This window comes from Centruroides vittatus, unplaced genomic scaffold (genome assembly GCF_030686945.1).
Source record: "Centruroides vittatus isolate TY-2023 unplaced genomic scaffold, ASM3068694v2 contig_1074, whole genome shotgun sequence".
Lineage (NCBI taxonomy): Eukaryota > Metazoa > Arthropoda > Arachnida > Scorpiones > Buthidae > Centruroides > Centruroides vittatus.
In genome coordinates, this window is record NW_027120692.1 from 350,351 (window position 1) to 453,653 (window position 103,303).

General features: G+C 30.7%; 2 protein-coding genes across 3 annotated transcripts; one reads left to right on the forward strand and one right to left on the reverse strand.

Moving 5' to 3' along the window:
• Positions 1-5,528: 5,528 nt before the first annotated feature.
• Positions 5,529-57,124, reverse strand: LOC136973303 (ubiquitin-conjugating enzyme E2 G1). The gene is made up of 6 exons (XM_067268034.1): positions 56,981-57,124; positions 27,294-27,396; positions 21,995-22,092; positions 17,248-17,426; positions 14,134-14,234; positions 5,529-7,219 (listed from the first exon to the last, which is right to left on the reverse strand). Exons 1-5 carry the CDS (start codon positions 57,024-57,026, stop codon positions 14,160-14,162), a joined length of 501 nt encoding a protein of 166 aa, XP_067124135.1. The 5' UTR covers positions 57,027-57,124; the 3' UTR covers positions 5,529-7,219; positions 14,134-14,159.
• Positions 57,125-68,863: 11,739 nt separating this feature from the next.
• Positions 68,864-69,587, forward strand: LOC136972900 (ubiquitin-conjugating enzyme E2 K-like). Of its 2 annotated transcripts, XM_067267573.1 has the most exons (2): positions 68,864-69,390; positions 69,456-69,586. In XM_067267573.1, exons 1-2 carry the CDS (start codon positions 68,931-68,933, stop codon positions 69,461-69,463), a joined length of 468 nt encoding a protein of 155 aa, XP_067123674.1. In that variant the 5' UTR covers positions 68,864-68,930; the 3' UTR covers positions 69,464-69,586. The 2 variants fall into 2 exon arrangements, with proteins under 2 accessions (XP_067123674.1, XP_067123666.1); XM_067267565.1 differs by having other exon boundaries at positions 68,864-69,587.
• The last annotated feature ends 33,716 nt before the right edge of the window (positions 69,588-103,303 follow it).

A 103,303-nucleotide genomic window follows, 5' to 3' on the forward strand; every position in this document is an offset into this window, starting at 1 on the left:
CCCGATTGTGACTCTTTTTACCCGGATTTGGACTTTTACCTGGCTGCGACCTAATGTACCGGACTCGACTTCATTCATGGATGTGACTTTTTGTGGCGGTTTGGCGTCTTCTCTTTGTACTTGGAATGATACGTGTCCTTTGTTATTGCTAACGAGGGACGTGTTCTAAAGTGACTGTAGCAACTTAGCACCGTCTTCGGTCGTTCGAAATCTCTCAACTGAGGATGTTCGATTGGTAAAGTTCTGACCGGAAAATATTGGATTTTTGCCAACGATGTACGTGTCAACACTGGAGACGTATCATCTCACCGTTGGAACAAAATTAACTAAGAAACAAAAGAAAAACATTGCAGTTAGCATATGTCTAAGCCACGATTATAATTATATTGAAAAATTAAATGTGTATATAAACTTTTACTTAATAAAACTTTTTAACTTTATATTAATTGTTACGTGCATGAGTTTAAATATTATATCTGCACATTTTTATTTTTGGGCTAATTTATAATTAAAGTTCTAACAATTAAAGAGGAAGCCAAAGCAGAAGAAAACGTACACGATTCATAACAAAAGAAAAATATAAAAATAAAAGAAGTAAAAGTAATTTTAAAAACTTTCGAATTTGTATCGACACAAAGGCACGAAATGTAAAGCGATAAAACAGAAATTATTAAACTGAAGTGAAGTCAGTTGTCTCCGCGAGTACTTTGTTAAATTTAACTTATACCAGTATATCATTGTAAAAAGTACGTTAAACTTAGATTATCAGGTTTATATTATGGTCAGATTCCTACTTCAATCACCTTATATACACAAGTACAATACAATACATTAGCATTTAAAAATTTGCATTGAAATTTTCAAATAATGAATTACACAGGTCTGCAAGTAAAAAACTGCATAGGATTTTTATACATTTTCTTATAGATTTCAACTCGGTAATAACGAAAAAAATTACCCAAAAAATTCCATCTCGTCAAATTTTTTTGTTACACTCAAGTGTTTGTTTGTATTGATATTTAGCGTAAAATTCCTAACTTTAGAATTTTCGCAGGAGAATAAAAATTTTTGTAAAAATAAAAATTCTATTCCAGCGAAAATTCTAAAATTAAAAAGTTTTGAAATAATTTGCCACCAGAGGGATGAGGATAATCTACATTAAACAGCGCAACTTTTCACGTAGATGTAAGGATCCAGAACTCCCGAGTGGAAGTCGAGGATGAACTCAAAGGCGTCGTAAGGTCGTCAATCCAATTTTTTACGAAAATTTTATATTTTTAATTAGATTATTTCTGTTTTAAAGGAATTGTTTCCTGGGCGATCATGTAGCCTAAAAAGGAAAGTCGGATCGTCCGAATTTTTATTCTAGAACATTTTAAAGAAATAAATGGTGATTGACCAAATTTTGGAAGCGACTACGTCTTTTTATTTTTGTAAAATTTCTAGTTAACTTAAAATTTAGTATTTTTTTTTTTTTTTAATTTAAAAAGTGGCCTTAAAACGATGAATTCTCATATTAATTCTATCAATTATAGCTGGACTTGGCAATAAATAAAAATAAATGTTAATGGTTGAAGAGAGTAGTGATAGGCCTTAGAAGGAAGGTCGCATGGTGGTGTAGGAACAGGTTAATTAAAAGTTGATAGTGAGTAATATTACTAGTGAGGTTGAGCATGTTTCGACATGTTATCTGAGATACTAGGAATAAATATAAATAACCTGCTGTTGGATTAGATCGTGTTTCAACAAGCGGTTAATGTTACTTATGGTTGCAAAATGGCGGCTCGTTTCTGATTCCAGCAAACAGAAGAAAGGAAACAGTGGGGACGCACGTTCTAACCTAACCTAATTTTTTAGAATAGGTTAGGTTAGAACGTTCGTCCCCACTTTCCTTTCTTCTGTTTGCTGGAATCAGAGACGAGCCGCCATTTTGCAACCATAGGTAACATTAATCGAAATTTGTAATAAGATACATAATGAAGTTATAATAAAATATTAATCTTAAGTAATTCAAAGTACGATAAAATAAAAAAATAATCGCGCAATATGTATTTATACTTTAGAAAACACAAGGGAAGCGGCGCTTCCGCAGCTTGTATGGACGGCACGCCACTGCAGCAAAGACAACATTCTATATATATAAAGGGAGAGGCAAAAGTCCTTTACACACTTTCATTCCGAAAGTACTAAAACTATATTAATTTTGGGTAGAAGTTTACCTAGGTATTCCCAATAGCGGCATTTCCGGTCGCCATCTTGTACTACGTCCACAAACAAGATGGCGACCGGCGCAGCTATTTACTACACCGGCATTTAAAGAAATAATCTTTCACTCACCATTGACGTATTTTTAATTCCTTTTCTCCGATTTATTCGGTAAAAAACATGATTCGGATGGCTCTATCGGAACTTTGTCCTTTTCCATCGTAGAAACTTAACACATCGTACATTCTTAACACCCATGTCGACATTCTTACGATTTTCGGATTTATTTGGCACTTAATTTCAGGACTGAAGCTACAATATCTGGCTCTTTACAAACTAAAACACGTCTCGCTCCTGGATAAAACTTACTCGTATGCCGAACAAACAGGTCGAGCCATTCTCCTAGTTTTTTCATTTTGCTCAACAATCTCGTCGATTTCGACAACTTTTCCAGGTCCATCCAATTTTCGTTCCGGTAAAATTAGACCATGAAACCATCATAATGTCGTATGAAATCCGCCCATTCAACTACTCACGCCCACAGCCAAACAGCTGATTCTCTCTATGCAAATTAGATGCCAAATAAACGAAAAAGTTTCCCCAAGAAATTTTCCAAAATTTACGTTTAAAAATTACTTCAAATGAAGAACTGTTCATCTCGCATTTGTGACATCTAAAAGAAACAGAATCACGATCCTTTTGATAATTTAATTTATGATGACCATCACACATCTGCAGGTTGCGTACCAAACTTTATGGCAAGCATACCATCTTGTCACAATTAAATTCCGAATATTCCGATATTATAAAATAAAAAAAAATTCCTTGAAACACACTTGAAAAAAATTGATGATGTTTTCCAAGCTCCGCCATTACAACAATAGCGAGGTTGAGGCCGAAGTTTTAAACGCGAAAACGTGTACGGGAAAACGTCGGACGTTCAGCGCCGTTTTCCTGTAAGCCTAGAAGTTTGACAATGGCATTTGGAATGTCGAGCACGATTCCACTGACTTTCCAAACACCATTGTCAAACTTCTAGGCTTACAGAAAAGCGGCGCTGAACGTCCGACGTACACGTTTTCGCGTTTAAAACTTCGGCCTCAACCTCGCTAATGAACGACGAATGAGAAATTATATAGGAAATTATTCCAGTACTGAAATGACGTTAGAAAACTTGTAAACTAAAGACAGCGACACGTAGACTAAATTTCAAACCACGAGTGTTTTGGAGATTCCGGAAGTGCCGCCATTGGGACTACCTACGTAAACTTCTAATTTTGCTAACTGCCATACTTTCATGCATATAATCCACAGCAATATATATTTCGCCAAAAAATTGCTAGAATAAAAATAAACATTCATATAAATTCTGCGCTGCACCTGACAATCTAGGGTCCCCGGATATACAAAATATCAATAGTTAGATTGGCAACAGTGAGGGTAGAGGGAGTATTTTAGTTGTCAAATCGCCATTTTACCCGAGACTTCACTATTTTTATTGTGCATTCTTGTATATTCGGAACTTTTAAAATTTTACCAAATAACCGGGACACAATGACAAACTGGCCGGGACGCAGGGACACCATCAAACCGAGACTGTCCCGGTCAAAGCGAGACGTCTGGTAATCCAAATTATAACGTATATGAAATGGAAAAAATAATTGAATACAGAAAAACCTAAAAGTCGTGCGTGAAAGATACAAATGTCTTTAAAATGATAATGTTATATTAAAAAATAATACAGTATATATTTGTATGTATATGTATAATTATGTTTTTTGAAAAATTAGCACTGAGGAGGGGTTGGATGAATATACCAACCCGAAATGCATGTCATTTTTTAAGGAATAAAAGAGAGTTCCTAACTTAAAGTTTGCTGTGAGACAGTCTACCAAAAACCTTTTGGATTACAGAGACGATTTATATACATAGTAATATACAGCAGTCCAGATACAGAGTATATATTTGTTTTATTCAGAAGCGCTTTAAAGCTACATGAGGCCCAGGCGAATTTGAGTAAGGGGATCCCACGTACAGGGTAGACTACAGACTTTTTTCTTCAGGAGAATTGTTTTGAAGAAATATTTTCTTATAAAAGACTAGTTTAGAGCCCCGTTTTACTCACAGGATAACGCGCCACTGGTTTTATTAATCAAATAATAGTAAATACTAAAATAAACTCTGAAAAACAGAAAACTTTAAATGAACAATAGAGATTTGTCTAGATTTTTTCAAATGGCAGCACAACAAGTTAAACTGCACTTGAAATAAGAAAAGAGAAAAATTTGCTAGAAAGAACATCACTGCTGACACAATAAAGATGAATCTTTCCTGCTTTTCACAAGCAATTCTGAGATTTTTATTTAACAATACTCAAAATTTACCTGTTTTGTGATGAATAGGTGGCTTTTTCCAGTTACACAACCACTAACGAAAATATAAACACATTTAAAAAGTCTTACTTTTGGAAAATTCTTATAGCATAAAATAAACACATTCAAGATAATTTTGAAACTTTCTTTTGTAATTTTGTGATTCTGTATGTGGTGTTTTTTTTGTTTATTTGTATTAACTGGATTTATTTCAATTATTGTTACCCATTTGTTTTCAAAACAGATAAAACAATTTTCAATTACAGTAAAATTTGAACCATTCTAGTTCAATGTATATTAATATAGAAATCTATGGCAGTAATATAAGCTTAAATTTAACTTTGAAAGCCATTATTGAGATGTTTTTGCAATTTCAAGTAGAGCAAATTTATCATAGAAAAATTTGATTTTCAGTTTTAATCTCCTACATACCATAATAATCACCACGAGTGTTTCTACTTCGTTTATTGTTCAAATTCATTTAAAACTTCAAGTAAGTTATCAAAATGTTGATATTTACAATGAATTGATTTACCATATATTCATGGAAAGAACTGCCTGAAAGAACTACTAATTTTAAATTGTTTAAATTCAAAATCTCATACTATTTTATGGCTAATTTTTAAAAATGATAGTTAAATGAAGATATCTAAATTTTACTAATGGCAATATTTCAGTCAAATATGAAAAAAGTTTAAAAAAAAAAACAAAGTTCATTTTTTACTTTATATTTTTGAACTGATGCATGCACAATATACTTGTACTATTAACAATGAACCAACTGATTTTGTTATACTATATACAAAAATTTCCAAACACACTTCAAAACATAACACGCAATTAAAATATATCTATAAGCAATTTGAAAACTCAAAATAAGGAAAAGTTTTGAATGATTAATGTATTTAACATTGAATTTGATTTTTTTTTCTTCCTCTATGAAAACACATATCATTGGTACAAAATAGTTTATATACTTGAAATAGACAACTTACACAAATTGTTAATGGCAAGATGCCAACCTCACAGTGCATCCTTATAGCCATAATTTATTTCAGATGGAACAAAAAGTTTGTATGAATAGTGCTAGCACATAATACATACACTTAATTTTTTACTGTACAAGATGGCTAATTTATGTACTGGCAGATTCTGATTAAAGAAATTTTTAAAAATATTTTACTAAAATAAATTCAGAATTAATGATAGTTTGTTCAAATCTTCAAATAGAAAACTTTCTTTAGATTTCTACGAAAATGCTATAATTTTAAATGAATAAAAAGTAATTTATGATATTTTGCAATAAATTTTTAAACATTTAAAATTTGTATATATGTAAAAATAAAAGAAAAATTGCCATTTTTATTGGTATTTCAATACTAAAATGTTTTCTTGAGCAATAATTAAATATAGCAGATCTATTAGTGTCTTAACAAAAATAGAATTTTCAAAAGAGGGAGATTATTCCTTTCATATTAAAAAATTTTCATTATAAATTTTTGAATATAATTTGGTAAAAAAAGTTAATTGTTAAATTTTCCAAAATAAATCTTAAATTTAATATTTATAGAAGAAAAAATTATTATTTTTTTTGTATATTGTGGACTTTTTGTAATTTCTTTAATCAGTATGCAATTAAGTTTTAACGTGTGACTTCTCAAAAATTATCCTGTCAAACATTCGATCTGATAATAGCATTTTTAATAATTTACATCAGTTTTTTTTCCCATAGATCAAATATATGCAGCTTTCTTGATGGAAAAAATAAACATTCAGAAAACATTTTTAATATTACTTCACAGACTTTTATAATTAAAAAACAGATAAATTATAATATAGTTTTTACACAATGATTCTAGATTTATTCTGTGAAGTTCTACAATTTAATAATTGAGAATCTAAAATGAATGTTATTTTCCAAACTCACTAAATATAATGCACATTAAGATTTTAGTTCATATCTTCCAACAAAAAAAAAAAAAAAACAAACAAAAACAACTGATTGATAATTGTGGAAATTATGCAGTTACCAGACATTTTTCCTTTTCTAATAAGACTCTAAACCTGAAGAAGCTGCCAAGACAGCCATTAAACAATCTAGGCAGACTAAAATCAGATTATTATACAGTATGTAAAGATGAGAATTTGCTGCACTGTACAGTAGTGAATATGTCCACTTGTGAGTAGGATTGTACTTTAGAAAGCTGCATCCTACAGAAGTCATTTTTTTGTTGTTTTCAGTAAGGACACTGATCACTTGGCTGTTAAGTCTCGTCAATCACACGACACTGCTTCTGTGGCCACCTTAGGAGTACAATCACCTCTTTTCAAACTCCCAGCATTTAAGAAAGCACTGCAAACATTGACTGTACAAGATTTGAGAGATGTAAGCAGTTTAAATAGTTGTAGTTCAATGCTAGTGTAAAATGCAATCTCACAACCATTAGAGAAATGGAGAACACTGAAGAAAAACACAAGTTTGAAGAAGATAGAAACAACCCCATTTGCAAAACTAAATAAGGACCATGGGAAGAAGGAAGCTAAATTTGCTGGTCAATCTTAGGTGAGGTGACAGGCAGAATTCATGTGAGCTGCTGGCTCAAATCCATCTTTGACAGTGATAAGAAATCAGTGTCTCCAATCTGTAAGGAAAAAAAAATACACTTAGACATTTTGTAATTTAACTTAATTTTACTAAAAAGGTTTGAAACAGACATATTTTAATGATAATCAATTAATTAAAACTTCTAAACTTAACTATTTATACAAATTCTACACTTAAAGTATTTATTTTCTTAACTACTGTCAACTATCTTAAATTTACAATCTGCTTTAAAATAAAATAAAAAAAAAACATTATTATTTTGAGTGTTATATTTCTTCCTGTTACTTTTTAAAAGAAAATTATATAATAATAATAATCATTAAACCTTGTATAGACAAAGTATCTTTTTATAATGAAATCAAAAAATACATATACATTAACACAATATCTGTTATTAAGTTTTTTTAGGATAAGATATTGTAAGAAATTCCTATAGCAAAACAATATATATAAAAAAATTTGCCAAAACATAGCACTATGTTTACAAATTGAAATGCAAATCATTAGTAGAAAAAAATTTGAAAACTTTTGAATGAATTATTGACTTGTTAAACAGCACATGGCAATATCATGTGTATTCAGTCACTCACTAATATATACATTGTGTTCAAAAAGTTCTGGGATTAATTCTACTAAGAACACAATTTTTCAGATAAAAATGAAATTTTATTGTCTATCATTCAACATACATCCCTTCTCTCCCAATTCACATTTCAGAACGTTTGTACAATCACTAGAAGGCATGTACTGTACATTGTCCTCTATTGGAATCAAGTTCAAGACAGCCATTACATTCTTTTGATTGCTTTATACATCTTCAAAATAATCTCTCAGTATTGGTTTCTTTGAGAAGCAGAAAAAAGTCAGCTAAGGCAAAATCTAGCGAGTAAGAATTGATCACTGTGAAATAGCAAAACAATAAGTGAGGAACGTGCTGAAGTATTTTAAATTTATCTTTGTATACTAGTACATTTATCAATTAACAGTTAATTGATAAATGTACTAGTATACAAAAATAAATTTAAGTTATGATAAAGGACACAAAGGCATAATAATTGTGCTGAAGTATTGTTGATCATTCTCTAGATTTGTACATTTCTGGTCTAACCCTGCAAATTCTCTCCAAAGGATAATCAAATACTTCTGTGTAGAAAGGTCCATTCACAGTCTGGCTAGGAGACATGAATTTGCAACAGATAACTCCCCTTGAATCTAAAAATGCAATGAGCATTGTTTTCATTTTCAATTTTGTGGTCTTTGCTTTCATTGGTCTGCCACTTCTGGGTTGTGCCATTTAGCAGTTTGATAGTTGCAGATGGGTTTATCAAATATTACCACATTTAAAACAAAATTTGTGGCTTTTTGTTACATCCTGAAAATCATAACAATAAAAAAAAAACACAAATTTCAAACCATCACTTACACAGGATGAGTCCCATTCAACGAAATTTGAATAGAAGGTTAGGGATTAAGGTTAAAGATTGATACTAATTAGTTCTACCAGTGACAAGAAGATAGTGCCACATATTCATCTGAAACTTTTTGAATGCACTATGTACCAATATAAGAACAAAAAGCATAATATTAAATTCAAAAAGATTAAAAAATATATGCACAAGTTAATATTTTGTGTGAATGCTTTTTAATTATATCATACTATAAACATGCATAGATAATCTGACTTACTTAAATATAAGCAAATGATTATTGTACTACTTAAAAACATAATACTTGATTTTAAAAAATTTATATGTCATTTCTATTATATTATATATATTAACATAAATGTTAAAACATCAAACTTCTCAAAAAGGTTCTCAGCATCGTCTTTAGATCCATTTATGTTGATAATTACAAATTACATGATATTAATTTTCAGATACTATTTACAAAATATAATTTTTTTTAAATCAATCTAATGTAATATATATAGGGTGAAAAAAAATCCGACAAATTTCTGGGGATGGTTTGAAATAACCTTTTTTTATATCAATTGAACATAGAACAAAAACCTAATTAACAAAGTTAAGTATTTTAAATTATCAAAAATTTATAGTTATGTTCAAAATTATGGCCAACAACAACAATACAAGATCTACAATAACAAAACATAGATTCCCTTGTTTATTCAAAAATATTAGAAATATCCCTGACTTTAGTTGCAGCCTTGACAATATGAGTGATAAGTTCCTCTTCATTCTGAACTGGTGTGAAGTAGACTGTCTTTCATGTAACCCCATAAAAAAAAAAGTCCAACAACATCAATCAGGTGATCAAGGATCAGCCACCAGATCCACCTCTACCAATCCACTGATCAACAAAAGTGGCAGTAATATGTTCACATATTTCTCTTGAAAAATGAGCAGAAACTCCATGTCAAAACCACATCAGTCTTTTGTCATTTAAAGGAATTTCCTTCAGCAAATCTGTCAACACTACTGCTAAGAATATGTGATAAATGTGGGAATTTAGATGAGAGAGTACCAAGTATAGTCCAATGAGGTTATTGTCTATAATGCTGTCCAAATGTTGACAGCAAAGCATTCTTGATAACAGTCTATAATCTTGGTATGCAAGTTTTCTGCCTAAATTTGACTGTTTATCAAGTTATAACGCCTCTTTCTGGTTAGCAGCACTCATTTGTAAATAAAATATGGCCGAGAATCTGAAAAATCAGCAGTACTTTGATCCAAAACATTGAGAAAATTAAACCAAAAGAGGGTAATCATTTGGTCCGAAAAGCTTGCACCTTCTGAGGATGAAACAGTTTGAGCAGTTGCTCATGCAAAACATTCTATGATAGTTGTAAATCAATCTCAAGCCAATGGGCAATGTTTTGGATACTTGTACAGGAAGTTGTGTGACTTCCTTATTGAACTGTGCCATGTGAACTGAATGAACTGCCCTGATTTCCAATGCCAATTGTTAAAATTTTCTGTTCCATGCAACTGTTGGTCAATTGAATTAAACATAGCATAATAAGGATACACTTTGTTGGGAGAATTTATTGTGAACATTTTGTTCACAATAAATTCTCCAAGCTTCCCTGCCATTTCTATTAGAGGCATCAAAAGCTAGGTGTATCACGATGTTTGGCATTTATGTAATTTTGTTGCATTGTCTACAAGTTTACATACCATTACAACACACCTACTTAATAAACTGAATGTTCATGGAAAACATCTGAAGTTCATTCTCTTAAATCAGCAGTTTCCAACTTTTTTTCATTGGCGCACCCCTGTGGCATTCACAACGAGCAAGGCATGCACAAATCTCCCACACTGCCTGTTTGTAGAGTGTGTTGCCATTTTGAATTTTATTTTGACTCGGTTCTCAATCCCCTGAGTACCTGCAAGTCTGGTTTTTCTTATGCATGCATGATTTGGGCACTTAATACTCTGTGCCAAATTGAAACTTCTGACATGTACTCCTTCATACTTCTAAGCTGGTAACACAGTAGGCAGTACGATTTTATAAACAAGATATAGTCTTGTCAATAAAAAATTAATAAAAATACAGTGGAACCTCGGTATACGTTTGCTTTTCGAAATACTTCCTGTTTGGATGAAACAAATTTTGCTCGGTATACGACTTAATTCAATTATATGCGCCATCTATGAACAAGTAGCACTATTGGTGTACTAGACCAGACTAGACGTTTGCAGTCCCACGGTTTATAACTTTGTTAAATTTCTTCTGATTTAATTTGTAAGTAAAACTTTATTATTTTTATTAATCATAAATTACAAAAAGGCAAACGAAAAGCAACAGAAAACTAAAAAATTGACTAGAATCACAATGGAACTGAAAAAAGAGATTGTTGAGAAATATGAAGGTGGCATGTGTGTTCGAGATTTAACTGTTGCATACCGTATTCCGAGAACGACGATATCGACAATCGTGAAAAATAGAGACATTATTAAATCTGCTAACGCTGCGAAAGGGATTTAATCAATTTCTAAACAGATTATTAGTATTGAGGAGAGTTTGATTTGATTTGATTTTGATTTAATGATTTAAATAATATAATACAATATACTGTAATAACTTTAAAAATGTATAATAAAATTTATTTTTTTATTAATGTGCTCAAACAGTGTATAAATTATTTTACAACCCCATTATGAAAATGGATTAATCATTTTTACATTACTTCTTACGGGAAAGGTTGGTTTGGTATATGTCCTATTCGGTATAAGTCCAAACATAAGGAACGGATTAAGGTCGTATACTGAGGTTCCACTGTACTGAATAAATAATGAAAAAAATTACTGCTTGTAGAGAAAATCTGGAGAAACCAGCTGTGTCTTTTTCAATAAACAAACAACTTACTAGAAAATAAAGCAACTAATATAAACAATACCTTAATATTTCCAGCAATAAATTATTTAATAAGATAATAACATTCTCAACTATTTTTAATAGCCTTCCTTAGTTAATCGAACTCAAACAAAAAGAATGCGAAAACAGAATGCAAACAATACAAAAACTTTTAAAAATTCAAATTAATTATAACGTAAAATGCAGCTGCATAGTAGAAATGAAAAATTGCGCATGTGATTCATATAGGAATAATAATAAACATAACTAAATTAGTGTCGCAATAATAAAATGATTTCCATGCAGTAGATTAAACCATCTGCATCCCTATGGTTAATACACCCCATTTTAATGTGGGCCTTGTAGATTTCCAGTTTTTCAAGATGTTTCAACACTTGTTTGTTGTTCGTGGCCCTAATGATGGATGCTTTGTTTCAATGAACGCCGATATCCTGATGCTTAGCGAAAGCCACGAGCACAGTACTATCCATGTTCTTAGTGATGGAGTATTTATGTTCTTTAAGCCTCTGCTTTAATTGTCGCATAGTTGCACCAACATATACAAGATTCAAGTTAAAGCAACGATCCTTTAAAGGTATAGAATACACTGGTCCTAGAATTCTGGTTTTCTTTTTTCTTATCATTTCTTAATATTCTATATATTGTAGGATTACGCTGATACAACATTCTTATGTTATTATTGTTGGCCACTTTCTTAATCATCATGTGCAGGAAAGGAAAATAACTAAGAACTACTTTTGTTCTTTGATTCTGAAACTTAGTAATAAGTGCATCTACTTCTCTTAAGAAAAAAGAAAACCCGAATTCTAGGACAAAGGTGTATTCTATACCTTTAAAGGATCGTCGCTTTAACTCAAATCTTGTATAAGTTGGTACAACTATGTGACAATTAAAGCAGAGGCTTAAAGAACAAATACTCCATCACTAAGAACATGGATAGTACTGTGCTCGCAGCTTTCGCTAAGCATCAGGATGTCAGCATTCACTGGGACAAAGCATCCATCATTAGGACCACGAACAACAAACAAGTGCTGAAACATCTTGAAAAACTGGAAATCTACAAGGCCCACATTAACATGGGGTGCATTAACCATAGGGATGCAGATGGTTTATCCACTGCATGGAAATCATTTTACAATAGCACATAATTAATATTTTGTAATAGGCATATATTTTATTATTGTGATACTAATTTAGTTATGTTTATTATTATATCTATATGAATTGCACACGCAATTTTTCATTTCTACTATGCAGCTGCATTTTACATTGGAATTAATTTGAATTTTTAAAAGTTTTTGTATTGCTTGCATTCTGTTTTAGCATTCTTTTTGTTTGAGTTCGATTAACTGAGGAAGGCTATTAAAAATAGTTGAGAATGTTATTATCTTATTAAATAATTTATTGCTGGAAATATTAAGGTGTTTTTATATTATGTCTTTTTCCTTGCTAACAATAAAAAATACTTTTTATAAACAAAAAAAAAAAAAAAAAAAAAAAAAACTTTTTTCAAACACATGGAGATATTGTTGAGAGATGATTATAATAACGGTAACACACCCCACCATCAAAAGTCCGTAACATAATCACTAATCAAGTATAATGGTATCCCTGCTATCATTGACCAACTGAACAACATTTATTGATCTGTTGCATTGTACAATCAGCAGCATAAGTTTTTATTTCTATTTTTGCATTTTGAAATGTATAATAAAGTTTGTGATTGTTGCAAGGAACATTTTTTACCTAATAATTTTTTAACACTTAATTTGTGATACATAATACATAATATGTTATTTTTTCTGCCAAAATAACTAACTTTTTTCTGTACCCCTAAACAACCTATGGCATACCCCCAGGTTGTGAATTGCTGTCTTAGATGTTATCAGTTATCACTTAGATCACAAAGGATAATCAGCAGTGGTACATGGAAAAACTTATAATCTATTTGATTAATAAAAAAAAACAGTTGTTTAAAACCATCCCACAGAAATTTATCAAATATTTTCATACCCTATGTATGGAATGTTCACTTTAACATTTATCCATATGTAAACCACTCAATAGTTCCAAGGGAATACAAAAGTTTTTCTATCACTCCTAAGCGCAAGGATATCATTTTATGACTGTTTAAAAGACATTACTTTAGGAAGTTCTTGTAAGTTATTAATTAATAGTAGTTTGAGTGATTCTTGCAGCTTGTCAGATATGGCAAAATTTATAATAAATCTTGAAATTGTCGATTTTGAGTTACTGAATTAATTATTTTATGGCATATTGTGAATTTATATACCTTATTTATCTAAGAAACTATTATTATTGATATAAAAACACGTGCACACACATTAATATATTAGAAAGTAATATAAACATATTTGAAAAAGACAATAATCAAAAAGTTATTATTATTATATTTTTTATCATCATCATTTATTGATTCTATTTTTCAATCATACAATGGGGGAAGAAGAAAAATAACCAGTAATAATCAAAAATTAATATACTGTAAAATGGAATTAATTCTTGTTTTTTTTTTGCTTATTCTATACAAAGTGCAAGAGTATTATTAATTATTAGTTCATATTTAAATAATAAATAAAAATTGCTCACCCAATTTATGCCTATTAAAAAAATTCCTAAACTTCTTGACTTCTTCTAACACAACGAGCAACTTTCCTTTTGAATTCTGTATAATTTTCACGCCATTCTTTCTATAAAAATAAAAATTAAAAATAATTTATTACTGTAATTTCTCAAAACTAATTTTTTGTAAAGAAATTAAATAAAGAAAAAAATTTAAAAAGATCAATTACAGTAGACTTCACTTGTTTTAATCAGACATCATTATAAACTATTTAAATACAGTAGAGACTCATAGATCGGCACCCCGATAATCAGAATCGCCGGTAATCGGCACGATTTTCAGTCGGACTGTGTCATGCTGAATCGAACGTTTTTGATACTAAATTTACTTCTAAAGTATAATTTTCATGTTTTTATATTCTTCAATATATTTATTTTGTTTGTGCAAAATGCAGAAATAATTTTTAACGATACGATAGCCTCGATTATTATTATAAAAATTTTCATTAGGCTTAAAATCGACGAAAATTCAACACAAAGCGACACGCAACGGAGAAAAATTTGAACATCAGACAGGTTAATATATTTTTTCGTACATAAACCGTAATCGGAACAAATCCCTAATCTGAACAACCCCAGTCCCCAATTGATTCCGATTTTCGGTTCACTACTGTATTATTAAAATTTGCAGGTGTTTCAAAACAAGTTAAAATATACATAAAATTTTTATTATATTAAGAGTTCAACCATATAAATTTCCTCAGGTACAGAACTACTTTTTAAGTTTCTTTATTTTTATAGATGAATGAAATAACTTTTAATTTAAGACTGCTTTCATATGAAAACTTTAAAACAAAAACAAATTCAAACAATACACAAAATAATAATCCAATAGTATATAGATTTTTAGAATATATTCAAATTGACATTATTCTTTCGAATTATTTTAAAATATCAGAATTCTTCAAATATAACTTAAGAATTTCAAATAGTGTGTTAAATATAAGTTAAATTTTAACTTTAAAGAGTTCATCTCAAAATCTCAGTTTAGAATAATATACAATTGATTCTGTTTAATTGGGCCAAAATCTCAAAGAACAGAAACCAAATTAATAAATTAGTACATAATTTAAATGCTTAATTGGGACATAGAAGAAAAGGAATTTAGCAATTTTTGATATATTTTAGGAATCTTCTGAAAATATGTCAATACTATGTACACTAATGTCGTTTAGGACAACAGTTGGAGGAAACAAACCAATTTTGTCTTTCGCTTGGGTGGTTCAGTTTTTCCAGAGGGGGTCATAGCAGTGGGACATATCACACTGGGATCTTGTCTGAGGCAAACCTGAATGCAAGCTACAGACCTTGCTCCGGATTGGACTACACAATCCTCCTTAAAAGAGATGGGACAAAGATCCTCCTGACAATTTTTTGAGTTCTCTCAACCAAGTTGGAAGATAGCTAGAGTTTTCTTGAAAGGTGTTGTGTACAGGAGGGTCTAATGATGTGTTCACTTGTTTATAATCGATCAGCGCAAATCGCAACCGTCAATCTCGTAACAGTCAAATCGTAACGGTCAACTCTTTGATAACAGGTGCGTGTCTGGGAATTGTAACGGATAAGTTACGGCGGCGCTGATCGATTATAAACAAGTGAACACATCATTAGACCCTCCTGTACATCATTATGTCCAGACTCACTCAGACAGCAGCCATCCGATCATTGGGACAAGCATCTGGAGCTGCCGAATTCTACGAATGCTCCGGCCGAAGTGGCCCATCTCCGAGTAAAGGAAACTGCTCAAAGAAAGACTGTAAGGTGACTTTTTGACAAACCCAGACATATTCTAACTAAAAAGGGAAAAAGGAAAGATCGTTAGATTAGGAATGGATTAAACAATCAATCCTTGTGTAGCTCACTACTAATATTTGGCAACACTAGCGTGATGCAAATCAGTTAGCGAATGTTTTAAGTCTGGCAAATTTATAGTACAAATATTTTCTGATTTTGATTTAATAAAGCATTAAAATAGGTACCTAATTATAATTTTTTACCTATGTATTTCATATTTTATTTTAGAATTTATTATTGGTTCATTTAATTGGGGGCAACCACTTAATTGGGCCAAAATGGATTAGTCCCAACGTGTCCCAATTAAGTGTAATCGATTGTACTAATATCTGAAATAATAAAAAATATTATATATTTCAAACAATACTTTATAATAAATGTAATAACAATAAAGCACTATAGATTTAACAAGATGCTTATTGTCTAAAGCAGTGGTTTCCAAACTTTTTAATCGTTCATCCCTTTATCAATAAAGAAAAATATCTGAAACTAGACAGTAGATATCATTCAGAAGTTTTAGAGCTTTATATTTAAAGTTAACATATATTTATTTAAATGTTAGAGAAGTTTATTCAATCATCCTACTTATTATTAAGATTATGGACTCACTTTATTCTTAAAAACAATATCAACCAATGGTAAATTTTCTTTAGCACCTACATACATTTTTTCACATCCCACTTTTACTATTTTACTTATGTAATACATGCACATGTCTAAATTTAACTGAAATAATTTAAATTGTTTCAAAAATATTTTGTATAACTCATATTTCAGAATCAGATTTTGTTGTATTTTCAATGCTATTGAGCAGACACTGAAGCAATATGATAAAACAAAATATAAAATAGAAAAGAAACAAATTCCTCTACAATTTACAAATAACCTATTTTTGTGGCATTTAATATTTTGTATTATCTAATATCATTAATAATATAAGATAATATAAAACATTTGACAGCCATTACAAACAATTGGTTCCATGGTGATATGCTAAAAATTAATTTTTATAATAAAATATAGAAAAAAATTGTTAAAAAAACACTCGGTATAAACAAAATATTAAGCATTGCCATTATTAATGTAAGATTTCAAATTTTATGATGATAATTTTGCCATTCCTAAGATAATAAAAGCAATAAATTGAATAAACTAATAAAATAATATTTTGGAATAAATGCTGTATTTTATTTAAAATTTAGCATTGTAAACTGTTAAACATAAAAATATATTTTTCAGAGAGAATAAGTTTATTTTATAATCAACAATTTTTATATATATACTTACTGCTGCATCAACATTGGCTGGGGATTCATCATTGGGATCTGCAAGCATGGATATGACTGAAATCAAAATAGTTTCAACTGTATGGACAGGTAACCAACGTTCAGATGCTTTCTCATAGCCAAACTTATCATCTCCAGGTTCATGTAATATAGATATGCACACATCACCTGTTTTATCAACTGTGAATTGAAAAAAAAAAAAATGAATAAGTACATCATTAAGCTATTTTATTTTGAAAATTTTGCACTAAATTTGTGTAAAACTAAAAGCAATCATGTTAAACAAAGTTATCTTACTACATAAAATTAATAAATTAAACACATTTTTAATTGTAATTACAGCATTATATCAATCTATATTTATACTAATAAAATTAAAAGTATAGTGGAATCCTGTTTATCTGGCTCAAATGGGACTGAGCCCAATTCAGATAACCCAGAAAATTTGTTAATGTCAAAAATAACACAGTTTAGATATACATTATATTTTATTTATTGCACATTATATATCAGACATGGGCAAATGTGGCTCAGAGAGCCGCATGCGGCTCTTTTTGAGTTATATGCAGCTCTTGCTGAGAGTGTTAATTGCTGCTTTTTATTATTATTTTTACAATTTTATTTCCACAATTTTGTGAAAATATGTAATTATATATATGTAATATTTAGTAATTTATTTCCAAGTTGGTGCAATAAATTAAATTGACATTTCAAATCTATTTTTTTTAAACAAGTTCTCGACTCGGATGGGGACACCCTATCCTTCCCTGCCTTACCATACTATCCGCCACGACAGTACAGAACTGTGGCTCCCATGTATTTTGCAAAACCTACATTTCGGCTCCCACTGAACTCTTGCTTGCCCACCTCTGTTATATATAGTTTTATAACAATATTAACAATATAAAGCAAAAGACATATCTACATACAGTATCAGTTTGTTGTTTTCTATCAGCTGGTACAATACATGTATAGTTGCATAAGTTTCCTGACCATTTGTGGGGTAGAACCTCTCTTTATGACCTTTTTCACGGTTAACCAGTAATTAGGCTTAGAACTCCGTAGGGAAACCAAAGGATCAATCTGAACCAAAGTAACTGATATACTGTACTATATTTATTTTTGCCTCTAGATCCTTGGTTATAAAGTTGCAGGTGTTCAAAATTAGCATCGAGTCAAGAGAAAACAAATTCTTAAAACTGCAACATAATACTCAGGCAAGAATGTACTACTTACAAGTTAGTTCTTTGATTTTTTTTTTGCATATATAAGTTTTCCATATGCCTGTTTTTCTTATTGTGGATAAAACATAGATCCAGATTAACAGAGTTCCACTGTAATAAAAACTGACTATTTTATACAAAAACAAAATGCAGATTGTAATTGTCAATTGGATAATATTGAATACATTCATGTAAAAATTAAGAGCTAGAATCAAATTCAAACATTAGTTCAATTCAAATTTCATATATATCAAAGTGAAAATTTGTTTGATTTTTCTACATTTTTGCAAGGTTTCAGAGTTCCAAAATTGATCAATAATCTTTTTTAATATCAGTAAAAACCATACAGAATAAAATAAAACTTAAAAATTATGAGTATAATTACATAAATATGTGATAGATGCTAGTAAACTAATGTTCCATTACTTCAGAGTAAACTCTCAACTATGATGATAGAAAATTATATTAAAAAATTTTTGCATTAAAGAAATTTTATTTTGATACATCTAAAAAGATCCTAAATATAAAATAATCAGATGAAAGCATTTAAATAAATAAAATAATAAAATTAACTCACTTTATTCTTTATAGATTAATTTACTTAGAGCCTTTTACATAAGATACAGTTTATAGATTAAATATCAATTATTATAATTTAGATCAGGCAATCATTTAGACAAGTGCAATTTGTCTAAAGGAAGCTGCTTGGTTCTCCAAGTATAAAATAAAGTTGCAATAAAGTCAGATTTAAATCATGCTCATCACATTTTTCAATTTCTGTGAGACTGTATTATATATAAAGTTGCAATTTCCAACAGGCTAATGAATTCCCAACTGACTTAGTGAGTGTTACAATGTAATCTCTACCTAGTCCAATTTTCGAATAAAAATGTTATTGTTTAGTTAAACATTATTTATTATTGCTATTACTAATTTTAATTATTTAAAATGAAATTACTATGTATTTGTTAGGTAACATGAGGCAATTATCAAGTCAATTGTTCATCATACACATCAAATTCTTCAAAGTTAAGCAGTAACCTTTTTTCAACACTTATACATGTATCTATTTATATCATACCTTGCCACAGTTATCTTATTACCCTTTCAGTAGACACACTTTTCAGACTTTCATGAGAGGGCACATTATGGCTATTACCCTGCTTATGCAATATTACTTAATATATTCCAATATTTAATTTTCATTTTTTTAAATGTGAATAAAATAAAAGAGGGAATTAATCTTAGAACTTTTTATTAAACATTCAGTTATAAATAAATTAAAAATTAAAAATAGGTCAACTCCACTTCTACCTGTTGCCCACTTTCGCATATGGCATATTTAATAATTATATGACTGTTTCTTGCATACATTCTTGACAGATTGATTTTGTTCTATTATTCTTGTGCCTGCCTCAAATACAACAAATGCTAGGTTTTACTATTTCTTCAGATGGCACATTGTTGCCCTTATATCTCTCCAAACATATGGGAATTTTCTTAGGAGTGTTTGAAACACATCATAGATCTCTTTTTAAAAATGTTCTTTTATGAAACTTAGGGTAAGTTCTTTTTTTTTTTTTTATAAAATCTTCATCTTCTACCTTTGTTTTCAGGATTATTGAATTTAAATATAATATTAAAATTTATTCCAGCAGTATGATGTTGAAAACAAAAAGGTAGTGTCCATTGCTTTGTGATTTATAGGATAAACACATTTGATCTTGTGTCAATACCTCTTTTAGTAACATTATAGTCCAAATTTATCAGTCTTGTTAGTTTCTTGATCAACTTCAGAAGTGTCATGCATAGTGGAAAGAAGGATTACAGCTTTGTTCTTTTTAGGTACTATTGAAACAATACCAAAATCATACTGAAAACTAAATAGACATGAATTGATTTATCTAGTTTCATTTGCAAGGAATTCTGGATGTATTTCTTTTTGTTCTTCTCTATTATTTGCAGAAAGATAAGCCCTTTTTCAATTATTCTGCTACCAAAGGGTAGCTACAACAGTAATTGTCTGTAGTAACATTTCTCTTTGTTTTTTCTATCAGCATGGCTAACCTCGTCACAATATCATTGGCCTTGTTTGATCTCTGGTAGGATCCTTGCACCTATTTCCCCAAATAAATTTCAAAATTAAGAGTATAAAAATTCTTGGTGTCACAGAGTATTTTTATGCTTTGTTTTGCAGGCTTATTAGAAATGTACTGTACAAAACTGCAGCATCTTCTTAAAGAATAAAGTATTTTGTCACTTGTATAACCAGTTTCAGTGTGAGTGAGTTTGTCACAACTGTTGATAAACTCTTGATGAAATTCTTGAATTGTCACAAACTTATCAGTTGTTCTTCATTCGTTCCTAGTATCCAAGTTGTCAAATCTAAGGATATGCAGCAAAAACTGAAAATGTTGGAAAATACTGGAAAGTCCCCATAAAATAATCATTCCTGTATCACCTGAAGACCAGACTTCCTTTTTTTATACCAATCAAATACAATGTTCTGAAAAGGATTTTTATTTCTGTTTTGATTGTATCTTTGCAATCTCCATCTCTTGCATACTTGACTTCAGCATATTGTTTTTTGAATACAGTAGAGAGTCGTTAATCTGAATCAATTGGGGACTGGGGTTGTTCGGATTAGTGATTTGTTCGGATAACTGATTATGTACAAAAAATATATTAACCTGTCCAATGTTCAAATTTTTCTCCGTTGCGTGTCGCTTCGTGTTGAATTTTTGTTGATTTTAAGCCTAACGAAAATTTTTATAATAATAATCGAGGCTATTGTATCGTTAAAAATTATTTCTGTATTTTGTACAAACAAAATAAATATATTGAAGAATATAAAAACATGAAAATTATACTTTAGAAGTAAATCTAGTATCAAAAATGTTCGATTCAGTACGACACAGTCCGACTGAAAATCGTTCAGATAACCGGCAATTTGGATTAACGACTCTCTACTGTATATCTGTTAGAATTAGTCACGATTTCACCAATCATATGATCAGTAATAAACAAGTGTAATGCATCTATTTATTTGAATTCTTGACAGTAACTTTTGGACCCAGAAATATTTTAATAAACTTTTTTTTCCCTTGATTTACCAGAATAAGTATCATAAAAATACTCCAATCATTTCTAATTTGTTAGATTTTAGTAAAACATGTTAATATCATAATGCTTCAGTTTCAACACTCAGGCTTATCATTATCATTTTTTTTATTATTATTATTATTTAAAACTTAAAAACTTTATTAAAAGAATTCACTTTCACTTTCAAATGATAGATCTGAATATCCAGGTAAACTTTCAGAAGTGGAAAAAGCATTAATAAGAATGTGTACAACTTTCTAAGGAAACTACTTTATTATTATTATTATTATAACTTTATTAAGAATAATTCTAAGATTAGTCTAGCTATTACCTAATCAACTAAATATCTTTCAATATACTTAACTACTAAATAATAAAACACAATCATTTAGAAATAATTTCATTATATAAAAACTGTCTTACTGTTTGGATGCCATATTTCAGTAATAAATTTCATTTTTGGAGGCCTTAATGGATATTCTTTTGGAAAATATAGATGAGCCTTGAAAAATCCTCCTTCACTATTTAATAGAAGAAAACATTTAAATTGTATATTATTATTATTATACAAAATTATAACTAAATTTCTGTTTAGAAAATTACTGGAAAGATAATAAAATATGAATTAATTCAATAAAAATATGTAACTAGCAGATTCAATCTGATTTTGTAATATTGTATACCTTTATATCATATTTAGCTTTATTGGTTTATCCATTTGTACCTGTTATTGCTAACAATGTGTTAATTGTCTGGAATTCTACATTAGTCTAAAAGAGCTTTAAAAATTAATCTTTCTGTACAAACCGAAGAGAATTATAAAACAGAAAACATGAAGATAGTTACCAATAAAAGAAAAGAATTTCCATTTGTAATTTGATTGTTAATAGAAAATTACTTTAAAAAAAAAATTAATAAAATTTCTTTAGAACACACCTGATTATTTATAAAACTTTTTTATATTCTTTAAATAATGAAAACTTAGAACAAAATATAAAAATTAATAATGGTTGATGACCTTTGAATATATCTTTAAATTTGTATCTAAATTCTTTCTGGTAAATTGTTTATTTAAATTTACAACAAAATATTTAGTATTTTATCTGTTCTTTCTTTATGTTACTGTATTTCCTTGATTCTAGCAACTAAATATTTTGGGATGTCTTACCCTTACCTTCTGTAAAATATAGTTAACTAGCAGGTAGGCCCAGCGTTGCTCGGGCAAAAGTAACGATAGCGATAATTAAGATTATTAAGTTAGAGTCACAAAAGAAAAAGAGTAATTTCATCAACAAACTAAGTATTTCTAAAGAAAGGTCGAATTTGAAAATCGAATGTTCTAATATTGTTCGATTTTCACGACGTGTTCTGATTATATTGTTCGATTTTCATCGAATGTTCTAAAGAAGAAAAGTCGAGAAAAACCGAACTAATCTGTTTAAATTTGAAAATCGAATATGTTCTAACATATTACTCTTTTTCTTTTTTCCAGAGCCCGTGAATCTTGCATGTCGCTTTCTCTTGTTCTCAATTGTTACTTGACACTTCCATTGTTACTTAACACTTTGGTACTTAAATTTGGTACCCTAACTGTGTACCAAATTTCAACTTTCAACTCCTAACCATTTTAGTGAAAATGAAGATTATTATGTTACAGTCAACCTTACCCGTTTTCGCAGAATGCAAGAATTGGGTCCTCCCTGTTTCCAGACTAATTACAGAATTTTTAGATGGGTCTAAAAATATGTTCAATTTTCTGCAAAAACGAAAAAAATTGCATCTGCGTCTTGCATGTTGCTTTCTCTTAACAATTCCATTGTTATGTAACACTTCCATTCTTACTTGACACTTCCATTGTTGATGGAAGTGTTAAGCCTTAATCCTATCCCTCTCCCCCATGAGGTGGTATTTCAAAAAATCCCTTCTTAGTGTGCGTTCTCGTGACGTACCTTAACTGTGTACCAAATTTCAACTTTCAACTCCTAACCGTTTCGGCTCTGCACTGATTATTATTATTATTATCAACTCGTCTCAATTATATATATAGATTCAACACAAATTAAACAAGGAAAACAATTATACCAAAATTATTCCCCTCCCCCCCAAAAAAATAGGCAGAGGTGACTAAATTTAGGATAAAAGATATAAAAATCATCCATTTCCTGTAACATTTTATTGATGAAAATGGAAATGAAATTCATTGAAAAAGATTTCAACATTACCAAAGAAATGTACTTAGCAAAATGGAAGCAAACAATATAAACAAAGAATAGAGCCAAATTTTCACAACTAGAAACATTCTATGTCTAATAAACAAGATAATGTCTTCATCTTGGATTTGATTAAATCATCATCAATATAACCACATCTTTTCCAAGGTATTTGTCTCAATGACTAATTTTCATGAGCATAGTTGATTATAAATTAATGAAAACATTCTAACTGAAAATTTTCATGTCTAGAAAATAGTTGAGTGTAAATAAGAACTTTTTTTAAATAGCAAATTTGAGATGTTTCTTTAAGTCATTATCTATTGGCTGTGTTAGTGGTGTTGTATTTTTTGAAATAAATTTGACAGTGGTAATCTCCAAATTCATTTAAATATTCTTCAATATTCATAGACCCATATTTAATATGCTTCACAGCAAGTTTGCCAACATGCTTTGCAGCAAGCAACGCCCATAATCATGGGGCGTTGCTTGCTACAAAGCATGTTGGCAAACTTTTTTGTAAGCTTATTTTGACTTTTAAAATTATGGAAAATATTGAGTTTTGAATAATGGTGTTTGAATTGTTAATATTAAGTGAGATTAAATTAAATCCTGGTCCTGTTGATCGTACTCCGCCGCATTCACAGATTCAATCACTGGTATCTACTGTATAGCAACATTGTTCTCCGAGCGAACCTTCCTTGAAGTTGATGAGACTGGAGGATTTTTTCTCTTCAAAAATAGACTCAAGTAAGTCCATTTCTAGAGAGATTATTTCATATTTGGATGGTCGATTTGATAAGCCTTTTTCGGCTTATCAAATCGGCCACTCTAAATGAGATTGTTACGAGGATTGACTGGTTGGTTAATTTATATAATGAACACGACCAATGATTAACCCAGTTGGAGGTTAAATTAGAAGAAATTTCCAAACTTAATGATGACATGCAGCGGAAAAATACTTTGATCTTGCATTCTATAGACAAGATGTCGAATGAAATGAGAAAGAAAAATATTTTGATTAAAGGTTTAACTGATGACCGTTCCGATTTGAGTAGGAAAGTGCAAAACCTGTTTTCTAAACTGATAGGTGAATCAAAATCAATTCAAATGGTTAAGATAGTGAAATTTAACTAATCAGATACTGTATTGGTGGAATTACAGACATTTGCAGACAAGAAATTTATTTTTGGTAACATTAGAAAGATAAAGGCAAATGATGCATTGAAGAATATACAAATATTTAACAAATATAAAATATAATTATGACTGTACAAAGTTGAAGACTTTGTCTTGTCTTTAATCCGTCGTTCGCACCATCAGCAATCCTTTTAAATTTCACAAACTCCTGGAGGCGACCTTTCCTTAGAGGCTTCAATCTCCGTAAAAGAATGTAAAACAGGTAAAAAGCATCCTCTAGTGCTATCGCCACAGTTAAATTATTACATTTTAAAGTAAAAAATTAAATACATAACATGGCCGGCGTTTATTTACATTTAACAAATATAAAATATAATTACGACTGTACAAAGTTGAAGACTTTGTCTTGTCTTTAATCCGCCGTTTGTACAGTCGTAATTATATTTTATATTTGTTAAATGTAAATAAACGCCGGCCATGTTATGTATTTAATTTTTTACTTTAAAATGTAATAATTTAATTGTGGCGATAGCACTAGAGGACGCTTTTTACCTGTTTTACATTCTTTTACGGAGATTGAAGCCTCTAAGGAAAGGCCGCCTCCAGGAGTTTGTGAAATTTAAAAGGATTGTTGATGGTGCAAATGGCGGATTAAAGACAAGACAAAGTCTTCAACTTTGTACAGTCGTAATTATATTTTATATTTGTTAAATGTAAATAAACGCCAGCCATGTTATGTATTTAATTTTTTACTTTAAAATACAAATATTTGATGATTTATGTTGGCATTCAAGACAAATGGAAAAAACTTCTGCTTTTTTTATATGATTATAAGCTGGAAGGCAGGAGAGTTCAACTGATGGCTGATGTTTTGCAGGTTGGCGACGAGAGAGATACTTACGACCTAGATAGAGGAGAATTATTAAAATTTGATTTTTTAGTGGAAAATCAAATAGCAAATTCTCAAATCTTCATTCTCCAATCTAAGGAAGTGTACAGTTGGATTGAAAGTTTCAACATGGAATTCTCAGAGTACCCTCCTAACTAATCTGAATGATAGTGGAACTGTGAGACTAATTTTTCCACGAAAAGCCTCATTATGCAACTTAGACTTAATAAATTTCGGATTAAGTTAAAGGGCTACCAGATAAATATATCAAGAAAAAAGTTTTGTAGTTATTGTGGTAGTAAAGAGGAAGAAAATCTCTTAATACACTTGTTTCGATCTTGTCAAGTGATATATCAACTAAAATGTTTCGTACTACAAGAAGATTTCAAGTATAATCATTTGAAAAATGAGGACATGCCAAAAATTACTTTATTTAAGATTTTCTCCTCCTTCTCTAAATCTTTAGAATTTTTGTGATAATTTATTACTATGTATATTAAATAACCTTATGTAACTAAATTGTTTCTCCATTGTAAGAAATAATTTAAATCAATAAACATTAAATAATTTTCTTAAAAATAATTTTGATATCATTGTTTTCCTTGTTTAATTTTGTGTTGAATAAATTATATTTTATAGGAGGATAAGGGTAAAGCATCCCAAAATACTTAGTTATAAGATGCCTTTTTTTAAATCTATTTTTACTGATCTGAAACAGATGTGTGTCTTAGAACTGATGGAATCTTACATTTGAAGTCCAACACAACAGTCAGAAACCATCACAAGTAGACTGTGACATGTTGTGCATCATTTAGACATTTTTGGCATTGATGAAAACAAGAATTTAAATTAAACTGTTTTTTTAGTAATTAAAATGCTTTCAAGATAACATTAGAAGTTTGCATTAATGCTGCATCATAATGTCACACATTATTTCTTGGTATCTGTATTGTCTTTTTAATTCTAAAGAGTGACAAGTTAGAAAGACAATGCATCATCAGTGCAGTATCAATTTTAATAAACTTTGTTAATATATTTTCTTTTGTGAAGAGTAAAATCTCAAAATTCAATTTCTACTCATGGTGCATTGTAGAATCAAGGAAATATGATACATATAGATATTCCTATACGAATGAAATTTTTTAAATATAAAATTTTGATTGTTTAGAAATTAGTTTTTATAACTAGCTGGTTATATTTCACATTAAAAATAATAAATATATATTAAATTTACCTAATAAGTTAATTTTTATAATCAAGCAAAAGTTTATCATTAATGTTTGGTATCAAAGATATCAAAACCTTTCAAAAATATTTTGAAGTGTTCTATTAATAAAATATTGCATTGAAATGCATTTTATTTTATTATTATATTATATATAATAGTTTTAATATTAAACTCTACTTACATTAAATTATAAACTTAAAATATTCAAATTATGTGGAATCAAAATCTAACTAAAAATTAATTCTTTTTACTTACTATAATGTGTCTGGAGGACCAATAATAAGAACTTCCCATTTATAAATATCATCATCATCAATCAGCCCTGCAGAAAAACCCTCTACTGGGTTTTTCTTCAGCTCTACAAAAAAAAAATAAATAAATATACAAATAAATAAAATATTCATCAAAAATGTTTATTTTATTGATTTATTTTCAGAATGACAAATCCAGTAAAAAAAAACAGAGATAATAAAAATCTAATTAAATATTCCTTTTACTATGATTCTAATGATAATTTGCAAAAATTTCTAAGTTGGAAAAGTAAACCTTCTTCAAAGGAATAAAATATTAAATCTGTAGTAATGACAAAACTATAGAAGATGAATACAGTAGAACGTCGTTTATCCAAATCAATTGGAAACTGGGGTCGTTCGTATAACTTATTTTTCGGATAACCAATCATATACAAAAAAATATATTAATCTAGCCCCTGTTGAAATTTTTCTCCGTCGCGTGTTGCTTCACGTTGAATTTTCGTCGATTTTAAGCCTAATGAAAATTTTTATAATAATAATCGTGGCTATTGTATTGTTAAAAATTATTTCTTTATTTTGTACAAACAAAATAAATATATTGAAAAATATAAAAACGAAAAAAATTATACTTTAGAAGTTAATCTAGTACCAAAAACGTTCGATTCAGCACGACACAATCTGACTGGAAAGCTTTCTGTTGATCAGCTTTCGGATAAATGACGCTCTACTGTACTTCATTAAACTTATTATAGTTAAGGTTTACAGGAAACTTAATAAATAATAAGGGGGAAAAATACATTGTCTAGATAATGGCTTTTTTCTTATTTTGTTTGGATAATTTATTATTTGATTTTTCTCTATCATCATCATATCTAAAATTAAATATGTCTGGAAGTGAAAGATTGGACAGAGGTCCGGATAGCATAACTGGCAATGCATCTGCACAATAAGCAGGAGTTGCAGGTTTGAGTCCTACTCTGAGCCAATTCTTTTTTCCATAATATTCTAAATTGTTTAATATATATTAATTTATTTATAGTTATTAAATTTAATAAGAGATAATACCTAATGCCTACCTCTAGTATGAAATTACTCAGAATTTAATTATTAATAGTTGTGGTAAAGTAGCCTGATTAAAATACAGTAATCATTTGGCTTATCAATAATTTAAATTTTAAAATAATAAAAATGTTATCTATTACGGCATCAGTTTGTTAACCCTTGTGAAGTCAATACATTGATCAAAATGACTGTATATTTTTACTGCTGTGTATCTCTTCTTACATTCCACAATGGCCAGAATCTGTCTAGCTGCTCCTTTTTAAGACACACTTGGACAAATCAGAACTTATAGCTCTTCATTTCAATTCAAGGATTTCATAATTCAGTGTTAGGTTGTGTTAGGGAATACAAAAAATAAACTAACTCTTAATCTAGAAATACCAGCTTGAAATCTAAAATTACAACTCTCAATTTAAAACATTGTTGGTGAATATAGCTGTTAGTGCCCACAGGACAAAGATTAAAAGACTAACTGCTCATTCAAAATGATTTTCAAAAATTCTTTCATTAGACAGTTTTTAAATATATTATTATTAAATAATATTAAATGATAAAAAAAAACTCTAACTTGAATAATATCTATAGTATATTTTATTTTTGAAGAGTTATCTGGGGTCAAGACAAATTTGGAATAGCAATTTAACCAGTAGGAATAATTGCCAAAACAGACGTAGAGTATAGTAAGTGATAAATAAAGTAACTGCTGTTAGTCACAGTTGTTGATTTTACTAAGAAAGTTTTCCCTCCATAGATACTACAAGTTTAAGAATCAATTACTTAGCTCTTATTCACTGTAGACAATTAATATTCACTAAAATCAACAATCAAGAAGAAATTACCTGTAATTTAAGAGATATTTCAAGATACAATTTCCAATAATATCACTTAAAACTAAATAAATGAACATTTTAAATTCAGCAGCAGCTTTTAATAAATGTTTTCAGCTGTATTAGTGGCCATAATCAGGTTCAAACACAGATGTTCAAGAACATTAACATTGCCATATTACAGAATAAATTTTTAAATGAAAATAACAAAAATATATTAGGAATACAATAAAATTAATGAATATAAAAATTAACAATAACTCCAAACATGACATCTGATTTGATAAGTATAATAAATATAATGACGAGTGACAATTATGTGTCTAAATACCTTGTTACTTATATAAAAAATGTGCCACGCAACTCAAGACCAGAACCACACAAATACCATCAGATCATTTTAAAATTAATACACTTAATCTCCTATTCTTCTATCCAGTTTTAGAACAATACTGTGTGCAAAATATAGTAGTACCAAAGGGAGTCCCATTGTTACTATTGTGTTTTGTACAGCAGTATTACAAATACTGGATACAGATATACATAAAACATTGTATTATAGATATTTTTAATGTTATAATTTGTCATTATTTTATAATTAGTGTTTTTATTTTATAATGTTATAAAACAACTTTATCTTTTTAATCTCTGTATTTTAAAATTCACACTTACTACATTTACCTATATAATAAAGTTAATAATTTTAATCTTCATCTTAATTTTAAGGATTTTATCTAGAGTTGAAATCAATAATTGTGAAATTAGTCATGCAAATTAAAATTTGGAATAATTGTATATAAAGTTAATGTATTATTAAATATTTTAACCCATATGTTCTAATATATGAACAGGTCGGACTGATGAGGGGCTACATCCAAAATGCACATCTAACAAAGATTAGTAATAAAAATAGATTTTTAAAAATTTCATTGATATATTTAGGAAAAATATAAATAATATGGCAAGATGCATTGAAGAAGAAACAAATAAATATCAATTGTCAGTAGAATGAAGGAAATCGTAGATAAAAGGTGAATTCAAAAAAGCCATACGATAGAAATTTTTATTAAAATAAAAAATATTTTTACATGTAGTAAACTTTTACACTCAATTAAAGTACTCTAAATTTGCACAGAGGCGCATACATGGAGGTACCTGTTTGAGAAATTCAAATGGAGCCAGGCGGAGGAGTGAAACGTGACATGTACTATGTTTATTTATTGGATGCATCGTTCTGGCGGTCTGGAGGGGGATGACATTTAGTTCTCAACCTGAAGGAGGCCTTGGTGGAGGCCGAAAACGTTAATTGGTTCTCTGTCGTATACAACACTGTAAAAGGTTTTTTGTCGGTGACTTTGTGTTAACAGTGGAAGACGTTTACTGTACTCTAAATTTATTTGTAAATTGTTTTGTTTATTAAAGTTAGTCGCAAGTGTGCAGTATAGAGATTTATCTTCTGTAATTTATACTTTTTAAAACTACTAAGTTTATAGAATAATAAATTTGATTAACTTGCAAAATATTTTAAATCTTAAATTAGTGGAACTGGTTTCAGTCGAAACAATAACAGAGACAATTATAATATTTTTGGTTTAACTAACTCATCTTCAGAGCTCAATCCTTTAAAATAAGTATGTTTAGAAAAATTCAAATTCTAAGACCAGACAGTTTCTATAGTTTTGCGTATATTCGTGAGAAATTCAAACATAAAAATGGGTGTTTTTCTTTGAATTTCTTATATCTTTCATTGATTCATCAATCAAGCATTATTGACATAATAGACAGAAAGGTGACCATAGCATAATAGCAGATGTGATAATCAAATTTTAAATATTCTGCATACTGAAACTTCTTGCACTACTCATTTTATGCTTAGGGTTACTTTAGTAATAAAAAAGAAATAAAAATTTTGTTAAAATACCATTGCATATTTAGGAATACTTATATATAAATAAAATAACACTATAGAGCATAAAAACCACTAAAAATATGTGAAAAATTCAAAGAAAAACACCTGTATGGATGAGAATGAGTCTAAACCTTACATTATTTGTGATAGTAGGATTTCCTGCCCATTGATTTTAACAAATTCAGAGAAATTTATTTTTAACACCTCATTTTCAAATTGTCTCCATTGTATGCTCCATGTTGGGAACCGCAAGAATAAATGAAAAACAAACTAACTGAAGACTATTACGAAACAGGAATTTTCAATAGCAGTGCAATAATTGGAAAAAGAGACTTACTACTGGGTTGCTGTCTGGACTTCACCACAACTACTTTCGATATCTCCTATCACCTACCTACAATAGCAAAATTTTTGCTATTTTCGACTAAGAAATCAGACAACTTATCAATTAAAAGTCAAAGAATAAAATACAAAACTTCAAGATATTCAACAGAAATTGAAAATCGATTTACCGACATTCCAATAATAACAGAAAACAATAGTGAAAAAATTTATAAATTAATGACAAATATAATGAATGAGTATATATATATATATACAATAATAATGAAAAAAAGAAACCTCCATAATAGATTCAGACAAATCTGGTATGATTTTGACTGTCATAAAATGAAAAAGCAATCTAAACTAAAAATTTTCAGACAACTCTAATGATACTAATTTTATTAATTACAAGAAAGCCAAACAATCCTACAACTTACTCAAGACAAAAAAGAAAAACTACTTCAGGAAACTCAAATCAAACTTAATCAAAAATAGTAAAGACAGTAAATTATTCTGGTCTACAATAAGAAGATTCCATTTTAAATCAAACCTAACTGAAAATTCATCAATCATTGACTTCAATACTTGAATTTTTATCAGAGACTCCCAAAAATTTATTCAAACTTACTACCAATAATAAAATATGGTTATACTCTTCTATTAAACTCTGTCCTATCTCAATCTATAAATAAAGACCAACTCTATTTAAATCGTAGTAATTATCATCCCTGGTACATCAACTTATTTGAAATCCCGTCTTCCCAGTCATATATGTGGCAACCAATTGATTTGAACATGAAACAACTAATAATCCAGCTACATCTTAACAAATATTCTCTCTCTGTCAATAATACCTACATAAACTTTTCAAATACCCATTGTTGTTTATGTCAACCCAAAGACTTCTCAGCATTCCACCTTCTACAAAACTGTCAAGAACTTACAAGTATGCATGAACAATATATCATACCTAACTGTAAATCTCCTCTTGAACTCAAAATAAATTTAAACTTTCTCAATAAAAAGGATTTATATAAAATTTATAATTACTTTGTTAAAATCACGAAAAAATTTTTAAAAAATTAAATAAATGTTATTAATAGTAAATAGAAATCATTATAAAACTTAAATATCCTAATGTGGTATTTTTTTACTTATTCTGTTCATGTCTATAAGACATAAGACAAAATGACTGTACGGTTCCATTAAATTATGATTGTTTTATTATCAATACAATACTTTTGTACACTAAAATTGTTAACAAATATCATCTGTGTGTATCACCCCCTGTAACAGGGAAATCTCTCCCTTTTGCTAATAAATTTGAATTGAATCGAATAATTGGAAAAAGAGAGTTCAACAGTATATGTCAACTGTAATGGAGCTTATTTTAAATAAAAACAGCTAAAATATTATTGTCATGAGTTTTTTATTTTATACAAACCTTGTCCCAAAACTTATGGACTGCTTCATGTATAAACTTTTCTGGTGGGTTCTCTGAAGGTAGAGATTTTGTATTTAAAAGGATCTAGAGACAAATGGAATGTATAATGGATAGAAGTTGGTTTGTTAAAGATATTGGTGGTTATCTTAGCTCATAACGAAATGTCTGGGAAATGTGCATTCACATAATTTTCTTAAACAATTTGTAATGAGACCCCCATGGGATTGGAATAGTTTAAAAAAAACCCCTTAAACTTAGAAAATTCACAAATAATTCTCAAAAGAGACAACATATTAAAAAGATCTTCACATCTTATCCTTTCCACCTCACACCTTTGGAAATAAGATATGAAGACATTTTTAATATATCGTCTCTGAGAATTTTTTGTGAATTTTCTAAATTTGTACTTATTGTACTGGTTAGTCATTTTATCAAAAATCACTTATCTTTGATTTCCAGACAATCAAAGACATCTATTTATCTGATGTAGTAATGAGCTTTGTCGTCACAATGTAGTAGTAGACAGTTGGAATTTATTAATCTACAATTTTTTCAAATTGCCACCCAATAATTTTTTTATAAATGCAATACAGGTACTCCTCACTTTACGACCGAGTTCACCGACGACTACGTCGTTAAGTGAATTGGTCGATAAGCGAGAAGCTTGCGCCGGGAATATAGGATCATTGTAAAATTATACAAATTATGCAACAAACTTCAAATTTATTCATGAAAAGACTATTATAGTACTATAATAGGCTAATAGCGTACTATTAGCCTATTTATAGTACTATAAGACAATTATACTAGCCTATTATTAGCCTATTAGCCTATTATAGTACTATAAGACAATTATAGTATACGCAAGCCTATTATAGTACGCTTAGTGCGCATGTCACCATTCGCCACTGATCGACACTCAAGCTGAGAAAGGGGATTCCCCAAATTGCAGGTCAAAACTCGATTGGTCGTAAGTGCGAGTGGTCGTTAAGCAGATAGGTCATAAAGTGAGGAGTACCTGTATTTACAAAAACATACTTCTCTTTTAGTTTTCACAATCTGTTACTAAAATTTAAGCACTTTATTATCACATAAAAAGGAATTTTTCTAGCATTTTTACAATATATATATATTTTTTTATTTAAGCAAGTATTATATGAAGTCTTTCAGACATTAAAGTTAGCAACTTTCATCACATGTAGGCCATCACAACCTATCCAACATGGATCACTTTTCAAATATTAATAGTAAACCAGTATTAATTAGTAGTCACTGACTATCCTCTCTTCCGGGATGAGGTCAATGACTACTTTTGGTCGAATTAATTTTGTTTCCCTTCTGCAACAGTATCTTTCTATTGGACCAGCAAAATATGGTGGCATTTGAATAAGAAAATTACATAATAAAAGGTTACCGACAAGCAAAAAATATGCTTTAAATGGTCTTGAGGGCGCTGAGTTTAAATATTTGGTCCATTTTTTCTGAAATTTGATTGGTTGGCAGAGTACCATTTGTTATTTGACTATGAATGACACAGTTTCTTAGAGTTAACATTAGAAAATATTATATCTGAAAAATTAGGGATATATTTTCAGTATATTCATATTTTCAATTCCTGTCTACTTGACCATTGAATTTGTGCTATTTTGTACCATCTGAGTATCATGACAAATATGACAATGGTAGGCTGAAGTAACCAAAACTCTTTATATAGTTTTCATTTTAATGTTTATTATAATATAATATTTGATTTATATAACTACAAAGGTTATCTTATGTAAGGATTTATCACACTGAGTGACCAATCTAACACATTTTAAAAATTCTTTATTCCTCTACTGTGCACGATTTAAAGAATTTTTAAAATATGTTAGATCGGGCATTTGGTGTGATAAACTCTTACATAATATAATCTTTGTAAATATAAATCAAATACCATAATATAATAGAGTGCAAGGGTTAGAAGTACAAAATCTAATAATCGTAACCTTTGCTGTTGTTATTTTTTGCTTGAGCAACACTAGGCTCATCTGCTAGTATTAATATATAACAGAGCTGGGAAAGTAAAATGAAAAGACTTGATAAATCAGAGTCTGAGTACTCAAAACTTATAGAGCCTATCCTAGCTGCAACAGACTAGTGATCAATGTAAATTTAAACAGTAGTACTATTTCAAATACATTAAAAGAGAAATAATAATAATGTGATTCAGATATATTTGCCATTTCAATTGCACTATTACAAACATATTCACTTAACTGTGAAACTATACAAAAAATAATTTATATGAAATAACCCAAAACCATTATCCATATAATTCTGCAGACCTATTAAATTAATATTTAAAAAATAATCTAGCATTCTTAAAAAAAATTTATGAACTAATTTGAAAGTTATCATGGAAAGTCAAGATATACTAATTTCTATGCCAGTAGTCAAATATTTCAGCACAAGGTGCGGCATGTGGTGACATTTGATGATAGGGAAGCTGTGCATAGAATCATTGGAATCATTATACAATATTTTGGTGTGTAGCATCTATGAGCTAAACCACGTGAGTTTGGTGCTCTGTAAAGCGCAGGTGCGAATGTGTATAATTCAATCGTTAACACGACTGAATTATACTCGTTGCGGAAGCTATCCCATATTCAACAATACAGTGCTCCATTGGGAATATGCATATACAAATTTATATTTGTACATACAATAGTAATCTTATCATTTTTTCACATGTAGTATAGAAATTTGTTATAAGATACATAATGCAGTTATAATAAAATATTAATTTTAATTAATTCAAAGTACGATAAAATAAGAAAATAATTGCACAATACGTATTTTAGAAAATACAAGGAAAGTGATGCTTCCACAGCATCCATGGACGGCATGCCACTGGCACAAGATATTAGAAACTAGGGTTTCTCAAATGGGATCTCGGGATCCCAGCTGTTTTTTTAACCTGGGAAATCCCACAAATTTCTTAAAAGTTCACTTTTTTCTTTTTTTTTGTTAAAGTTGAGGAAATTTTGAAAATAGAAAGTATAATTAACTCAAACTGTCAGAATACATTTGTATTTATTAATTTTAAGCCTGCTTATTAGTTTTTTTAATTTTTACTTGTTATGACATCTCACAGATTGTTAATAATCAATATGTATTTGTGACAGAACTCCGAAAATTCTTTATTTGTCAGAACCTGTAATACAGCGATTTCCAACCTGTGGGGCGCGCCCCCCTAGGGAGGCACGAGACTGTTGCAAGGGGGGCATGCAGCTGTTTCCAAAATACCATTTTCAAATACAAACCAAAAAAGTCGAATAGGTGTCAAAAAATGAATCAGCAAAATAGGTATATGTAATCCACAATCCTCGCCGCGAATTTTTCGGGTATAAATGCTAAAACATCCATCCATACTCTTGCTGGAACGAGAACATCTCGCTTTCGCGTTTGGAGCCGAGCACGCTTTGAGTATTTATGAAATCAGATTGTTAGAAAAATTAAGGGGAGCGCAACAATTTTTTTTTAAAGGGGGGCACAGGTACAAAAAGGTTGGAAACCACTTCTGTAATATCTTAAATAATTTTGCCAATGCTGTCTTAATTTTAACTATGCCCAGTAACTTCAATAACTGCATTATGCCAGATTGTGCAAATTGGACAATGATATCAATGAGTATGAAGTATGCAAGTATGAAGTTTTTCTTCATAAACTTGTTCATTAAAGCCAAACCAACCAAATTATTGGGCTATAAGCTTGATGCCACTATTAAAGCAGCCAAGGTAAACAAATCAAGAATACTAGAGAGCAAAAGAAGCACTACAATCTCAAAAATGGCAAAAGAAATACTGTAAAGCATCTCGAAAACAAACTAGAAATCTTCCAGGCTACAGGTGAAAAAACACATAACATCAGTCTTTTCTTAAATGCACGAAAGACGATTCCACTCACATAAATTGAATTCGAAAGGGCATTTCCAGTAGTGGGGCTTCTCATTATTAAAATAATAACCAGATTGAGTGATCAGAGTATTGACCATCATTGGTTTTCAAAATCTTATAAAAATTTACAATAATATTTTGTATTATGTTTTATTTAAAAAAACAAAAATTACCTTATAAGTTAGAAGTTTGATCTAAGTTCATTTTTCTTTAAATTTTCAAGTCAATTTAAAGGCATTTTTTTTTTGTAAGCAGTTTCCAACTTTAATAATTTTTTTTCTATTTGTTAAAATTTCTATGTAATTCAAAGGTAATTTTAATATATATTTTACACAGCATTATTAATATTATGATTTGGAGGTTGCAGAACATATTAAATTACTTTTAAAAATGAAAAATAATTATATCATTTGATTTCAAGATATTTTTTATATTTTAAAAATAATTAATTATATCCCGGGATCCTTAGAAACAGTTTACTTTTATCTCGAAATCTCGAAACAAGCAAAAGACCAGGAAATGAGAAACACTATTAGAAACACAATAAATCATATGTTTTGTTTAAAATGTCCAGGCATTAATGATAAAGCAGTAAAAATACTGATATGTGTATTGAAGATAACTTCAAATTTTTTCCTACAAATGATATGGAATGAACAGAATAAAAATAAATGTGCTTCATATATATTTAAGATAAATATATAAGATATATATATCTAAGAGAATATAATGAATTCATTAAAAAGTTTATTGTACATATTCATACAAAAATAATTCATTTTAATGATAAAACTGCTAAAATATAATTCAAATATGTTAAATGTTAGTTCAGTATTGTTTATTTTACATTATAATTTTGAATTTTTTTTAAAAACAAAATTATAAACATTTTATTATTAACTATATTAACTATTAAAAATTTATATATGTAAATGTCAGGAATTGAAATAGGAAAATTTTAACTTTATTAATAAAACTTTTAATAAAAATAAATATAATTGTCTATACTACTAGAACACAAAAACAACTGGAGTAACTGCAATTAAACTATATTTAAACACATGTATTTTTGTAACAATTGTGTCATCTTCAGATATTTTCTATTAATCCAGAAATAAAAGTATCTAAAAGACAAATACAAAACTTTCTCCAGAATGTTATATATGAAATTTGTGATTTTATGTAGAATTTAATTCCTAAATATAAAAATTAAACAATTCTTTCATATTGATGAAGTTTTAAAAACTTACTTTATATAAATACATATAAAATTTTATTAAGTAATAAAACACAAATTCAATAAAAGTATTTTCAAATTTATTTTACTAAAAATAACAAATATGCATTTCTTCAAACATTTTTTTTATTCATTATTTAATATATTACAACCAATACTGAAGGAATGTTAAATGCCACTTGAATAAATAAAAAAAGTTTATAACTGGAAACACTGTTAAGTGTATTAAATAACCATTTGCACATAAATTGAAACAATCAATGATGTAATGGTATCAAATGTAGTCTAAATGTATTTAAATTTATCAAACTTTTCAACAGGAAACAAAATGCTTAATTTCAAAATATTCATAATGCTATGTGCAGTAATTGCACGTAACATTATGCAAGGTACAAATTTAAATAAAGTAAACAGATGCATAAAAATAATAATAATATTTCAAAATAAAATCAAATATATTAAAATCAGAAACTTTCATTAATTTTAATTTCTCAGATTGTACTGTCATTCCCCACAGAATATAAACATAAAATTTTAAACTAATTTATGTAAAATTTAATCAGAAATAAACTGCACTGTGCATTCAACTCTTTATTACACACGTCCATATACGTGCATATAAATACATACTAAGTGACCTAGTTGACCTTACTAGATAAGACGTACAATAAGACATAGCCTTAGTTAAAGTTTTAACAAGATGCATCAGATACGATCAGGAAACAGTTAGAAAAGTAATCAAACAAAAATTAGCTTCTTTTTAAGCCCAAATTAGTAAATGTTGGCAATGAACAGAATGATGTTACTACTACTAATACTACTACTATTTATTTGTAAAAGTTTATTAAACCACTATTTGCTCACTGAAAGTGCACAATAAAATTTAACTTTAAATAAGATGTACTTTTTGGACCATACAATACTCATTTGAATAAAAACCTCACTAATTTGGACTTTGACTAATTCAGTCTTCTTTCCCTAAATTTGTCTGAACTATTGAGGGTCTACTCTGTTATAAAATGTATTTTATGTATTAAAAATAATTTTGATGTTAATAGGCTATAAGAAATTTTAATTCACAAACAATTTCAGTTTCATACTTAATTTATCATTATTAATATAGTCATCAAATAAAAGATTTTGATATATATTAAGTATTTTAAAACTAATTTGTTATTATTATTATTAATTTTTTTTAATAAATCACCAGCATCTACCTATAATGATCACTAATAAATCTTTTCATTAAAATTGGGACAAAATATAAAAATAGAACACATCAATCAATCTTAAACACATTGATTAAATTTATTTAATATTCACTTCTTTTCAATTTTTTCATTTATAAATAGAATGAATTCTGAATTAAATTAATATGCCTCAGTGTCCTTAATTTATAATATCATTTCCGTCTACTAGTACGTATTTTCTATTAGCAGGACTTATTAGACTGGCTTTAAGGATACTGCAACACAGTTTCACACATCAGAAATTTGTTTTATTTGATTTATCAGAATGAATTCTGATTATTCTGTTAATGTCTAAGACAAAACTAAAAAATATCAAAGTATCATTATGTTATGATTAGAGAATAAGCAACATCAAAATAAAAACCTATACAATAAAATAGATAAACTATTTTGCTACTTTCTTATAGTGTAACACTATCCATTTAAACTAGAATTTCTCAAATTGTGCCTATGGGTCCCTAGAGGACCATGTATTCTGATTGTATATATATTGTTCTCCAGAAAATTCCCGAGTTCTGTTATTTTTATAACTGAATAAAAGGAGGAATATACATATATATACAGTATATATAAAATACTTAAAAATCACTTGAATAAATTTCTGTATTAACGTAATTTGTTTCTGATGGGAGAAAATACAGAAATTTATAAAATATAACAACATTTAAAAATTTTTCTTCCACAAATTTAATACAATAGAATCCACTTACAATAACATCTGTGATTACAATAAGTTGTTTAAAGTTATTAGCTCAGTATGTCCCAAAATGTATAAATTAAAATATAATCATAAAAATTTATTTATTATAATCAGTTCAGTTAGAGTTATTGTTATATTCACATAAATAGGCATTTTTAAAAGACTTTTTGTGCTATTAGCCTCAGCATGTAACCAACATCACACAATTATCCTTATCAAGAGCTTTAAACATTAATCATTTCAATTGTTACTTTGCTTTACAGTATAGAAATTTAAATTAGTGCTATTTATAGATTAGCTTTGTTAAAAAATAGTATTGAAAAAACAACAGGCAAACAGCACTAGATTTATTAATAAATATTATACATATTTACAATTCAAATCAATCATTCTAACATACATTTTATTGTTTCAATTTCTTTTTGATGACAGTAGCAATAAAACAAGAATTTTCACCAATTACAGTTATACTTAACTACTGTATTTATCAGTTGATCATTATAATCAGTATAAACCCTAAAACTGATTAAAAATACAGTAGAACCTGCTTATCTTAAAATTTGAAAAACATTGGTTTCTTATAAGATAATTTACATGTATGGTGGATGTCACACCAAAATTTTTACTGATTGGAGAGAAAATTCACACAAAAAGGCATTAACCTTTCAGCAGTGGGAGAGTCAGGTATGGTTCTATCCCTTAGTAGTGGAGAATATACCCGAAAAATTTTTAAAGTATTTTTTCACGCAATTTTTCTCATTTCCATTTTAGAAAAAGTATTTGTAAACAGTTATGTCTAGTAAAGAAAAGTCTTTTTTTATTGTTACATAATTCATTTTTTATGTGAATTTTTTTTTTGCGGTAGTTTTTGGCTATATTTTGGTGATACCCCCAAAAGAATTTAACGTATATATACATCCCTCACCACTGCCACACGATCGCCCTCGACGTATATATACGTCCCTCACTGCTGAGTGGTTAATTATCATTTTACTGTATACTTTATTTTCTTATGAGCACTTTTGACAGTAAAAGCAGTAAAAGGCATCGTCCTCAGGTAGATACAGAATTGTACCAATTTAAAACAAAATTTTAAATTGAAATTGGTTTATCAAACTTTAAAGTTTTCTGTTGAGCTACAGGTGCCCCATACAACAGTTTAGTAGTTGGTAGATAGTGCTTCTTCATGATGTTGTACAAACTTCAGTTAGTACAACAATTGAAGATAGATAACGAAGGTTATTTAGTTTCAATTGAAAAACTTATTCTGTACCATTCAAGAGAAGGAGAAAGACAGCTATCATGATGGCTTGGTTTTCAGCAACAAGGAAACCTTCCATTTGATGAACTGATTAAGCAACAGACAATCAGTAATCAGTGAAACAAATTACTAATTATCATTTATTGTTATTAATCATTTAAAACTTTTTTAAAAACAAATGTCAGTTTGATAGTTTATTTCTGACAAAGAAATCATCAGATCTATTAATTATCTGAAATTGATGAATGAAAATGAAATGTTTTCTATGTTGATGCAGTAGTAAACATGAAATTTGTCTATCTTATATAGATGTAAACTTATTAAGAAATTTTTGTACATGTAATCTTTAATAATGAGTTATTTATTAATAAATAATGAAATATTCAGAAATTAGCTTTCAAGGACTGTGGGAATCCTACCAAAAAAGGTGTTTCAGATAAATATTCCCTTGCCAGTTCATGTCATTATGTTGTCAATTACAGTAACTTGCAAATGGGTTATTCCTGATAATCTATATAATAAACCAAAAATGGTAGAATTTAAAAATGATGATATTATACTAGAGATTGAGTCCCTAATACAATGGTTTTCAGCTGGAGTTCCATGGCACACTAGGGTACTGCAATGACTTAGTGGTAATGCAAAATATAGTGTTGAGTAGCACTGTTAACTTCTTATATGTATTACTACTTAAAGGATGAAAAATAAACTTCATTATCAATAACTATACAGATAATGAAGTAAAGGTTCAGCAAGAAAAAATTACTAAGTTGGAGTGCCACTATTAGAAGGTTAAAGAATACTGCCTTAGTAAAAAGGGCAGTGTAAAAAAAAATTCATCAATTTTGATACCTTTTAGTGCTTCTGCCATTTTTTGTTTCACCTTTTCCACATTGCAAAATCTTTTCCTTTTGAGGACTTTTTTCATCTAGTGAAACAAAAGTCACACAGGGTGAGGGTGAGATTGGGTTAATAGAGAGGGTGAAGCACAGAGGTGTTTTTGGCCAAAAACTGCTAAACACTCACAGTGGTATGGGTAGAAGTATTGTCATGGTGCCCAATTACCTATTTGACATAACAACGGAATGTTTCTTTTGCAAATCTTGATATAACCTTCTCAAAGCTTCCTGATACCCCAAAGCTCTGGTTAAACTATGAACAAATTCCAAATACACAGTTCCTCTCAAATCAAAGAAACAGATAGGAAAATGCTTTGAAAAAGTCTTCAAAAAAATTTACTGTTGCAAAACATAGCTTCTCACAACAACTCCATCTGGTAAACTGATGCAGATGGGTTCATTGAACACTCACCTAGTGCTGGAAGCTTGTACTAGAAGGAGCCCTCCATCCAAAAGAGAATTCTGGTTTTTTTGGGGCTCCCATCATTTAATATCAATTTGTATATTTAAATTTTAAAACACTTTGTAACTAAAAATGCAGTGTTAAGCAAAATTACAAACTTGAATCCCTAATAATCTAATATCTATAAAATTTGTTTTAGAAATACTGTTTCTAAATTGTTCACAATTATCCTTCATACTCTAAAGTCTAAGAGAAGTATACATATTAATGAACTAACCTAAAAATTAAAACAAGTACAAAAATTAATAAATCAATTTACGTTAAATTCTTTCAGATGGTAGACCAACTCATGGAGACAGGCAAAAGATTTACAACAGATAGTCACTCATTCCTTCCCACTTGTTATTGTCTTGTTATCGAAATTTTCCTATTAGTAATAATAGTATGCTGGAGACAGAAACTGTTGCTCATGCTTTCTCAAAGAAAAAAAAAAAAAAAGAGGAAGGATAATAACAATATGAGTGGATCCATCCATGGGATTCATTTTATTTCTGTATTTAGTAATTTTACGTCCACCAGTGACTAAGTGAATAAAACCACTGAATACTAGTTGTTGGTCTTGTGCCTCACCGATGGGCTAGTCACAAGTTCTCCAGGTTTTCTTCACGTTTGCAACATATAAATAAGGGTCAGTTTCTCATAAGTCCTCCTGGAAAGAATCTCCCTCAGCAGATTGCTCACATTGTGTTGCCATAACTAAATAAATCAAACCTTCTGTTCTGTATTTACTTTTTATTTATAAATCAAACCAGTAGATTTTAAATCCCAAATAGCATTTTTGCCTCTAAAAAGAACTTTTTGGTTTCAAAATAATTGTTAGAAGTAACCATTGAGAACTGTCTTCCATCTGATGACTCTAATACAATTGTTGTGGTAAAAGTGTCTTCCTAAATTTCATGGATCTTCAGTGTGGTAGAAAAGCATGTAGACATATAGGAAAAGCTAAAAACTGCAAAACAAGAAGAGTGAACTTCAAGCACAAACTAAATCTTATGTGGATTGTTTGACAAGGAACTTTGAGGGTTTGCATGAGCGTTTTTGAAACACCTCTAGCAAAAAGAGGAAAACCTTAATTTTTTCATCAAGATCTGAGGATAAAGGTAGGAGAGATCCAAAAACTGTAAAATCTAACTTAATGAAATTATTGTGTCTTAGGGAGTCTTGAATAAGCATTGACAATTGCATAGGGTGGATACACAATTAATCCTACCAATATGCCATTGTGGATGCACAATGGCATATTGGTAGGATTAAACTGCAGTTACCTAATATTGAAAGGTCTACTGTTCATTGAAAACAACTGAGCTGAAGTAACCTAGTACAGGCCCAAATTACTCTTCGAATACAATACGTAGATAGAAACCTTAATGCAAGTGACTTATATGATTGTCTGTGCTCCCAAAATGAATGTATAGTTACTGCAGTAACATGCGGTGAAGAGATGAGGATTCTCGTCCTGATACCTTCATGTTAAAACATAAGCAATTCATGGATTTTAAGGGTCTCTCCAAAATTGAGACATATTCTTAAGAAGAACTGAACAGTGTATGTTGTACTTCATTCCTCTCCTGTTTTAGACCATATAGGAGTATGCCAGTGCTTCAACTGCCAAAAAACACTTTGAGCCACATGGCCAAATGCCATGAGGCTCAAAGTGTGTTCCTAAGCAGCCAGCTTGCAGTCACTGTGGTGAGGAGGGTCACAATTACAAGAATTCCATGAACAGGAATAACAGTGCCTTTATGAAGTGCATTAATTGTATCCACTGATCTCAGTACTCAAAAAATCAAAACTGCCAAGTTTAGCATAAGGCTACAGAACCAAACTGTCCAATATTGTTAGCAGTAAAACAGAAGCTAATAGAAAACAATGATTATGGAGAATATGGCTAATGACTTATCCTTGAATGTCATGCAACTGAATCTGAAAATTTCAAAAATGCTATGGATAGTCTGGTGCAGTTCTTAAGTGAAATTCCCATTAATATACTTTTACTTCAAGAACCATATAATTACAATAATATTGTAACAGGTTTTCTGGCTACTTTTAAGGTTTTTTTGTAGCTGATAAGCAAACTCTCTGAGTATACATTGTAGTTTGTAATTCTAGCTTCCCAGTTTTGATGCTTGATCAATCAGATTAGTGACAATACTTGGGTTGTAATTACCCTTACATTAAATGATGAAATTTATTACATCTACTCCTGCTACTGTCCACCAAATGAGCCACTTGAAGACACACTACCTTCTACCTTTCTCTTGACCAGCTGCTTCACATTATTCCACCATTGAAATGTGGACCCTAATGCCAGGAGCTATAGTTGGTATGATGATGTTGAAAATGAGCAAGGACATCAATTTGAAGAGTTTACCAATGTGCATAATTTATATGTTATTAACGAAAGATGTGACCCAACTTATAGGAAGAAGTTGGATGGATCATACAGTAGTGGATAATTCTGCACTTTCCAGGGTGATAAATTGGGAGCAACTGAATATTGAACCTTTTCTGATCATAAAGCCTTATATTTTGTGATTACAACTCTGCCATGACTAGCAAGCCTTTGCAGATGATATTGTGATAGCCTACGAAAATGCAGATCTATGGACAGTGCAAGATAAACTAAGTGTAGTCCTGGGCACTAAAAAACAACTTTTATTTATCACGAACAAAACTGAAGCTATGCTTTTTACCACCAAATTTAAGTATTCTTTTCCACCTCTCAAACTCAATGTGGATATTAATTGGGTTAATTTAAAATTTATTTTGTATACTAGTACTTTATATATATTAACAGGACTTATTATACTGAAAAATATGGATGCAGATATTTAGTCTTACAGATCAAAAATAATGTTCTTTATTTAGTTCACTTGAACACATACACTTTAAACTTGTGTTTTGGACTTGTAGAAAGTCTATATAAAGTACTAGTATACAAAATAAATTTTAAATTAAGTTAAAAAAGGACACAAAGGCATAATTAATTAATTAATTGGGTTAGCTCCCATAAATATTTGGATGTTTTTCTTGATACAAAATTACAATGACTATCTGGAACACATTCTGGCTCAGCCAATTTGGTAAGCTTATCAGATGTGCAAGATGTACCTGGGACTTATCCTCTACAGCTGTCTCAACATTGTTAAGGTGAGCTATCCAACCGCTGGTGTTTTATGCAGCCTCTTGTTGGGTCATGTTTCATATAAGTCCTCTTAAGCTACTAAACTTCTCACTATGCAATGTGTTTCTATTGAAAAAGTTTGTTGCTATAGAACTGTATCCACTGATGCTCTGCCATTCTGGCAGGTAAACTTCTTTGACCTTTTGCCTTGCAGGCCAAGGTTCTTCAGTGTTATTTGAGGACAGGTTGCATCAGCACTTTTCATGAGCATCTCCTTTGGAAAACAGGAATACACTTTTTTCCACGTGATATTGAGCTGTTCTCAACAGATCTCTGCATCCTGCTGAAGTCATCTTGTCTGATGTTTCTCTTGACCATAAGCCTGTATCTTCAATTCTGAATGATGTTTACATCTTTACTGACGAATCCAAGTCTGAACATGGGTTGGGTCAAGTGTATGTGTAGAATGTATAATTGAAAATTCTCAACACATATTTAGGCAATGCTACAATCTGTCCACTACTATATACCAAGATGAATTGACTGCTATTCATTATGCAGTTCAATGAATTTTTACACTTACCAACTCTTTTAAAACTGTTGCAACTTTTAGTGATTCTAGAGTGGCTTAGACCACTCTTATAAATCCTAATTCTAAAGATAGCCAGATCAGGAATATTCAAGAAACCATAAACATAGGTTCTAAATGCATTAAATTCTTATGTGCCAGGTCATACTAGTATAGAGAAGAATGAGACAGCAGATGGTGCAGTGAAAGATGATTCACTGAATAAAAGCTTGCCCATATCTGTATAGCCATATTCTAGGAATGTCTGATGGGGATAGTTTAGTTTATGAACACCTTCAGTGAGAGGAATCGGTCATGGTGTTTATCAACAAAAGATGCCGTCACCAAGTTATTCTACCCTACTGTATATGACTTCCTCAATAATCCCATAAAGAATTTCATCATTGCCCTTTCTCAAATCCTAACTGGTCATAGAAACATTAACAGCATGTAATTTAGCTTGCAGTTTCTTCTGCTCAGGCACAACTAGTAAGGCCAAAACTGTAGAGCACATCGTTTATGATTGTCATATCTACAAAATGGAATGCTCCAGGCTAAAGCTAGAAGTTTTATCTTCAGGTTTGGTTGGCCCTGTCCAGCCCATACTTTTGTACATAAAAAAACTATATGAATATTTCATCACTTTTGTTAAAGATACTTTTAGGAAAAAGCATTTATTAACCATCATGAATTCCAGCTGTTAGCTAATTATCATTGTTTTAAGTATGCACAATTGTATTTTGTATTTTTTGTAATATATTTGCATATTGTATGTTGTATTTTTATTGTATTATTTATTTAAAAAAGGAAAAAATAAATAGAATATAAAAAATATGAAAGAAAAAATAAAATAATAAAAATAAGATACTTTATTTTACTTTTCTCTCTTTATATTTTTTTTATTTTGTTTTTTCTTCTTTTATTTTGTTTTGTTTTTCTTACTTCTTATCTTGTATTTGTCCTTGTTGGTGTAGTGTAATACTTATTTCTGAGTAGTGCACTTAATAAATACAAATCAATGGTATCTCAGAGACTGCAGCAGGCAAGAGACTCATATTTAGTCTCCAGCATCTTCTTGATGACAAGCCTCCTCACCTGAAACAATATTTAACCACATGTATTTCCGATTGCTGGAAAATTAGTATCTGGCAACAAAGTCTACTACATGAAAGAGCCCTTAAACTGTGCTGTTTCATCATTTTTCATTTAATAATTTTGATTGTGTAACAAAAAACTAATAAATTTAATACCTTTGCAGCAGCATACCCTTTAACAACATTTAATTGTCAGTAGAAGAAAATACAAATATTCTATTAGAGCCAAATGATTGCTAAATTATATTGGGCTATATTAATGCCGATATTAATGATTAAATATCAAGTAATTTGGTGTGGACATAAGGTGCCATCTCTTGATAAATTTAATAATTATAATTAAATTAATATTTAATAATTAATTCAGAAGATTCTAGAAGGAAAGAAGTGGCTCTGAGAGGATTCTAATCTGAAACTCCTGCTCTAGGCTGATTCTTTCTTCCACAACCTTCTAGTTATTAAATATTAATTTAATTATAATTATTAAATTTATCAAGAGATGACACCTTATGTCCACACCAAATTACTTGACATTTAATGATTAATAGCAGCATTAATATAGCCCAATATAATCTAGCAATCATTTGGCATTAATGTAAATATCAGGTTAATCAATGTTTATACTTGCAATGTTCTATTGTTTTCTTGTTAATTAATCAGATTTTCTTCAATTCTTGCATTTGAATGAGTAGCTGCCAATCCTATTGAATGCTTGTAAATAAACTGTTTTCAACTGTGGTTGACCATAATAATGACAATGAAAGTGAGACATTCATTTTTATAAATCCCAAAATGCCTGTAAAAGACAAGGAGTGAGTCCCCCTTTCATTTTGATATAAAATAAACAAAACATAACTTATAACAAAATATTTCTGAGACTAAAATTCAACTGTTTAGCAAGCTGTATTAGCTTATGGATGCAGCTTATAATTGCAAAATATCTTTTAACAAGTTATTGACTCAGAAAATCCTTTAATTAAAAAATTTAACTTGTACATCAGATTTTTAAAAAACTAAAAGAAATAGTTCATTAGAAATTTCACTCAATTAAAAGTAGTTATACATAGTGTATTAAATTGTTATATAAATATTTGCTGATCAATCTGTAAACAGGTGAATGCATCTTGCTAATGATTAAAGTTAGAGTATTTACAGTTGAGATATTTTAAAAAACCAAATGAGAAAGTCATGTGACAATTCCAATCTTTTTATTAATCAGTTAATAGAAAATTTCATTTTTGTTAAACATTTACTTACAGAGAAATTTTTCTAATAATATATATATATATATATAATTCTTATTAATTATTTATATAATTAATTGGTTAATTAATCAATAATCAGCTGAATTTTAACTACCAATTAATTGGTAATTGGATAATTAGCCAAAATATTTATCAGTGCATCACCACTTCCACTTAAGTGGTAAGGTTCATTGACATTATGTTCATGTTGGAATACAGAAAACTGCCAGAGTCATTGAATATGACAGATTCTCCCAAGATATATCTGTTTTATGCAATTTCCAAGACCTGAATGTATAAATCATTTTCCTTCATTGACAACATCATAGCTTAACTGGAATGACATATCCAGACATGCTACATTATTTGACTGATGCTTCAATTGCAAAAGAAGGAATCTGCTGATTTCATTTACTAGCAAGATAGAACATTGCCTCATTACTGTGTGCAGGTACAATATTATCTGAATGACATTTTTCCAGAAAGATGAATTAACTATGCTAGGAACAATGACTATTCTCTCCTACATTTATCTCAGAACTCATGCCATATAATAATTTCTTTTTAGTTATGTGAAAAGCTTTGTGTTTGTACCACTATTGCCTATCATTTCAACATCATGATGAATCAAATAAATGAGATAATGACTACTGTCATGTAGGATATGCTAGTGAATGTTTGTGAAGAACTGGATTATCAGTTGGATGTTTGACATGTGACCAGTAGTGTGCATATTGTATCACTAATAATTTTTGAGAAGTGTCAAATCTTTTTGAAACACTGTGGGTGGTGAGACTTCAAATGTGCAATGTTAGTCTATTGTTGCCAGTAAATATTGAAACCTTCATATTGCTGATAGTAGTTAAAACTAGACTCCTTCCTAGTCTGCAGAAAACTTTCCAGTAAAAAACAATATGAAATAATGCCATGCTTTTCAGAAAAACAAAAAATATTGATAATTATGTCAAACTATTATAGTAGTGGTCCTAACTTTTCTGGATTTGTGAAATACTTGAACATCATGTGAAAACTGTAACATACTTTATTATTTAATATTACTCCTAAATATGAAGATACTATTATGTAGGTACCCTAGTATTTGACTATCATAATACAAAACAAATATGGTATTAGTTCCTTACAGATTAGAAAAAAAAATATATCTTGTCCACCCCATTAATTAGTTTGAGAAAAACTAAATTAGATATTAAAAGAAAAGATGGCAACCATAACTCTGTAGAAAAAATAGATTAATTTAATAATAATAGATAGAGTTGTATAAAAAAAAATTATATCAAAGAAAAGGAAGACAATTATTCTATGAATTTGGCATAATAGAAAAGCATAAGATGCAATTTACAAATAATTTATTACACAAAATCTTTTGTTATACAAAAATAATTAAAGCTTTAATTTTAAGCCTTATATTATAAAAAATTGTGTGTGTTCTGCAACAATTTACAAAATATATTAAATTATAAAACAGATTTATAAGAAAAGCATTTTAAATATAATGGTATTAATAAGTTATTCTTAAGTAAAAACATCTTGTTATAGGAGTTATGCTATTTGAAACAATTTTAAAGGATTATTAGTAAAACTGTGTGCACTTGACTACCAAAATTATGTATATATAAAATAAAAAAATAAAGAAAATTGTATTAATTGATAACTCAATTTATAATTTTGCACCTCAAAAAATAAACACAGCAGAATCTTGTTTTAACAAATTGCAGACAATGGATTTCTCAAAGTAACTTTTTTCCCCTAGCTCTCACCAAATCAATTTAATTTTATCTCTAGTGGATCCATAACTTAGAACAACAGATTTTTTCTAGCCCCATCTATTGTAAACTTTGTATATTTTCAATGTTTAGTTAACATTTAGGTGTTTTGAGGAATTTATAGAGTTCAATTAAAGAATTGTGCAGAGTCAGCAGGCTGATACAAATGAGCGACATCACATACTGAACATTCTGACGGTGGTTCAAATGTAGTGCTGAAATTCACTGAGGCCATTGAGTCTTTCCAAGTCATGAAGACCTTCCTGACAAGTTTTAGCATAAACAAACACAGTATGTACTGTACATGATATTGCTAATATCAAACTGTTGTTGTACTCAATAGGCAGAAAAACAGCATCAAAACAAACCATGATGAATGAATTTTTTTTAACAAATTATGAAGTCAAGTGAAGTGCTAATGAGCATAAATAATTTGAAATAATCTGCCTCTTTTTGTGCTTACAGCATACAGATTCTATCACCTTTGTCACACATAGGTATGGTATATCATGTAACATGTATTTCTATAAAATAATGAGTAGAGATCCAAGAGACTGAATAATTTCAAGTACAGGTATTTCTTATATGTAAGGATTAAATAATAAATTTTTCTTGGAGTGTGGGAAAATCCATATGACATATTTTCAGAACGATGGATGATTTTTGGTGGCCTGAGTGATCCATTAAAATAAGATTCTACTGTATAGAGTAAATAAAAATTATGAGATATAGATTTTGAAAGATTTTCCAACAAAATATTTGTTATATCAAATACAACAAATTGATAAGCATGAAAATAATAAGATGACGACAACATTACAAAAACACCTGTAATGATATTCAAATATTTCAAAAAACAAATTATGAACTATAAGTTTATATCAAATACAACAAATTGATAATATTTGTTATATCAAAAATTAGGACAGTTTCTCTAAAAACAGCTAAATTCAATTATTTATCTTTTTTAAAGAGAAACAATCAAAAGAATTTAACATACAGATAAGAAAATAAAGCTACAAAACTAAAAAATTTCATTGATAAACTCAATATACTGACCTATCACACAGAATAGACAATTGAAAAAAAATATGAGATCTAGAATAAAAAAATAATTATTTTTCAGATGTGAAATGTGAGTTGAATAGATAAAAATGAAATGTGAGTTGATAGATGAAAATGAAGTGAGCTGGACAGTTTATTTTGGCCATAATTTAAGGAAAGAGAACAGTTGTTTTTCTTAACACAAAGTTCACAGAAGGCATAACTTTAGCTTTATTCTATTGTGTGAAAATCTAATGCATTGTAAAAATTTGAATTTATATGGCTTTCACTACTTACTTATATATTTTAAATTGTCTTTATCCATACCAGAAGAAATAAAACATGCATAAAGAAATGAAATTTTTATGCATGATAATACCATAATCTATACCTTCTATAAAACAACAGTTACTACTAAAAATGTTAGCATAATAAGGCCTCAAAAATCAGATTATGAACTGTACAGTAAGATCCATTTAAAAAACAAGAAATTAAATTAAATCTACAAGAATGACTACCAATATCTTATTGAAGAAAAAAAGAGGACTTCATATTTAATCATTTCATACATTATATTACTAAAAATGGTAATAATAAAAGTAAAATAATAAATTGTTTTCTAAAACTAAATAATCTAAATGCAATATTTTGTTTATGTAATTTGTGTGTTTTTAGATATTCTATCACATTATTTCATATTTTAAATAAAGATACCAAGAAAGATTATTATTGATTATAATTATTTTAAATAAATTATTGAAAATGTAACTGCCTTTTTTTAAAATGTGGCAGGTAATATAAAAAACAAAAGTGAAAAGTTAATTAAGTACTGATATATTTTCATTAAATATATTAATAGAATTCTTTAATCAATTTCCTTTTTACTTAGTTTATTTTGAAAAATTCTTATGTAGTTTAATGTACATTTGTTCATTTTTAAACTTGTAATATTAAAACTCATTATTACCTTGTAAATGTAAAATTATTAATGTAGTCACCAGTTCCCAACTTGTGCTCCATGGAACACTAGGGTTTAGCCAATGAAATTAGTTTTTGAGCTTTTCCACACATACTTTAAACTATTAATTAATTTAAACAAACTCAAAAATTATTATTATTCCATAAAAAGGAACATATGCAGAGTCTGCATGGCTCACATTTGTGAAAAATAAAATCTGAACTGTGTTCAGTATTGCAGAATTATTGCTAAGTCTAGTTATGTTGTGATGCTGAATTTGTTTATACTTCTTGAATCCTCCCGCTGCTAGAATTATAACTAATTCAGTCAACATACTTTTTCTATGCTTTCTCTATGATAGCAAAAAATAGATGACATCACTAGCAATAGTGATGACATCTATTTTGTGCTGTCATGACTGTTGAACTACTCATTTGAAATATGGCTGTACCTGTTGGTATAAATATACATATTTTTTATAATAAAGAAAAATTGCAGTTAAAATGAATGAATAAACATTTTTCATTCTTCCATCACTTTAAACCATTTTGTCTTGCTTATTCAGGATATTATTCAAAGATACTGAGAGTAATTCTTCAATCTGTTCTCTTAGCCAATTAAATTTCTTATCTAACAATCTGTATTAGTGAACATGACTACATTGAGTCTAATTATAGCAGAGCTGAATCATGTATTTGATTCTTTCCTGAGTATTCAATTCTTCAAAGTTGAATACTAAATTATTCCTTTCAGTCAGAAATTGGTGCTCAGGAATGACATAATTCAAATACTTGAATGTTTGTTTAGGAATTTGCAAAAAAAAATTATTGAATGAATTCAATTCTTCCAGCACATCCTTCTAAAATCATCTGCAAAACTTAATTCTTTACATTAATTATCAGTTTGAATTAATAACATTTCCTTTTCTACTATTAATCTGTTTTTATATCTTCAATAAATTATTTTTGACTTGTTTTATTTATAATCAGTAAAGTTTATCAGGTTGCAAAATTTTTTATCAAGATGAAAAGGGCAAATAAAGTATGTTGGGAACAATGATTTAACTAGTAAATTAATGAAAACTGTACAGTACTATCTACAACTGTTCAATATAATTGTCAAATATTTGAATAAAATCTTCATAGTGTAGTAAAATCCACGTATTGTGATCATTTTGGGACTTGCATATACTGGTAATGTAATAACCAAAAGGGCTTTGTGATATTTGATATACTGGAAAAAATGTAAGTACATAATGCTACAGCCAATGGAAATTCTGTTTTCATTGACTCTGGCACTGAAAGGATCTATTAATGCCATTAAAAAATATATGACTTATTAATTATAATTATTATTAATTAATAGTAATTCATCCAATGTTATTTGTCTTTAACTACAGACAGCATATACTGAAGATATGACAGTAATTTGAAATTACTATACTACAGTAAAAGAAAATTATGGTTAAAATGATAAGTATTTAACATTTAAAGCACTGGCAATTAAAATTGACAACATGCATTATCAGCCATATGTTGAAGCTAATAGCACAAAAATCACAACAGGTAAATTAGGCATTTTTAAGGTAACAACTATAACTAAAAGTGTGATTAGAATAAGCAAAGTTTTATGACTATTTTAATCTACAGTTAGCAACACTCAAAATGAAGTAGTATCCTTAGACCAGCAATGGTGAACATTTTTCTGAAGGTAGGTCAAAACCGAATTTAAAATTTATTAATTCTAAATTGCAAGTCAAATATTTAATTTGAGTAATTAAAAAAAATGCTTACAAATTTTTTTAACTTTTTAATCTGTACAGAAAAATAGCAATAAAAGAATAATAATAATAATGTGATTATAATGGAACCAAAACCAAATATTTTGTTTAATAGAAATTTGGTGAAAGCCAAATAAAGATGTCAGTTTGTCAAAATCTCAACAAAAATAATGGTTTCTAGGAGCATGTATTTTTGTTGATGAGTGTAGATTAAATTATTTAAAAATGATGCGGTCATTCCAGTGTGGTGTAAATCTAAAACTGAGTTTCTCAAAATATTCAACTTACCATCAAATATGGTAGTAAATATGATTTGAGGTTGTATAGTTGTGTTTGATGTTGATAACCTTCATTTTATTAAAAGCAACATGGACAAACGTATTTGGATATTTTAAGAGACAATCTAAAAGACAGTGAAGAAAAATTAAACTTAAGGTAATCAAGTTTCTACTGTATTTGATTTTCCTTTAAAGATATAAGTAAATAAAAAAAATTATTAAAGAAATAAACTTATAGATTAATGAATTTAGTTCATTTTATGTAGTTTATATTTAATTAATAATATAATCATTTTAATAGTTTAAATAATCTATATAGTTTTGAGTGTTGCTAACTATAGCTTATATGTTTGGAATATGCTAATTTTGAATGATTTATAATTAATATTAGTAATTACAACAAACATATACTGCATTTTATGTACTAATTAAAATGATTATTGAAAATACAAGTTAAATTCATTTATTGATAGCCAGTTATAAAGTGCTTCTAATTTGCATGCTATTAAATAAATAATGTACAGTACAGTAATGAATATGGTTAGCAGTTGCTAAAAGAGAAATGCAATCATTACTAATTTTGCTGTTAGCAAAGTAAATGATCTTCATTTATCATTTTACATAGTATTCAATAAAGCATCATTCCTTGAACAAGTTAAAATATTCTTTAAATATTACATGAAGGAACAGTATGATGTCTATTTATTACAAGTACAAATACAGCCTTTATAGGTAATACAGGCCTATGTATTGAAAGATGAATAAACTTATTTATTCATTGTTGAATGTCAGATCAAAATATCATACTATCGTCAACTAATAAGATTACCTACTACTAATATAATTTTATTAAAACTGAGCAGTTCATATACTGAAATAAAATATTTGTTTTAAAAAAGAATCATCCTATCACATTCATAGTATTACTCAAATATTTAAAACACATACATATTTTACACTATAATGTTATTTACAACTCTGTGTAAGATAAATTATTTTTGAAGATTAAATATTTACTTAGGAAAATGAACTAAGTAAGTATCTGAGATCTTTTAGAAAAAAATATTCCTGGGTATGTTTAAAATTATTATTCTGGAATTTTAAATAGTAAGATATATACTAATTTTTCCTTCCCAATATTTGAAGTTTATTTTGAAGTTAAAGCTGAAGTTTGTATTTAAAGTGTAAACATTTTATGTTTATATATACATATAAAAAAACAAATATTTATTGTCCAATTTTAATTTTTCATGCAATAAAATTGAAACTCATAAGTTTGGAAATAATAAAATACCATCAACATTTATACAGTCAATTCATATGTTAAACATACTCAAATTAACAAATCAGTACATTTGAACTTATCAATATATTAAAAATAAATTTAAGTTATTTTATCATATATTATTATTAAATCACAAAAATTTTAAAGAATCAACCTTTATAATAAACACCAGTCATATAACCAATATCCAGCAAGAAACTATACAAAAGCAACGTTTTCATCTGTGTTTACCAGGCATTGTCAGACTAAGGTTGTGACCATGCAGCCGCGAATTTAGTAGCGAGTGAGAGGTTGCGAGCAATATAGTTCTGGCACATATCCGGCAGGGTTTGATATTTATTGCATCTCGCCTCTTCTCGCTCGCATCTGCATAGTTGCACCCTAAAACAGACAAAAACGTTTGCTTTCTTACAGTTTCTTCTCGCTAGACATCGGTTATACGCACAGCATTCATCAACGTACACCCAGTTTCGAGTAATCAAACCTTTATATTCATATTAAAACCGTTTTATTAGAATAATAAACGCCAGGAAAAACCATAAAAATCTCGAGTCAACTCGAAATTTTCAATATAAATTTCCTTCATCTAAAATAATAAATAATAGCTTTTTGAATGGAAAAAGTAGGATAACGCAGCTTTGTTTTTCAGTTTTATTTCAGTATTTCTTATATTCTTATATAGCTGATTTTTATATCAAATCATCTACTTCATAAGCTTTAAATAACTGAATAAAAATAAGAGATTTATCATCATCATCATCAATGCAAAAAAAATATCAAATTTAATGTTGTCTTATATTGCAATACCTGAATTTAATAGCAGAAAATATCTTTATAAGAATTTTGAGATGAAAAAGTCTACGATAATAATAAGCAAATGTGATGAAAATCGTATCTATGAAATATTCGTTGATGAGGTTCGATCACGTGTTAGGCTTAACGAGGCCAAGGGCGATCATTAAGCCTAAGATACAATACGTTTACTGGTTTAACACGTCTTTTATTTTGCATAACACCAACAACATTAATACCTCTTACTATTTTAAGTATCGAGAAATAAAAGGAAATGGTTTAATGTACACATTCCTTCACTATATTAAAACTATATAGCTACGGTCTTAGGCCTAGCAATTTCAAACAAAAGAATCTCTACTGCATTATATTTTTAAAAGTCTAAAATTACTTTAATTACTTTCGTAAATTATTATACACTACCATTCAGTTGTTTCCTTAATAAAAGTGCCGACTGTTGTTCTGCCATTCAAGGTAGCTTCTTCTTCACCTCGAACAATAAACACACCGACCACATCAAATATGGCCGTAAACACCTCCAATACGCATGCGTTCAAACCAGATGATTGACTCACTTCCGGTTCCGTTCTGTTGGGTTTCGGTTTCTTTTACTTTTCTATAATAATTCCGCAGTTTCTCTGCATTACACAACAACTTCGACTATTAAAATATTTCTCTTTTTTTATTAAATTTTTTAAATAATTTTTTCTATTGATTTAATATATCGATTAAATGCATTAAATGATAAAAATAATGAAACAATCCTCGTTTACTATGTACAAAAACTGTTATATAAGATTGATTTTTCTGTCGAAAAATTGATCTATATAACAGTTAATCTATAAAATTGAACGTAGGAAAAGTAGTAATCAATGATGTTAAATATAAAATAAAGAATTAAATTTAAATTGATTTTTTTCCATCATTAGATTATTAAATTTGAATGAATTTGATGTTTGCATTTCTGATAATTTTTTAAATAATTTTGATACAGATAACTCGAATGAAACGTAAAATACGGGGAAAACAAACTATTTTTAAATAGAACTATGTTTTACCTTTGTAATTGTTTAATTCCAAATAAAAATAAATAAACAATATTTACCAGAAACTATTGTCTAGATAAGCCTTGTTCATCTTATAGTGGGATGTGATCGACTTTATTGACTTACAAGTATCAACGATCTTCAACAATTTTTATTCTTTTATATAAAATTTATTAACTTACACTTAATAAATTATGCTTCAAAACATGGTTATATTTATTTTATTCACGGTAATTAACAATTCATTTTGGTGAAGATACTAAGGAATAAATTAAACAGTAATCAGAAAAATGAATTTTATTTTCATTCGTCGCAGACGAATGAAAATAAAATTCATCTTAAATTTATAAAATATAATAAAATAAAATAATCTTAAATTTCACTTCTCTTTGGTGCACTCGTTTTGCAAATAACTGAATTGTTTGGGCATAACAAGGCAATCCCTAAAATAACAACAAAACCTAGATACAACCAAGGGCCTATTTTTTTATATTTTATTTTTTTCTTGTTTCCCTTTCAGTGTCTGCGCGTTGTCTTTTCACTGTGTCGCAATCAGACACAGAAACCACCACACGTTAATCTCATACGGCACAGCTCTAATAACCCATAGCATAGTTGTAAGATTTCGAGATAGAAAATATACGAATAGAATTTAAAAATGTGTTTTTCTTTTAAAATTATCTGCGACCGACCAAAAATAATACAGCAATCGACTTGTCGATCGCGATCGACCGCTTGGCCTAGATAAAACGAATAGGCTATACAAAACTGGTTTTACATATGAACTAAATATAAGCTATAGTTTAAGGCAATGATGGCGAACCTTTTTTTTGAAGGTTGGTTAAAATTGAATTGGAAATTTAGTAACTCTAAACTGAAAGTCAAGTATTTATTCAGAGCTACTAAATTTCCAATTCAATTTTGACCAACCTTCAGAGATCTTTTTTTTACTCCACATTTTTGTTTACTAATCCACCCTAATGAAATTATTCTGCACAACATACAATAGTTGTATTTATTTATTGCATAGTAATTAATGCTCCAGATTAAGGCCTATCTCTTTTGGAAAAGACACTAAGATATAAATTAAACCACACCATTTATTTTTCATCATAAAAATTCGTTTTGTTTTTCTTCGGCACACTCATTTTGCACTGAACTTAATTGTTTACGGTATAATAAAACAATTTCTAAAATAACGAAATACCTGACTAATAATGACCATCAACATAAAGGACACTTCTCACCATCTATCTCATAGATCAGCGGTTCTCAACATTTTTCATTAGCGTACCCCTGTGGCATTTCTAACTTCCCAACGAGCAACGCATGCGCAAATCTCGCTCACTGCCTGTTTGTAGAGAGTGTCGCCATTTTGAATTTTATTTTGACTCGGTTCTCGGTCCCCTGAGTACCTACAAGTCTGGGTTTTTATGCGTGCATGATTTGGGCACTTAATACTCTGTGCCAAATTGCAACTTCTGACAAGTACTCCTTCATACCTCTATGCTGGTAACACAGTAGGCAGTACGATTTTATAAACAAGACATAGTCTTGTCAATAAAAAAATTAATAAAAATACTGAATAAATAATGAAAAAATTACCGCTTGTAGAGAAAATCTGGAGAAACTAGCTATGTCTTTTTCCTTGTTAACAATAAAAAATACTTTTTATAAACAAAAAAATACTTTTTCAAACATTACGTGGGGATATTGTTGAGAGATAATAATAATAACGGTAACACAGTCCACCATCAAAAGTCCGTAGCGTAATCACTAATCACCCATAAACATAATCAATAGTTTAAAGTTATGGTTTACTGGTCGGTCTATCGTAGATCTGTATTTCTAAAGAATAAAAATGGAAGGTTTGTCTTATGAGATAAGCAATGTGTCTTATTATTTACGCCTAATCATATTGCATATTGATAAATACGCTTTGAAATTTACATCACTTTAAAGTACAAAATCTACAAAAGACGTATCATTTGAAAACCTCAAATTTTATCTGTCAACTGTGATCATTTTGAAAAGCATTAATTGGACCCACAAATACAAATTTTCTGCTATAATTTGAAGACTGGGGATGTAATTAAGGCATCTTTCTATATCTGCTATTCCAGAACAAGTACTGTTTAATAAAAAGGGTAAAAATATGTAATATTTGACAGTTATTGGTCTGTACATTTTAAACATGCTTTATAATTTCAGTCTCTTCTATCTTATCATACTGTAAATGCAAAATTTAAACATTTTGAAAACTTTATTGACAATTAACTCAACGACGATTATGGTTCAGTTTTGTATGTAATCATCATCAATATCAATCATATTTTTCCACCTATTCTGCAAATACTCAATTCCGTGTTAGCATAGAATGACTGGGGTCTTCTTTGAAGAGAGTCTCGGTTATCGTTTTCACATGGGTATTGCCATTAAAATGTATATTGGAAATATAGTTTTGCAGGGTGAAAAATAGACAGTAGTTAGTTGGCACCAAGTCTGGACTGTAAGTTGGATGAAGCAGAATCTTCCACCCCAAACTGGCCAGCTTCTTTAAGCTGACCAGTCTAGACTAGGACGAGATTATGTACTGGAGCATTGTTGTGGTGATATCGGACTTTGTGAATTTTTAGAGTATGCTGGAACACGGAAGTTATTGTGCTAATTCTCTGGTGGACAACCGTGAATTACAGTCTATCAGTTGCAGAAGTCATAATCAATTGTGAAATCGATGCTCTGAATGGGATTTATCTTGAAGCGAAAATTTTCATCTTTGAATTTTACTAACTAATGGTAACAGGTCTGCCCGTTGACTGTGTCCTAGCCAAATCCCTTGAAGATGAGATTGCGAGCCTTCGTTGTGGTCACTTTGAAATGATACAGTAACAGCATGTAAATGTGTTCTTTCGAAAGTTTGATATTGTCAGACGTCTCTTTCCAATTAAATATGTGATGAAATGTCTCCTAGTTAATCTACTTACGCTTGTATATCCACATCGAGCGTTCTAGAACATTTTTTTTTTTTTTTTTTTTTTTATAGTCGTTTCTAGAAAAAAACTCGAAATGTCTAAATTTCTCTTTTATAATCTGATGGAAAATAAAAATGGGTGTAGTCTATTACTATTAATTTTACTTAATTCTTTTAGCTAATGATAACAAAGTGGTACTTTATCTTTAGTTTTGTTATAACTTAAAGACTTTATAATGAAGAATAATTCAGTAGAATATGGATCGTTGGGATGGGATGAAATAAATGCTTACCATAAATTAATAAATGGATGGAGTTTAGCTATTGGTGGTAAGCCCTATATTCACCATTAAATCAATTGACACTGATAGTATTGTATATTCTCTCTGTAACATTAAACTAATACCTAAACGCAGTTTCTTTTTATTTCTTTGTTTTAACTGATAAATGTGTTATCTGTATATTTTAAACGAAATGAAAGTTTTTTACATGTGTGGATTCTTAATTTTTCCTTCACCATGCCTGTATATTCTTTATCTCCAGCAATTAACACTAAATATAACACTACTTAATGTGCATAAGCAATAAAAATGCCTTTAATGTGTTATGTCAATCGATATGTTTTTAAATAAATGTACTGTACCTACACAAAATTGTTAAAATCTTAGCCAAAGCTCAATTGACAAATCATATAACTTTAAAAATTAGTCAGATATTTTCGAATTTCATATTTGGCTACATTTTATAATTTTATTTTTGTTTAAATTGCAGTTATATTAACTCAGTTGCAAAAAAATCGACTCACCTTATCGCCAGCCTGCAAAAGTAATCAGATTACGCAGGTAGAACGGTAATGAAAACATAAAAATTTATTGCAATACTACGGTACAAGGACACAAAGATAACTATTTTCTGACTTGTAACAGTTGTGAAGCTATTCTTTAATGAAGTAACTGAAGAAGAGCTTTACAAATATTACAGAAAATTGCTAACTCAGTCTGTCAATTAATGCAAGCTGATCAATGTCAGAAATAGCTTTACAACGTACTATGAAACATGTATTATAAAACTGTTATTCAATAATGTATCCTTGTGACGCTGTAATGATTTTTTTTTTCAATACCATTCTATGACTTGAATTTAATTACTATATTACGCATTTTAAAGCTTTATGATAGCACGATTTACATTTCGGAATTTTCCTGTTAAACTGTTAGAATCGATTCTCTAATTGAATTGTTTATTTATTCATTTTACAATAAGGAGCATCGATACAAATATTTAAATGATATATGTGTTACAGTCAAAACCCGTTTTTAGTTAAAACGCGTTTTAACTAAAAACGGGTTTTGACTGTAACATATATATACAGTAGACTCTCGTATAACGCGGGGGATACGTTCCACGTTGTAGGAAATCGCGTTATACGGGACAGATCAATTTATGCAAATTCAGGAGTCTGTAAATTGTAACGGTTGTCAATAAATTCGTACTGTACACCAATATTAACAAAACGGCATCGTTGGAACTTATTTGTTGATATTTTCGATAGGAATAAATGTTAAACAGTGAAGTGAATAATTTTATTTGAAGTTGAATAAAATTATTTTCCTCTTATATCTTTAAATGAGTATTATTATTTTTTTATAAACCGCTACTTCTTTAAACTATCAGCTTCACTATTCATATATAAACAACAAATAAGTGTATACATTTACTTTTCTAAACAAAAAATCAGAAACTATGTGAAAATGTTAAATTTATCTTACGCGTTATACGGGACTGTTTATCGCGCTGTATGAGTACTAGTCGCGTTTTACGGGAGTCTACTGTATTTATTAAAAAGCTCTGTATATATTTTTAATTTAGGCTTTTATTATTTTTACAGTTTCTAATTATATGTTAAAAGTATATAAATAAGATTCGTAACAGCATGTCTTTCGTTTTATCTTGACATTAGTTTCTTTGGGTGCTTTCCACGGTCGCAAATTAAAATTATGAGTTCACGTCGATTCTTTCTCCAGAATACTTTCTTTTGCTAACAGATGACATTTTAATTACACACTTCTATCCATTAGCCACTGGTAGGGAGCTATTTGACTAAGTGCATTGTTTTAAGATATAAAAAGTAAAGAATATTCAATGTTATTTTTATGTACGTTTCTTTACACAGCTATATTTAATTATAATTTTCTTTTAATTATAATTATATTAACAGATTTGCAGACAAAATCTTTACAATTTCTATCGCTTTTAGATGTTAATCATTTTGAATATGAAAAACAATTTCCCGAAGCGAGTTTTCATTCTTTGAACTAACTAAAGTTTTTGGAGAATTTTTTGATTTATCTAAATTACGTAGTGAATTGCATATTTATATTCCTTTCCAGACTATATTTGCAAGCTACTCTTAGACATGGGGATTTGTAAAATTACATTTTCAGATGGTTTCATCTAGTACCGATAGGTATTATGCCAGAATATTACGTGAAATGTACACTGATGAAATCAGTAGACTTTATTTTACGTTTTTGAGGCCTGTCTTATGTGAATTTGAAAAAATTAATTTGTTCTTTCAACAGAAATGGCAATTCATTTTAGAATATTTGATGAATTATGCAGCTTTACATCATGCAAAGAAGAGTTTTGTTTCCTGAATTTGTGAAACTTGACAATAATTTAAATTATGAATTTCAATATCTGTCAAATTAAAAGATTGATTTGGGCTATGAATTTTCAAACGTTTTGGTAAATACAGTTACATCAAATGAAATTTCTTATGAACAAGCATTTATAGTTAAAGAAAGATGTTCAAACTTTTTTAAAAAAGCCTGTAAAGAAATTTTTTCTACCTAGACACCTAAAAACCTAAAAACATTGATTTACTTAAAAAGTTAGGTTTATCTCCCAGTATTTGCTTAACTACTCATTCTCTATTTTGAACTCTCCCCCTAGCTCTGATAAATCGAAAATTGGAGAAATACAGAGCAAATGGCGGCATCTATTGACAGTAGACTGGACAAGTATTTTTCTATATACAGTAGACCCCTATAACACAGGTTCATATAAGACAGATTCGTTTAACACGGCGGGAAAATTGCGATCGTGTTCGTATAACACGGTAAAAGAATGTCAGATTGTCATGGCCGACTCGTGTCTCGACAAGATTGGTCGAATCTGGACCGATAGTGGACATTGCACAAACCGCATTTTCCTTCAAAGTTTTCCCGCCTCTCTCCCATTGTCTCAGTTTTGTCCATAGTTGCGTAATCCCTGTTCTCTTTGGACGTCCAGCAAAATTCGAATTCCCGCGAGACTTTTATAACTATATGAATTATAAAATGCATAAACTGTATAAAATTTAATGAAATAAAACGACATATCAATGAAGATAATCGAAGTGAATAATATCATGTTTACACATTTATTTTATTTTATTTTTTTGTACACTTGGAAAATAATTTCTTCAGAAGAACATATGTAATATGACTTTAGCAATATTAAAAAAAAAAAAAAAAAAAAATCCAGCAAAGAATTGCTTAACTTTTCTAGTGAACATTTGGTGGCGCAATGTGTTATTATACTGTAGTAAAAATCACTTTTTATACTTGTATTTATTATAAAATGGCAAAAAACTTAATTTTTAGGTTAGGCAAGGTTTATAAAACATTATAAAGGCTAATAACGAGTAAAATCTTCATTGTGACCATACTCGATATATCACAAACCTCCCCACTTCTCTTAACCATCAAAATTTAATAGCATTAATCACATATTCACAAATCTCACTGCAAAAGTTCAAACTTTTCGACAGTAAACGGAAGGGTTATTAACCTTCAAACAGGGCAAACAAAATCGCGCGCCCTTCACACACACACAGAGAAATCTCTAAATGTTCTCGTATTTCTCAATGTTTCAAGGTCCCAAGTCCAGAAAGTAAAATTCTTCAGGTTCATTTTTTGACCGATCGCCATAGTTTCTCTCTGTTTTATATAACAACCGGGAAAGTAATTACTAGAGTAAAATAAATTTTTTAAACTAGAGAAAGGTATCAATTTGAATAATTATCACAAAAATAAAACACTATCCAAATATTCTACGGAATAGTTCACCCACTCCTTCTATGATGTAAGTGAAGTGGAGAACGTCACTTAATAACAGGTGACTTTTAGATAACCCTTATACATTGTATATAAAACTACAGTATAGGCTTAAAATAACCTAAGCTGAAGGTAACGTTTAAAAATAAAACTTATAAATTAATATATAAATTATTTTGTAAACGAATTTATTATTTTTTATATTCATAAACACCGGTTGATTACAGGCCGATATTACTAACATAAAAGCCGTCGTTGGCGTGTGTGTGAATGACATAACTCCTGCCATTTTTGTCCAATCCAGAAGAAATTTTGATGATATTTGTTTTGTGTTCCGACAAAAAGTATAGGCTACTTATTTTGCAGGAATTTTAACTATATAATAAACGTTTCCTCGATTCGGGATCGGTGATCGCACTTACGTTGCAGTGACGTCAGTGACCACGTGACGTTCATATTTTACCACGGAATTTTCCTTTATTGCACTTTTAAATATTTTTGTTAATGGGGTATTTTAAAGGTACTTTATCAAATTTAAAATTTAAACTTTAAAATAACAGCCACATCTCGTGACTTCTATTACAAATGTTTTTAAATGTGTTTCAGTCCTGATAACGTGACGTTGTTTTATCCGGTAGGAAGTAACGAACTCGTTAGCTTCAATTTCTACTTTCTCATAAAAAGCATCAGTCGTGCTTGACTGAATAATTTCTAGTATTTACAAAATTTAATTATATGTTTATGTAATAAATTCATTTTCTTGTAACGTTGTTAATTTTAAGTAAACAATATGACATTTAATAACAATCAATCAATCAATCAATCATTTTATTTTTAATGTACAGAGCAGAGTACATATCCCGGCCCCGCTTTAGGCATTACCAGGAATTACATTCTTTAAAATTATCACATTAATTAACAATAAGTAGAATTATTATGTTTACAATTATTTGTAAGTAAATGAAAGAAAAGAGAATATAATAATAGCATGCGAACAATTGTATTTTGTAAATTATAGGTAAAACAACAATATTTGTAAAATTATAATAAATAATTTACAGAGCAAACAAAAGAAAATAAAGAATGAACATCAAGTTGCAGAACAAATCCGTTCACGAATAGCGCAACTTTGTTCAAAGTTTATAATGTCCATGTCACATGAAGTTATGTATTGCATATAGTGGAGAGTCCATGAAGCATTACTTAGTGTAGAACACTGTACAATCTTCAGAGAGAAGTCACTGAAGCAATTCCAGCATCATCACTCCGCCCAGACACTGCTCCCAAACACTGTAGGCATCACGCAGAGCAGATCCCACCAGAGGAACACATGCTGATAAAGGCCAGTGGACAGCATGGGCTCCACCAGAAGAGAATACGCCATAACATGTCTGCGCCCACAAGCCATCAAGGCAAACAACCATATGACACAAAATAAAAAAAAAGGTTAAACACAAATACCTCACGAATTACATTTGGAAGTAAGCTGAGGTACTATAGTGAAGAGGCACTTTAAGTTTCGAAGAGACCTAAACAGGCCCGTTGGGGCTGATATGAAGGGAATGTTGAGGCTGATATGAAGCACGTCGAAACGCAGAGATACACCTGCAGTAGACATGAGGCACAACACTATAAGGTGCCTAACTTCGATGAGGTAAACACAGCACAGCAAATACGAGGCACTTGAGAACACTTTGATCACACTGACGCACAACAGAAATGAAGCACGATGAGACACAGCAGAGGTGGACATCACACAAATGCGGAACTTGGAAGCATTTTGAAGCACACACTGATGAAACACTTGTGAACACTTGAGGCACATTTTGAAGCATATACTGATGAAACACTAAGAGCACCATGAGGCACATTAAGCGATGAGCACAAAGCACACACTGATGCAGCACTTGTGAACACTTAAAGCACATTAAACAATGAGCACAAAAGCACACACTGATGAAACACTAAGAGCACTTTGAGGCACATTAAGCGATGAGCACAAAGCACACAGTGATGAAACACTTGTGAACACTTGAGGCACATTTTGAAGCATATACTGATGAAACACTAAGAGCACTTTGAGGCACATTAAGCGATGAGCACAAGGCACACACTGATGAAGCACTTGTGAACACTTGAAGCACATTAAACAATGAGCACAAAGCACACAGCTGATGAAACACTTGTGAACACTTGAGGCACATTTTGAAGCATATACTGATGAAACACTAAGAGCACTTTGAGGCACATTAAGCGATGAGCACAAGGCACACACTGATGAAGCACTTGTGAACACTTGAAGCACATTGAGCACAAAAGCACACACTGATGCAGCACACACTAATGAAGCACTTGTGAACACTTGAAGCACATTAAACAATTAGCACAAAAGCACACACTGATGAAGCACTTGTGGCGCACAGAAGCAATAAAGCAGAAACCATTGAAACACAACACTATGGGGAACACCACTCAGACAAGATGAGCACATCGCAAAGAAGCACATGGGAAAACTTGAAGCACATTAATGAGGCATAGCACACGTGTGAGGTGAACACTTCATAACGCACAGAAGCACGGAAAATAGGAAGCACGATGAAGCGTAGTATGTAGATGATATGTACGTCGTACAGTACAGTGAGGCAATTGAAGGCACTTTGGAGTACTGAAGCATTACAGTAGTGAAGTACAGTACATTAAAACATAGAAGGACTACAATAAGGCACACTAATATGCAGATAGTCACATCAAGGTCGGTATCAAGCACAACCAGGCACCAGTTATGTGATGAATAATGAGATTTACTTATTATTAGGAGAACATTTGTAGAACATTAAATAGCGTATTATATCGTAGAGTGTTATGATAAGAGTTATTAGCCATAAGCTAGTAATATATCAGATAAGTGTCATAGCGATGCAATACCCTGTAGAACTGGAATAAGATCAGTCTTACTATAACCGATCGAGATGCAAGTGGTGAATAAAGTGAGAAATTATCATAAAGTAAATAAAGTCGTCGTCAACTAATGCCAAAAGCAAGGAAACTCTCAAGACAAATAAATCTAAGGCTTCGTAGTAAACATGAATTGGTAAGGGCTGTTTCACACTATGACCGACTGGGCCGACCGGTCCGACTCCTAGTCGTATTGCCATGGCAACAGCAGTCGGTCGACAAACTGGTCGTTCCAGTCGGACAGATTTAAAAAGTTAAATATTTGTAGTCGCGTCGGAGCAGTCGGTGAGCTACAGCCAATGAGAGCTTCGAAGCTATAACCAATCAGAGTTTAGATTTATCCGAAGTTAGAAAATGGCGGAAGGTAAAGTTTCTCGGAAGCTTTAATAAACGAAGTTAGAAAATATCCATGGCTTTATGATATTCGGCGAGCCGATTATAAAGGCGACATTGAAAAAAATAATTGGTTAGAGTAAAGCGAAAGGTATCCAGCTAAAAAAATAGTCTTAAACTTCATATTAACGAATAGACGTAGACATATCTAAATGTAATTTGATACGCTGAATCGATTGGTATTAAAAAAATATTACTTACGATCAACCGTTTAAAAGTTCCGAACGATTTTTTATTTCCGTCTATTTGCTTCGTTTAAGAACAACTTTATTAAGAAATACGCAGGCACTCATCGATATTAACAAAACGAATTACTTTAATTCACCATAATACATTTCATTTACAAGAGAAAGCGACATTAAAAATGCTAAAATGGTGTCGTTAGCCCGCGAACACACGACAACCTTATAAAGACGGCCATGTTTTCTGTTTAAATTGAAAAACTTACCACGATTGGCTAGTGTTCTGATCTGTAAGACGCGTTCCGATTGGTCCTTACGAGTCGGCCACCGACATAATCGTACTCAGTGTGAATTCTTTTACTACTAGTCGGTCCGATTATAGGATCGGTCGGTGACAGTGTGAAACAGCCCTAAGACTGACAAAAGGATATCGGAAGATCTTGAGACTAAGCGTTAACAGGAAACATTAATGCAAACATAATGAATCAGAGAACCTTAAGGTTAACTAATCATTATTCAATGAAAATTAAAATGTTTAAAATACTTAAACACCACGAGTGCAAATACTCAATTTTTTCCGACTTCGAAGCAGTTGACACACGACAAGCGGAAATCCTCAGACAACAATACTTTTATTAAACAATTATTATCGGTGATAATTGTTAAATTCCCGAAAGAAATTTTAGTAAATAAAAGAGAAAAGCATTTTATGAAGACTATTGAGAAATGGCGAACATAGCCGTTCAAAGAATTAAACGGGAAGTTAAAGAACTTGTTAAAAGTGAAGAGGTTGCTAAGTGTGCTATCAAAGTAGAACTTGTAAATGATAATTATACTGAACTTAAAGGAGAAATAGCTGGTGCTCCAGATACTCCATACGAAGGTGGTAATTTTGTTTTAGAAATCAAAGTTCCAGAAACTTATCCTTTTAATCCTCCTGAGGTTCGATTTGTTACAAAGATATGGCATCCAAATATTAGTTCTGTAACTGGAGCAATATGTTTACTGAAAGACCAATGGACTGCTGCCATGACATTAAGAACTGTACTTCTACCATTACAAGCATTGCTAGCAGCAGCAGAACCAGATGATCCTCAAGATACTGTTGTAGCAAAACAATTTAAAGAAAATCCAGAAATGTTTAAACTTACTGCAAAACATTGGGCTCAAGTTTATGCTGGAGCACCTTCAAATACACCAGAATTTGATGTAAAGATAAAGAGGTTGGTGGATATGGGAGTGGATGAGCACAGAGCTAGAGTGGCCTTATCATCATGTTCCTGGGATCTTAAAAAAGCAACAGAAACATTATTCAGCTAGATAATATTTACAGTTTAATAAATTATCCTTATAGGACTTAAAAAGTTCACGCCAAAAAATAAATTTAACTGATAAAAAACAAGTTATTTTCTGCATTTAGAAGTATCTTCCATTTAGCATATCAGACACCTGGCAGAAACCTTGTTGGTTACTTTAATTTAAACTTAAAAATTTATTTGCATTTTTATATTTCTCAACTGTAATTTTAACAACTGCTCTAAATTAAAATGTTAAGATTCTAATAAACAATTGTGGTGATAGATTTTTTTAAATAAATTAATCTCATCTCTAGCCCATGGAGAAAAATCTTTTTATAAATATGTTACATTGCCAAAATGTTTCAGAATGTTAAATAAATGCATTATATTGTTAATGGTTTTTCAATGATTTAAGTGTATATCAGCCACTTCACCATTAGTTGTTTTAATTATAACATCTTTTTCATAAAGAATATTGCTGATACAGGACATGCATCACGAAATGTCGATACTTTCAGATATCATTTTGTGTTTGTGTCTCTGTAAACAATATAAAGAAAATGAAATATATGAAAAATGAGTAGATGTATAATGAATCACACATTCTTACACATTGTAAACAAATATATCATTTATGTTAATGTCAAGTAAAGAAAAATAAATGACAGTTTCAAATGACAATTTAGTAAACAATTATCACCGGTGATAATTGTTTACTAAAAGTATTGTTGTCTGAGGTAAATGGTGACGTAAAAATAAAGCATAAATTAAACATTTTGATATTAATAAAGTAATATTTAATGAAATTACTAGCTTAAGCTTGACTATTTTTGAAAAACAGGTGTAATATAGTGAAAACAAACAAATGTATAATTTATTTTTAATTGGGTGATAAATTACTTTATAAAAGTATAAAATTGATATATTTTTTATTTTCTCTGTAGAAAATTATTATTTTTGATCAAAATAAATGAATTATTTGTATATTTTTTTGTCATTAAATAGTTTATTTAATTATAAAAACAACCATTAATTATCACTGTTTTGGAAAGAGAAATTAAATAAATGTATAAAATTCTATGAACAAACAAAATAAATTCTAAAATGTCACAATGTGTGCAGTTTATGAAACTCGGAGTCCATTTTAACATTTTGTAAATTTTTTGCAGATTCCCTGACCTTGTCCAGGCATTCCCCATTTTAAGTTGTTACTTTGTGAAACATTGCTCTAGAGTTTTGTTGTGACATTTCATACAAAATAATAGTAACTTATAAAAAACAGATGAAATAAAAACAAATATAGTAATTACCACCAATTTTCATAATTAACGTAAATGGAAATAAAGCTGAAATGGTCGTTAATTACTGAGTGACTTCTTATAGATCTGTCATTACCAGATAATAGGAACATTGTTCGGAATGGTTAATGACAATCTCACGGCTAAGAAATACTCAAATGACATGCCACATAGGGAAAAGACAACGTCACCACTTCTTTTTTAATATAAAATCAGATAAAAAAGCAATATTTAAAATGCCATTTTATTTACCTTACGCGAAATAAAACAATTAGCGGAAATAAGGGAAATGGGGATATGATTATGATAAACTTACCTGGTAAATAGTAGAACAAAACTGTAAATTTTGCAGAAAAAATCCAAAACCTTCACAAACCAGCACAAAACACAACCTCACCCAACAAAAGCAACAGTAAAAGTGAGAAATTTTAAAAATGTTCCAAAGAAGAACAATGGCCTGAAATTCTAGGAACAACTAATGAGTAACATCTGTTATCGCTGTCATAAATCTTAACACCCGAGAACCCCCACTATTGAAAACGTTTGTTTTTACAGTACATTAAACATTTTCCATTAGCAATGACTAAATGACTAATGATTTTATTACAAGTTGTGCCATATAAGACTTGATAATTGCAACAAAAGAATTTGGAATTTGTTTATAAGTGCGTTTACATGTACAGTCGAATGCGTTTAATTAGGCAACTGGTTAAATTTAATCAATTATTTATTAAAATTTAATTAATTTAGGTTTTACTGCCCGGACCCGTATTAACTCGGGCAGATTACATAGCGTTACAAATAAATCGGGCGTTTTTGAAATTTTTTTCACATGTTCTTAAAGTTTACAAAGTTTTTCAAAAGTTTTTACCTGTGCGAAAAAATTTTATAGCGATTTTAATACACCTTTAATGACGCGCGATTAACACTTAATCGTTTTTAATGAGATGTTTTATATCAAATTAATTTAATCATTCTAAACTTCTAATGCGCAGATTTGACATCAGTAAAATTAATTATCTTGCTTTCCGATGTCATAAATATTATCCACTATATTTTTCTAATCAATAGATTTTATTATATAGAGCAGTGGCGTGACATGACATTTGATGATAGGGAAGCTGTGTTTCTGTGAGAAGCCGTCTTCCAGGGGCAATCAGTTAATTGCGCGTCAGTTATCATCACTGACGCGCGATTAACTGACTTGGTTCCATTCGTATTGTTTGCTCGATAAGCCGTAGACTTCTCTAAATGTATTTTTAATATCACAATTACATTCTGAATTGCTAGCCACGATATAAAGGCTAAAATTATAAGTAAAATAATAAAAACTTACTTGGTGAAATAAAATGTGCGGTGGATGTACTGTACAGTACATACTAGTACCTGGTACAAAATATTCTTCAATTGTATGAATATACTTTTAAAAAATTATAATTAAATATAACTTTGTAAATAAACGTACATAAAAATAACATAAAATCCTCTTTACTTTTTAAATCTTAAAAACAATCCACTTAGTCAAATAGCTCCCTACGAGTGACTAATGGATGGATCAGAGATGGTCCTGGTAGGTGCATGCCCGCGGGCTGCCAAATCCCGAGGGGGCCGATACCGGTCAATGTCAAATGCCTCTTTTGTCGCTCACTCGTATACCTCAAAGGACGCGACAAGGTTGTACATTTTAAACGTTTCTCGCCATAGCTGTAAAAATCTAAATATGTTAATCTTAATAGATTGTAAACATTGTTTTCTAACTAATTCTTTTTAAGACCAGTGTCTTAAAATGGTTACTTTTCGGTCACTCTCATTGAATTGGAAAAATTTCTGTCTTTATTATCTAATATTACGAAGAAACAGTCCGCACTGTACTCGGCTAGAGATTGGTTCGGTTGAGCTTTTGTTTAAGTAAAATTCCGGCTCTTTCAGTAAGGTTTTATTTATGTCCCAAATTCCCTAATCTCTTAATTATTTAACTACTACTTAAGTAGAAATAAGTTGAAACCGGTTACTTTGTACTTGAATATTTGTAGTCTTGGGAAAAAGTGGAAAAACAAATTTTTATGACAACGGATACATAAATCATAAATTTAAGGAAAATAAATTCTAGAGCTTTCATGTACCTTATGCATCTTTCATTAAATTTAGTTGTAAATGATGCTGCCAAAGTAATAGTTAATTTTTTAACATTATACAGGATTTGTGCACGTTTTTCTCTACATTTCCTTATAAATGGGACCTCTTAAATCGTAATATCACTGGTTTAACATTGAAATCCGTAAGTAATATAAGATGGGAAAGCGGAATAAAAATATCAAATGTTTTAATAGATTTTTTAAAACTCCTGTCAACTATACAGAACTATCATAAAAACATCATACCAGTAAATTCTTATCGATTAAGTTGTAAATCTACTCATGATTCACATGATCAAGCGAGGGCGGCCAAATATCTAACAGGCAGGCGGCTAACAGCCTAGGACTGGTCCTGGATAGAATTAGAATTGGCGTTTTACGTGTGTAGCTTCCACCAGCTAAACGGGTGAGGTTGGTGCTCTGTAAAGCACATGCGCGAATGAGTATAATCTGGCTGTTGGGAAGCTGACAATACAGCGCTTCCATTCCGAGATTAATGTTCGAATATACAATAGCAATCTTATCATTTTTTCACATATAGTATAGAAATTTGTAATAAGACACATAATGCGGTTATAATAAAATATTAATTGTAATTATATGAAAATAATCGTAATCGAAAACAATATGTATTTAGTTTTTAGAAAATACAAGGGAAGCGCTTCAAGCTTTATATCAGTGGCGTGCCGCCATTGGAAACGGCAGAACGCTGCTTCCAATGGCGGCACGCCACTGATATAGAGTAAAAACTGCCTAGGCAACCACTTACATTGGTCAACTGTCAAAACAGACGAAAGTTTCTGGCAGTAAATAGTTTATGCATAGAGTCTTCGTTTAAGTTACATGTATCAAACGATCACCTGTATAACGCGACCACAGGAATCAATTTTTGATCTGAAACAACATACAATAACTGTATTAAGCGACTACTTCCATTTATTACAGTATCTGATCTACTTAATACTGCGAATGTATCTGGTCTAAAGTATTGTTCCGACCCATTTGAACGTTTCCCCTTCTTAATATAATGAATTGGTCAAAACTCTTGTTCGAACCCACCTCGAGCATTTAGTGTGGGTGTTAACGAATTAGTCTAGCTACAAAGGAAATTCATTTCAGTTTCGTGGAAAATGTCAGAAATACGAATTTCGAGTGCTGTGGTTAGAATATGGTGTTAAAGTTATCAGAGAAAGTGAAAATGGTTAATCACAACGGCAATTCGGGGCAAAGTTTAACTGTGGGGAAGTGCAATTTATTCTACTATATACCTACAGTATTTTCTTTAGAGAATGTGTACTGTAACTAATTTACATACTTTATTAGAATACATATATTTACAGTTAAAATTTCTCGATAGTGCACTGAATGGAACTTAGCCTTTACTGATGATGTTGGTTTTCACCAGATTTTCTTAATGTCATTCACATATTAAATTTTTTTTTTGCTTTTTTATACAATAAAATATTCTTTTCTAATATTTATCTATTGTACTTTTTACATTAATTAGTATTATTACATATTTTTACTGAATTTTCGCGTTTATCTTTTACTTGTCTTCTAATTTACATATTAATACATGATTTATTCTTCCTTTTATAATTAACTTGTTTATACTTTTTTATAATGTTTTTAAACCAGTTTTCATTAATCTCTTCACGTACAACTTCTTCGGTGTTTACTTATTTTTACTAAGTTTTCGACCTGTTATGTTACAAGAATGAGAAACGGCGCAAGAATATACAAGGTAGGCCAACGAAAACGAAACGGCAGAGTGTTCGTGTTCGTCCAAGCAAATCGCTCGGACAGGTCGATTTTATTCTCGAGGGGACATCTTATGCAATAAAGTTTTTGCGATTCTGAATACAACAGACAACAAAAAATTTGGAAACTCATTTATTTTGGGCTGTACTATAGATTACTATCTATGGAATTTCAGGACTTTGATTATATATTGGAACTCAGGGGACCGAGACGAGTTCAACGGTACCCTATTTTTGGACCGGAGACGAAAAATAAAAAAGTTATCATACTTTTTCTCTTTCCATACTTTTTTAATGCTCTCCTGAAGACGGCACCATAGTTGCTAGTACTGCCATCTTGCGGTAAAGTCTGCAAACCATGACGTCGGACTACGGTCATCTCCCGGAGGATTAAACACGCGATACAAGAGCGGAGAGAGCGACGCGACTTCCGATCATCGCGCGATCGCCATTTCGGTTATGGCAGCGAACATGGCGGCCTGACTGACCTCGTATGGGTGCCACCACACGCCGCCATGTGCTAAACTAGTGATCGATTCACGGTAGTTCTTGAACAAAATAAAAAAAGGGGGAAACGTCTACTAAAGGCAATTTTAACGACAAGCGACGGGACTCCCTATCGCGATAGCGAGGCCGACTTAGCGGAGAGCGACGCGACACCCTATCATCGCGCGATCGCTGAAAAAAGTATGATAACTTTTTTATTTTTCGTCTCCGGTCCAAAAGTAGGGTATCGTTGAACTCGTCTCGGTCCCCTCAGTTCAGATATATACTCAATGTCCCGAAATTCCATAGATAGTAATCTATAGTATCCCTTTATTTTGTACTAACTAAACAAACATTTATTTCAAAAAAAATGTTTGTTTAGTTAATATTCAGATTCGCGAAAACTTTATTGCATAAGATGTCCCCTCGAGAATAACATCGACCTGTCCGAGCGATTTGCTTGGACGAACACGAACACTCTGCCGTTTCGTTTTCGTTGGCCCACCCTGTATTAATATTTTGCCCAGCAGAGAGAAAAGGCAACCGAATCTCTTCTCCTAGCCATGCACTAAGTTAAAGTAAACAGATTGTAGGGACGAAGCCTCCCTGCCGCTCTAGGCGGCCCTACTTGCTTCGCCTACTTGTTTTCAATATAGACTACTGTATAACAAAAATTTTGTGACGAATTGATCCTCTCGTCCCACCCACTGACTTCGCTCAAAGTGTCGCCGATGGGGCAACCTCCAATCCTCCCATCCTCACTCGCTACGCTCCTCTATTGGCCGAACGCCCCTATCCCCGGGTTGCTTTGCTCACTTGTTCAAAAATTTGGTAACGATTTCATCGATTCACCAGATCACTGTCTTATCTTCTTATCTTTTTTGTGACAGAAATGCGTCGGCACGATTTTATGCAATTTATATATACAATATATAGAATAGATTTAATTTTGAGTTTGAAAAGCATGTTCATTTATTTTTTAACTGTTTCCGCTCTGTGTGGGCAGTAAGAGGGCTTTTTTTTAATCAAGACTCATTACCGCTTCGGTCAAACAGTATGGTAAAGGAGGGGCCAGACCTATCCGGGACAGTCTGCTCGTCAAATATTTCCTGGGGTTTCTCGACTCGTCCAGATTCGATTCCGCATCCCGGAAGGCTGTGAGGTCACCTGAACTCTCGGTCATCCGGCCTTGAAAAATCACGTAAAGAAAGTCAACAATTGATTAACAATAATTCTATTTTTCGGCAATAAGTAGTATTCGAAGCATTGTTTATTTTTCTTTGTTAACAGGGAAAGAAAAGACAAAATTCGCACAGCTCGGGTTACAAAAAGAATTAAAAGCAAAGAGTAAAGAGTGAGTAAATTATTTAATTATACAAAGAAGAAAATAATCGCCGTTTTTCAGATTGCCCTCACTAGAATACACATAGAGAGTAATGTGACTCCGTCGATTCTAGGCGTGGGTTTGTTGGGGATGATGAAACCAAGATTCGCTCTGATGACAGTTATGTCATACGTTTCAAGAACCACGTAAAGTTTAATGTTTTTCCGTTTCAGGACGATGACGCAAATCAATACATCGAGATCGAATTCAATCTGTGGAGTCATTGTTATTGTAGGACGAATATATAATCGAACGAGTTGATAATAATGATAATAATAATCAGCACACAGCCCAAACGGTTAAGAGTTGAAAGTTGAAATTTGGTACACGGTTAGGGTACGTCACGAGAATGCACACTAAGAAGGGATTTTTCGAAATTCCTCCCCACGGGGGAGAGGGACTGGAATAAGGCTCAACACTTCCATCAACAATGGAAGTGTTACGTAACAATGGAAGTGTTAAGTAACAATGGACGTGTTACTTTAAATTATAAGAATCAATTCTATACAACATTTATTGTTCTATGTAGTAAAGTAAAAGATTTTGAATTGAAATCATATAACTTCTGGTCCAAACCGGAAATTCATATATAGGCCTAGTTAGTCGGGACCTCTGGTCCTTAAGCTTTCTGTAACTACAGTAGCCTTTATTCAACTCCGTTCGAGACAGACAAACAACAATGGGAATTTATAGTCAGCAATTTGAAAACTGCAGCCCAATTATTAAATTTAATAGAGGATGGCAAATTAATTGCTTACCTTTAGTTTTTACTATGTAGCATTTGCTTATTTAATTAGTCAAAATGTATCCAGATAATGAACCAAGCTTATTTGATTATAAGATGCATTTCATATTGTTTTGTCGATTAAAATGATCGAAAAAGTCAAGTATTAAAATCAATAACACTTTACAAAAAACGGCTAATGTTACCTATGGTTCCAAGATGGCGGCGCTTCCGGCAATCTCGAATCGGAACGTTATGTGGAAATGTTGATAAAGGGAACTATATGATAATAAACGTGACGAAATATGTATATTTATTGAACATGACGTAAAATCTGATTGTGCGTGAATATGCAAATTATTAGATATGACGTAGTAGATGGATGTTTATCGTAAATTATGCAAATTAACAGTTAGACGTTTGTGAATTCATGTCGTTGCATCTGTAGTGTAATCTGTGATAGCTATTTCTATAATATTTTTATGCTAAAAACATATTTAGGTAAATATTTTTTAAAATATCATACTTATTGTTAATTTTTAATATTTTTAGTTTGTTCGTTATACTGTGATAATGAGTTCTTTAGACCTAAATTCCGACGAATTTTGGTCAGGTTGTACCACCCGCAAATTCTGTCAGTTAATGGAATCAGAATATTTGGAATTAGGTTTGGAAACAGATATTGATAATGCCTTTAAATTTGCCGTAAAGTTAGGAATACAACAAATTGAATCAGTATGCATTTTATGTGCGAAAACATGTACCTTATAGGGGATTAAAATAGTGATTATGAGACAGTGAAAATGGGATAAATTATACTATCGAAATAACAAATTCTTGTTTTCTAACATGTACTGTACATACCAATTGTAGAACTAATTATTCTGCTTACGAAGGAACATTTAAGAGCAAAATTAGCAATATTTCTTGGGGTGGACTTTTGTCGTTCATTTGGCACTATTTTTTGTCTGGAATGTACAGTACAGCAACAAATTCGGCAATTGCGGCAGGTATATCTAGAAAGGTTAGCATCGATTGGTCAAATCACATACGTTTAATAATGCTTGTAGCCTTGAATAACACGACATCATTTAAAATAGGAGGTCCTAATATTAAAAAGAAGGAAACAAAGAAAACAGAAAAAAAACGGAAAATACAACAACAAATTTGACTGTTAAAATGCACCTAGGTAGTCCAAGATGGCGGCTCGTCGGTTAATGTTACCTGTAGTAGTAGCGAAGTCGGCGACGGGGAAATTTTTTCTACTCTACGTTCGACGTGGGCGCTTGTTCCCTGTAACCTCGAAACGGAGTCGCGAGATTATCGGAGGCGATTCAAACTCCTCCTATGATAATCTCGAACGAGGATTTCGTTATCGAGTAATGAAATACGTAGAGGACGCTTTGACGTGATTGATCGCCAATTATGCAAATTTTGTTTTTCCCTGAAAGCGGAGTATGCGTGTTGTATTGTGCGAAGAGATATTATTTCGACGTTTGGATACTTTTGGAATTTTTTTTCTATTATAAGGTAATTAATAATAATATTAATAATTTTCCTTGTGAATTTAAGCGATCGGAATTTATTTATTGGGAAAAAATTGGCTGAGTGATTTTTGCAATTTTTGGATAGATATGTTCCACAAGTTAGTCGTGTCGAATTGCGATTTAGAATCAGACGAATTTCGGAAAGAGTGTACTGGGCGACGTTTTTATCAGTTAATCGAAGCAGAGTCTTCCGAACTAGGATTAGACGAAAGAATTGATGGCAAACCGATATTTGCCGTAAAACTGGGCCTCCAACACACCGAGGGAGTTTGCCAGAAATGTGGCCAAACATGCAAATTGAGTTATCGCGGCGACCCGAAATCGTGCGTGATGCGTTGCCGAAAATGCTGGCGGAATAGTTCGGCTTTCGAAGGAACGTTCAAAGGGAAATGTGGCAATATGTCACGGGCGAATCTTTTGACATTCGTATGGCACTATATTGGTTTAGAGTGCACGACGAGTATTTCGGCAATTTCCTCGGGTATGTCTAAAAAAACATTCATAGACTGGTCGAATAATACCGGGCACGGAATAATACCTAGTTGGAAAGAACCAGAGACTGTTTTCCGGTTGCTCCCGCACCTAATGTCAGCAAGAAAGAAAGAAAAAAAAAGCAAAAGAAAAACACAAGACAAAGGTAGAAAAAAAGAGAGAAAAGTGTTAAAACGAAAGGGAAAAGAAGAGCAGCCTGCCTTGTCACGTACCGGAGAGTCAACGGGAAACGTGGAAAAAGGGGAAAAGCTCAGTAACAAAGTAAGTTATCCTATTTTTTGTTATTTGTACTTTTTAGTATTCTTATTATAGAACGCAGGGTAGAAATAATCTCCCTGTCGCCGTCTATAATGTAGGGTAGAAAAAAAATTCCCCGTCGCCGTCTATAATGTAGGGTAGAAAGAATTTCCCCGTCGCCATCCGCCATGTTGGACTACCTAGGTGCATTTTAACCAATTTGACTACAAAGACAAAGAAAATGACGTCTACGAGAGTAGCAGAATCGACAAAGTCGAGGATATATCCAATCTCGTATTTCACTACATCCAGTTAGCGATGGATTTCAGATAGTATGATGACTTTTTTATTATTCGTCTTCGATCCAACAAAAGGAAATGAAACCAAAAGCACGGAAAAAAGTAAATAGCAAATTTACGTTTTAAAGATGTTTTAGTTTAAAAAATAGTTTAAATATAGGCGCGTTTAGGTTATTGTGGACGGTCGCCATGTTTTTTGCACATGGCGACTGGAAGCGCCGCCATCTTGGAACCATAGGTAACAGTAACCTGTTTTTGCAAACTCCCAATTGCGTTACAGTAATACCTCGGTTTTCGTTGACTTTGGTTATCGTCGATTTTTTTCGCGAAAAATTTTTCTCGGATTTTGTCGGCGTGCTCAAGTGACCTCGCTGCGAATTTTGCGAAAACAAAGGGCGACCCACGCGTTTCCGGCACAATGTGGCATTATTTCTCGTTGTGTGAACATTACCCCGCGACGGCTTATCATTGGCCAACGGTTCCGTTCCCCGAACACTGGGAGTTCGGTCGTGGGTTCGCGTTTCGCCAGGGCGGGCTGGCTACATGAAGTTTTCTGGGTTTTCTCCACGTCTGTAACGCCCGAATAGGGGCCAGTTACCCTTAAACAGATTTTCCGGAAGGCATTATTCCCCGCGATACGACCATCATAAACGCATACAACTACTATTACATGACAATTACATCACACTTTACCACGGAGCGATGTAGGCTTGAAGCTCGTGTCCAACTAGCTTCTACAAGACATTACCCGCGTGTCTAGCCGAACAATTCCATTGCTTTCATCTTAATGATAATTATCTTATCTTTCATGTTAATGATAATTATCTTATTTTTCATCTTAATGCTTTTATCTTTATGCTAATCAGTCTTTTATGTTAATTTCTTATTGCTGTTAGTATTCAACGCGGGTGTACTATAGATTACTCCCTATGGAATTTCAGGACTTTGATTATATATTTGAACTCAGGGGACCGAGACGAGTTCAACGGTACCCTATTTTTGGACCAGAGACGAAAAATAAAAAAAGTTATCACACTTTTTAAGTTACCATACTTTTTTAATGCTCATGCAGACGGCACCGTAGTTGCTAGTATTGCCATCTTGCGGTAAAGTTTGCAAACCGTGACGTCGGACTACGGTCATCTCCCGGAGCGTTAAACACGCGATACGAGAGCGGAGAGAGCGACGCGACTTCCGATCATCGCGCGATCGCAAACATGGCGGCTGTTCCCACTGTTCGTGCTCCCGACTGACCTCTCGTACGGGAGCCACCACACGCCGCCATGTGCTAAACTAGTGATCGATTCACGGTAGTTCTTGAACAAAGTAAAAAAGGGGGAAACGTCTACTAAAGGCAATTTTAACGGCAAGCACGCGACTCCCGATTGCGATAGCGAGGCCGACTTAGCGGAGAGCTACGCGACTCCCTATCATCGCGCGATCGCCGGAAAAAAGTATGATAACTTTTTTATTTTTCGTCTCCGGTCCAAAAGTAGAGTATCGTTGAACTCATCTCGGTCCCCTGAGTTCAGATATATACCCAAACACACGAAATTCCATAGGGAGTAATCTATAGTATACCCTTTAACGCTATATTAATTCTCTATAAAATGTGTTTTTGGTATTATTTTGGAGTGTCTAGAACGAATTAATTGGATTTACATTGATTCATATGGAAATAATTGCCTCGGTTTTCTTCGGTTTCGAATTTCGCCGATTGTTTTCGGGCGGATTATCAACGAAAACCGAGGTGTCACTGTATTTTCAAAGTAACTGTTGCCAATCGTTTGCCCAGTTTACTAAACAAAAAGTCGCTTGCCCACCCTTAAAAAATGTTTTAGTCCATCCAAATTTTCGGCAGTTTTACATAATAAAAAAGATTTAATTGTAGGAAAAACTTCTGTTTCCCTTAATTATAGCTTGATAATGATCCTTGTTTGAGAATAGATGTTTATGATGTACTGTTAGATAAAATGGAAGATTTGCTGAGGAATTTTTCTCGGGATGATATAGTTGTTTTAGGAGACATCAATGCTAAAATAGGCGAGAAACTGATTAATTTTTGCGCTGGTTTTAATGCTAATGTTTTAAATTCCCGAAGATCTAATAATTCGATATTAATTTAACCAATGAGAAAAAGGATTTCTACAATTAATTAAGTCATAGGAATTATATATTTTAAACGGTCGATGTATCTCCGATTATCCGGCTAAATTTACTTTTCTTTCGACAGTTGGTCCGTCTGTTATAACAGTAAATGTGAATTTATTAGATAGATTATTCGATTTTAGTGTTCTTGATATTTTAATTCTGATTATTTTCCGATTTCAATATCGTGTGGATTTACGACGGATAGAGTTTTGACTCTGAAACTTCCAAAAATTCGTTATGTATGGAAACAAGAAAGATTGAATAGTTATTTCTCTCTGATCAGTTGATTATATATTTCAGTTAAAGGACCTTTCTGTTGGATGCGCAGAGTTATAATGATGAACTGTTGACGATGTGGAACGGTTAAGAAAAATAATTCTTTATGGTTTGATCCGCAGTGTCTACGTCTAAAGAAAATAAAGAACCGAATATTACGAATGTTTTTCGTAGAAATAAAACTAGAAATCTATCTAGACGAATACTATAAATTAAATAAAGGCTATAAGTAGCTACGTAAGGAAAAGAAAAAGTTATGTTTGGTTAAAATAAACTCAGAATTATTGAGGACTAAAAATACTAAAGATGTTTGGTCATGGACCTAATATTTTGATTTGAGCTTTGGTAATAACGTCCCTCTTTTGGACGGTCGTCTCACTTTGAGTGAAGTAAAACTGTAATCAGAAAATTAGTCATTTAAGGCCCCGACGTCGAAAACATAAATGAAATGATAAAATACCTATCTACAGAAATATTACTAAATATATTGCACGTGTTTAATTCCTTTAGGTCTAGTTGCTCTTTTCATTCATCTTGAAAACAAATCGCTTTGAGGATGATTATAAGAAAAAAAGTAAACAGACTCCAACTAATTATACAATTTGCTTTAACTAGCGTATTTAGAAAGGTTTTTTCAACTATTACGGTAAATCGTCTCCGGGATTGAATGAATCAGTTTAATATTATAACACCTTTCTAAGGATCGTTTATAGTGCTTTTTATTGAAAGAAGACTTTCGATACAATTGATCGCGATTTGTTCTGATATAAGCTTAGGATTATAGGTCTTTTTCTGTTTTTCGTCAATTTACTTAAGAGTCTCTTCTCTAATATAAGATAGCCTACCAGGATATAAAGGATCTTTCCTTTTATACTGATTATGTTGAGTCCAATAGACGGTTACTTCAAGTAAAACTTCAATCATTTTTGTTTTGGAATGATATTCCTGACCTTTCAAGTGGTCAAACTTCTATAATAACGCTATCATATCATAAAGAAATTAACTGTCATCTTTACGCTGATGATGTCCTCCTCTTGGCTAATTCAGCTTCCGCGCTTAGAGAAAGATTTAATTTCACTTCCAGATATTGTCAAGATAATCAATTGACAATGAATTTGGAAAAGAAAAAGCTTATGAATTTTTGTAAAGGTGGTAAACTTAAAAAACAGACAGTTTCAGTTTAGATAATTGGAAATTGTGCCAAATTTTAAATATCTAGGTATTTTTTTTTTTTTACAGGGCACATTTTCCTATCAGTTAGATAAAGGTTTACTTGATGCAAGAGCTAAAATTTCCAATCTCGTCAAATTATTTATTAAAATTAAATCATCTTTATTAAATAACTATTTTCACTTATTCGACTTCTTGACCGGACCAAGTATTTTTTTTTGTTTTTCCGTTTTGGAGTGATCTCTTAGTGGACAGTTTTGAGGAAATACAGTTTAAATTAAGCAGCTGTTCCATATTCATAGATCTGTCTCATGACAAGCACTGAAATTGAAATTACAAAGACCTCCATTCGTTATTAATTTATCGATAAATTTGTTTCGGTTTTGGAGGAAACTTATTGACTTACCGGAATATGATTATCGAAAATTTATATATACAAGACTTTCACGGATAAATAGTAATTCTTTTTTTAAGTCATGGCCTATTATAGTTTAAAAAAACTATTAAATAATATTGGATATGTACGTATTTTTTAAGTGAAAATTCGTTTCTTTGAGTGAAAGGGGTTGGCACTCCGGAACTTTTCTTAGGGCAATGTGCACTCAAGCGCTATTTTTATTCTCTAATTAGAGTTACAAAATAAAGTCGTTTGCTGCACTGTACATAAAATAATTAAAGAAAATGAAAATATCAATAATACAAGTGATTACAGAGTTTTGACTTCTAAATGCTAATAACGACTAAAATGTTAATTAAAGCCAACATATTCCCACATTTAACCACAAAAATTTAATACTAGAAACAAATAATACTCTAATAAAAAAAACCTCCCTGTAAAATATCAGAAATTTTCGACAAAAGACACACGAGGTATTAAGCTTCAAAATGGGTAAACAAAGTTGTGCATCGCACACACATATATTCTAACATTCTTACAAACAGAAAAGGAACCGTAACTTTTTTCCGTTTCTCGACGTTTCGAGCTCTCTTGATTCTAGAAATGTAATAATCTTGGGGGGTTGTTTTTACCGACTTTCATACTTTTCTTGATATATATAGTAGCAACGAAAGTAATATAGTCCAAACGACGGAAACAACTTTTTTTGACTTCATATAAAAAAACCCTGAATATTTTTTCACTTCTCCACGTTTCAAGCAATCCTGAGCCAAAAACAGTAAAAATTCTTAGGTTGGATCATTACTTTTCATCTGTTATAAGAATAAGTCTCTTTATCTTGACTGATCATTGTAGGCTTATACTATAATATATACATAAGTTGGAAAAGTAAAAAGGAGTCAAAGTCGGCGGATTTTTGACGACTCAGACTCCGACGTAAAACACCAAAACTCTACAACTACGATTCCGACTTCACAGCCTTGATTAAAATACTACAAGATTTTACATAACATGTGTGTATAATATAAAAGCATTCGTATATTTTATTAATGAAATGTTAGAACGTATTTTCGTGTTTTCAATCAACAACTTTCTCTAAATCTTTGAAATTTACTAAATACAGTATTTCACTTTACTCCGATACACAATTGACGTAATGTTTCCCAATAGCTTTGCTTTTAATTCTTCATAAATCACCAGATCTTTTAAACTTAAACTTTAGATTTTTTTCTTTTTTTTCAATATTTACATTCAAATTCTTAAAATTCAAATAAATTATTCGAATAATTGTAACTTTACATAAGTAAGAAACTTTGAATATAAAAATTCATTTCCTGATCTGATTAGAACTAACCAAGTTTTACCATTAATTATTAGATAAGTGCTTTTCTATATCAAGTATAATTGCATTTTATGAATCTAACGTCCTTAATTTCTTAAATAAATTTTTCTTGTTTGAATGACCCGCTTATAGTTTATGCTTATAATTAAAACATTTATATCTCGTCGGATAAAAACATACGAAACAATGCAGAACAAAACTTAATTTTAACTTTATTAATCTTAGTTCTAGTTAATGTAAAAGTACAATTCCATTAAATTAACACAATATATTTATTCCCACCATACGAAAAGAAATAGTGCTATCTTCCTGTCATCCGATGAGATGTCCACGTTTTCGAACTCCTCGTTCTTTACTGCACTAGTTGATATAAACAAAGGAAAACAGTTGTAAACCACGTGGTTTACTAAAGGAAAAGGATTCTCTAAACATACAAATGAATGGATCGATGCATATTTTACACATATGAAAACTAGACCAATGAGACACGAATACGTTACGTTATTTATATACAGTACATACTCCCGAATTCAATTTTTGTCGTATTCAGTAAAAACTGATAAAAATATTCAGTGTTAAAACTGGATGAATGAAAGATGAGTCACGCGTTACTTCATTTATGCGTTGTTCATAGTCCCGAGAGTGTTTCACGCTTGAAAGTGGTAAATTCAAGCTAATCACACGATTTCTATGCGTCGTGTTTTTCAGTTTCATGCATGATCACTAGTAATCCTCCAGAATAGTGACCGTTCATTGTTTTGTTTTGGTATTAATTAAAATAACCATACTTTCTTAGTGACGGCACGGTAAAAATAGACACGATATTTACTATGGTTCTTTCCGTTACCAACCAAGATGATGAAGCCGTTGGTACACTGGAACTGCCAGTAACAGAAATCACAGAACTGAGTTCGCAATTGAAAATGAAGTTGTGGTCATAGCAGTATTGGTTGCAATTTCTGTTGGTGCATTCTTCTTTCTATAATCTTTCATCTCGCAGGCTTCTTTTACTCCAGATAACAACCATTCCAATCGTTTTTCTTCCATTTTCCTATCTTTATTACGTTCTTCTAATGTAGGAAAATGAGCAGATATAGGTGCAATTTGTATATTTGTTTGAAGAGAGGTATATAGAGGAAGATTTCTTCGGTATGATATAACCTTTTTTAATGCTGTTGGAATGGTCATTGAAGAATTTCTTTCAGATATTTCTTCCACATTCGTAGGAGACTTTTGTTTAGCAAACTGATTAATGGAACTGTTCGTTTGCATTTTTTCCATTACTCGCCTACGTTTCGAATTGTTTGGTTCAGCACCGTTAATTTCTCTTAAAGATCTCTTCCTTGTTTCTTTTAAAGCCGCTATTACAGTACTGGCTTCACAAGGATCATTTTTTGCTTTCTCTTTATGTGACAATGAACATATAAATTCACATCTATCATTAGATAAAAATGATTTAAAATTATCTGGATGTGCTATTTTAACTATTTTACTTCCTGCAGTTAATATCATCTGTAATTCATGTTCTACTGCCGATACATTATATCTAATATTATTAAATGATTTTTTGGTTTAGTTGAACCAAATTTTTCACAATTCCTCAAGCAATTATTTACTTTATCGTATATTTCTGTTTGATTATAACAATCACTGGAATTTGAGTGCTTTAGATCCACATTTTGATAGTGAGAAAACTTCTGTCTCGACCTTGTATGAGATCGTTCTAAGTCTAATTGGCGAGTCTTTTGCAGAATATATATTATTCTCGAAATATATACAACAATCCCAATCAGACTGTGTACAAAAGTTGATAAACGCCATATACATAGAAACAATATGGCTTCGATAACGATTAATCGGAGGTACAAAGTAGCATTGTAACCTTTAAAAAAATTTTAAAAATTAATTAATTATAATACTGTTTGATTATTTATTCTTTACGAAAGAATAAAATAAAATTTATAATATTTAAAATAAACATTATTTATTTCCTATAATAAATAAAAAATTAAAATAATATAAATAAGTTAATGAATAATAATAAATTATGGGAAACAATGAATTAAAAATTATTTTTACTATATTTAGCGAATATTAAAAAATATGCATTTATATTCTCAACATCTTTCTTGTATTTATATATTCAGGAATTAATACATTAATAAGGATCGAAATACTTAAAATATTCTATTGAAGTTATCGCAATATTAATGAAATAAGCAAAATTTCTTTTTCTAAGCGCTGTTACTCGACTTCCAACAACACACAGCAACAATAAACCAACAATAGGCTCTTTCGTATTATTAAGAGATATATTTTTAACAATAATGAAAAATCGCATATTTTTGACTTTTATTTGTTCATTTTTTTAAATTAAAAAATCCTACTTATATGATTTATGAAGATTTATTTTTACCTTAAATAAGCATTTTTGATAGGATATAAAATTACAAGATAACCACGGGTTAAGCACTTGGGTGCTTAACCCGCTACGGTGTTTATATTGTAATTTGAGGTCCCCTTGTTCTGAGGTCCTCTTGTTTTAAATAGGCCTTTTAAGTAATGCTATCAAATCAATATATTACTTAATAAAATATTCTGATCAATCAATTTAAATATTCAATGGTATAATTCTAATAATCTAATAAAATGCAGTGAATTTTGTTGTTTTTAATGGATCTTTGCTGTCGAGTCTAATAACCAGTAATCACAATAAAAAGTGCTTACTGAATATAGCATAAACAATAATACGATACATGAATACTAGGGTTTCACATTCTCCGGTCTTTTGCTTGTCCCGGGATTTCGGGAAAAAAGTGAACTGTTTTCCGGGATCCCCGGATATAATTAGTTATTTTTAAGATCTAAAAAATATCCGGAAATCGAATAATATAATTATTTTTATTTTTAAAAGTAATTTAATACGTTCTGCAACCTCCAAAATCATAAAATTAATAATGCTGTGTAAAATATATGATAAAATTATCTTTGAATTACGTAGAAATTTTCACAAATAGAAAATATTTATTAAAGTTTGTTGGAAACTGATTACAAAAAAATGTACCTTTGAATCGAGTTGAAAAAATTAACTTACTTGTTAGATCAAACTTTTAATTTAGAAGGTAATTTTCGTTTTTTTAAATAAAACATAATACAAAATATTATTGTAAATTTTTATAAGATTGTGAAAACCAAACATGGTCAATACTCCGATCACTCAATCTGGTTATTATTTTAATAATGTAAAGTCCCGCTACTGAAAATGCCCCTTCCAATTCAATGAATGCGAGTGGAATCGTCTTTAATGCATTTAAGAGAAAACAAATGTTACGTGTTTTTTCACCCGTAGCCTTGAAGTTCATTTTCAAGATGCGTTGCAGTACTTCTTTTGCTCTCAAGTATTCTTGATTTGTCTACCTAGTCTGCTTTAATAGAAACATCAAGCTCATCAGCCCGATAATTCTGCAGTTTGTTCGGCTTAAATAATCAGGTTTATGAAGAAAAACTTCATACTTGCAGACTTTGTACTCGTTTCTATCCTTGCCCAATTTGCACAACCTGACATAATGCAGTTATTGAAGCTATTGGAAATAGTTAAAACTTGTTAAGTAACGCTGCATCAGCGTGGAGTCGGAACGAAGCTGCTCGCACCTTTATTTTCCAGATTATGAGGGAAAAAGAAACAAAGAATCATTCGTTCTCAACAATATATTTGATTTCTATTGGATCATTTAAAGGTACAAATATAAGGTCGGAATAAGCCATTAATTAATCGCTATGCCAACGTTTCACGAAATTCTGTCTGTCACTACGGGCCTTGGATTTACAGATTGACTCGTAGCGATTTCTATTGTAACTCTTTAAAAATACTGAGTCAGTTTTTTTTCACTCAACTCAATGTAACATAGGTAAGACCGATAGCTGTCTCTTTTTTCCCTATATCTATTTTGATTTTTGGAAGAGTTAATCTCTGTGATTTATGTATAGTCATCGAGTATGCTAAGGTAAGGGGAAACTGTCTACGAGATTGCAATATACTGCCATCGTTCAAAGAGCGTGTTATGGGAATTATTGGAAACAGCTTACCATAGATGAATTCCACTAAAATAAACAGAGGAAGAGCTGGAGGGCAAGTATTAGGAGCATATGTAATGTAGTTTATAGTTCCTAGTTAACCATTGACGAGACCTCCTTGCACCCGTAAGTTGACTCTCGCCATGATTCTGGCATTAACTGAGAGATTCAAATACTTGGAGAGACCAAAAGCTGAGTCATCTTTGGACGAAGGCGGGGCAATATCTGGAGTGTTTTCAGATGCTATATAAGCAACAGGGTACCCAGTTGACTGCAAGTAGTCTTCGTTGCTTTGTTTAACTTGCTCGTTTGTTGAATATAGCCGTTTGGAACTGATCAAGTTCATCTCTGGATAAATAGGCTCCATTTCTTGTCGTCGGAGTGTTCAGATCTGTATCAGAGAAATCACCCGAAGCTAGATGTTGTAAGACATCTGTGAAGGAACTATCTGCGCTATTTTGTCTATGAGAATTACTAAGTTCAATGAACTTCACAAAAGAATCAAATGCGAATGTAATGTAATGTCCCAACAATGTCCCTATCTTGTTAGGACATTACATTGTAAAAAACACTCGAGGAGAGAGGAGTATCTTTAACAGGAGGAAGCTGACAAAAATCACCAAACAAATAGACAAAGAATCCACCAAACGGCTCATCTTTCTCGGGGTTTATCTCCCTCAATCTTCTCTCGATTTGCACCAATCATTGACATTTCATCGATGATGATGAATTTGATCGACTTCATCTCAATCTTGAATCTCTGTGCAGCTTCTTCATTTAGAGATCGAAATTTCGTACTAACGATAGGAAAACGAAGGAGAGAATGGATCGTAAAGCTATCAATATTGACCACTGCTACTCCATGTTACAGAATTAAAAAGTTTTCTTTTTTTAACTTATTAAACTTATTATTCTATAAAGATTCTTTATATTTGTTGTGTATCTAGTTAGCGATAACATTTACCTTTCAAAAGTACTGTTTTAATGCTTGTCATATTTTCCGACCACTAGATGACGCTTCTACACGTGCGTGCAGGAAGCGACTAACACTTGACTTCACGCATTCCTTATCAACATTATAACTCTAGAATGAGTTGTCCGATCTTGATGAAATTTTCTTGGACGACTCACCATCACTCAAGTATAAACTGATTAAAATTTCAATTTTCAAAAATGAACCATTTTTGTATCTCCTAACTTACAAAAATGGTTCATTTTTGAAGGTTGAAATTTTAATCAGTTTATCCTTGAGTGATGGTGAGTCGTCCAAGAAAATTTCATCAAGATCGGACAACTCATTCCAGAGTTATTTTGTAGACAAGGAATGCACGAAGTCAAGTATTAGTCGTCACTACGTTCCGACAATTAATAAATTTCAAGAAAGATTACAATTATGACCGATAAATTCCAACTTACATCATAATAATTGCCTTCGCCATGAACTTACATCATCAATGACACAGAGTTTATCACTTATTTATAACTTTTTCTGTTCATTTTTATAGTTTTTAAATCAATTTGGCATCCGTGGTTATTACAATGTTCTGCAACAGCAGAATTTGCATAATTCCATTTGATTGCTCGTATGTGTTCTTTTATTCTAATACCCAATTTCTTTTTTCTTTCACCAATATAAGCTTTTGCCGGATCACAATCACAATTAAATGAATAAATTATTTCTTTTTCCTCCATTAAATTAATTTTTTTTTATCAGACCTATGATATAAATAGCATTTAAATAAATTATTTTTTTCCGGTATTACATTAACTTTTCCCTTTAATACATTTTTAACTCTGAAAAATTTTGGGTACATATGGTAAATTTACACATTTTTTTATCTTTATCAAAATTTTTTGTTCTAATTCTGTTACAGTTAATCCGGCTTAACCATTTTTCTAATGTTTTTTTTGGTATTTCGAATCGTATTCTGCGGAAATCTAGTGGCGGTAGTAAGGAAATCCTTTCTAAGATATTGTATCGAGATGATGGTGTAGTTTACTGAAAACGTATTAGTCTAATAATAAGAAATATATTTTTTGGTAATTATACAGGATTGAAGGAAATGTGAGTTGTTTTCTTATTTTATTTTAAAAACAAAGTACAGTATATTTAATGGACATTTAGAAAACGCATAACATTTTTCTGAGGGCCTGCATATAAAGTGTTAACAGTCCAGACCCGACTTAACTCGGGTTGAGTGACATGGCCACAATGTCTGTACCCGAGTTCACTCGGGCAAGCATGGTGCGTTTCGATTAAAATGCGATTACTCTGCTTCCTATGCTTATAACTTTTTCGAATAAAGTTTTCTCACCTTCCGTAGACCATTGTCCATTTTCTCGTGTAAATTCTTCCGTAGAGCGTCGTCCATCTCTTCGTGTACCTTCTTCTGTAGACTGTGGTCCATGACAAGGTGTATCTTTCATAGTTGTAAACCAATTAGAAAATTTTCTATGAACAAAGAATTTGGCTTCTCCCCTGTAAACATAGTAGTAATGACCCAGTAGCAAGTGTTCAAATTAGTGTATTCTTGGAACTACTGCAAACCCTGCTAGAACCTGGACTCCTCTCCAAGTATACACCAGGACTTCCCGCGAAAGTGGACAGTGGACCTGTGCTCAAGGTCAAATAGTTACAAACAATAGTCACTGCAAGTGTCTGGTTACAGCTTGTTTTTAAGGCAATAAAATGACAAATAAAACATCTCTAACGCCATATTTATTTCAAAATATTTCATATAGTTTTCATTTTATTACTATAAAATTGCATCCAGACAAGTGAAATTTATCTTGGCCATTATTGTATTCTAATATTTTATACTTGGGATATGCATTGAATATAGATAATCAATAATTAAAAAAATGTGTCTTTTGACTGCATTATCTGTAATTAAACTGGTATTAGGATAATTATTAACACGTGTTTAACTCTTTTGTCACCTCTAACAGCTGGCAGACCACAGCTTCATGAAGTTTGTTAGTAGTGTTGCCACCTTTACAAAATCGCTGACCCGGACGGCAGGTCAGGTTTGTTCGAATAAAAGTTTCTGGTATTTTATTCAATAAATAACTAACTAGAAGTTTCTGACGCATGCGTAATGTCATTTTACAATGCGAAGAATAGCGTACTTGCTGGTTCTAAACCAGTTACAGTTAGGGACTAGGGACTTGCGTACGAGTAACATACAAGCAAAAAATAATAATAATAATAATAATAACAGGTCGACAGGCAGGTTGCGCGTCACACGTCAGTATAAACAGAGTAACATGGCGGAACGGCAGACGAGTTTCAGTGAGTGTGAGATCTTTCGTTGTTCAAATGGTTGCAAGAACTTTGTTTCATCGTAATTTCACAATTTCTACGAAATTCCCGGACAAAATTAATAGTTCACCCTGACAGTGAGTCAATTTCCGGACTGTCCGGGTGAAAACCGGACGGGTGGTAACACTATTTGTTAAGTTACACTTCCGTAACACCGTAACGTTTTATATTCAAATCGGAGTTAAGATTTGACAACGGCGATTTATTTTTTTGATTTTAACTCCATAAAAACAAAATGAAATAATAAATAATCAGTTTAAATGCTTATAACTATAAATTTAATATCTAACTTTACAAACATATGTGTTTTATATAACTAATCTGTAATTTCAAAATGTAAAGTTACAGTAACTTATATATTATTGTTATATATGTGAGAGGTGTGATTAATACTACATAGAGACTTTTTTGTTTGGAAATAAAATATTTTATAATAATAGATGCAAATGTGTTACAGCAGCGTTCTCCTACCTTGTGTGTTCACACACCTTTTTGTCATTCCTTTACCTCGCAGTTCAATATATTTATGAAATTAAATAAAATAATTATCAAATAAAGTTTAAATGCATTTTTTTACAATTTAGACGAAAGCAATTGGAAAACTACAACAAAATATGTTCCTACTGGTTTTTTCTAATGAAGCCCATTCCTCTGAATTCTTGTATTATTTAATAACCGCATTGAATATATTACAGTAGATTCTCCTTAATTCGAACTTATAGGAAAGGCTAGAGTCTGAAATATTGGTATAGGCTCTGTCACAGCTTGAACCTTTGTGAGTCATTTATTTTAATAATTTATATTTTTGTTAAAAAATTCTAACTGTAAGTTACAAAACAAATTTATTGTTCATAGACTTGAAGAGGTATCGGCGAAAATTCCGATACAAAATGTATTTAAATAAAACATCTGAGAATTAATCTAATTCTCCAACTCAAACTAATTACTAATAAAAGTTATTCGAAGATAATAAAAATTATTTTAATAAAATGTATTTACTAAAGAAATTGATACAACAGCGGATCAATAAATAAACAGCTGAGAAACCAGTTGATTTTGCCTGGTTATTTGTCATCCTTAAATCTTAAACTTTTATTGCCATTTTCATATACATATATCCAAAAATATAAGTATTTTCAGATGCAAATAAATGTTGTTACTCTTTTAGTTGAATATATATATGAATATAGACTGGGACAAAAGATCCAATATTAGGAAAGGATTACTGTAGTATGTGACACTTGCCCTTAAGTGATTGACAGAAGATTGACAGGTCGTTGAAAACGAATGAGAGAAAACAGACAACGAATCATTTATTTTTTCGAGGAAGTGGACGAGTGGCCCTTTCGAAGAGCGAATTGTAGAACCCTCGTGTGGCTAACTTACTCGTTGTTTCTTAAGTGTCGTGGACAGAACATTTTGGTTTTAATATTGGCCTATAAAAATAAATATACAAATACAGATATACGGACTATAAAATATTACATTTATAACAAAAAGGAAAATCTTATATTTCAGATAGAAAACAGATAAAAGAATTTATTGAAACATCAAATAAATGACTTCTAAATACATTTTTAAACAGTTTTAAACATTACTAGCAATATTTGATTTCGTAATATAAATTGAATGGTAAATCTTATCGAAATTCCTATTGATTATAATACATTTTTTTAATGAAAAAAAATTGTATTAGATATTGTGATTTCTCTTGGTTTTAATTTTCGTATTTGATATAATTCTTGAGCAAGTACGCAACTAATCTGTGTGTTAAGGAGATATTTAGCATCTTTATACTCTTATTTAGCACACTGATAGGTTAAGTATCACATTGGGCACATTGTTAAATATTACACAGCACATTATGGTTATTTATAGATGTTGTAGGTGTTCGTAAGTTTTGTTTATCATGTTGTTTTTTTTTTTAAGTTTTATCTGAATGTTAATTATTCTATAAATGTAAGTGCTGTTCGTTATGTTTTGTTTTTATTCTAAATGAAGTTGAGTATAATTGATGACAATTTACATATGATCTTAAATTACTCACATTTTATGAAGTTATTTTATGTTAACGGTATTTTTCATTATACACAGGGTACTTACTAGCAAGGCTGTGGAGTTAGAATTAGTAAAAATGTACTGACTCCAATCTCGATGTAAGCTTACGGATAATAAGTAATTATAGCGTAATGATTCGTGTGGTGGCAATTAAAATTAATTTTAAATGGTACCTTAAGACAATACGTATTAATAACGGCTCCATAACCTTTTGAGCTGTTGTAGAGTTGAATTCGGAAATATTTAAAAGCCGAAAAGGTGGGGTCCACGATTTTGTATACAGACTCCACAGCCACGCTTACTAGAATATAAGTTGTGAATTTACTTAACTGTGCATAAATACGGTAGAACTCATATTATCCGAATCACCACTTTCTCGTTTCTCTCTCTCGTCACAATTCTCCTGTGTTCGCTATGAATGCAACTTCAATCTTGTCTGCAATCTTGCAGAAATGAAAACGCCTTGTTCTTACCATGGCAGAAAAATTTGATATTGTCAACGCATGGGAAATGTGTTGCTGATAAACACTGTCTGCAATGTTAATAAAAGCTAATGTTTCAACATTAAGAAAAATAGTGACACAATACTGAATTTCACTTCTATTGTGGAAAGTAGTTTATTGTGACAGATTCAAATGATCAAATAAATACAGTATGTGCACAATACTGTGCTGACACCCTATGATTTTATTCTTTGCATGTTAAGCCACTTATCCGAATCACCAGCCGAACAAAGCAAATTGGATAATCAGAGTTCTACCGTACTAACAATTTTACGTACATAAATTTTTTTAAGTATTGTAAAAGATTGATATTAGAATATTTTGTCATCAAGCATATCCCCCACTGTAGTAATATATGCTTTGGTTATTGAATTATTGTCTATTTATAATAAATACTATTTATGTATCATTATGTATGGGAAAATTATAAATTCAAATGTCATTGTACAAGACTTAAGTTTAAAAAATGTATAATTTACAAAACAAGTTTCATGCCAATATCACGGAAAAGTATTTGGCCAGATGGCTAGAATGGATTTGAACTCAATCGTATTATAAAACTGTAGTTAATAGAAATGACAAATCCGAAAGGATTAGTACCCAAAATTACATTTAATGGTAGTTCGCAATAGTGATTGCATTATCGGTAACCGGTTTACCGGTATACCTGTAAATTAGGAAAATTATACTCTGGTAAATTTACCGGTAATTAATTTTTTACCGGTATTTCGGTAAAAAAAACTTCTTAATTAGCGCGATATTTATTATCCTAAAATTCCGGTGGTGATGAGTCATTCCATTTGTAATTTAAGGTTTCTAAAAGGTATTTTCTAGTCTGTTTATAACTTAATTCCCTGTATTATACTTCAAAAACAAGACCTGTTTTTGTTTTCGAGATAGCTGAGATGCAAAAGGAAATTTCTTACCAAGTCTTGATTAAAATAGTTCATAAATACGTGCTGACTATGACTATTTATGAACTAGTTTCATTACAAACATTATCAATGCTTGTCATAATGGAACGATAATCGTAATGAAACTGGATTAAGCGCAAGACTCGTAGAAGCTTGTTCTTAACTTTGTATGTTTCTTGTTCATTGGTGTATGCTTTATTGACGCTGGTGTCAGATTTCGTAAAATTCGGATGTCGTAATCTTTATTGTGAGATTAATTGAAATAGAAAAAAATGCATTAATAAAAATATAAAAATAGTTATATATGTAAAGATAAAGATAAATAAAAATAGAAAATACCATTTTCCTTAATACAGTATGTTTCACGTTTATTGTAGTAATGAGTATGAATTCAGCTTGGGATTATGTCAATCGCACAAGAGAAAGAGATGCTAGTGTGCAAACTGTGCTTTAAAATAATCAAAGCAGTCGGAGGAAGTACTAGCGGACTGCATAATCACCTCGTACGACGTCATTATATAAACTTATTGAGAATACAGCCGGAAACAGTGCACAAAGTGAATTTAATAAAATAAAATAAGTACGTTTTTCAAGAAAGAAAATGACGAGTCATTGCACGCAGTATTATCTCTTATGGTTTCACTTGACGGACTGCCATTTCCAAATTTTGCTCATCGATAGACCTAAGACGACTTTTCTCTGCAAGCGGAAATGCGAATCTTCCTAAATTTCCTCATTCGATTAAAAAGATGATCACTGAATTCGGGAAAAAATTCAGGATGAGATTATTAAAGATAAATCGGAGAGAAAAGTTAAAGGAGAATCCTTCAGTATACCTTGTGACAAATGGATATCACTTAACAACCGTCGATATATTAATGTTAATCTCCATGCAATTAACAAATTTTGGAATCTAGATTTGATTCGCGCAGGTGGATCTACGTGTGCTGAAAAATGCGTTGAACTTTTAAATGTCAGATTAAAGAATTGGATATTGATTATAACACCTAATTCCAATTGTCATGGATAGAGCTGCATGATGAAAAGTGTCAAAATTAGTCAATGTAAACAGCCAAGTGTGCATTGCTTACGGCTTACACTTAGCAGTAGCGAAAGTTTTTTAATAAAAGGTCATGTTAAAGAAAGCAGTACTGAACCCATACATTCGGAAATGGATGATGAAGATTCCGAAACCTCATATAATGAATCTGATGATGGAGGAATTGAAGTGATACGGGAAAGCCCTGATGACACTAAGTTTCACAGAGATGTTTTCCGAGATGAAACTTTGACTACATTTCGTATTTTCTTAATTAAAAGATTCAGAATGTTTCGAAAATCACTCAAAATGACATTCTTCGGAAGCATATTAAAGATGTATTAGAAAAAGAATGATCTCTACTATTAGACTCAAAAACACGTGTTGATCATGCTGGAAGGTTTTTCAGAAGCCCGAAATTCTGTCAGAAAAAGTCTGATTGATATAACCTTTTCTGAAGATGAACTTAAATTGCTGTCTAATACAATACAGTCATTACAACCTATAAAAGTAGCAGTCAAACCATTCATTGTGTTGCGAAAAAACAAAATTTGCACGTTGCAGATCTAACATTAGAATTTCTAATAGAAAAACTATGAAAGCGGAATTTCTTTCTGTGCAACGAACTAAAAATAGAGATTATTTTTATGTGCAAGAGAGACGAACCATTTACTTTGATGTTTTCGTGTATCTACATAACCCAGAAAAATTAAACAAATATGTCACTCGAATAACGTTAACAAAACTACAATTTTGAATGGGATTGTAGAGATGATCAAGCACTTATCAGAAAATGAAAACGAATCAAGACCTGCGGATGTCATTGAAATTAGTTCAGACTCAGATTCTGGTGAGAGGTGTTCATTGCTTACAACACCATCAACTTCTCACGTCGACACGAACAATAGAAAAGTCAACTTTAACAATGAGAGAAATCGGACTTATTCATTAAACATCAGACGCGCGTAGACACTGATAACAGTAACATAAGTAAATTTAAAAGTGTGAAAGATTTAGTTAAGAAAGAAATGAATTATTTCGTAGAGCAAAAACTACAAGGAACGTATCTTAAAAAGGTTTTCAATGCTCTAATGACAGTAAGTCCAGTTATTATTGATTCCGAGAGAGGTTTTTCTAATGCAACTGCCATTTGTACGAAAATTAGACGTAGATTAGACGACGAGAGCCTAAATGTATTATGTTTTTTAAGAGTCTACTTTCAAAATAAAGAAAAACATAATTAATAATCAGCATTGTCTGTTATGTCGTAGTAATTGCTATTACAAGAATGTTGTTTGTCTAAACTGATAGAAAACTTGAAAATAAATGATTGTTCAATAATTGTCGTTTTAAATCGTCTGTTAATACGAATTTACCGGTAATTCTGAATATAATTACCGAATTACCAGTAATGTATTACACGGTAAATTTTCAATCACTAGAGAGGTTGAGGCCGAAGTTTTAAACGCGAAAACGTGTACGTCGACGTTCAGCACCGCTTTCCTGTAAGCCTAGAAGTTTGACAATGGCGTTTGGAATGTCGAGCATGATTCCACAGACTTTCCAAACGCCATTGTCAAACTTCTAGGCTTACAGGAAAGCCGCGCTGAACGTCCGACGTACACGTTTTCGCGTTGAAAACTTCGGTTTCAACCTCGCTAATATTTCAGCAATACGTGTCTGTGACACACTAAGATTTGTTGCAAATTCACGAGTTGTTATTCCTCAATTTTTCTTAAATAGCTTTTGGGGCCCACACGTTTTGTATCCTTTAGTTCAAAATTTTCCGAACGAAACTTTCAAAACCACATATGCCACACATTCGGAGTTTAGAAACATCTTTCCCATACACGGTAGGAGTATTTTTTAGTCTTTCTATAGCGTAATATTATCCTTCACAAAACTTAAAAAGCATGCATTTTATCTGCCGATATTTCGATTTGATTTTATTCAAAAGAAATGTGATGTAAAAGAGTTTAAAATAAGCTTCGAAACAAAGAATACAATCTCACATCGGGAATAATGTGTTAAATTTCACAACTTACAATTGCATCACATATTTATGTTAAGTAAAAATCGCTGTTAATAAAAATACACAACAACTTTCTGTTCAAATCCCAATAAAATTACTGTAATACAGTAGTCGTATTTTGCTATTTTGTATAGTGTGTGTGTATTTTTTTTTCTTACTTTTTTATGATTTATACATGCTAGGCTTGTAAATTTCTTGTTAAATTTGTGTTAAATCAGAAAAAGATACCGATTTTTTCGTTATACGGTTCGATTTGCTTTTCCGTTTCCGCCGTTGTACAGATTCCGCTATATACAGGTTCCATTATAGACAGGTTTGACTGTAATAATAACAACAACAACAACAACACTGCCCAACTCACTATCCAAATGTATTTACTACCCCTATCAATACCTGGCCAGCAGATTCTAACAATCCACTCAAACTTGCATTTTACGTTTACTTTTATCTATATTTTGACAATTTACAATAAAAATTATAAAGGAGAAAATGGTAAAATGATGGGATTCCATAATGCTGTGATTGTATCTAAAATGAATATCTAATCGTTTGCTTTTATATATTTATTTCGGCTATATAAACACGATTAGGACCCTTTACACTTATATAATTAGCCCAATTCTTTAATAGGAAGCAGTAGGCCTAAATATTTCGATAAAAAAGAAATTTGTTAGACTGTTATTCAGATTAAACAACACTCTTCCTCTATTGGCATAGTGTTTGTCAGTTAGAAGACGGTCCTTACACGTTTAATTATAATTTGTGATGAATGATGCAGAGTACAATAGCTTAAAAAGGGTTTGTTCGTTAAAAAATAATTAATAAAGAAAGTAACAAGTGTGTATAATCGACTAAACAGCTAAGTTAGTATCTGTTACCACCAAAAACATTTTAGGTGATTATAACAAAGTTCTTTAAGAATATGGTTAGATTTACCTTAGGTAGCCAAAATGGCTGCTCGTCTCTAATTCCAGCAAACAGAAGAAGGGAAACATTGGGGACGCACGTTCTAACCTAACTAACCTATTGTAATTGCCATAATTATTACCAACCAACTTATTAAATAGGTTAGGTTAGAACGTGCGTCCCCAATGTTTCCCTTCTTCTGTTTGCTGGAATTAGAGACGAGCAGCCATTTTGGCTACCTAAAGGTAAATCTAACCAAGAATATTTATAATAAATAACGAGCAATTATTTTAAATACTTTTCCTTTAATAATAGAGTCGTGCCGGTCATCTATCTAACACCTTTGAGGGGGAATTTTTGAATTGAAATAATGTGACTTCCGACTTGCATCGGAAGTTTGTTTATAGTTAATCGGGGCTTCTTGCCTCAAAGGTTTTCATATCTGGTCTCGGATTTCATCTACATGACTTTGTTTAAGGAAGGACAGACAGACGAACGACAGTGGGAATTTATAGGGCTGTATACAGTAAGTACTTATAGTGAATGTTGTATTGGAAGTAGACATTTAGCCCAGTCAAAAGCAAAGGTAAATATTTATCGTAAAACTTCAATAGGCAATGCCTAAATGAGAAAGAAATTACCCCACCGAAAGTAAACGATATGAATTAAAATTGTAAAACAATGATAAAAATTAATGTGCTACTAAATTAATATTAATATTAAAATGATGAATATTTCATAAGAATTGTTACTTCATTATTAAAATCATAAAATTAAAAACAAATAAACATCCGGAAGCTTAAATAATAATTTGAATATTTAAAAATAATTTATTTGCATAAATTAATATTTGAAATTTTCTCAGTTTTATAAAAGTTTAAGTGAAAATGTTAAAGTTAAAATATTATGAATGGCATTAATTTATAAAGGTGAATTTAGCATCAAATGCTAAAAACACTAAATAAAGAAAAGAAAATATAATGTTCTAGGTTAAGTAATTGAGCAATTCTATTCACTTAAAAGTTATATGAAATTTATATCTATTTGTCTTTATTAAATCAACTAAAGCCGTTACAATTTCATCCTCAGTTTTTAACGACAAATATAATTTGAAATTCCTTATTACCTCTTCTATTGATATAATTTTTTTAGTTTCTCTGATTAGGTATATGTATGATACGTCAATAAAATTGTTAAAATAGGTTACGTGTATTTATGAAACTCCCTCTTGCACATCACTATAAGATCGTTTAACCGTTTATTATTCTAATTCCTTAGGAAACTACAAGAAAGATCAAATAAAGATAATCAATATCATTAAATAATCTTGCAAATTAAAGCATTTGCATTCTAGGAAAAAAAAACTATTAGTCACGTTTTAAAATTCAACGAATAAGCTGCAATATTTCACCTGTGTACACAAACCACCTGTTATACGTTGGAGAGAGATAAACAGTATTTCTGTTATTTTAAAGATGGATGGCGATATTTCAGTTTCGGTGATAGATTTCGTGCAGAAATATAATTTTTAACGGCGATTTTCATCTCATATACCGCATGTTTAAGCTTTCGTGTAGTTGTTTTTACGATAAAGAAAATATATTGTAAGAAAAAATACACGAAGAAGATAAAGAAAATACGCAAAAATTAAAGGTAAGTGTTATCTAAAATTGATATAACTTAAAATTTGTTGCTAATTAACACTGTTCTGTTAGAGTATTAGTTTTGTATAAATATTACTTATATAACTAGAGGGATCGCTCTGGAAAATTTAAAAATATCGCCATTATTTCGCCAGTTCAAATTATTTATCGCTACTAATTAATGCAGGTGCTTGTGGCCTCATCAGTTTGGTGTCTGGAAACCAAAAGTAACATATGTTAACATGTTAAACTGTTACAAGTCGGGACAGCTTAACATGTAACACGGTCCAGACGTTTGGGTCACCGATTCGAACGAAACTTGGTGAGTACATAGCCTTAAACACAAACAGCTCCTTGTCTAAATAATAGGACCCACTTTTCAAGCGTTTCCAAAAATTGGAGCTCAAAAAATTTAGTGTTTAGCTTTGAAAGTTTCACGATCCAGAGCAGCAATAGCTGAGCTAGACACTAGAGCTAGAGACTATAATGCCGAAGGTACAGTACAGTACATTCGAACCTTCGGCATTATAGTTTAGTTTACTCATGTGTAACAACATTATTTTACCGTATCATTAGCATTATATTTATTATTATTATTATTCATGTCGTTTGAAGCTTATAAAACAAAGATTAAAAATTGTGACGTCATTTTTTGTTTACCGGAAACAAGCCTCTGTAGATTTAAATAGCACAGTGGCATAAAAAGGAATGACATAAAACAAAACATTAAAAATTGTGAAATTTAAACGGGAGGAAAATTTATAGTAATAAATAATGCTAATGATGCGGTAAAATAATAAAGTTTTACACATAAAAATAACTAAACTAAACTAAAAGTAAAAATGCGAACGTTCAAACCTACATTGTTTAGCTCCAGAATCTACACTCAACTATTGCCGCTCTGTGACGTAAAACTTCCAAAGACTTATAAGCTAAACACTAAATTTTCAGAGACCCAATTTTTGGAAACGCGTCAGAAGTGGGTACTATTATTTGGACGAGGAGCTGCTTGTGTTTAAGACTACGTTCTCACAAAGTTTCGTTTGAATCGGAGATCCGAACTTCCCTTTTTAGCAATAGGAATCATTTATGAATAAATTTTTAATGAATAATTCCGGAGACTACGCTTGATCATAATGTTTTAAGCAGTATTTAACAGATTCTGGCATGTCAAATTTTTGTTTTAGTCTACTGAAAAAAGATCAAAGTGAAAAAAGTCATCCCAAAAAATTCCCCAAATTTTCTGTCAGTCGATAAAAAATCCTGAATCTGAAAACGCTGGACGGCATTGCCAAAAACATTGCCTTCGGTTCTTAACATCACTTTTCTGCCTTTTTTTTCTCAAAATCACTTTTCCTACTTTTCTGCCCGAACTTGCCACGTGAAAATCGCTAAGGATGCGTATACTTTTCGTTTCAAATTGATCAATCTGGAAGATCGAATAAGTCTTTGTCACGTGATCGCTTCTGTCGTGTTTTAATTGGCAGAAAGTATACAAGTAGGATCAAATTGTATTTACACTGTGAATAAATTTGCTCACAGAACGGCAAAACGAGAAAGTGCACGCCATGCATTCTTGCCATACAATCTCGCAAAATTGTCTCTAAAGACT

Coding starts and splice junctions, on each gene's coding strand:
- LOC136973303 (XM_067268034.1), bottom strand. CDS start 57,026: ATGGCAGAACAACAGTCGGCACTTTTATTAAGGAAACAACTGAATG. Junction 22,093..27,293: donor GGTCCTCCAGACACATTATA/GTAAGTAAAAAG, acceptor TCTATTAAATAG/TGAAGGAGGATTTTTCAAGG. Junction 17,427..21,994: donor TGAAATATGGCATCCAAACA/GTAAGACAGTTT, acceptor TTCAATTCACAG/TTGATAAAACAGGTGATGTG.
- LOC136972900 (XM_067267565.1), top strand. CDS start 68,931: ATGGCGAACATAGCCGTTCAAAGAATTAAACGGGAAGTTAAAGAACTT.